Source organism: Podarcis raffonei, chromosome 6 (assembly GCF_027172205.1).
Source record: "Podarcis raffonei isolate rPodRaf1 chromosome 6, rPodRaf1.pri, whole genome shotgun sequence".
In the NCBI taxonomy this organism is placed as follows: domain Eukaryota; kingdom Metazoa; phylum Chordata; class Lepidosauria; order Squamata; family Lacertidae; genus Podarcis; species Podarcis raffonei.
Genome location: NC_070607.1, coordinates 636,283 through 772,920, shown reverse-complemented (window position 1 = coordinate 772,920; position 136,638 = coordinate 636,283). Strand labels below are relative to the sequence as shown.

Genomic DNA, 136,638 nt, shown 5'->3' with positions numbered 1-136,638 from the left:
TGCCATTTTAAAAAGGGGAGGGAGGTATTGTTTTACTGTTTACTTATATTTATGTTTTTATCCTCTACTGTACACCAGCCTCTGTGAACCAGCCTGAAAACTTATGATGAAGGGAGGTATTATTTTTATCATTATTATTATAGTCCAGTCAGTTCTGGTTGCAGTCCTATCTTGGTGTTCCCTTAATGGAATTTAGTAGAGGTTACTTCTGAGTGATTTATGGTTATTGTGACATTAACCAACACCAGAACTTGTGACAACAGGGACCCCTTCTCAACCAAAGTTAGATACTTTTTTTAGGCTCTAAGGTGGACCATAAAGAAGGCTGATCGCCGATGAATTGATGCTTTTGAATTATGGTGCTGGAGGAGACTCTTGAGAGTCCCATGGACTGCAAGAAGATCAAACGTATCCATTCTTAAGGAAATCAGCCCTGAGTGCTCACTGAAAGGACAGATCGTGAAGCTGAGGCTCCAGTACTTTGGCCACCTCATGAGAAGAGAAGACTCCCTGGAGAAGACCCTGATGTTGGGAAAGATGGAGGGCACAAGGAGAAAGGGGACAGAGGACGAGATGGTTGGATAGTGTTTTCGAGGTTACCAGCATGAGTTTTACCAAACTGCGGGAGGCAGTGGAGGACAGAGGTGCCTGGCGTGCTCTGGTCCATGGGGTCACGAAGAGTCGGACACAACTAAACAACTAAACAACAACAACAACTTATACAACTGCAACACTTTGATGTCCACACCTTTGCAAGGGAGGAAGATGGGAAGTATAGGAGCCAACTTCTAGGAAAATATTTGAGGGAGCCTTCCCTACCCTAACGTTGATGGCCATTGCCAATTTGCCATTCAAATGGTGTGCATGCACCGCGTCAGAGTAGGCAGGGTTATAACTTGCTCTGCTTACCTGCCCCCCCCCCAATATTTCAAGTTGGCACCCCTGATGGGAAGTCAGAACAATTTGGCCCTGCCCATGTGACCCAACCTAGCAGTTCAAAAGCACGTCAAAGTGCAAGTAGATAAATAGGAACCACTCCGGCGGGAAGGTAAACAGTGTTTCCGTGCGCTGCTCTGGTTCGCCAGAAGCAGCTTAGTCATGCTGGCCACATGACCCGGAAGCTGTACGCCGGCTCCCTCGGCCAATAAAGCGAGATGAGCACCGCAACCCCAGAGTCGGTCATGACTGGACCTAATGGTCAGGGGTCCCTTTACCTTTATGTGACCTCCTTGATCCTGCCTCCAGGTCCAGGGCATAGCTGTCAACCTTCCCTTTTTTTGCGGGAAATTTCCTTATTCCAGCGCCGTTCCTGCTGCTTCCCACTGCTATCCTGGATTGTTAATAATAATAATTTTTATTTATACCCCGCCCTCCCCAGCCAAGGCCGGGCTCAGGGCAGCTAACAAGCAATAATAAAAACAAGTTGAATGAATACAACATAAAAACAAGATTAAAATATAACATTAAAATATTGAAACATTAAAATATTAAAATGCACCCTCATCATAGGAGGAGAAAGGAAAAAGAAAAAAGAAAGGGGGAGGGAATAAAATTGGCTTCAAGCCAAAGGCCAGGCGGAACAACTCTGCCTTACAGGCCCTGCGGAAAGAAATCAGATCCTGCAGGGCCCTGGTCTCATAAGGCATAGCGTTCCACCAGGCTGGAGCCAGTGTTGAAAAGGCCCTGACTCTGGTTGAAGCTAATCTAACTTCCTTAGGGCCCAGGACCACTAGGGTGTTGCTATTTATGGACCTTGAGGCTCTCCATGGGGCATACCGGGAGAGGCGGTTCCGAAGGTACGAGGGTCCAAGGCCGTGAAGGGCTTTAAAGGTCAAAAGCAGCACCTTAAGTCTGACCCTGTACTCCACCGGGAGCCAGTGCAGCTTGAAAAGCACTGGGTGAATATGCTCCCATGGCAGAGACCCCGTGAGGAGCCTTGCTGCTGCATTCTGCACCCGCTGGAGTTTCTGGGACAGCTTCAAGGGCAGCCCCGTGTAGAGCGAATTACAGTAGTCAAGCCTGGAGGTTACCGTCACATGGATCACTGTGGCCAGGTCGGGGCAGGAAAGGTAAGGGACCATATTGTTAGATATCCCGTAGACTGTCCCCCGGACAGGTGATGCTGCTGATCCCTTAAATCTGAAAGTTGACAGCTATGGTTCAGGAGCCACCAACTGCCACTGCACCTGAGTCTGCACATTTTCCAAAAGGTTGGTAAGGGGCTCCTGGAAAGTATTACTCTAAGACTTGCTTATGTTTAACTGAAACTAAAAGTTTATACCAAAAAGTAACTCTTCAAGCCGAATCAGAACATCAAACTTGCTCTGCTTGTCAATTCTAAATATTCATTTTAGTTCCTTTTTAAACACATTCAACCTGTTGCAAAAGCTACCCTATGCATGTTTACACATACATGCAGGACAGGAAGGTTGCAATCATTAACAAACAGGCTGCTTACTAGGGATTAAACTCCACTGAACTCCATTTACCTTATTTCGAGGTTAATATGTACACAAGATTGCTTTTACCCACTCTTCATTTTTCTTGCTGTCTTGATGACTTCTCCCAAAGCCAGGTCACCTGCCCTCATTCCCTCTATACATCCTCCATGATACAACCTTTTTCGTGTCATATGTTTCACACTCCTAATGTATGCCATGCTTTCTAACCAAAAGCGAAGAGTGTAGAGAAAGCAGGGGATTAGCAGTCACAGAAAATGACCAAGGGAAAGCATGATGCATGGAGCCTGAGATGTAAGCAAGCACAATATGTGAGCGTTTAGGACACATTTTCTTTTCCCAAAGCACAGGTGTTAATATAGTTGGTCAGGGTGCACTTGTAAATTATATATTGGAGCTGCAGCAGGGCTGTTGGCTCCGTGTGGGATGTGGCAGCGCTAAATATGCATTGTAAAAAGAAGAGGTAGGAGTAAAAGAAGACAAGATGGTGCTAAAAGGAACCTGAAATGGCCTGCAGCTGATATTGGTACATTGTTCCCATGTATAATTGCTGCTTGGTGTGTCCTTTCAGACCTCCTCCATGCATATGCTAAGACAGGCATAGGCAAACTCTGGCCCTCCAGATGTTTGGGACTACAATTCCCATCATCCCTGACTACCAGTCCTGTTAGCTAGGGATGATGGGAATTGTAGTCCCAAACATCTGGAGGGCCAGAGTTTGCCTATGCCTGTGTTTTGTTTTTTTAAAATATATTTTTAAAGGATTTTCTTGTTTTACAGAAGTGTAGTGCCTCGTATTTTTTCTTCTTCTTCCATGTAACATTTTTACAAATCCGTTTCATTTGTTGAGGCATTAGGGGGAGAAAGGGGGGTGGAGAGAGGGAAGATGGATGGGGGTGGGGTTGGGTGGCGGTGTTTCTATTATGTTTAATGTATGTAGAGTTTGGTGTCAGCGTTGCTTGTGTTGTTCACTTGTGTTCCTTTGGTGGTGAGAGAGGTTGGGGTTGGCCTAGGGTGTGATTGTTTGCTTGTGATTGGCTGTGGTGATCTTTGTTTTCGTGTGTGAGTGAGGTGGGTGGGTGTTTTGGATCAGGTTAGCCATATTGATTTGTATGCTGTTGGTGGATTATTGTCATTGTCCTGTTGGGTTGTGTATGTGATAAAGGGGAGCCATACCGGGGTGAAGGCGTCTTCTTCTGTTTGTCCCCGTGTCAGTTTCAGTTTATTAGTTAATTTTTCTAGTAGGGCTGTTTCCCATACTATTTGGTACCATTGGTCCATGCTTACTCCTGACAGGTCTCTCCAGTGTCTGGTTATGGTGTTTCTGGCTGCTGAGAGCAGGTGGGTTATGAGTTCTTTGTGGTGTAAATGGGCATTGTTGTCTTGGAAGATGTTTAGTAGGGCCAATTCTGGGGTGATGTCTATTACTTGCTTAGTTATTTTACATATTTCTTGTATGGCTGTTGTCCAGGATAGTTGAATTTTGGGACACTCCCACCACATGTGGAGGTATGTGCCTGTGGAGGTGCACCCTCTCCAGCAATTTGGTGAGGTTCCTGGGTGTATTAGCGCTAGTTTCCTTGGTGTTAGGTACCACCTGTAGGTGAGTTTCAGTGTGAGTTCTTTTCTTTTCGTTGATATGGATTTAAAGGGGGATTTAGACCACATTCTGGTCCATTGAGTGGGGTTAATCTCATAGCCTATGTCATTCTCCCATTGTTTTTTGATTGCGTCTAGGGGATTTGCGGGGTTTTGCAGTAGTATTTAGTATATTGCGGATACCGTCCCTTTACCGTTTCCCTTTGTTGTTAGGAGGAGGTTTTCGAAGGTAGTCAGGGGCCTAGTTGCTGCTGATTTTACTGTTGGGTTGTTTAAGAGGGCATGTAGTTGGTGTTGTGTTAACCAGGTCATTTGGGTGTCTTCTAGTTTGTCTTGTATTTCTTGTGTTGACAAGGGTTTGTTATTTTTATGCCTATGCCTGTGTTAAGAGCACAGAGAAGGGGGAGCAGCATCAGGCAGCTGGCCTTGTTCCAGACATTCAGGGCCCTGTGGTCTCCCCTCCTGAGATTTATACTTAGAGCTGAAAGTCTGAAAATGGGCATCTACCTGTGTACAATGAATGTGCACAGGTATTCCTTGCATTAAGGAACTTTGCATGATCAGGGAACCCAACTGTGTGGAGCACCTGTTCAGTTCACACAGTGGCCGGCTGGAGAAAAATGCTGGAAACATATATCTGCCATAGATAAAATCAGAAGTCATTTTACAGTATAGCATTCAATACCATTACCTCAGCAGTTTCAGCTGGTGCACTTAGTCCCATCCTTATCTAGCTGTTTCTAGGATATAGTTAGCAAGAAAGGGTGGAAGAGATAAGGCTCTCTGCTCACACAGCTTCCTGCAAGGACACATTCTTACATTGTGCACATTCACCTTTCTCATGCTTAGCTGACATTTCTGATTCCCTTTTAGGGAGGACTACAATTCTTCTTCCTTAGTTTGCATGCATGCAAACTCTTTTCACAGCCTCGGCTCTACACAGGAAAGTCTGGGTGGGCCTGTCGGGGGTGGAGTTGGTGACAAAATTTGAAAAGGAAAAGTGAGGTTTTGATGTGCCTGAAATTAAAACTTTTAAGGGACTTAAATTTTAGCATCACAATTCACAAGATTATTTAAAATGAATTGTGTGCTAAAACACTTTCATTTGTATTTGAGAAAGATAATCAAATATTGTTGTATTACTTATTCTTGCAATTTAAAATAAATTTAGCAGTTTCAGGTTTTGTGCTTTTCATTTTTTTTCTTCATCTGTTTTTGAAAACTGAAATTAAAAAATATTTTTAATTAAATATTTTCTTGGGTTACAAAAGTACATGCATTGTCTCCTTTTTCAGGTGGTAGAGTCTTTTCTACAGATCAGTTACATTTGAGACAGTGAGACACTGATGTTGCATATAGTATAAGGCTGGGGGAGAAGAGAGGTGAGGAGAGGGTGGTCAACTTAGTGTACGTGTGAGGTTTTCGTGTCAGTGTCACTTGGGTGGGTTCTCTTTCTATTTGTTTATTATATTTCCTTGGTAGTGAGAGAGGTTGGGGGGGGCAGGATGGTTGTCTTCAGTTGACACGGGGACAAATATGCCTTCATTACATACATAGCCCAACAAGGCAACACTTGCCATTTTTTGAGCGGGGTACAAGCAGTTTAGCCTGGCCCTGGGTGTGGCCAATGCCATGGTCCTGCTCCTCCCTTCTCCACTTGTTCAATGCATATGGGGAGAATCCTAGTGCTGTGGAGTTGGGAGGGTCTAAGAGGGTCATCTAGTCCAGTGTTTCCCAACCTTGGGCCTCCAGCTGTTTTTGGACTACAACTCCCATCATCCCTAGCTAGCAAGACCAGTGGTCAGGGATGATGGGAATTGTAGTTCAAAAACAGCTGGAGGCCCAAGGTTGGGAAATACTGATCTAGTCCAACCCTCAGCAATGCGGGAATCTTTTGCCTAATGTGGAGCTTGAAGCCACGACCCTGAGATTAAGATTCTCTTGCTCTACCTTGAAAGGGTTTATTATAAATATATAAATTCCATTAAAAAATGGGTCGCTTCCAGCTGTTTATGCAAAGGGCAAGGAAAATGATGGAGGATATTGTAACAAACAAAGAAAATTGAATTTATCTGAAATGAAACATCTAGCAGGGGAAGCTAATCCTTGGGCTGTAAAAGTGTTTGCCAATTTGTCCAGCTTGCTTAGAGCCCTTGAATCATATTCAGGACACACTTTAGACATTTTGTTTGATTAGCCTTTGGACTTTCCTGACCAGCTTGTTCGTTCTGTTTATTCTGGGCCTGGTGAAGAAGGAGCAGCAAGGTCTTTCCTCTGTCCAGCACTCAAGCCACTCGGGGGACTAGGAGCTCAATGCCAACTGGCTTTCCAGGCTCACAAGACAAACAAAATAGTGCCAGATCAACAGTTAGAAAAATCTACCAAGAAACACAACCAGCCAGCGCTTTCATGTTGTAGTGCCCCCCACCCAATCTCTGAGCAGGACAAGATCCCAAGGATTCACTTTCCTCAGACTGAGGGACAGTGGACACTGTAGTATCTTCAGGATATAGGCTTTATTTATACAAGATACAACCTGAGCCCGTTGTCTTTGTCCATGGAGTTTTCTTGGCAGGGATACTGGAGTGGTTTGCCAGTTCCTGCTCCAGGTGGATCACATTTAGTCAAAACTCTCCACTATGACCTGTCCATCTTGGGTGGCCCTGCACAGCATAGCTCATAGCTTCTCTGAGTTATTCAAGCCCCTTCACCACAACAAGGCAGTGATCCAAAGCACTGCTAATAACAAGGCCAGTGGAATTGATGATATTCCAGCTGAACAATTTAAAATTTTAAAAGATGATGCTGTTAAGGTGCTACACTCAATATGCCAGCAAGTTTGGAAAACTCAGCAGTGGCCAGAGGATTGGAGAAGATCAGTCTACATCCCAATCCCAAAGAAGGGCAGTGCCAAAGAATGCTCCAACTACCACACAATTGCGCTCATTTCACATGCTAGCAAGGTTATGCTTAAAATTCTACAAGGCAGGTTTAAGCAGTATGTGGACCGAGAACTCCCAGAAGTGCAAGCTGGATTTTGAAGGAGCAGAGGAACCAGAGACCAAATTGTAAACATGCGCTGGATTATGGAGAAAGCTAGAGAGTTCCAGAAAAACATCTACTTCTGCTTCATTGACTACGCAAAAGCATTTGACTCTGTCGAACACAGCAAACTATAGCGAGTTCTTAAAGAAATGGGAGTGCCTGATCACCTCATCTGTCTCCTAAGAAATCTCTATGTAGGACAAGAACTACAGTTAGAACTGGATATGGAACAACTGAATGGTTCAACATTGGGAAAGGAGTACGGCAAGGCTGTATATTGTCTCCCTGCTTATTTAACTTATATGCAGAATTCATCATGTGAAAGGCTGGACTGGATGAATCCCAAACCAGAATTAAGATTGCTGGAAGAAATATCAACAACCTCAGATATGCAGATGAGACAACTTTGATGGCAGAAAGTGAGGAGGAATTAAAGAACCTCTTAATGAGGGTGAAAGAGGAGAGCACAAAATATGGTCTGAAGCTCAACATCAAAAAAACTAAGATCATGGCCACTGGTCTCATCACCTCCTGGCAAATAGAAGGGGAAGTGGAGGCAGTGAGAGATTTTACTTTCCTGGGCTCCATGATCACTGCAGATGGTGACAACAGTCACAAAATTAAAAGACGCCAGCTTCTTGGGGAGAAAAGCAATGACAAACCTAGACAGCATCTTAAAAAGCAGAGACATTACCTTCCCAACAAAGGTCCGTATAGTTAAAGCTATGGTTTTCCCAGTACTGATGTATGGAAGTGAGGGCTGGACCATAAAGAAGGCTGATCACTGAAAAATTGATGCTTTAGAATTATGGTGCTGGAGGGGACTCTTGAGAGTCCCATGGACTGCAAGAATATCAGACCTATGCATTCTGAAGGAAATCAGCCCTGAGTGCTCACTGGAAGGACAGATCCTGAAGCTGAGGCTCCAAGACTTTGGCCACCTCCTGCGAAGAGAAGACTCCCTGGAAAAGACCCTGATGCTGGGAAAGATGGAGGGCACAAGGAGAAGGGGACGATAGAGGACGAGATGGTTGGACAGTGTTCTCGAAGCTACCAACATGAGTTTGACCAAACTGCAGGAGGCAGTAGAAGACAGGAGTGCCTGGCGTGCTCTGGTCCATAGGGTCACGAAGAGTCAAACGACTAAACAACTAAACAACAACAACAGTTACTTGAGCTCCATATGCTCTAGGGCAGGCTTCCTCAAACTTGGCCCTCCAGATGTTTTGGCCTACAACTCCCATGATCCCTAGCTAGTGATCAGGGATGATGGGAATTGTAGTCTCAAAACATCTGGAGGGCCAAGTTTGAGGAAGCCTGCTCTAGTGTATGTGGAAGGTGCTGCCTTTGGAGAAGGTCAAAAGGTGGGATACCATTTTGAATGAATGAATGAATGAATGAGTCATAGAATTGTAGAGTTGAAAGTGACCTCGTGCATCATCTAGTCCTGCAATGCAGGAATCAAGAATGATTTAAGCCTGAATAAAAGGCATCACTTGTCCAAGACGGATATAGAAAACCACTTTCCTTTGATTTCTAAGGCTACTTGAAATTGCAACCCCACCAGTAAGCCCCATTGAATTCAATAGGATTTACTTCTGAGTAGACCTTGTTTGGATTAGCCATCACCTTAATTGCTCATGGAGTGAACAAATAAAGGCAGCATTCTAATCCCCAAAAACATTATCATGAGATCCTCCCATGAAATCACCCTGCAACTGTTTAACTTGGCAGAAAATCACGGGTAGAGCATGCACTGATCATGAGTTAAATCGTCTTTTTGCTTCACTTTTCTGCTGATGAGAGAAAATCAATGGACTTCTACAGTTTAGCCAATGTCATTAGGATACTGAGCAGCTACTTCTGTAATCGGTTTATCTGTATATGCTATGCTTTAACCCTATCACAAATTGACTATGGATGGGACTACTGCAGCAGCTGTAAAGAGGTAACTTTTGGAACTGTGCCTTCTCCTTCTCCCCTGGGGTTCATCTTCCCTGTTCTGTAAACCTGGCAACCTACATTCTCCTACAGGAGAATAATGTCACATGCCACCCCAATGTTTGAGTGGTGCATGATTCCAGGGATCAGTTTCCTCAGCATGACAGTGGTGTCTTCAGGATATATGGTTTATTTACACATCCACACAACTTGAGCCTATGATGGAGGGTCTCACAGCAGTAACACCCTAAGAAGGTATTGCTTCTCCCACAGCCACAGCCTTGGAATCAAGCAGAAATAATTCAATATCAATATCATATTTATATTGCACTCAGTAATCCTGTAAGTAATCCTTACAGCAATCTATAATAGAGGCCACTTGATTGAGCCTCCTGTTCTTAATATTGAGCACACTTACTTGTCAATCTCAGGAAAGTCTGTGTGATCCAGAAAAGGAACATTAACCATATAGCCAGTACAGCTAATAGTAATTTGGTATCTTAACTGATGAGTGCAATATAGGACCCCACTGGAGTAAGGTCTTTGCCCAGTCACGTAAAACTATAATTTTCTGTTTTCTCCAAATATTGAGGATTGAATAGTTCCCCCATTATAAAATAGCATGGTAAGCCAAGGAGTTCATTCTTTATGAAATGCCTTGTAAAACAAGTAGTTCGAGCCATCAAGCCCTGGAGCTTTAATGAGTTTTCATTTTTTTTATTACCTCTACTTTCACCTCTTGAATTGGACTATTAAGGTACTAGTGAGGTCAGCAGAGTGTGAAACTTCTGCTTGAGAGATATCCATGTTCTAGATGCAAACAGATTAAGTGAAAAGGTGTGAATTCATGTTGCTGTCTCACTTAAAGTGGAAATACTAGGAATTCAGAAACAGAAGGTCAAAACTTTTAAGAGGCAGCATAATAGGAATTTGATAGTGTGGGATAACCAGTCTCATATAACCAACATGCGTTAGTCTAATTAATGCAGGAAGGGGTTGATACCATGCAGTAAGTTGTCTTGCCAGACTTAGCTGGGTCAACTTCCCTTCACTTTGGGAGGATGTACCGTAAGTAACCAGAACAAAAAAAAATGTTTCCTTCCATTAGCACCTTAAAGACCAACTAAGTTAGTTCTTGGTATGAGCTTTCGTGTGCATGCACACTTCTTCAGATACCTAAGTCTTTAAGGTGCTACTGGAAGGAAAAAAAATTTTTTGTTTTGACTATGGCAGACCAACACGGCTGCCTATCTGTAACCGTAAGTAACCAGGCCATTGTTCTCTCCCAGTCTACCTGTGAAACCCAAGGTGTGAGGAGATCTGAGCTGGTTGCTCAGTCTGCCACTTTTCAGCCACTCTTGAATTCCTTATACCAATAATTTAGGAATTTTCACCACTTTGGAACTAAGCCAAGTTTTACTGCAGGTGCAACCTTTCTGACTGATGTATATTTCAATGCTTTCCATTGCTGTGTGTTTTGTTATTTTAAATCTCTGCTGTGGTTTTCTCACCAAAGAATACTTGCCCGGATTATACTGACAGTTGTTGAAGAAGAAGAAGAAGAAGAAGAAGAAGAAGAGTTTGGATTTGATTTCCCGTTTTATCACTACCCAAAGGAGTCTCAAAGCAGCTAACACTCTCTTTTCCCTTCCTCCCCCACAACAAACACTCTGTGAGGCTGAGAGACTTCAGAGAAGTGTGACTAGCCCAAGGCAGCAGCTGCAAGTGGGGGAGCAGAGACACAAACCCAGTTCACCAGATTACGAATCCACCGCTCTTAATCACTACACCACACTGGCTCCAGGGTCCAGCTTCAAAACTTTTAACAGTTGACCAAAGATCCAGCGAGTCTTAAGCCTGCCTAGAAAACCCACCCTCCAGGATGTGGTGGTTCATTGTTAAGAAGGGTGCCATCTTCCAGAGCAGGCCTTCCCAACTCTTGTCTCAAATTAAAGCCCTGTGCAGCTACTTGATAGTGGGAATACAGGGCTGAGAGACAAACCTACTTAAGAGTCTCTGGCACGGATAGCTTCCAGCTGTTGATTGGTCTATCTGAAGCCATGCAGAAGCCCTTTCTGATAAAATATCCAAAGACCCGGTTGCACACTCAGTTATAACCCTGCATTATTGCACCATGAAATCCTTCACAAGTATTCTTAGCCCAACCATACTCAGATGCTTACGCCCTGCAGGGATTTACTTTATTTTAGCCACTAGATGGTGCCAGGAACCAGAGATTGGAATAGCAGCAACAATAAAAGCATTTCATCAAAACCTTACAATGAACATCCACAACAAAAATGCACAGTAGAACAAGCTGGCAATGATTTGCAGAGGTTTCTTAAAACTTTCTTACAACTTGATGACTTGATGTCAAAGAAAAAGAGCACTTTTGAAAATAGCTCTAAGAAGCCAAGTGGTTAGATCTTGCATACCTGAACTCCAACCAGTCATACCTGAGAACTAGAAAGGAACCAATGGAACACCAGTTTTTAAAAAGGAAACCATGGGCGTCCTAGAAATTAAAGGTTGGTTAGTTTGACACCTGTCCCCGGAAAACCAGTGGAAAGTCTTGTTAAGGATAAAATAATATAGAAGACTTACTGAAGCAGAGCCAGCATGGCTTCTTCTCACGAACCTATTGGAGCTTTTTGAGAGTGTCAACAAGCATATCGACAGAGGTGACATGGGAGACACAGTGTACTTGGTCTCTCAAGAAACATCCAACAAGGTACCTAACAAAAGCAAGCTTAGCCATCATAGAATGGGGTTCCCTAAGGATTGTTATTGAGACCTGTGCTTTTTAACTTGATCATAAATTATCAAGAGTTAGGGATGAGGTAGTCAAGTTTGCTGATGACTCTAAAATGTTCTGAGTCATTAAAACAAGTAGAGATTGTGAAGAGCTCCAAAAGGACCTCTCAAAACTGAGTGAATGGGTGGGGAAATGGCAAATGCAATTCATTATTTAAAAAGTGTAGAAGGATGCATTTCGGCTCAAAAAAAACCCCAAACCCCAAACTCTTAATTTCACATTAATTATACATTCATAGGGTCTGAGCCAGTGCTGACTTACCAGGAATCCTAGTATAGCTTGTTGGAGGTGTCAACTCAGTGAGCATCTGGCCGCTGTGAAAAGGGCAAATTCCATGCCAGGGATAATTAGGAAAGGATTGGACAATAAAACTGCTGATACTGGAATGCCATTATACAAATCTGTGGTTTGACCACATTTGGAATGCTGTGTACATTTCTGGTTGCTTCACCTCAATAAGGATATTGTAGAGTTGGAAAAGGTTCAGAAAAGGGGCACAAAAATGATCAATAGAAGATCAAGGGGATGGCACAAAGGGAAGGCTGCAGTGTTTGAGATAATTTGGTTTATAGAAAAGAGACTAAGAGGGGACATGATTCATAAAACTATGCATGCCATGGGAAAAGTTGATAGAGAAATCTCCCTCTCCCTCACACATCACTGGAGTCACTCAGAGGAGAAGATGGTGAAATGCAAACAGGGGACACAGAAAGGGCTGAACTCCTCAATGCCTTCTTTGCCTCAGTCTTCTCCGATAAAGAAAAAAAATGCCCGACCTGAAGAATTTGGAGCAAATGATTCAGCAGAGGAAACACAGCCCAGAATAACTAAGGAGATAGTACAAAAATACTTGGCTAGTTTAGATGTATTCAAGTCTCCAGGGCCAGATGAACTGCATCCAAGAGTATTAAAAGAACTGGCAGATGTGATCTCAGAACCACTGGCAGTCATCTTTGAGAATTCCTGGAGAACAGGCGAAGTCCCGGCAGACTGGAGGAGGGCAAATGTTGTCCCTATTTTCAAAAAGGGGAAAAGAGAGGACCCAAATAATTACCGCCCAGTCAGTCTGACATCAATACCAGGGAAGATTCTGGAGCAGATCATTAAGCAAACAGTCTGTGAGCACCTAGAAAGGAATGCTGTGATCACCAATAGTCAGCATGGATTTCTGAAAAATAAGTCATGTCAGACCAACCTGATCTCGTTTTTTGACAGAATTACAAGCCTGGTAGATGAAGGGAACGCAGTGGATGTAGCCTACCTTGATTTCAGCAAGGCATTTGACAAGGTGCCCCATGATATTCTTGTAAAGAAGCTGGTAAAATGCGGTCTTGACTATGCTACCACTCGGTGGATTTGTAACTGGATCACACTTCAAAACGACCTTGACAGATTGGAGAACTGGGCCAAAACAAACAAGATGAATTTTAACAGGGAGAAATGTAAAGTATTGCACTTGGGCAAAAAAAATGAGAGGCACAAATACAAGATGGGTGACACCTGGCTTGAGAGCAGTACATGTGAAAAGGATCTAGGAGTCTTGGTTGACCACAAACTAGACATGAGGCAACAGTGTGACGCGGCAGCTAAAAAAGCCAATGCAATTCTGGGCTGCATCAATAGGAGTATAGCATCTAGATCAAGGGAAGTAATAGTGCCACTGTATTCTGCTCTGGTCAGACCTCACCTGTAGTACTGTGTCCAGTTCTGGGCGCCACAGTTCAAGAAGGACTGACAAACTGGAACGTGTCCAGAGGAGGGCAACCAAAATGGTCAAAGGCCTGGAAACGATGCCTTATGAGGAACGGCTAAGGGAGCTGGGCATGTTTAGCCTGGAGAAGAGGTGGTTAAGGGGTGATATGATAGCCATGTTCAAATATATAAAAGGATGTCACATAGAGGAGGGAGAAAGGTTGTTTTCTGCTGCTCCAGAGAAGCGGACACGGAGCAATGGATCCAAACTGCAGGAAAGAAGATTCCACCTAAACATTAGGAAGAACTTCCTGACAGTAAGAGCTGTTCGACAGTGGAATTTGCTGCCAAGGAGTGTGGTGGAGTCTCCTTCTTTGGAGGTCTTTAAGCAGAGGTTTGACAACCATATGTCAGGAGTGCTCTGATGGTGTTTCCTGCTTGGCAGGGGGTTGGACTCGATGGCCCTTGTGGTCTCTTCCAACTCTATGATTCTATGATCACATAACTCACGGTTGTCATGGCAGCCATGAAGTCCTGAGCCATCCCAGAGCCAGTCGCCTCCTCCTCCTCCTCCTCACCACCGAGGTCAGCTCCATCAACTCAGGCAGGGGGGCTGCTGGGCAGTGAGGTGGGCAGTAAACCAGCAGAATCCTTAATCTGTCCCAATTGCCCAATGCCACGAACACTGGTGAAGCTGCATGCTCTGCTACCGGGGGCAGAGAGCAGGTGGGGCCGTGGCTGGTGCCCCAGGGGGCGTGGCGCGCATCCCGAGGGCATGGCACACCATCCCCAGAGGCGTGGCATGCGTCCTGGGGGTGTGGTGTCCAGCGCAGGGGTGCACGTGGTGCGTGTCCGGGGGGGGCACTCTACGATGGCACCCTGCTGGAATAGTAGTGCTGGGGGCGGTCTGCTCCCTCCACACTCCCTTTCCTCCGCCAGTGGCCAGGAATGCACACTCTAGATTCCCCCCAACTGGACAGGGAGAATCCCTATAAACCACAGTCAACTCCCCCTCTCCAATTCTCAAGTCTGTCCTGATATGGTAGGTGGGGGGGTGTTACTTTGTGTGCCATCCAGTAGAGCTGGGGTCAGCAACCTAAGGCCCATGGGCTGGAAGTGGCCCGTGGAGGTCATTTGACCAGCCCATGAGCCACCCCTGAATTGAGGTACTCGATCGCACGCTGCGCTAAACTGGCACAGCACAGCATGGGGACTCACTTCCACTGCACAGACGCGCACACGCAATCCGGCTCATGGAGGGATTTCCGTGGGACCGATCTGGCCCAGGCAAAATAAACCTTGCTGACCCCTGCAGTAGAGCTTTTCTGGTTAGTACCATGTGTTTTACACTTTGGCCCCAAGGAGGTGACAGAACTGATGGTAGCTCACTGTGACTTGTTTGCAAGGCATTTTGAGGATAAAATTGTTTGCTTCTGCCAGCACCTTGACTCTGCTGCTTTAGCAGATGAATCTCAGGGGCTGCTGTGAGCATTGTCTAGCCCTGTAGTATTGGAAGAGTTTCAATTAGAATGGCCAAAGGACATGGGCAAGGTGCTTGGATCAATCAGGGTGGCCACTTGCACTCTGGACCCTTGTCCCTATTGGCTGATAAGAACTAGCAGGAGGGGGACAGCTGGCCGGGCCAGGGAGGTGGTTAATGGCTCTTTGCAAGAGGGGCTGGTTCCTGCCTGCTTGAAGGAGGCCATGGTAACACCAGTCCTCAGGAAACCCCCCTGCATTCCAAAAATCTAAGTAATTACTTTTTTTATAATAATGTTTATTAAAGTTTTAAAAATACAACAAAAGAGAAAAAAGAAAACAAGAAAAAACAAAAACAATCAAACGACAAAAAAGAAAATACACAAACAAACAATAAACCTTATTAACTTAACTTCATTTGCTTGTTTCTTTGACTTCCTCCCGCCTCCCTTTTTTGTATTCTACTTCAATTAATTATTTCAGCAAATCCATTCCATCTTTCCCCAATTTTTAACCATTAATTTATCTTATCATAGTATAATTTTACTTTCCCTCATTTCCTTCAACAAGGAAACTTTGTAATTATTAAAAGAAGGAAACTTTGGATAGTTGCAAGAATACATTGTAACTATCTCCCCCCAGAGGAAGTTTTTGCAACTGTCAAGTTGGAGTAGGGGAATTTTCCATTTACAAGAGACTGTGAGACTGACCTTGGAATTCCTTAACTGTTATGGCAGATGGTAAAGAGAGAGACTTAGCTCAGGACAAAATACTAAGATCTGGGAAAACTTGGCAGACACGTAGAACATCAATACCTGGTCCTTTGGCACCGGCTCCATCTGCAGCTGCCACAACACAATCTAAGAAAGTAATGTCTTCAGAACAATTGTTTGCTGAAGCGTTAGGTAAGATAAATAAATCGCTGGAACAACTCAATAAGAAAGTTGATGAAAGCAATAAGAAAGTTGATGATGCAGTCATTTCCATAAAGCAAAATACAGAATCCATTGAGAAATTGCTAGAGGAAAATAAAAAGATAAGGCAAACTGCAGAGGAAGCTAAGGAAAAGGCAGTGGCTGCTGAGACTAAGGTCGTTGCCGTAGATGCTAAATTATCAAAATTGGAATTAGAAGGAATTCCAGACCTGCAGAAACAATTGGATGAGCATAAGCTGAAATTGTCTATGATTGAACTTAAGGAAAAACAGACGAACCTGAGGATTAGAGCGGTGCCAGAGCTGGAGAAGGATAGCTTAATAGACTTTCTTACCCAGGAATTTGCTGACTTTTGGGGGTTGGAATTGGATAAAGAGCAATTTAAAATTGTGTCAGCCTTTAGACTTGGAAGAGGAGGAAGGAAAGAGAAGAACAGAATAAAGGATTGTTTGATTACGCTCTGATCTAAGGACGAAAGAGACAAAATCTTGGGCTGGCACTACTCGAAGTCTCTGGTAATACAACAGTCAAGAGTGGAAATCTTTAAGGACATTCCGAAATATCTTTTGGACCTCAGGTCGATCTATAGTGACCTGGTTGGTCCACTTAGAAAGAACAGAATTAACTTCAGGTGGGAATTCCCTCAAGGCCTATCTTTTAGCTACAAAGGAAAGAAGATAAAGATAAAGTCAGTGGAAGACAAAGTTAATTTTTTGGATAAATACGAAGAAGATCTACAGAGGGAGCTGGGCCAAGAACCAGGAGTACTGGATGGAAGATCAGTGTTGGAAAGAGGCTCGCCATTACTAGATATAGCAGGACTATCTTACGGATTGGACAATATAGTGAAACCAACAGAGGAAGAGCAACTGCAGGGTGCAGTTGGAGGGAAACCAAAGTAACCACATCATGGCACTGCAAATATTAAGTTGGAATATTAATGGATGTAACTTCCCTGAGAAGAGACGCAGAATTTTTCACTTATTGAAAAAAGAACAATTGGATTTGCTTTGCTTACAAGAAACACATGTGATTAGGCTACACAGGAAAATCCTCATTAACAAAAGATTGGGACAAGAATTTATTTCATCAGACAAAGTTAAAAAACAAGGAGTAGTAATTTATGCAAAGGAGAACCTATCACCAAAATTTGTTTTTAAAGATGACCAAGGCAGACTTGTAGCAATTGAAACTCAACCACAAGGAGAGAAATTTCTAATTGTAGGCATTTATGCACCAAATGAAGGGAAGTCGGAATTTTTCAAGAAGTTACACGAGACTTTACTGGATTATATGGATCACAACATGATTCTGATGGGGGATATGAATGGGGTGGTTTCTACAAACATGGATAAGGCACAGACAGGTAGTTACTAAGGATGGAAGATTACCAAAAACTTTCTTTGATATGACAGACACTCTAGACTTGATTGATACTTGGAGATTGAAGAACCCTCTGGAAAGAGAGGGAACTTTTTTCTCTGAGGCCAAAATGACATGGACAAAAATTGACCAAATTTGGGCAACTAGAGGGCTCGCTCCAAAGATCAGAAGGGTGGAAATTTGCCCTAAAACTTGCTCTGACCACAATGCCGTAAAGATGGAATTGAAATTGACACCAATTGGTTCCTTTAGATGGAGGATGAATGATACTTTGTTCAGAAATGAAGAAGTGACCAAGAAGGCCCAAAAAACCTTGAGAGACTATTTCGAGATAAACATGAACACAACGGTTGAAAAAAGAGTAATTTGGGATGCAAGTAAAGCAGTCATGAGAGGATTTCTGATACAACAGAATGCAATTAAGAAGAGGCTCCAAAATGAGAAAAAAGATAAAATCCTAGAGAAAATTAAGGAAGGAGAAAAGAAACTGAGAGCGAATCCAAAGTCACAGGAGATTTTGAAAGAAATAAAGTTACATCAAGTACAATATATGAAATTGATGAACCAGGAAATAGAATGGAAAATTAAGCAGATGAGACAAAAGACGTTTGAATCGGCAAATAAATGTGGGAAACTGCTGGCCTGGCAAATAAAAAAAAGGCAAAAACTTAACACCATTACAAACTTGGAAGTGGAAGGAAAGAACATACAGAACCCAGTGGAGATCAGAAAGTGCTTCCAGAGGTACTTTAAACAGTTATATTCACAGGAGACACAGAAAGAAATAGACATTGACCGTTTTCTGAAAATAAATGGATTACAAAAAATCTCTCAAGAAAATAAACTAATGCTGAACTATAAAATAACAGATCAGGAAGTAGAAGTGGCCATTCAAAACATGCAATTAGGTAAATCACCAGGACCGGATGGTCTGACTGCAAGATACTATAGATCTCTGAAAGAATGGATAATACAACCTTTAAAGGATATCTGCAATGAAATACTGGAAGGGAAAAGGGCACCAGAGTCATGGAAGGAAGCTTATACCGAAAACAGAATCTGAAAAGACACAGCTGAAGAACTACTGCCCCATATCTTTGCTTAATGTGGATTACAAAATTTTTGCAGACATTTTGGCTAAAAGATTGAAAAAGGTGTTAGCAGAAGGAATTCATAAAGATCAAGCGGACATTTGTCTGACAATACAAGGAACATAATTAATATTTTGGAGAAACTACAAGTGAACATTAATACTAAAGCTGTTCTTATATTTGTGGACGCAGAGAAAGCCTTCGACAACATTTCCTGGAGTTTTATGAAGAAAAATCTACAAGGGATGGGGGTTGGTCAAGGGTTTGAAAACGGTATAGGTGCAATTTACTCAGAACAAAAGGCTAAGTTAATTGTGAATAATGTAATGACAGAAGAATTTAAGATAGAGAAAGGAACACGACAAGGTTGCCCAATTTCTCCATTGCTCTTTATATCTGTCCTGGAGGTGCTTTTAAACATGATTAGAAGGGACCAATTGGTTCAAGGTATACAAGTTGGAGCTAAACAGTACAAATTGAAAGCATTTGCTGATGATCTGGTATTGACACTACAGGAGCCAGAGCCTAGTACTAAAAGAGTATTGGAGCTAATACAAGAATTTGGTCGGGTAGCAGGTTTTAAGTTGAATAAAATGAAAACTAAGGTCCTAGAGAAAAACCTAACAGAGATTGAGAAAGAGAGGTTCCAGAAGGAGACAGGATTAACATTGGTCAAAAAAGTGAAGTATTTAGGGGTTAATATGACAGCTAAAAATGTGAATTTATTTAAAGATAATTATGAAAAATGTTGGACAGAAGTGAAAAAAGATTTAGAAATTTGGTCAAATTTGAAGTTATCATTGCTGGGCCGAATTGCTGCTATAAAAATGAATGTATTGCCTAGAATGTTGTTTTTGTTCCAAGCACTGCAAATTATAGATAAAATGGATTGTTTCAAGAAGTGGCAGAGAGATATATCAAGATTTGTCTGGCAGGGCAAGAAACCTCGAATAAAATTTAAGATACTAACAGATGCTAAAGAAAGAGGTGGATTTGCCCTGCCAGACTTTAAACTTTTCTGTGAATCAGCTGCTTTTTGCTGGCTGAGAGAATGGCTGCTTCTTGAAAACACTGATGTGTTGGACTTAGAAGGTTTTAACAATGTATTTGGATGGCATGCATATTTGTGGTATGACAAGGTCAAAGCACACAAAGCATTTAAAAATCATATTGTCAGGAAATCTTTGTTTAATGTTTGGATAAGGTATAAGGATTTGCTTGAAAATAAAACCCCAAGGTGGCTGTCTCCAATGGAAGCGAAAGCTCAGAAAAAGCTCAATATGGAGGTTAAATGGCCGAAATATTGGGAAATTTTGGAACAAGAGGGAGATAGGTTGAAACTACAGAGTTTTGAAAAATTAAAAAACAAAGTGCGTGATTGGCTCCATTATTTTCAAATAATGGAGGCATATAATTCGGACAAGAAAGTTGGATTTCAGGTGGAAAAATCAAAACTGGAAACATTGCTGTTAGATTCCAAAAGTAAGAATTTGTCAAAAATGTATAACTTGCTGTTGAAATGGAATACCCAGGATGACACTGTGAAATCAGCTATGATTAAATGGGCACAAGATGTTGGACATAATATTATGATGGCTGACTGGGAACAGTTATGGACCACAGGTATCAAATTCACGGCATGTAATGCCTTGAGAGAGAATATAATGAAAATGATTTACAGGTGGTACATGACACCAGTCAAGCTTGCAAAAATCTATCATTTGCCCGATAATAAATGCTGGAAATGTAAAGAGTCTGAAGGTACATTCTTTCACCTTTGGTGGACATGCCCAAAGATCAAGACCTTCTGGGAAATGATCTATAATGAAATAAAAAAGGTATTTAAAATATACCTTTCTGAAGAAACCAGAGGCCTTCCTCTTGGGCATAGTCGGCCAACTGGTGTCTAAGAAGGATAGAACTTTCTTTATGTATGCCACAACAGCAGCAAGAATACTGATCGCAAAATATTGGAAGACACAAGATCTACCCACCCGGGAAGAATGGCAGATGAAGGTGATGGACCTGATGGAAATGGCCGAAATGACGGGCAGAATCCGTGACCAGGGAGAAGAGTTGGTGGAAGAAGACTGGAAGAAATTTAAAGTTTATTTACAAAAATATAGCAAAATTGAGGAAGTTTAGAAGGAGGCTGGAAAGAAACTATGTGACTTTTGTATAAATACTATAAAGGACTTAAGCCAAATAGATTGTTGAAGGAAATGAGGGAAAGCAAAAATCTAAGTAATTACTGGCCAGCTGCCAATCCCCTCATCTTGGGCGAGGTTTATGTATGGGTATTTGTGGACTGGATCCGAGGCCTCTTGTAGGAAATTGATTTTCTAGATCCATTTCAATCAGGGTTTAGGCCCAACTTGGGCAAAGAAACTGCTTTGGTTCCTCAGTATGATGACCTCTGTTGAGAAAGAGACAGGAGAAACGTGTTTTTGCTAATTCGCCTTGATCTCTCAGCAGCATTTGATACCAATGACCAGAGGTTTTCAAGCTTTTTGAGTCCACAGCTCCCTTGATCAAAGGTCGGCAACCTTAATAGGAGGATGAGCCGGTTGACGCGCCATCTGTTGGAGGATGGGCTGGAGCGTGTGCGCACGCACGCTCTTCCGGGTAGGAGCGCCCATGCATGTGCGTGCACACTATTTCTGGCGCTCCTCCGACCTTGAAGTGCGCCGGAAATAGCATGTGCACATGCGCACGAGTGCTTCTCTGTACCGCATGCTTGCGCACACGCTATTTCCAGCACACATCTGGGTCGGAGGAGCACCCATGTGCATGCGCACAGGCGCCATCAACCCAGAAGTCAGTCTCCGTGCCACGCCTGTAAGAGAGGGCAGCAGGGGGTGGCATGGGTCGCCATGGGCCAGTTAGACAAGCCTTGTGGGCCGCTACCGACCCATGGCCCTTAGGTTGCAGACCCCTGCCCTTGACCCATGGGGCTCAGGAGCTGTTATGTCACCCCTTGCCTGCAGAGCTGGCAGCCTCTCACCCTTTTTCAAAAACCCTCCCTTGGGGAGTATTCCCTCAGCCTCCTCTCCTCGGGAGTCCTCTGGGCAGCAGCTGCCACCACCCCTGGTCTCTGAGCTGCCCCCTGCCCAAAAGAGAGGTGGCTCCTAACACTGCCCCACAGGGGCCTGGGACTTGCTGTCCATTCCCAACAGCAAGGACTGGCAGACTGGCTGGCTGGGCTCCCTCAACCACTTGCTTGCGTACTCCAAGGCTGCCTCAGCTCCTGGCAACCAGCACCCCCTGGCCAGCCCCAGAGGCACCATTCACCTATGGAGCTTACAACCAGGGCTGCTGCCACAAACAGCTGTGCCAGCCTTTGGGGGGCAGAGACGCAAGAGAGCCTCAGGGGAGGGAGGGAAGGAAAGAGGAACAGAAGCCAGGGTTGCCCACTGTACCCCTGATCACCATTCAAGGCACCCCAGGGTGCCACGGCACACTGGTTGAAAACCACTACCATTGACCATGGTATCCTTCTGGAGTGGCAGAATGGGTGGTGCCACTTTGTGATGGTTCTGTCCTACTTAGATGGTCTCTTCCAGACAGGGAGGCTTGAAGAGTGCTCTTTGGCCCTGTGGAGTCTTCAGTGTGGAGTTCCTTGGGATTTGATTCTATTCCCCATGCTATTTAACACATGCATGAAACTGCTGAGTGGGGTTATCTGGAGTTTTGTCACCAATATACTAATGACACACAGCCCCGCTTTGGACCGCTGTCTTGCCTTCAGCTTGTGCAGAATTTGGCGACCAGATTGTTCACCAGGACAAGATGGTTTGAGCATATTACACCGAACATGGCCTGACCGGATTAGCCGCCTGTTAAGTTTCCAGGCCCAATTTGAAGTGCTCAGGACCGCAATACTTCCAGGACGGCCTCTGTCCATCTGAATCAGCCCAGACCCTGCCAGCATCACCCTCAGATGCCCTTCTTGGTGTGCCTCCTCCACCAGGTCTGGAGAGCCCATTGGTGGGATGCTGCTCTCCCCAGGGAGGCCCACCTGGCACCTTCCTTACTGTCTTTGGCACCAGGTGAAAACGCTCCCCTTTTCTGAAGCCTTGGCTCATGAAACAATTTGTGGCCTTTTAAATGGTGTCTTTTGGCCCGGTGGGGTGGGGTGTGTTTTGTTTGTCATGTGTGTGTTGTTGCTTTTATACTGTAAACTGCCCTGTGATCTTCCTATGAACGGCGGTATAGAAATTTAATAAACAATGGTATTTTAACACACACACACACACACACACACACACACCCATCCAACAGCACCCGGTGCAAGGCTACAGGTGTTTCCCTGTGCGGCTTCCCTTCGGCTTCCGCCCGCGCCTCTTGGGGAGCCCCCAGCCGCCGCCCGCCCGCCCGCCCGCGTCCTTCCCGCGGCGGCCCTGCGCGCTTGGGCGCCGCTGCTCTGACCCGCTTCTCCTTCCCTTCACGTGACTCCTTCCCCCACACGTGTCCCCGGCGCGCCCTGCTCGGCGTCGGAGAGGGAGCCGCCGGCGAGTGGCGGGCCGGCGAGCAGGTGGAGCCGCCGGGCGGGCTGCGATGCTCGGGGGGCGGCGGGCGGGGGGCGGCGGCGGCGGCGGGGCCCCCGGGGGGCGGGCGGGCTAGCGGGGGCGGCGGGTCCGGGCCATGGGCTGCCTGCAGAGCGTGGCGTGCAAGGCGCGCGTGCGGCGGGAGCACATCGTGGTGTCGGACGTGTCGGCGTGCATCGAGCCGGGCGCCACGGCCCTGGAGGAGACCTCGCCCATCGTGCTGCGCTACCGGACGCCCTACTTCCGCGCCGCCGCGCGCGTCCTCATGCCGCCCATCCCGCGGCGCCACACCTGGGTGGTGGGCTGGATCCAGGCCTGCAACCACATGGAGTTCTACAACACCTACAGCGACCTGGGCATGTGAGTGGCGCCGGGAAGAGGGGGGGGGCTCACCGGGTCGCCATAGGAATCCTGCGCCCTCCCACAAAGATGGCTGCCCCCCCCCGCTCATGGACCCCAAAGGGAGAGGCCGCCGCGGCGGAAGACACCGGGCAGGACAGCTGGGCCGGCCGAGGCTGCCCCGGGAGCAAGAGCACCCCCTCGGCCCGGGGGCGGGGTGGGACGGCGCCCTTGGGAGCAGCACCTTCCTTAGCTGCTGTCTTGGGCAAAGGCGGCTCCTCCTTGCCTAGAGTCTTCTGGGGCCAAGCAGCCCAAATCGCAGCAAACCCAGGGAGGAAATTGCTGAAATGTCTACAGTTGAAATACAAGCCCCGTGGCAGCTCTCAAGTAAAAGTGAAAATGGGAGAGGTTGGTGAGTTGCGGGTCTTCTGTCCTCTCGTGTAGCTTGGCCCTCAGCTGCTTCTCTGTGGGTGTCTCTTCCCTCCCCTTTCGATGCTCCAACACCTACAGCAACATGGTCCTTTGTGAGCAGTGCTAATTGAGCCCACCTGGGCAGGTGAGTGCACCTGTCCTCATGTCACCAGGCACCCTTCTCCTCCTGCAAGAAAGCACCTTGGACAGTGCACTGCTGTGCCAACCACTGCAAAGCTACACATCCCCCTTTAAGTGTAGCATCAGGAAAGTGAATGTTCTGTCCTGGCAGTGAATTACCTCCTGTTGCTAGAAGACTCAACATCACTTTGGAACTCCTTTTCACGTGGTTGTCTTGGGCCTCATGATGATTTGGAATAACTTGATACTCTTGAGCTCTTATCCTTCCTAATCAGCAGTCATAATGATATTTGATTTTTACATTGTACTGTACTTTGTACTTTGTACATTGTACATTGTACTGTACTTTTATTTCAGAAATCCTTGCAGCAGGATTTCTGTAAGAGAAGTCAATGGATTGTCCCCATATGAGGAGCTGAGGGATAGTAGCAACATATGTATGACAGATTCTACAAAAGAAACCCTTTGCCAGCTTGTTAATTGTCACCCTCTCCTCCCCCCCCCCTCAGATAGTAAAGACTGTGGCAGCCCTGGCAAGGTTCTTTGGGGAAGCAGTTGCATTGTGGGAGTTCCCCAGTGACACTGCCACCAGATAAAAGGCATTGTGCTTGACATTTGTGGGGAACGTGGCCTCCATGCAAAAGGTAGAGTTGATCCTTAAATCGAATGAAGTCTATTTGTGATTTAAAGGTCAAGACCAGCATTTTGAAGACTTCCCTGACATAGATTGCTGCTGATAGGCCCAAGGCTCATTCCCAGTCATAAATTGCTCACCACATTTTGAAAGTTTCTGAACAGTTGTTCAAAGGCAGTTCAGCATAGAACATACAATCATGGGAAAAAGAAAGTACACCCTCTTTGAATTCTGTGGTTTTGCACTTAAGGACATAATCATCTGTTCTTTAGAAGGTCTTAAAATTGTAGAACCACCTTTAGCAGCAATAACTTGAACTAATTGTTTTCTGTAGGACTTAATCTGTCTTTCACATCGTTGTGGAGGAATTTTGGCCCACTCTTCTGACTCAGCCATTGCAACCCCTTGATTATGTTCTTTTTCAGCCATTCTGTTGTAGATTTGCTGGTGTACTTGGGATCATTGTCCTGTTGCATGACCCAATTTCATCCAAGCTTCAGCTGTTGGGCAGATGGCCTCACATTTGACTCTAGAATACTTTAGTATATAGTTCATGGCGAACTCAATGACTGCAAGGTCCTGTGGCTGCAAAACAAGCCCAAATCATCATCCCTCCACCACTGTGCTTGACAGTTGGCATGAGTTGTTTGTGCTGATATGCTGTGTTTGGTTTTCACCAAACATGGTGCTGTGCATTACGGCCAAACATCTCCACTTTGGTCTCATCTGTCCAAAGGACATTGTTCCAGAACAATGTTTGTTTTTCAGTTGCAGTAAGATCCTGCCACAGTAGATATATTAATATTGGAGGTGCTGAAAGACTCTTTGTTATTTAAGTGAACAATGGAATGGGGTAGAAATTGAGGTATGCACATGTGTGAGAGAGAGAACCTGCATCTTAGAAGCTCTTGCGGGTGCTCCCTGTTGGGTTCTCATAGATCTACTACATAGCCTTCTATGTTCCCCTAGTGTGAAGGTCAGATTTTAGAGCAGAAAACATCTGTGCCCCACTGGATGTTTCTGGAGCACAACTCCTATCATCGCTGGCAATTGGCCTAATGAGAGTTGGATGGCGACAGCATTGGGAGGGCCACAGTTTCCTTATCCCTATTTTAGAGAGTGACGTAGTATCTCAAAGAGCAGCACTACACTTTACCAGAAGAGTGATTAGCAGCAGTTCAATTAGAAGGGGACAGGTTAACGATGCTCTTGGTGTAGCACTAAAGTAATTGCTATCCCTGTTCTCTTTCTCTTGGCTTCCCTTTGTTCTCATACTGTGAAACGGGGTAGATAGATAAAAGTGGATCCAAGCCTGAATCCATCCCTCCTACTGGAATCCTTGAGGCTGATGTATTAGCACAGTCAGCTTCCTGCTGCTTCAGTGGCATCGTTGCAAAAGTTGCCAGTGAAGGGACGCTGTCTATTGTGAGAAGCTTGTGTCACAATCAAGACATACTGGCCAAAGCTATTTGCTTAGAAGGCTGTCTGCTGCTCAAGTGTTGTACATCATTTTACTTCAGCTCTTTTGCCATTTAGAGTGGTAGTTTTTAATCTTTCCAGGCCTGGGAAATACATTTAGATCCAGCCTGAAGCATAGGACTCACTTTTAGTGTTTTTTCTATACCTTTTATTGTATTGTTAGTCTTTCATTCCCCTTGCCCTCCTATTTCCCCCCTCTTCCCTCTTGCTCTTAAACATTCTTAGCAATTGTTAATACAGCTCTTAACCCATGTTTTTATTTTGTTTTTGCTTTGCCCCTCTAGGTCAAGCTGGGAACTTCCAGACTTGAGAGAAGGGCGTGTAAAAGCCATCAGTGACTCTGATGGAGTGAGCTACCCCTGGTATGGGAACACCACAGAAACAGTGACCTTGACTGGCCCCACCAATAAGGTCTCCAGGTTCTCCGTCAGTATGAATGACAATTTCTACCCCAGCGTAACGTGGGCTGTTCCTGTGAGTGACAGCAACGTGCCACTACTAACCAGGATCAAACGGGACCAAAGCTTTACGACGTGGCTAGTAGCCATGAATATGACCACCAAGGAAAAGATTATTTTGCAGACTATAAAGTGGAGGATGCGAGTGGACATTGAAGTTGATCCCATGCAACTCTTGGGCAAGCGAGCCCGGCTAGTGGGGAGGACTCAGCAGGAGCAGCCCAAAATTTTGAGCAGAATGGAACCCATCCCACCAAATGCACTAGTGAAACCCAATGCCAATGATGCCCAGGTCCTTATGTGGAGACCCAAAAGAGGACCGCCTTTGGTAGTGATACCACCCAAATAAAAAATACACTTGATGGTATCAATGAGGGCTTTTGCCACCACTGGCATGGATAACTGAGCCAAAGAAGACCTCTGTGTTCACCTGCCTTTTGTGATACAAATGCAAAGAGGGCTTCTTCAAGACAGCGTGAGATCGCAATGGCCAGTGCTAGGCCACAGTAGAGTAGCTGGACGTATGGACTTCGGAAGATTTAGGTTGTTTCACACTTTGAGTGTGTTCTCATGTGGAAAGAGGCTGAAACACAGAGATCCAGAGTTTGATTTCCAGTGCCTGTGGCCAATGCTGCTTCCCAGCCAACTAGATGTAGTCCTGGAGGCTGTTCTTACCAGACATTCAGTGCAATGCCTGCTCTTTGGGTTAAGACAGGAAGGGATGGCATATTCCCACAACATGATACCTATGCATTTTTGATTGATAATCAATATTATCACCTGCTCATTAGAAGGAAGAAAATGTTTACAAAGGGGGGGACAAGAATGCCGTCTGTTAAGCTTCACATTTGTAGAAAGTGCAGCTTTATTCCGAGGAAACTGTCCATGGTGCTGAACTAAAACACATTTTGAACTACCAATAATATCACCCACTCTCCCTCTTTCTGGGGCTAATTGATTCGGCCTCATCGGGTTCAGACCTTTTGCATGTTTCTTGGTGTGTTTCAAGTAGTTGTAAGTGTAGGAGTTCTGCCATAGTTTTCTATGCTGTGGGTGAAATGCAAGGCAAATCAACTGGCTACACCTTAAAAACAAAACAAAATGAAAAACCACACACCATCCCCAGTTCTGCTTTTTATCCAAGCACAGTTAATCTGTATTTGAGAAGATGGTCTGTGCACAGTATGTTTCTCCAGAACAGTGGGAAAGGGTTATATCTGGCACCCAGAAAAGCCCAGGCACAATATTGCTCAGTGTTTGGGGGGCGGGGGGGCAGGTTGGATTCTAACAATCTTGGTATGTTGTTTCTGCCATAGGAAGATTGAGATTGCCATTGAACAAGGAAAATGGGTAATGCTGGAGAAAAGACTGGGAGAAAGAACACCACCTGGAGCAAAAGCGTTATCTTGTTAATGGACAGTCAGAGCTGGGCAGAAACTCACAAGGTTAGATGCCACTGACTGACTGACTGACTGACTGACCGACCGACTTACTTACTTACGTACTTATTTATTTATTTATTTATTTATTTATTTCTTTCCCACTTTCCTCCAAGGAACGGAGGATGGCATACATGGCTCCCTCATTTTGTCTTCACAACAGCTCTGTAAAGTAGCTTAGGCTGAGAGAGTATGACTTGTCCAAGATCATGAAATTACCTTCATGGCTGAGTGGGGATTTGTATCTGGGTTGCCAAGTCCTTGTCCAACACTATTTGAAAATGCATGACATAGAGGGAAGGTTTTCTGAAAATTATTCCTTTCCCATTTTTAATGTAGTTAAGGAAAGTATTATTAGATCATCCCATATTTGAGGAGGAATTTTTGATTTTATGTAGGATAAATGAAGATTGGAAGGTAATGGGAACTTCTCTTGAGCATTTGTCAGAACCACAGATTGGTAGCATCTTTGCTTATGATGGTGATGGTGTCCTAGCAGGAAAGGGAAGAGAACCTATGGAGTTTAGCTCCTGTGAAATCTCCAGAGATGTGTAGTCAGCTTACTTCTCTTTCTGCTCTGTTGCTGACTCTCAGCCAACACCCGTTCTGGAAAACTGGGAGGAGGAACACAGTGCTCCAAGCTTTGGTTTTTGGTTCTCCAACTGTGGAAATGGAGCATTAAAAGGCTTTTGAGCAAAATTAGTGTAGAAAAGTGTGTAGAAGATCAAAACTACTGACATTAACTCCCAGAATAATGTGAACATACTACTTCAGATAGAAAATGTTGATGAGAGATAAACAGAAGTTGAAGATTTATGTTGTGAATTACTGTATAACAAACAATTGGTTGCAGAATCCATAATAGCACAGTACATGGGGCCTTTTTGTGGATTCCCACCATAATTCTGCAAGTAGTCAGCTACTGGCCTTAAGAATTTAAATTCTCAAGTGAACAGAGATTGGCACTCCTAAAGAGTGATACATTTTCCACTGAGTTCTTCATCTAATCCCATCTCTTTTAGAGCTATGATTTCATTAGTCTCCAGGTTCCTCACTCAGCTCTTCAGCTGAAGTGCCCAGGGAGGTCTGATCAGAGCAGAATAGAGGGGTATTTGTCGTGATCTGGGCACTATATTTCTGTTGATGTAGCTTAGAATTGCCTTAGCTTTTTTAGCTGCCACTTCATCCTGCTGAATCATGTTTAGCTACTAAAACCCCTAGATCCTTTCTACATGTACTGCTGCCAAGCTAGGTATCACCTATCCTTTATTTGGGCACCTTAGTTAGCCTACCATAATGCAGAACTTCATATTCATTTTTGTTGAAGTTTGGTTTTGCTAGTTTTGGCCCAGATCCTGCCAAGATCACCTTGATTCCCGCATCTAAGTATTAGCAAGAACTCTCAGTTTAGTGTCATTTGGAAATGTGATGAGCAAACATTGGACAGCACTGGGTTTAGGGAAACCCTGAGGGTTTCTAGGTTGATGACCCATTGAAGAGCACTCTTTGGGAACAGTACCTAGCTTTCCATCAAAATATGAGAGAGCTTGTTAAAAATCGTTAAGATACTTTGTGCACATCTGCACCCCTGATCTAGCAAGCCATTAGCTGCAGCCCAAAAGGAGATGAAATTAGCTTGACATGAACTCTTACTGGCTCTTTGTAACCATTGTGATTTTTTAAAGACAGACCAACTGTTAATAATCTGTTTAGAATTTTTCTAAGCATTGATGCCAAGTGAACTTGCCATCAATCACCCTTTGTGTCGCTATCTTCAGAAGGGGGGAATTTGCCCGCCATCAGTCACCTAGCATGCCACCTGTTCTCCAATAAGTCTCAAAAATTACAGGGACTCTGATACAGTCATACCTCGGGATGAATATGCTTCAGGTTAAGCATTTTCGGGTTGCGCTGCCACATGCGCAGATGCTCAAAATGACATCACGCCCATGCACAGAAGCGGCAAAACACGACCCGCGCAGTCGTGTGTTACGTTCACTTCAGGATGCGAATGGGGCTCCGGAACGGATCCCGTTCACATCCAGAGGTACCACTGCATTATCTCTGCAATGCAGCTCATGTGACCCTGGACCACATTTAGGGCAGCTAGGTTTGCATCTTGAGTAATAATTCCCTTAATTATTTCATCTATATTTTTATTTTTTATTTTTGGCAGAATTTCACTTTTGGGAGAAGACAGAGGTGAAGTGGGAGTTGAGCAGTCCCATCTTCTCCCTGCCTCCCACTAACATTTCCATTCAACTGATCTATGGTTTTCTTGTTCTTCCACTTGCTCCAGACTGGCTCCTTGTTGTTGTTTTTAACCTTTCTCACAAGCCTAAGTTCATCCTGAGCTTTATCTCCCTGACACTTGCCCTACAACTTTGGCTATTCATGTGTCCTCATCCGTGATAGTCTGCCCATGTTTTCATCTCTGATAAAGAACATTGGGGGAATGTAACCAAAGTCTTCCTGCCCAGCCTGTGTGGATTCTCAAGACCTGTGCCTTTGCTTGGCCCTGGCTGGGAGCAACTGCTATTTCCATAACCTCAGCAAACCAGTGACTGTTTGAGGAGCCTAATGCTCTGAAAGACTAGGACAAACTCTTCCTGGAAATGTTCTGCACAAAGGATTATAATGGCCTCCCAAAAAGCTGAATGGAGAGTTTTATTATTTTCTGCTGTTTCTGAAAATTAAAATGGAACAGCTTATTGAAAGGTAGTGCAGTTTTAAATATATATTTTCTTATAAAATATCTCATTTAAAATTAATTATCCTAATTCTGGGAAAAAGAAAATAAACAACATTGCAGAAAAGGAAAGGAACAGTGAATCATAGCATGGAATACCCCCGCCCCAATCACACCCTAAATGTTGGTACTTGAATATCTAACTTAAAGTAAGGGCAGCCATGATCAGGGGACTGGAGCAAGTCTGCCGTGAGGAAGGCTTACAACATTTGGGACTATTTACATGAAAGAAAGACATAAGGAAGGACATGATAGAGGGGTCAAAAATTATGTATGGTGTAGAGAAAGTGATGAGAAGTTGTTCTGTTTTGAACCATGGCCTCAGCAGTACAGAGGTTCCACAAAGGCTTCTGAGGTAGAAGAGGGCAACAGCATATCTTCAGGCGGGAGACATCCTGGCCCAACTAGGTCCTCTTGCAGAAATTCCTCTCCCACTTCAGCTCTGTGGCCTCATCCCCTGAAGGAGGGATCTGACCCCAGGGGGATGGCAAGTCTTTCTTCCTCTCTCACAACACTCCAATCCAAGACCCATCCAATTAAGCAGTAGAATGGGAGACTGGCACTTTTTCACCCAGCACAGAGTAAATTGCCGTGTTCGGTGGGCTTCGCACAGACATTGGACTGAAGACCAGTTGCTGGGCAGCATCAGTGGGAGGGGGCTGTTGCCCTCATGTCTGCTCCCTGGCTTCCCATAGACCTGTGGCTGGGGGAACAACTTGCAGGGCTAGATTGGCCTTTGGTCTGATCCCGCAGATGAGCCTTTTTGGTGTATTGAAGAAACTCATTAGGAGAGAGGTGTGCATGCACCCCAGTTCCCTTTTCTGGCTATCATGTGCCTAATGCTTATTCTTTTACATGGTCCTGGCCCCCTGGTCAGAATGCTGCTTCTCAGCAGTTGTATCTTTTTGAAGATGGACAACAATATTGTTTGTCCCTGGCAGCGTTAAAAGGCCTGCGTGAGAAACCAAAAACTGCCCCCATTGAAGATTTGCAGACAGCCAGTCCCCAGGCCAGAAATGCAAGCTAGCAAACATGCATTGGTGCAGTAGAATAAAGATCTGACTGACAACTAATACTTACTTGGCTTTGGGATATAAAAGATGGAACCCACATCTGTGCAGTATAGTAAGTGGTGGTGTGTACATTAGACATGGCTATTCCAACAATCCCACTTGCCATGATAAGTGTTGTGCTACCTTTGGGCGGGAGGAATGGCCCGCCTCCAGGGTTTGAACCTGCAGGTGTAGGCAGAGATCTACCTGCTAGTTGCTTGGCAGTCCCCACCACCTCCAAAGCTGTGAGGAAGGTTGGAGGTTGTTTGCCAGCTACATGGCAAATATACCCTGGAGAGCCGTGTCGGGGTGGAATTTGGTCTTTCAGATTTTGGTGGCACCTTGAGCAAGGGTTGACACCAACTTGCCCAGAGGGGGGCGGGCGGGTTGGGGCCTTCAAGTTTGGCTTAGCCAGCAAAACTGATAATTGGTATCCGTTCTCCTTGCAACTTGACTTTACTTCAAGCTACTTCACTGTTTGAGATACTGTAACTAAAAAGTGTTTGTGTGTGTGTATTTTAAGTGTGTTGCTCAAGTGAAGATCAATCAGGGGTGGTGATTTAAGAGGTCCCTCTTAGGCACATTGCAGGACCTCACTGCTTCTTGGGTGAGCGAGAGCATGGAACTCAATAGATACAACTTAAGGTGCAGGGAATGTTCAGGGAGAATGAGCCCAAGATGTTCAAAGCAGGGACTAATATTGTAAGCACTTTAGTCTTTGTTTGAGTGTGATGCCCAGCTGTGAAGGAATGCAGGTGTGTAGCCCACTAGCTAATTTCAGGCCCAAGTCAAAACTGGCCCCCACTCCAGGCTCCTTTTTGTCAATAACAAAAATATTTTTTTGAAACATTTGGCACAACTGGTTCAGATACTGGATTAGTGGGTCATCAGAAGGGTCTCTGGCAGTGCCTGGGTCAGCTGTTCTGACATACAATAGGTAGAAGATCTCAGGAAATGGGTATATTTAGAATGGGATGGAGTCCTAGGAAAGCAAGAAAAATGCAGAGAAGGTACCAGGCCAGTTCTCAGATTACATTGGGGGCAAGAGAAGGCCTGACCCCTTACCCTTTCATTGCCCCCCTTAGCTCCTGTTTCTAAAGGCTGCAGAAAGCATGATTGGGCTAAAATTGGGGTGACTCAAGGTGGCTCGTGGGTTTCATTAAGCCCCCCATACTTTTTCTCATATAAAAAAGACTAGCATCTTTAGAGGGAATGGAAAGCCAAAAGACTATGGCCAACAGTCAAAGAGGTGAGGATGACTGATACTACATATTGATTGAAAACGGCCAACCAGATCTTTATGGGGCTGACATCTGCCAATGTAAATATGCAAGCCTTTCTGTTAAACAGCACCCCTTCCAAATTCTCACCTGTGCATAGGACAATGCTATTTCTAAAAACTAATGCTCCCCTCATTTCATAACTGTTGAGCATTCTCTTTTGATTAAATTATTTTGCATTAAGGATGTACAAAATGGGCACATTTTGCATTCTCAATAGTTCCTAGCCCTTAATAGGTTTTGGAAGCACTGCTGCTGTTGTTTTAAGAAAGTGTTTTTGGTGTCTGCAACGAGGCTGGAAGAGAGCAAGGAACTTAGCACTATAAAGTTGTCAATTTTTTCCTTAATGTTGAGGTTGTATTGGTTAGGAATTTATATAGACATAAAAATATAAGCATTAACTTGGATATAATGGCCTCATTTGCATGTATTTTTAAACGATAGCTAAATAAATGACAGTTTAAAGGTGAACACTCAGTGTGCTGGTGCACACTATTGAGTTGTGGCCCCTTCACTCCTCCCCAACTGCTGCAACCTCAGTGACGATTTAGACCAGGCTTCCTCAACCTTGGCCCTTCAATTCCCATCATCCCTGACCACTGGTCCTGCTAGCTAGGATCATGGGAGTTGTAGGCCAAAAACATCTGGAAGGCCGAGATTGAGGAGGCCTGACTTTTAGACCAATGAATTCATGGCTTTTCAGTTATATGATTCAGCCGCTATCCACTATCCACCTTAGAAGGCAAAAACTATGGCTGAGAATGAGCTTCCTTTCTACTCTGCTAAGTTTTGTGCACATTATCCAGCAACAGCCATTGGCACAATAAAACATCCTGCCTGCACTGCTTCAACTTTCTTCCTAGGGGCTGGCAGCCTTGGCAGTCTTTGCTTTCCCCAGTTCTTCGGGCTATCTTAGAACATTTTACTGGATCCCACTTGCAACTTGCTATAAATTGGGTTCAGTGGGTTAAGTTGCAGGGAACTGTGTGGCAAATTGCACCTTGGGTCAGTTAAGTGGACTTTCTGGACCCTACCAACCTGTAATCGTTGCCTCTACCAAATGTATGCAATCTTACCAGTTGGCCATGTCTGTTTTGAAATGGTTCCCCCATCTTCTTGAAGCAGCCTCCCCCAATGTCCTCCAGCTGTTTAAGACCAAACTCCATCATCTCCAGCAACATGCTTATAGTCCAAACTGCAGGCTGAGAGCACCAGGGTGCAGAAGGCTGTTTCGAAAGGATCCAACATCTCTCAGGGATAAAAATAGAGCCTGTTTGTAGAATGGGGACTCACAAACTTTCTCCAGCTCTGAAACTGAACATTAACCTTCTTCAGTGCCCAGCTGCCTTTTGTGCAAATGCATGTCACACCTGTGCCTTTGCACAATGAGCTCCAGCCTCCAGGGTGGATGCATAGGAGCCGCATCCCCAAGACATCTGTTGCAGCAGGCTGGGCGGTCTGCCTTCACCACTAGAGCCAGTAAACCCTTATGGACTTTTCAGAGCCATCTTCTGGGGCCTCAAGAGTAGAGCAGCCTCCCCCTTGGCTGTCACAGATCTCAGAGCTGTGTGGCGGCAACTCTGCTAAAAACGCCTTGCCCTTTTTGCGAGAAAGCTGTTCCCGTGCTGGACCCTGGGCTTATCCCACACTTGTCCTCTGCTTAGCAAGCACAGGTCTGAGTAGTTTTGCCTCTGCCCTGCTGCATCCCCCAGGAATCCTGCTCTTTTAGCACTACATCTGCAGAAAACCCAACGGCTGTTTGTTCCAATTCAGTGCTAACCCACAGGTTTTCCCAGGGGTGGGGGGAGCAGCAGGGTAAATGGAAGTGTGGATGAGCCCAGAGAAAGCGGCCCTCCACAACTCCACTCTGCGTAGCTCCATGCCAAATTCTGTGCTTATCTTAATGTTGTGCATCAGGGAAGCAAGCACACTGTGTGTTCTGGACTTGAACATGAACTGCTTTAAATTGAAGGGTACTTACTCAGCTTATTTATTTGATCTATTTATTTTAAGTTATTTTTTTCAATTAAGAGACACATGCACCCTCCTCAGGTGAGCTCCTGAGTATGAAAGGTCTACAGAAAACGGAGGGTGGGGTCGGTTGTACTGAAACAGAGCTATACATAGGGAGGGATGATTTTCTCACACGTGCTATTTGTTGTCTTAAGCTTCAACCTTGTCGTTGTCCTTTTTGGTGGCTATGAATACAACTTCCATTAAATCAGCTGAGGGGGTTGGAGAAAGAGGGTTGAATCTATTCCTTTCGATGTGATTCTCCTTTCATACCTTTGTCTGCTCTTTTTGGATCACCCTCACGAGTAGCAGACTTTGGGCTCTCAAATTTCAGTGCTGCCCAGCATGTCACTAAAATTTGGCAGCCCCACCTCTTGGGGCTCTGTTCTACAGCGTCGTGGTGGTGCCCCGTGCAGTGTGGTGTCCAGTGCAGCCAAACTGGTCATAATACTCTAAAACTGCCTCTGCCCTTGCACCCTCAGTTTTCTTCCTTCTCCCTTTGTGGTGTGTGTGTGGGTTTTTTACTCCTGCAGTATTAGATGTTGCCAGTTTCCAGAGATATTTATAGGAGCAGGCGCATGTGGAAGTCACTTTGGAAAGAAAAATCAGGTATTCTGCTATTTTGAAAAGACTGGAAGCAGGGAAGGAAGAGGCAAGCGGGCTTTGCAGAGTGCCTTAAAACACTAACTTTAATCTGAGATGGGAAGGGGATTGCTCTTTATCTCTGAATTTTATAGAGGGTCAGGCAATGTTGCATTCCACTTTTCTGGGGTTTTAAACAAATTGTCAAATACATCATGTATTGCAAACAGAAGGCTGTTTCCTTTATTTAGGGGAGATGGGGCAGGTTTAAAGCTCTGGCTTCCAAACGTCAGTAACATTTGGGAGAGGATTCCGTGGATGTTCATCAACCAGGAAAATGACTAAACTAGAGGCTCCGATGATCTGTCTCACATCTGCAGAACCTTTGATTTTCTCATTTCTTGGTTATGGTTCAAAGATGTTAACATGATGCCTAACCCAACACATGTGTGTGTTTTTCCTCCTAGATACCTTGAAAAACATTTTAAGCATTTGTAAGATGGAACTCTTCAGTAGGGCTTCTCTGGCAAATTTCAAATAATGAGGCGGTTGATGGAGAAATTATCCCCTTAAGTTCAGGAGACCAGGGAGTGGGGGGAAGGCAGCACTGCCATTTGGGGCTGGGAGACCAACTCCAGAGGAGGAAGGGCCCCCTCAAAGTTCCAGGCTAATGTCCTGCTAAAAATGACCAACTCAGCATGATAAACTTTAAACAACTGAATAGGCCTGTTGGCAAAAGGGTCTTAAAGAGACATCTGAAAACCAGCTGCAAGGGTGCTTGCCAAATCTTTGCTGGAAGGGCATTTCACGGTATGACACTGGGAACGCTAAATACCTGACTTCTGGCTGAACCCATTTGGGCTTCTGAAACATAAAAGGTAAAGCTAAAGGGAACCCTGACCATTAGGTCCAGTCATGGCCAACTCTGGGGTTGCGGTGCTCATCTCGCTTTATTGGCCGAGGGAGCCAGCATACAGTTTCCGGGTCATGTGGCCAGCATGATTAAGCTGCTTCTGGCGAACCAGAGCAGCGCACAGAAACGCTGTTTACCTTCCGGCCGGAGCGGTACCTATTTATCTACTTGCACTTTGACGTGCTTTCAAACTGCTAGGATGGCAGGAGCAGGGACCAAGCAATGGGAGCTCACCCCGTCTTGGGGATTCAAACCACTGACCTTCTGATCGGCAAGTCCTAGGCTCTGTGGTTTAACCCACAGCACCACCCTTCCTTCTGAAACATAGGCGGCCACTATTAGCTCTTCTCCGAATGATCTCAGTGATTGTGCTGGGGTAGAAAGGCTGAGGCAGTCCTTAGGGTATCCTGGACCCAAGGAGGTAAAGAATTTTGTGGACTGAATCTGGCCCAGCAGCATGTGCAGCACTTTTCATGCCCTCCAAGTGTCCCTATTTTCCAGGGAAGGTCCTGAAATTATGAAAGCCACCCCAGTTTCTGATCTGATCTCAGAATGTCCCTCTTTCCCCCACTGGTGCCACCACCACCAAGCCTAGGGAGGAGCCAGTGCTTGTGGTGCAGCGGTGGCTGCATTGGGAGCATCCCACTGCCTCTCCTGGGCTGCTGCTGCTTGTGGCAGCTGTGGAGGAGGAGAGGCTGCTGCCAAAGACCAGCCCTGTGTGACGTTCTGACTCTGAAGGACAGGTATAAAGGGGGAGCAGAGCGGAGCGCAAGGAGTCCTGCTTTTTTTTAATTAAAAAAAGCTTTGCGTGTCCGCGTCTAATCTTGTCCCCTTTCTAAAATTTATTTATTGGTGTCTTTTTCTTTTTGCAAATCTACCAAAGAATGAAATCAAATCAAATCAGGATTGACGGATTTTTCCGGGATGGTGCTGTGTCCCGTTGGTGTAACGGTGGTGGAAATGCTCAGAGGGTGGGCGAGGAGGGTCAGTTGGTGGGGTGAGAAATGTCCCTATTTTCATCTGAGGAATGTTTGCAGGGGGTGAATTTTAGCAGAAGTGTTCTGTCAACCATCTGTGCCCATCAGAAGTTTGACTGCTGCATTTCGCACCAGCTGGAGTTCTGGACTAGGCCTAAGGCAGGCTCACAAAGTTCACTTTTCAGCAATCCAGTTTGGAGGTCACCAGTGCATGGACTAGAGTGGCTAGACTACCCTTATCCAGATGTAGCTGATGGACCACCTGAAACACTTGAGCCTCCAATGACAAGCAAGGCACCTGCTCCTTCAGAGGGAGTGCAACCCCATTCAGAATAGGAAATGGGTTTGTCAGCTGTACCTGGGAGCCGCCTACCCAGTCACACTCCATTTGTTGGCCCTCTTCCAGTCTGCCACTACATTCTGGCCCTGGGTCCAGGGCTTGCTCAGCCACGCCCTATGCAAATGTTAAGGAGAAACAGGTGTGCGCCATCAGAATACTGACCACCCTGCGCTCTAAAACAGTTACCAATATCAGGCTCATGTTGATGTTAAATAGGATTTGGGGACAAAATAGTGCCCTGTAGGATCCCATAGCAGAAGTGCCGGGGGGGGGGCAAAAAACACTCCCCTTGCCCTACTCGGCATGTACTCAACTGCACAGGGAGGAAGGGCAGCATTGAAATACAGCACCTCCCAATACACAGTCAAGGATACTGTGGTCTCAAGATTGGAAAGAAAAACTGAATATCAAACTGAAAATCTTTTAGGCACTACAAAACTCAGTTGTTTTGCTATAACAGACAACCATAGGAAATTATGGTATTTATTAACAGAGAAATCCAATCTATCACACAACCAAATTCATCTATTAGGAAATGATGGTGCAACTGGTGCAGGGCAAACTTCAGAAATCCTCTCCTCCCATTACCATGACAGGCATCCCTCCTGCTCGGCCCCAACTAATCTGCTGTTGCAGGCAGGGGGGGGGGGAGCGAGCCAGATGGTTGGCTTGGGCTGTCACTCAAGTTAATCCACTCAATGCTAGAGAAAGACAGCTTCAGCCCAGCTAAAAATGTCTGGTATCATCGACAGAAACTGGCCTTGCCTTTCTGCTGAGCAAGTCTTTCATGCCATCTCAACCGGTTAAGGGTGGTGTGCCAAAGAACAAAATCAAAGTGGTTCTGGGTTAACATGCGAGCGGGGAGCTCGGAGACAGGAGGTCCAAAGTGGGGAAAGCTCAGGATCTCACTGGCCCCTTTCTCCACAGCATGCATCATTTTGTGAAAGCCCTTTCATCTCTCCCCCAAACTTCCTTCTAAACTAAACAGCTCCAGATGCTGTAAGGTCTCCCCACAGGTGACTTGCTCCAGCCTCTTCATGATTTGGGTTGCCTTTTTCTGCACCTTTCGCAACTTTATTTTTAGGTGCAGCAACAGCCCATTCTCCTTTTGTCACATGTTCCCAGCTCTCATTCATTGTTCAGAAAAAGAGACCATTCTAAATTTTGCAAGGCATGTTACGATAATGTGTGTAGAATGGCATAGTTTATGTGTGCAAACAGAACTCATGCATACAGATGAGTTCAATGTGTATGCTACAGGAGATCTTTTTAAATACAGAATTCTAGAGCACCTGATGTTACGCCTAGGAAAGAGTAGTTAGCGTGACCAAAATTATAAACAAAAACCACAATACACTTTTCATGCCACCTTTATTAAGTCTGAATATTACATCTTGAAAGCAATAATTACGGAAAAGAGCAAAGTCCCAAGAGTTCTCCCACCTGACCTTATCCAGAAATTCCATCTAAACCCTGAAGAACAAGCCTCCTAGACTTGCAGGCAAAACAAGTGGCTCTTCCTATTCCCCTTCTAGGACAGGAGCAGGAAGCTGCTAATATTTAGCTGTGGCTTGTCAGTCAGCCAGGACCCAAAACACCAGAGGACATACAAGCACCTTCTCTCTCCAACCACACCATTAAGGTGGGTGGGGGTGGTAGAAAACATTGTTGACTGCTTCAATCTGTATCAACACAACCCTACACTGAGCACCATGGCACACGCACCCCTTTTCCTGTGTCCTGGTCACTCCCCATTCATTCCCAGGGCCCAGTCAGAAATGCTCACTATTAGCCCTGCTCATCCAAGTCAGTATCTATACATTGCTCCCTGGCTGGGATGGACACACAACACTCTTGTGTTTAGCACCACTAGGATGAACATGCAGAACTTCTGGTGATCCAAAGGCATCAGATGAATACCAGTTCTGAGGCTGGCTCAGGAATACTTGGGAAGGCAGAGAGTATGTGGCCATATAGTCACATGGGTGCAGGCTTAAAGCCAAGCAGCACTCGGGAGCTGTGTCTGCTTTGCTCTCATCACTTTTAAGATTAGCCCATTGCAAAACTATTGCTCAGCAGTAGGGGGATGAAAACGGGCATTCTGAGCCCAGGTGAGACTTCAGTTGAAACCTTTTTCTCTTAACAGCTCCCCCATCTCTCATCATACCAGAGCCCAATGATCTACATTTCTGAAAGCACAAGCCAAAAATGGTGCTTTCCTTACCCCCCTTCCTAGCTGATAATACAAACCTGAGGTCCAGATGTGATATAAAGCTAGTGGCAGGGCCATTTGGGCACCCAGTTCTGGTTCAATTTCTTCCCCCAATGCCTTGCACACAGCACCATCTTCCCCAAAGACAGAGATGCCACCTTTCCACTCCACAAAACCTAGAAATCACTGTAGGAATGTATTGCCCCGTGTTGGAGTTTGGAGCAGAGCCACCCTAGGAAGGCAAAATCTGACTATGGAAGCAAGAGTCCTTAGCACAGACTCATCAATCTATCCATCAGTCAGAAAAGAAGCCACCAAGCCTGGCAAGCGTGTTTGTACATGGGGCTGTAAATACAGGGCAGGAACCAAGGGCATTCAGTTCCTAAGGCAGCAGCCCTGAGGTCAATGTGGCCGGCTGCTTGCTTCTGAGTGCTGCTGCAGGCGGGGAGGAGTGTAGCCATTCAGGCAGCCGTTGGGCTGGCGCTTGCCAAGGCCTCCGTTCAGAATGTCCTGGATGTGCTGCACAATCAGATTGATGGCCACTGGGCAGAGAAGAGGAGGAGTGATTAGAATATAGTCCGCATAGAGTCCCAGGTTTCCTTCAAAATGCCTCATCGCCCTCCACACATACTCAACATCTCAGCAGCTCTACTCCACACCATGGTCCTCTCTCAACAAATTTATCCTTTTCTTGCAGAGTTGGAAGGGACCCCAAAAGTCATCTAATCCCACCCCCTGCAATGCAGGAATAAGAAAAGGAATTGTTGCATTGTTTCCAAGGCTTCCATCTTACCAATGAGACAGAAACATGGAAGGTGCCTAAAGAAGCCAGGGTGGCTATCTAAAGAACTTTTAACTGAGTTAAGATTAAAAAAGGATGTGTACAAAAAATGGAAAAGGGGGGAAACCACCAAAGAGGAATTCAAACAAATAGCCAGCACGTGTAGACACAAAGTCAGAAAAGCTAAAGCACAGAATGAACTCAGGCTTGCTAGAGAGGTTAAAAGCAACAAAAAAGGCTTTTATGGGTATGTTTGTAGCAAAAGGAAGAACAAAGAAACAGTGGGGTCACTCAGAGGAGAAGATGGTGAAATGCAAACAGGGGACACAGAAAGGGCTGAACTCCTCAATGCCTTCTTTGCCTCAGTCTTCTCCGATAAAGAAAAAAAATGCCCGACCTGAAGAATTTGGAGCAAATGATTCAGCAGAGGAAACACAGCCCAGAATAACTAAGGAGATAGTACAAGAATACTTGGCTAGTTTAGATGTATTCAAGTCTCCAGGGCCAGATGAACTGCATCCAAGAGTATTAAAAGAACTGGCACATGTGATCTCAGAACCACTGGCAGTCATCTTTGAGAATTCCTGGAGAACAGGCGAAGTCCCGGCAGACTGGAGGAGGGCAAATGTTGTCCCTATTTACAAAAAAGGAAAAAGAGAGGACCCAAATAATTACCACCCAGTCAGTCTGACATCAATACCAGGGAAGATTCTGGAGCAGATCATTAAGCAAACAGTCTGTGAGCACCTAGAAAGGAATGCTGTGATCACCAATAGTCAGCATGGATTTCTGAAAAATAAGTCATGTCAGACCAACCTGATCTCGTTTTTTGACAGAATTACAAGCCTGGTAGATGAAGGGAACGCAGTGGATGTAGCCTACCTTGATTTCAGCAAGGCATTTGACAAGGTGCCCCATGATATTCTTGTAAAGAAGCTGGTAAAATGCGGTCTTGACTATGCTACCACTCAGTGGATTTGTAACTGGCTGACTGACCGAACCCAAAGGGTGCTCATCAATGGTTCCTCTTCATCCTGGAGAAGAGTGACTAGTGGGGTGCCACAGGGTTCTGTCTTGGGCCCGGTCTTATTCAACATCTTTATCAACGACTTGGATGATGGACTCAAGGGCATCCTGATCAAATTTGCAGATGACACCAAACTGGGAAGGGTGGCTAACACCCCAGAGGACAGGATCACACTTCAAAACGACCTTGACAGATTGGAGAACTGGGCCAAAACAAACAAGATGAATTTTAACAGGGAGAAATGTAAAGTATTGCACTTGGGCAAAAAAAATGAGAGGCACAAATACAAGATGGGTGACACCTGGCTTGAGAGCAGTACATGTGAAAAGGATCTAGGAGTCTTGGTTGACCACAAACTTGACATGAGGCAACAGTGTGACGCGGCAGCTAAAAAAGCCAATGCAATTCTGGGCTGCATCAATAGGAGTATAGCATCTAGATCAAGGGAAGTAATAGTGCCACTGTATTCTGCTCTGGTCAGACCTCACCTGGAGTACTGTGTCCAGTTCTGGGCGCCACAGTTCAAGAAGGACACTGACAAACTGGAACGTGTCCAGAGGAGGGCAACCAAAATGGTCAAAGGCCTGGAAACGATGCCTTATGAGGAACGGCTAAGGGAGCTGGGCATGTTTAGCCTGGAGAAGAGGAGGTTAAGGGGTGATATGATAGCCATGTTCAAATATATAAAAGGATGTCACATAGAGGAGGGAGAAAGGTTGTTTTCTGCTGCTCCAGAGAAGCGGACACGGAGCAATGGATCCAAACTGCAGGAAAGAAGCTCCACCTAAACATTAGGAAGAACTTCCTGACAGTAAGAGCTGTTCGACAGTGGAATTTGCTGCCAAGGAGTGTGGTGGAGTCTCCTTCTTTGGAGGTCTTTAAGCAGAGGCTTGACAACCATATGTCAGGAGTGCTCTGATGGTGTTTCCTGCTTGGCAGGGGGTTGGGCTCGATGGCCCTTGTGGTCTCTTCCAACTCTATGATTCTATGATTCTATGATAGCCAAATCCTCATAATTACCCTCTCCAGTTTCACATTCTCCAGAAACAGCTGCACAAGTCAAAAGCAAGTATTGTACTTGGAACGTCAACTACTCACCAAGATTATCCACGCCCCTTGGGATAATCACATCAGCATACTTCTTGGTCTGCCAGAAAGATAAAATCACATTACAGGGTGCTGCAGATGAAATCCAGAGCTGTTACCAGTTTGAGAGAACTGCTTTAGAATTTTTTCTCCTCAGCTCAAACAGCTGATGACATAATGAATGCTGAAAATACCTTTCCTTGCTCCCCTTTTCCCCTGGCAGAACTGCTGCCGGCTTCCACATTTCACAGCAAAAAAGAGGAGACTTTGTGGCCCCTTAAGTACATAAGGAGAGCCTGCTGGATCAGGCCAAAGGCCCAACTAGTCCAGCACTCACAGTGGCCTCCCAGAGCCAGAGCATAACTCTCTCCACCTGTCATTCCCAGAAACTGCAATTCAGGGACATATTGCCTGACAGTGGAGACAGACCACACACACAGTGTGGAGTAGCCACTGATAGCCCTTCCCTGAACTGGAGACATAGAGAAAATTAATTTTAAGTTATTATTATTAATGATAATAAAGTTATATAACAAGGAAAAAACATGCACACCCATGAGATATGGATTTGTGTGCACTTTTACACAGTATCTAGTCTACGGAAGTTTATGCCATGATACATTTGTTACATCTTTCAAGTGTGACAAAACTTTAATAATATGGAAGCTGTTGCAGGATCACTTGAGGAAGCTCTGCAGAAAGAGACCCTGGAATTGCAGCAGGGATGCATTCACAGAAAGCCCTCAGCCCTTATGGTAACAGATAAAAGTGTGAGAAATTGTGACGAGTGCAAAGAGCCTGCAAAAAACCAACTTGATATGCCACAATTTATTTTGAGCACCTGTTTGTGGAATGTCCAGCACAAAAATATCCAAAGTTAATCTCTCTCATGGACAGGAATACAAAGCTCTAACTGGGAAGAGAAAGCACCCAACAAATCTTTCCCCCTTGTGAGCCAGCCCTGGCCATATCCTTTACTCACAGGCAAGCAGAATTCTTCAAAGGCTGGCTTCACAAATGTAATATACTGAGATAAGATCTGCTCCAGGTCCCTGCCTCTCTCGCTTATGTCTCGGAGAACTGCAGGGGGGAAAGAAACCATGAGGAGGAGACTGACAGCAGCAGAGCTAGAACACAGCTACACTGACAGGTTGCCCAGCCAAGCAGAATATGGTGCTCTAAGCGGCTTGCTTTTTCTTTTTCTGCAAAGAGCAAGGCTTAAACTACAGAGATAGTTTTTCTTTAAACAAAGGAAATAAAACTTGAATACCAAAGTGTCCCGTCCCGGCCCCCCCCCCCCCGGCCCCAAGAAGTTAGTAAGAACAGGAACTTGTGCTGAGTGGGGAAAATACAACACTGCGCTACTCAAAGCCAGCTTGGAAAGGGGTATGAGACTTCTGCAATGAGGAACAAGATGCATGTAAGACACCACAGGGCCACTCCCACGGTGCTGAACAGTAGCCTCCACAGACGGTGGGCTCAGCAGCCCCAACGGCTCTTAGCTGTGCCTGCCTCCAGGTTGCTCGCATGAGGAAGCTGCTGCCATTCCCAACTGGAGGCGTCCTTCCAACTGGGAGATGCTGCTGGACCATGGGGAGGGGAGGCCCAAAGCCTATACAAGCCAGGCTAGCCCCTCGGGGGCAAAAGTCACATCCCAGGGGGAGACAGCACCCAAATGGGCCTTTGCAGGTGCCCCACAAACTCTGCAGCCAGGGAGTAACCTCCTGGGGTGAGGAACTCCTGGGGTACCCTGTACAGGCGCCCCAAGGCCAATATTCATTCAGGCGAGCTCCATCTTCACAGTAAATGCTCCACTGTTCTCCATCCATTTTCCACCTCCTCCACCCTGAACCACCAGGAGCCTCCAGAGGTTTGCAAGGCCCTGGGGGAAGGAGGCAGCTGAAGAGAGCGGGAGGGAGAGAGAAAACTACTGCTGTGCTGTGCCTGGGGGCTGCTGGCAGAGGAAGCAACAGTGTCTTGCAGTGGAGCTGGTAGAAGTTGAACGGGTAAAGGGGCTGCCCTGCCCCTAGATGTACCCTTTCGAAAGGGTGGGTAATGACAACCCACAAAGTACCCCCTTCCTCCACTCTTGTCAGGGACTGGGTAGAGGAGGCGGGGGAATGGTGGATACCGCCTCCTCCACCTGAACCTAGCAGAGAAGAAGGAGAAGATTGACAACAGGAGTTTGCGAGAGGTCCCAGCTGAAAGGCTGCAGAGGGGAGAAGGTGGGAAATATTGGGAGAGGAATAGGAAGCAGCAGCAGCACCAGGGGAGAGACAGCTGACAAGACTCAGTGTCTTTAGAAAGCATTCCACCCCTCACCCCCCAGAACCCGGTGGGCATTGAAAGTAGGAGAGCAGAAAGCTCAGATCAGCCAACATGGAAACCTGACAACTATAGGAAAACAAGGTTTTCCCTCACCACCACCACCACCACGTTATCCTCAAGTGCAATGCTTTGCTTTTGTACTGTTGTGAACTTCATTTTCAAAATAAACTTTTTTACTCCCCTCTTCATCTGAAAAGGCTACCAACTTACCCCTGCGGGAGAGTCGGGTGTCTGCATCTGTGTCCACAAAGAGCTTCATCTGGAATAGGTCCCGAACCTCTTGGTTGTAGAAGGCCAGGATGCCCTCAAATAACACCACATCAGCAGGGTACACAGTCACTGCCTCTTCTTTGCTGTTAATATGCGCAAAAGAGATTACCGTAATGCATGGTCAGGAAAGCCATGCAGATGACAACTGGGTCTGATCCAAAGCTCTTATGATGCTCCTGTTTTTGTTTTTTGTTTTTTTATTAGGCTATTGTTCACATTTAAATTAGTTTTATTTATTTGTATATGTTTAGGTAACATGGAGCCAAAACATGGCATATAATTATTTATATAAATAAAATGATTGGGAGCAGTTTGTTGCTCCATCCACATAGGATTGCAATTTCCTGAGAATTCTTTTCAGCCCAAGAAATAAGTGAGAAAACCTGTGGACTTTGTGAGATTTCTGAACCATCACGAGGAAGACCTACAGAAAGAGACGGAAAAAGAGCTGAAGGCACTAAGACCAGGAGACCAGGACATAGGGAACCTACCATCAGGCTCGGAAAAAACAGAGAAAGTAATACCACCCACTGATCAAGAACAACTGACGGGAGCAGTTGGAGGGACTACAGAATAACAACACAATGTCTCTTCAAGCACTAAGTTGGAACATCCGGGGTCTGAATTCCCCTGACAAGAGGAAAACAATTTTTCATTTGTTGAAAAAAGAAAATTTGGACTTGATTTGTCTGCAAGAAACCCACGTGATTAGAACACATAGGAAAGTATTGATTAACAAAAGATTGGGCCAAGAATTTATTTCACCAGACAAAGTTAAGAAGAGAGGAGTCGTGATTTATGCGAAAGTTTATCCCCAAAATTTGTCTTTAAAGACGAACAAGGAAGATTTGTGGCAATTGAAATACAGGCCCAAGGAGAGAAATTCTTGATAGTAGGTGTTTATGCACCAAATGAGGGGAAATCAGAATTTTTTAAGAAACTGCATGAGACATTGTTGGACTTTATGGATTATAACATCATAATGCTTGGAGATATGAATGGAGTGGTATCGACAAATATGGACAAGTCAGACAGACAAATAATAACAAAAGATGGAAGACTACCGAAATCTTTTTTTGAAATGACAGACAATATGGATCTGATTGATACTTGGAGAACTAAGAACCCCCTAAGTAAAGAAGGGACTTTCTTTTCTGAAGCCAAAAAGACCTGGACAAGAATTGACCAAATCTGGATAACCAGAGGAATGGCTCCAAAGATTCGAAAGGTGGAAATCTGCCCCAAAACTTGCTCTGACCATAACCCTGTGAAACTGGAAATGAAATTAACAATGACTGGCTCCTTCAGATGGAGGATGAATGACACCTTGTTTAGAGATCCAGAAATTACTAGGAAGGCCCAAAAAATGGTGAAAGACTATTTTGAGATAAATTTGAAGACATCAGTGGAAAAAAGGGTAATCTGGGATGCAAGTAAAGCTGTGATGAGACGATTTTTGATTCAGCAGAATGCAATAAAAAAGAGATCTCAAGAAGAGAAAAAGGGAAAGATCTTGGAAAAAATAAAAGAAGGAGAGAAGAAGCTTAGAGTTAAACCAAAGTCGCAGGAAATCTTGAGAGAGATCAAATTTTACCAAGCACAATATATGAAAATGACAAATCAGGAGATAGAATGGAAAATTAAACAGATGAGACAGAAGACTTTTGAATCTGCTAACAAATGTGGGAAATTGCTAGCATGGCAACTGAAGAAAAGACATAAGTTAAATACGTTGACTAACCTTGAAGTGAATGGAAAGAACATACAAAACCCACAGGAGATTAGAAACTGCTTCCAGAGATATTTCAAACAACTTTATACACAAGGGCCACAGACAGAGACTAAAATTGATCAGTTTCTGGAAACCAATGGATTACAAAAAATCTCTCAAGAAAATAAATTATTGCTGAATTCTAAAATATCAGAACAAGAGGTTGAAGGTGCCATACAGACTATGCAACTGGGAAAATCTCCAGGGCCTGATGGATTAACCTCCAAATACTACAGAACTCTGAAGGACTATTTGATTCAACCACTAAAGGAGGTTTGCAACGAAATCATGGAGGGGGAAAAGGCGCCGGAGTCGTGGAAAGAAGCCTTCATCACACTTATACCTAAAACTGAGTCTGAGAAGACACAACTCAAGAACTATCGTCCCATATCCCTGCTTAATGTGGATTAGAAAATTTTTGCTGATATTTTGGCTAAAAGACTTTAAAAAGTTTTAGCAGAAATGATACATAAAGACCAGGCTGGCTTTCTCCCTGGTAGACAGTTGTCTGATAATATGAGAAATGTAATTAACATTTTGGAAAAGTTACAAGTGAATATTAATACAAAAGCGGTTTTGATATTCGTAGATGCGGAGAAAGCCTTTGACAATATTTCTTGGACTTTTATGAAGAAAAATTTGCAGGGGATGGGGGTTGGACAAAATTTTGAAAATGGTATAGGTGCAATTTATTCTGAACAAAAGGCTAAACTTATAGTTAATAACATAGTGACAGAAGAATTTAAAATTGAGAAAGGGACACGACAAGGCTGCCCAATTTCCCCACTGCTCTTTATTTCGGTCCTGGAGGTCTTGCTAAATATGATAAGAAAGGACCAGCTGATTCATGGTATTCAGGTCGGAGCAAAACAATATAAACTTAAAGCCTTTGCAGATGATCTTGTATTGACATTACAAGAGCCAGTACCTAGTACCAAGAGGGCTTTAGAATTAATCCAGGAGTTTGGTCATGTGGCAGGCTTTAAGTTAAACAAGTTAAAAACTAAGGTTTTGGAGAAAAACTTGACGCCGATGGAGAGAGAGAGGTTTCAGAAAGAGACAGATCTGACATTAGTAAAGAAGGTAAAATACTTGGGGGTGAATATGACTGCTAAGAATGCAAATTTATTTAAAGATAACTATGAGAAATGTTGATCAGAAGTGAAGAAGGATTTAGAGATTTGTTCGAATTTGAAGCTTTCCTTGCTGGGTCGGATTGCTGTCATTAAGATGAATGTATTGCCGAGAATGTTGTTTTTGTTTCAATCATTACAAATAATTGACAAGATGGATTGTTTCAAGAGGTGGCAAAGAGATATTTCTAGATTTGTCTGGCAGGGCAAAAAGCCCAGAATAAAATTTAAGATACTTACTGATGCTAAAGACAGAGGGGGGTTTGCCTTGCCGGACTTTAAACTTTATTATGAATCAGCAGCTTTTTGCTGGTTGAAGGAATGGCTACTTCTTGAGAACACTGATATCCTAGATCTTGAAGGTTATGATAATGTATTTGAGTGGCATGCATATTTGTGGTATGGCAAGGTTAAAGCGCATAAAGCATTCAAAAACCATATTGTCAGGAAAGCTATTTAATGTCTGGACAAGATATAAAGATTTTTTGGAGAATAAAACCCCAAGGTGGTTATCACCTATGGAAGCGAAAGCTATGAAAAATCTTAATATGGAGGCAAAATGGCCAAAGTATTGTGAAATTTTGGAACAGGAAGGTGACAAGCGGAAATTGCAGAGTTATGAGAAGCTCAAAGGGAAGGTGCGAGACTGGTTACATTATTTTCAAATAAGAGAGGTTTACAATCAAGATAAAAAAATTGGCTTTCAGGTGGAAAAATCAAAGTTGGAAACAGAATTGTTAGAACCCAATGCTAAGATATTATCAAGAATGTATAATTTGCTGTTGAAATGGAGTTGAAATGGAGGAAGAAACGGTAAAATCTGCTATGATTAAATGGGCACAAGATATTGGTCATAATATTTTGTTTGCCGACTGGGAGCAGTTGTGGACCACTGGGATTAAATTTACGGCATGTAATGCCTTAAGAGAGAATATTATGAAAATGATATACAGGTGGTACATGACCCCAGTCAAGCTTGCAAAAATATACCATTTGCCCGATAATAAATGTTGGAAATGTAAAGAAATTGAAGGTACATTCTTTCACCTTTGGTGGACGTGCCTGAGGATTAAGGCTTTCTGGGAGATGATTTATAATGAAATAAAAAGGTATTTAAGTATACTTTTGTGAAGAAACCAGAGGCCTTCCTCCTGGGCATAGTCGGCCAATTGGTGCCAAAGAAGGATAGAACTTTTTTTATGTACGCTACAGCAGCAGCAAGAATACTCATTGCAAAGTATTGGAAGACACAAGAATTACCCACCTTGGAAGAATGGCAGATGCAAGTAATCGACTATATGGAAATGGCTGAGATGACTGGCAGAATCCGAGACCAGGGAGAAGAGTTGGTGGAAGAAGACTGGAGGAAATTTAAAATTTATTTACAGAAGTATTGTAAAATGTATGAATGCTGATGACATTGAAATAAAATGAAGGGGTTCTAGTAATAAGAGATAAAAATTTGAAATTTGGGAGGTAAAATATATAAGGACAAAATAGTAGATGAATTTGCTGAACTAACTGTTAAAAAGGGATATAAAAAAGGGAGGCGTGGGGAAGTCAGGAAAATAAGTTAATTGAAGATAAACAACTAGAAAAGAGTGATTTGTGTTTTTTCCTATCTTATTTTTTGTGTGTTGTTCTTTTTTTCTCTCTTGTTAAATGTTTGTATTTTATGTATTGTGAAAGCTTGTATTGTTGTGTTTTATATTGTTTTTCTGTGTTTTTATTGTCTTATTTTTCTATTGTTAAACTTAATAAAAATATTATTTTTTTTAAAAAAAGAAAACCTGTGGACTTTGATTGGTTTAACTTCAAGAAAAGGAAGGGATGAGCACATAAAGGATTGTTTTTTTTATCTTTCCCAAGCCTATCACTCAGAACTCAGTATGCCCGTGAACTACAACTGAGGACTCGAAAGTTCTCAAACAGATCCATGAACTAAAAATGGTAGTTTAGGAACAGACAGACAAAAGATCTGCAGGAAGCAGCCTCATTTTTGACACATGGAGTCACTCCTCCAAAGAGTTCAAGACTTTTGTTGCAAACTTTTTATAGTTCTCAGCTGCTTCTTTTAAGGCACCAAATATGCGATTGATTCTTAGATGGGTGCAGAGTAATCCTCAAGTGAGAGGCATATAACTGATGAAATGAACTTTGGTCCATAAAAGCTTATGCCCTAATAAATGTGCAAGTTTGAAGGCATCCCAATATTCTGTTTTTCAAACATTTTGTGAGGTATATGTCTTGAGCCAAGGGACGCGGGTGGCGCTGTGGGTTAAATCACAGAGCCTAGGACTTGCCGATCAGAAGGTTGGCGGTTCGAATCCCCGCGACGGGGTGAGCTCCCGTTGCTCGGTCCCTGCTCCTGCCAACCTAGCAGTTCGAAAGCACGTCAAAGTGCAAGTAGATTACCGTCCAGTGTTTCCGTGCGCTGCTCTGGTTCAGCAGAAGCGGCTTAGTCCTGCTGGCCACATGACCCGGAAGCTGTACGCTGGCTCCGTCGGCCAATAAAGCAAGATGAGCGCCGCAACCCCAGAGTCAGTCACGACTGGACCTAATGGTCAGGGGTCCCTTTACCTTTACCTATGTCTTGAGCCATACACTACAAAAACAACAGAATTATACGACTAAAGAATCTAAGTACTGAATTTTAGCATCAGAAATGTCACTAAAAATTACTTTAGATGTTTCCAGTGGTTTTTGTTTATTTCTACAGCACTACCCATGGATCCTTGGTTTCATAAGCAAAGATAACAAATCTGGAAGGTGTTTATAATCTAAACTTGAATAGTGGTGAGAGACCTTAACACTGCATGTTCAAATATTTTTTATCAGCACTGGAAAACTACACAAAAGTATTGGAACAAGAGAAACCAATATACAGTCCTACCTTGGAAGTCAAACGGAATCTGTTCCAGAAGTCCATTCGACTTCCAAAACATTCTAAAACCAAAGCGCAGCTTCTGATTGGCTGCAGGAACTTCCTGCAGCCAATCGGAAGCCACGGAAGCCCTGTTGGATGTTTGGCTTCCAAAAGAACATTTGAAAACCGGAACACTCACTTCCAGGTTTTGTTCTTTGGGAGCCAAAACGTTCGAGAACTAAGCAGTTAGACTTCCAAGGTACGACTGTATACAAAAGGTGGTGGGGCAGGGAGGGTGAGGAGAAGACAGGAACTGGAGACCACTGGGAAAGGTATTTAATTGGAAATATCTATAACTTTTTCCCCCCTAAGAGGAAGACAGGTGACACTATTCTCCTTTAAAGGAGGAAGCTGCCAGAGATTATGGGCTCTAGTTCTCTTATCTCAGTTTTTTCTTCTCCTCCTCCTCCCACAAATGCTATCTCCAGGTTTTTGGGGCTACCTTTCTGCTCAAATAAGTTACAATCATAGAATCAGAATCAGAGTTGGAAGGGACCCTGAGGATCATCTAGCCCAACCCCCTGCAATGCAGGGCTATACAGCTGTCCCATACAGGGATCAAGGTTGTAATAACATCTTTCATGTGGTAGCTCCACAGACTGTGGTACCTCAATGTCCAGTGCTTCCAATATCCTTGCAGTTTGTGCCACTTCATTTGTTGAGAAACAGCAGCTTAAATGCAAAGCCCCAGTGAGAAGCAGGTCTTGCTTTACAAATACAGAAAGGTAGCCGTGTTGGTCTGCCATAGTCAAAACAAAAAAATTTTTTCCTTCCAGTAGCACCTTAAAGACCAACTAAGTTCTTGGTATGAGCTTTCGTGTGCATGCACACTTCTTCAGATACACTGGCTGTATCCCAGTGTATCTGAAGAAGTGTGCATGCACACGAAAGCTCATACCAAGAACTAACTTAGTTGGTCTTTAAGGTGCTACTGGAAGGAAATTTTTTTTTGTTTTGCTTTACAAAGGCATTCTGTGAAATGGCAGTGAGATTTGTGCTTCTGGAGTTTCAGGGCAAGGATCCTGATACATTTGAAATTGGGACCCATTTCAAGTTGCACAAGATGTTCTGACTCTCATCTCCTCTAGCCTGAAAGGGTACCTAGTGAAATGTATCAAGACTGCCTGTTGGTCTGCCTGTTGAGATCTTGGTCCTAGAGTTTAATTAGTTATTTTATGTCTTCCTCTACCACTGCATGTCCAGGCATACTTCACTGATCCATTTAATTAAGAAAACTTTCAGGTTGACTTCTTTGGATTTTCTCATCCTCAAATTTAAATGTCTCCTGTTTTCAGGTCACCTGCCTGATAGTGGAGTGCTTTATTAGGGTGAGCTGTTTTCTTACTTTCTTATAATGTTAACTTTCCATGTCACAGTATTTACTAGTATTTACTGCAATTTCTGTGTCCATTAATTTTAATAAGATTTCAGCTTATTTGTAATAAGACTTCTATTTGTAATAAGACTTCATTCCAGGCTGAGAAAAGTTATTAGAAACTGGCAAGGAAAAGTGCCGTTCATTGGGACTCTGCATGGGAGTTTTGGTGACTTTTGACAGTCTGCATTCACCACCAGATAAAGCTCAGTTTTGCTAGCTGTGTAGTGCAGAGCTTCTTGTGCCAGAAACATAGGATTTCAAGTTCACTTTTTTCTTCTAGACCATCTACCTTTCATCACCCAGTTTTTAAAACAAACTCTGAGTTTCTAAATTAATCTGTTATTTGGGTGTAATGGAATTATGCAGCCACAATACTTGATAAGTCACACCCCATAAAGTGAAGCCGCATTGCCATGGCCGGAGAGCACTGACTTCTTCTTGTGAGTAATTGGACTTTAAAGCAACAACCCGTGAGTAGTACGGAAATTGGATTTGCAAAGGAAAATTCTTTTTGAATTAGGCACGATCGGGGAAGGCGCAAACAGGAAGTCCGTCTCCCCGTCTTGTAAATAATCTAAAGCAAGAACCTGCTAACTAAGGTCAAGAGAATCTTTTCTTTTTTTGGGGGTAAAAGACATTAATTTCACGATTTGGCAGTATAAGAAATCTTACTGGAGGATAAGAGCTAATTTTGGGAGCTGAAGTGCCACCCCCCCCCCGGACCCGGGAGTGATCCGTGAGAGAGCCTGTTGAAGAGGTATTGAAGAGTTTGACAGCTGTCAAATTAGCTGTCAAGACTGAAAAAGAGAACTTTGTTTCTGTTGTCTCTGCTGGTTATATTTGTTACAATTTGGTTATAATTTGTTGAAAACAAGGAAGAACTGATACAAACTAACTTGACTTTTGGATTTGAATTGGAAGGAATATTAAGTAACCAAAATCCCTCTAGAGGGGTTTTTGGGACATTACAAGAATGGCTGAAGGAGGGAAAATACAAGCTAAATTGGACAGAGTTTTTGTTCTCTTGGGAAAGCTACAAGGCCAAATTGATGTTTTGGCTACAAATGTTGCAACTCTGGATTTAACAGTAAATAAACTCATTGAATTTGATAAGGACTTGACTCAGGAAGTCCATGCAGCTGGACAAGAAGAGAAACTTCAGAGCTTTGAGAGTGTGGAGAAAGAGATATATGTTGTTCCTGAGGAAAAGGAAGGAGGAGCTGTAATGCTGCAGATGACAAAGGAGAGCCAGAGGCCTGACATGATGGCTACAAAGGAAAATAAGAACTGGATGTCGAAAATCTGGTTTGAATTGGAGATTGAAGAATGGAGAGATCTCCTTATGTGGAGATCTGAAGATCCAAGGATTACAAATCTGATTAAGGTGGAAGTTGGAGCTTTGGGGACATTTGGACTTGAAAGGAGTAAGAAACAAGATTCGGGCTCCACTTTTAAGTATGGAGGTCTGGCTGGAAGAAACATGGATCCCATTGGGCTAGAGCTTCTCCGAGATCTGGTGTTTAATATTAAGGACCATCAAAAAAACTGGCAGAGAGGAATTGAGAGAGAATTAAGAGCCTCGGACGTGAGATCTCCAGGCTGATAGTAGATTAAGACTGATGGACATTTTTTTTTTGTTATTTGTATGAAGATTGGGGAAGTCGTGGAAGGGAATTTGGGTCGACTTTAGAAAAAGGTTTTAAGAATGAGTACTGATGTATAAATATTGATGTTTATAAGGTAAAATTGGCTTTTTTAAAATGAACTAAATAGAAAAAGGTAAAAAATCAGGGATAAGAACTTGCTGAACTAACAATTTGAATTGGAATATAAGAAGGGGAGGTGTGGGGAAGTTAGGGAAATATGTTATAGAAAAATAAGGATTGTGAACTCTATGTGTTTTTAAACTTTTTTGTTTTTGATTTTTTTAATGTATTAAAGTGGAAAATTTCAATAAATATCTTTTAAAAAAAAGAGTTTGGATTTGATATCCTGCTTTATCACTACCCTAAGGAGTCTCAAAGCGGCTAACATTCTCCTTTCCCTTCCTCCCCCACAACAAACACTCTGTGAGGTGAGTGGGGCTGAGAGACTTCAGAGAAGTATGACTAGCCCAAGGTCACCCAGCATGTGGAGGAGTGGAGAGGCGAACCCGGTTCACCAGATTACGAGTCTAACGCTCTTTCAGTCTGACTGGATTCAGGATTCTTTTCTGAGAAAACAGTACAAAAAGGAGATCAGGGAAAGCTCCCTGCTGATATGTCACAACTTGCTACCTCCTCAGGTTATGCAAACTAAAAAGCAAACATAGAAACATGAAAAGAACCCATCCACATTGATAAGTGGCCCTGTACCAAAGGAGCCTAAACTGAGAGGATGTAAGAGATTTCATTCACAAGATGCATGCACAATGTTCACAGTCTGCTTCCATGGATCCCTTCAACTTCTCTGAGGAGTCCAGCTTTAAAAGGCCCATCAACATTTGGAATAGCTCTGGTCTGTTGACAGGAAGAGGGCAGATGCAATGGGGGAGGAGAGGAAATTATGTCTCGTCGTCATCATTGCCATGGAGTTGCCCAAAAATAAACTCTAGACCAAGTACCTCCTACCTTCTCAGACCCACGTCTAGAGCAAACATGCCTTTCTGGAACCATTTCTTAATCTTTTACCATGTAGTTGCATACTGGAGTGCTCATGTCGCGACCAGCCTTGTGACCCATTGTGTGGGGCCCGGCCCACCAGTTGAAGACCACTAGGCTACAATTCACTGGATTTTGAATAGTGAAACTGAATGAAGGCAACAGCTCCTTTCTTGTCATTTCATTGCAGGGAACGCACCCGACACAACATGGGAGTCCACCTCTGTTTTCTTCTACCAAAGCAAACACTAGATTAGTGTTTACCTCTGATAAACAGGAGGGAAGTTGGAAGAACTGTTTTACAATTTTCCTTCGACTAGACCATTAGATATTAAAGGTTGGTTTTGGGGCAAGATGCAGCATTTACATTTTATGCAAATGTTTTCCACCACGGGCTCACTGGAAGGATCTGCTAATGAGAAGCAATGCAGACGGAAAGCGCCACATCCAAAGCACAGAGCAAAAGAGGGGAGAAGCAGACTTACCGAGAATGAGAGACAAAGTCATAAACGGGGATCTGAACTGTTTTCCCTTCCAATATCTCCCTAAGAGTTTTGACGATCAGCTCATTGTCAAAGGCATCTGTAGCAAGAATGAGAGAGGGGAAGTTAAACAGCTGTGTCTCTCAGTGCGAGGTAGGTCTCCCTAGTACGGCACAGGAAGCCTCAGAGGAAAGCATAAACATCCCACAAAACCTTCCTAGTTAGGTGAAGTCTTCTGGATCACGAGAAAGATACAATTTTTGGTTAACCAGAAATTGTGCCTGCCAGGTTTCTACCCAGTCCCACTTGACAGCAGTGGCCAAGGAAGCCTCTGAATGAAAGGATGGCTTGGAATTAGTGGGCTCTGACTGCAGCACCAGCCAAGAAAGCCCCCAAACTCTTATTTCCTGCTCTGGAACAGGAAAGGGAGGGGGGCCTGCCATTTTGGCTCTACCTGGCAAAGGTGATCCAGGAGCCTTGGCCAAACAGCCTCTGGGTATTGGTGGGGGGGAATCACTGGGTAGCTGCCAGATAATTCCTCTCCAATTCTGTAGTTTCAAGCTTGGGAGAAATGGTTGTCACACTCAGTGGAGAGGAACAGTCCTTTCATCAGAGTGAACAAGATTATCTTTGCTCTCATGGTTCCTTTCTATCTGAAATAAGTTTACACAGAACTTTCCACTGCAGTGGGAAATCTGGAGCTTGGGAATGAGTGAAAAGGCCTCTTCAGCTTTGGTACCTGTACAATGGGGGGGGGGAGCCAACAGGAGGCCTGGTTTCTACCTTGTTCTTCCTGCCCCTGCTTCTTTGCTCATTGTAGTTTCACCTTGGCTTTATATTGTTTTCCACTATACTGTATATCATTGCTTTAATTTAATTTTTGATAGCTATGGATCAGCTATACCTCTCTTTTTCTGAGGCCTGTAACCTGCTAATTTAGGTAGCCACTTCATCTACAGAATAATCAAAAATTATTCATTACTTATTGTTATAACTTCAATAATCAGTATCATGAATGATCAGAACATTGTATATTATGTAACTTGGGTAGCTGAAAGAATTGGTTAAGCTTATACTCCAAGCAAATTTAAAGTAGCAGGATGAACATAAGAGGTTTGCAGGGGAAAGGGTTATTGTTTTGTTTTTCTTCTTCTTTTATGTATTTTGTGCTTTTATCTTGCATTTTTTTTGCTGTGAACTGTTCTAAGCTCTATGGATGAAGGGCAGCATATAAATTTAATAAATAATAACAACAGCAGCAGCAATAACAATCTATCCTATTGTCAAGGTGGGGCCTCCTCTCAAAAGCTCTCAAATGATCTCTCTTGAGCAGGGCAGGTTGTTTTGACATTGCAATTTCCCAGTTCTGTCTTTGGGAAGTCTAAGTAGAAGCTAAGGAAAAAGCCTATGCCCCTCTACTCCCTTCCCAGGCTTCATGATGAGTTACCTGGGTGGTCAAAGTTGAACTGGCCTTTGAGAGCTTTGGCTTTTTGCTCTGTACTGAGCACACGATAGAAGCTGTCCTGGCTCAGAATCACCACCTGTTTCTGGCGATGGTCTACTTCGTTCTGACCAAGCAGTTGGACTATTTTGGCACAGACAGAGGACTGCAAAAGATGCAAAGTGAGAGAGAGAGAGAAACATAATCTGAAGTGGACTGAAGGACTGACAGGTGTTGACCCTCCAGTTGCGAAGGACCCAACTTATCCGCAAGCTTCCAAGGGGCAGGGGGCTCCTCTGGAAAGGAGTATGGCAACATTTGCCAAATATATAACTGTGTCCCCTGGAAAGAACAGAAAAGTGAAGGCCCTGCAACACCTAGTCCAGCAGGAACATGTTCATAGGGCAGGGATCAAGCATGTAAAACTTCTTTTATAAATGTTGCAGGCATACTTGTCCTTCATTAACAGGCAGTCCTTTCATTCCTGTTAGTTCACCCCTTTCAAGCTTACATACCCACAATTAATTTGATCTCCTTGCCTCTCCCTTGCCAGGGAGGAGACAGGTTTGTGCCCCATGGCTGGAAGGCATTCCAAGCACCTCCTGACCCCACCCCCATCTTTTCCTTTCCAGTAGAAATATGCTGACAGAAGGGGCAGGCATGTATCTTCAGCCACTTCCCTTTCCACATATAAATCGGTGGATCTCAAAATCAGTAGCCAGAGCATTAGGCAATGACAACACCTGAGCATTGACATCATAGGCAGAAAATATATTCTTATATAGGCTTTGGCCCACTGCTCTGTCCTTCCACTGGACTGTCCTTTGGCCAGCTGCTTCTCTCCCAGCGAGGATTTCATGTCTCCTGCTGGTCTTTCAAATGTCAACAGACCATCCCTCCCCAACCTTGGGCTAAGGGTAGTGCGACTTGCTTCCAGCTCAGTCTGCAACCTTCTTTCCAGCACTCATCAAGTACATCATATCTGGGCACTGGGGGGGGGGCATGACCAAGCAGGGAACGCTCCACTATTTTACGGGACTTGGGCTCAGCCCAGGCCAGGTCAAGGTCACAGCAGGCCGGTTCTGATGTTCCTGACAGGAGGTCTCATTGTAAGTACTCCAGTTTGCTACACTAGTCAAAGGAACAGGATAAATCTACCGGACAGCAGAAGAGCTTACTGAGACTTTCTGCAGGGCTCCTAACTTGTGATCATTCTACTGGAAGCAAAGCTCACTTCATTGGCTCAGCTGGGAGCTACATTTGCCTCCTCCCCTTCCAGAACATCTCTAGCTGTTACCTTTCCGTATAGTCATTATAATAAATTCCATAGGAAACCTACAATATATTGCAGTTTATCCTTAGTCCCCAATAGGAGTGCTCCAAATCAGGGTTCTAGTCAGCCTGGAACAAACATCTCACAGTACATTTCTGGCACTCTTGGTGGACACTTTCTCCCTTTCCCACCCAATCAAAAACTTTCCCCACTGTGCTATATGGTACTAGAAGGCTGCCAGTCCTGAAGCAGAGAGCCTTTTAACCTCATGGGATGTATCCCCCCTAATTCCAATTCCTATTTCCAGGATATCAGCAACTGCTACAGGTTCAAACAGGGAAATTCCCCTCAATCTTCCTCTATTCACCTTTGCTTCTACTGACATGTTAACAGTTGATGTTTCAATTGCCTTCAATTATCACCATCCCCTGGCCTAATAGCAAACTCTGATGACTGAGTACCTGCCAGCCTGGAAGTGAAAGGGAACCACAGAAAAACAAGGTAGTGGTTTCTACATACTCAGGAGACACAGCAGCATTTAAATCTGCAAATTAAAGATGATTTTTAAATATACACCCCAAGATAACCTGACAAATCCGAGAATTTATAGAAAGCTGATGGGAGTCAAGCCTAGACAGACAAGAAATCCTGCCAACCCAACAGAGTTGACACACAATGCTAGGGTCAGTTAACAAAAATAAAAAAACAACAACAAGGAAAATGGAGGGAAGAGGGCAACAGCCCATTCAGGCCTGTAACAGCTTAAAGCAAGTGTCCTAGAAATGGGGATGAGTTAGTAGGGTACAAACAATGAAGCTTAACAGAAACCCTTCCTTCCCTGAACCACACAAGGAAGTTTTAGAATCACAACTGTAGAGTTGGAAGGGACCCCCAAGACTCATCTAGTTTAATCCATGCAATGCAGGAATCACCATTAAAGAACCCCTCACAGATGACCATGAAGGAGAGTGACATCTAAAGGGAGGCACGTGGAAGAGGGAGCAAGCTTGTTTTCTCCTCTCCAGAGGATTCAAGTTACAAGAAAGGAGATCCCAACTAAACATTAAAAGGAACTTCCTGACCATAAGAGCTGTTCAACAGTGGAACTGTCTTCCTGGAAGGGAGGTTTTTAAGCAGAGGTTGGATGGCCATCTGTCAGGGATGCCTTAGTTGAGATTCCTGCGTTGCAGGGGGTTGGGCTAGATGACCCTTGGAGTGCCTGCCAGCTTGACAATTTTATGATAGGCAACACTTGAAAGAGAAACCAAGCTTTCAGAAGGAAAGCTGTATTTACAGCAGCTGTACGTCCTAACTATGATAAATGTAGGTCTTTACAAGATCTAAAATCCCATTGTACATGTAAAACTAATGGTGTAAAGCCTGCTTTCCTTAGAGTTGACAGATTTTTAATTATCTGCACTCCCAAATATTTTATTAACTTGTGGCAGGATTTAAAACCCATCTGATTCTGAATGATTGATTTGTTAGTGGGAGAAATTCCCATTCTCAGCAAGTCTCCCCCTACCATCTGGGTATAATGATGGTGGACTTTGTATTGACATTCATTTTTAAACTGTTTACAGCAAACTTTTACAGCAGGGGGCCGGTCCACTGTCCCTCAGACCTTGTGGCGGGCCGGACTATTTTTTTTTTGGGGGGGGGGGAATGAACAAATTCCTATGCCCCACAAATAACCCAGAGATGCATTTTAAATAAAAGGACACATTCTACTCATGTAAAAACATGCTGATTGCCAGACCATCCATGGGCCAGATTTAAAAGGCGATTGGGCTGGATCTGGCCCCCGGGCCTTAGTTTGCCTACCCATGGTGTAGACTCATTAGAAATAACTTGTTTATATAATATCATGAGCTGCTGCTGCTCACCAGTGGACAACTACCATTTGTTTTAGAGTTGACACACTAGTCCACAATCATACCTACACTAATATCCTAGATATTGCAATATTTTCGGTAAGCCAAAAATCACTTCTCCACAGGGGAAAACCAGCAGAAAATGCTTAAAGAGAGTTCAGATAAGGTGTGTTAAACTCTAGCCTTCCATTTAGCCTAGCTAGAGGGTTTTTCCTGTTTTCTTTTCCGTATGTCAGAAGCTTGTGTATCCAGGAGCAAATTATGCTTCATTCTTAATCTGTTGCACAGGAATCATTTTTAGCATTGACTAAAAGCAAGAATCTCTAACAATAAAACTGTTTTCTGCTCAACTATTGAGAAGTGTACAGCACATCCTAGATCACAGGTTAGGGCAGGCTTCCTCAACTTCGGCCCTCCAGATGTTTTGAGACTACAATTCCCACCATCCCTGACCACTGGTCCTGCTAGCTAGGGATCATGGGAGTTGTAGGCCAAAAACATCTGGAGGGCCGAGGTTGAGGAAGCCTGGGTTAGGGCATCCAAGGAATACTGGCTAAGCTGGGTGGTATCTGGTTTTCAACACTGTGATATACCAATACATCAAAATGTCTGAAATAAGGATGGAGCTATGTAGAGGCAAATGTGGTAATGTCTTGGCAACTGCTACTACTAACGGGTCTAAAAATGATAAAATTTTACTTACCTCTTCCTAAAATCTTCCTTTTTATATGGAGGGGAACTATTTAGGGGGAACAAACAACATAAACACCCCCAGAAAATAAAAACACTTCTCCCCTTTCCTTTTTTTGCCAGTGGGGGTAGGTGGGAGGGAATAAAAAGGAAGCAGTAGCAGCACATAAGGAAGTATAGGGTTGGTGAAACAATGTGAGAAAGCAAAGGGGGGAGGGGAGAATTGGGAGAGTTCATGGGTGAGAAGGAGAAAATGGGAAGGATAACAAGGGTGGGGAGACTATCACACACAAACATGCAGAAGGGGAAAAGTGAGGAAAGAAGCTTAAACAGTAGGGCAAAGTTTTTGTTTTTATTCTGAAGTAAATAACGTTTCACAGGAGAAAGGAAGGGGGAAAGGGGCTTCCACCAAGAAGCCCAGAGCCAGCTCAGACCGGCATCTCCATAAGCCACCTACCAGCCTGGTGCACCACCTACTAGCCTACTTAAAGCAAGAGCATCTGAGGGAAGTTTCTGCTGGCTGCTTTTGCCAGTGCCTTGTGACTCACTGCCCCTGCAGGAGGTAGCAGAGAGCTGAGCTGCACAGGAATCAAAAGCAGCACTGGCTGGCTATATGTGCATAGCACATCCCCCTCCCTATGATTTGTGATATATTGCCAATAACTAAATTATTAAACAGTTATCATGATACAGACTTCAAAAAACAGTTCTGAATGTTATATTGTACCACCCAGCCCTAGAAAAGGGCTTAGAAAGGAGCAAGATTTTGCTCTGCCATATGGTCCTAAGCAGTCACCACCATGACACCCCTCTCTCCATATACTGGCAGAGTATCTAGGAGCACAGCTTCCCATTGAGCCAGAAGCGGTTTAGTCCTGCTGGCCACATGACCTGGAAAGCTGTCTGTGGACAAATGCTGGCTCCCTCGGCTTGGAAAGCACCCCATAGTCACCTTTGACTGGACTTAACCATCCAGGGGTCCTGGATTAAAGATCTCTCTCTTTAATGTTATTTCCTTGCTAGCTGTTATTTTTGGTTCACATATAAGGCCCAAAGAGAACCTTGTTGATTTTTACCATGAGTACATCTGTCTTGTACTTTGGCTGCTTTGCACTGGAAAACAAGGAAAATTGGGGAGGTGGAACTTATTGGTCAAATACTTAAACAGGAAGCAAACAATTACTTTTTTCAATTATTTTTATTGATTTTCAAATTATTAAAAATCATTGCCAAATTAATTCAATTTAATAGGAAACAAACAATTACTGGCCACTTGATTCAGCTGTTAAAAGTGGGAGTTGTGATTTCAAACAAAAAAACCCTCACTATTTAAAAACATCTCTTAATTTGTTTTCCTAATAGAGCTCAGTAAATAGTTTAAGAAAAATGGAGGAACAGCTCTCAAGTTTCTTAGAAGCTGAGGGAATGGTGACATCTGTGTTGCCTTCACCCCCGACATCTGCAAAGAAACCCAGAACGGAAGCACCTGCAGCACTCAAAACTGCAAACTGCCATTTGGAAGGGCAGGTGCAAGATGAAACCTAGAATTCTGACATGCTGTTTTGCTTCAAGACTATCAAGTCTCAGGAACAACACAAAGCCTGGAAAAAAAGTGGGAGCGGGTATCAAGAGTTTTCAAGTGGCTGTTTTAATACAGTATATAAACCCCCAAGCATGCAGGGTCTTAAGGACTTGAGGGGAGAAAACAGAAACAAGACTAGAGTTTCATCAGTCCAGCTGCAGGAGAAGCAGAAAGAGAAGGATCCCACCAGTCCGTGACCATATTCCTGCCACCAAAGGATAAGCCAGCAGAGCAAAGCCACCATGAGGGCTTTCTAGCCACTGAAGGACAGGCTAAGCTCTTATTTCCCTCTAGAACAGGATAGTCGGAATCTGGCTTTTGTCTTGCGGGAATGTGGAGACACCCAGCTAGCTGCACAAGGAACCCGACGGGGTTGTTGCTCATAGCAGCTTGCTCCCCCCTCAGCACCTGCTCCCAGCAACTCACCGGCAGGCCTGCAAACCTACCCCCCTCCCACCACTCCAATCTCTAAGGGTCAGCAGAGCAGCGCCTGGGGAAAAAGGGATGCCATCCTTGTACCAGTATTTTGGGGGAAACTTTTCGCTATTACCGTACACTACTTCAATGAGCTCCACGCGCAGCTGTTGCCTTGACAAAGGGCCACTTCTGGGCCCGGAGCTTCCCGTACACGGAGAACGGGAGCCCGCTCGCCCACTCGTGTCGGCCCTCGAGGCCGCCGCGTGGCCGCCCGATCCCCCTCGCGCGCGCTCCCGAGGCCCCCCGGCCGCCCCTCCCGGGCTCCAGCCGGCCGGCCTCAAGCGCGGGCGCGCGCGCACGGGGGCGGGGGAGGTCGGGGCGCGGCGCGGCGGCTGCGCGCACGTGGCGGACGCTCTAGCCCCCCTCCCTCAGCCACGGAGGCGCCGGTGAGGTCGCAGAGCCGCCCCTCTCCATCTGGATGGCGACAGTGCCTCTGAGCGCGTGCAGAGAGGCGCCTGGGGCGGGAAGCGCGCCGCCGCCGCCCGGCCCCCCGCTCACCTTGCCGCTGGCGGTCCCTCCGCCGACCCCGATGAGGAAAGGCTCCCCGCCGCCGCCGCCTGCTCCGTCGCCGGGCGGCCTCCCGCGGCCCTGCACGCCCTGCTCGCTGTCGCCGGCCATGGCCGCTCCCGCTCGCCTGCGGCCGGCGCCTCCTCGGCTTCCCCGCCGCCTGGCCCTCGCAGGACCGCCCCTCCCGCCTGACGCACGTGGGAAGCGCCCGTCACGTGTACAGGTCCCCGGGGCGGCCTGGCTGCCCTTTCGTGTCCCTCGGCCGCATCGGGTGCAGCCCGCGCGCCAAGAGAGTCATGCGTCGGCGAAAGCGGCGGCAGCTCCCGCCCCGGGAGACGCGCGTCTATGGGCGCCTCAGAAACGGCCTTTCTCCTCGTGCCTCACCGCTGCCCGCCGGCCGTGGCGAGGGGAGGCGGGAGATGGGAGGGCGGGCCAATCAAGTCCCGGCACCGCGGGGGGAAGCTGAGAGAGAGGCCGCGACCGTCCAGGCCGCTGATTGGGGGAAGGCCCCCTCCGTCCCTCCCCGGCGTCCTGGCAGGGGAAGCTTGCGATTGGCCGAGCGAGAGCCGCGTTCTCTGCGCTGTGGAGACTGAGGACAGGCTCGACTAACCGCCAGGAGGGACGCAGAGGCCAGCGAGGCCGGGAGCAGAGCGGCGCGTATCTCGAGAGCGCCTCGCGGATTTCCGGTTGGGCCCAACTTCCGGCCGCCCAAGATGAGCACCATGTTCGCCGACACCGTCCTCATCGTCTTCATCTCGGTGTGCACGGCGCTGCTGGCCGAGGGTGAGGGGAGCCCCGGGCCGGGCGAGGGCGGGCGGGGTGGGCTCGCGGGTGGCTTCTCCAGGCGAGAAGCGTCTGCTCGAGCCTCCCTGGGAGAGACTAGCTGGCAGCCGTGGGGCGGCAGAGGCAGCTTCTCTCCCCATTCTGTAGGGATAGACAAAGGGATCCACCTAAATTTCCTCGTCGTTCTGAAAGGCACAGGAATCTCGCCGCCCCACCTCGGCAACAGCCTCGCAACATGCTTTGAATTCCTCAAGTTGGAATTTCCAAATACTATAAAAAAATCCTGCCAGGGAGGGAGCTGAGTTGCACATGAGCAGGGGGGCAGCTGCATCAAGTAAATCAAGAAAAATACTTAACCAACTTAGGTTCTGCCCCTCCCCAACATGAAGCCTGTCTCCCCACCCCCAATGAATCCTCGCTATAACCATGGAGTTGCAGCACTTCACCTTCAGGAGTGGACTGCGGGAGGTAGTGGAGGACAGAGGTGCCTGGCGTGCTCTGGTCCATGGGGTCACGAAGAGTCGGACACGACTAGACTAAACAACAACAAGTATATACTAATTGTGACTTCATTCTAGATCCTTATGTAGCCAAACCAATGAATGCCAGTTTGCGCGGGGGGCGGGGAGAGTTGTGGACTGTCCTTGAATTCTTTGTCTGTACAGTGGTACCCTGGTTCTCAAACACCTTGGTATGCAAATAACTTGGAACCCAAACACTGCAAACCTGGAAATAAGTGTTCTGGTTTGCGATCTTCTTACGGAAGCCGGACATGCTCCATTTTGGGTGTTACCCTGAGGTCTGTTTTTGCTATTTATATTGCGTTTTTGTGGCTCTTTTTTGTGACTGTGTGGAACCCAGTTCAGCTACACATTGATGGATTGTGTGACTGCAGTACATTATTGCTTTCATTTTATGGATTATTAGTCTCGTTAGATAGTAAAATTTATGTTAAATTGCTGTTTTAGTGGTTGTTTTTAAAAAGTTTGGAATGGATTAATCTATTTTGCATTATTTTCCATGGGAACGCGTGCCTTGGTTTTGGAATGGACCTCTGGAACGGGTTAAGTTTGAGAACCAAGGTACCACTGTACTGCAGCTACTGTTGCACTAGCACCTGCAATGGTTACAATGGTGTCTTCTTGCCATTCTGTAACTTGGGTGCAGGGAATGAAGAGACATGTGTACATGGCACTTTCAGGAGCAGTGGTGATGTTGATGCTTGCAGCCCAACTTAAAATTCCAGTCTGTTATTTTCAGATGCTCCTACTCATGCACCAAAGCCTGTTTTAAAGCACCATCAATATCTCAAAGTTCATGTGCTCACAAGACCTACCATGATGGGCAATGGGCTTCATCTCTCTTGGAAAGTGACATCAGTTGCTAGGGGCTCCCACCTCTGACTTTGTGAATGATGGTTGAGTCATGCATGCTGTCACTGGGCTGGTGGAATCAGTTTGGGAATAGCTTGTAACTCATGGTACTGCAGTTGTAGGAAGGAGACCGTAAGCTACTAGGGCTCAAGTTACTGGGTTTGGAAGTCCTCTGGCAGCCATGCTGAATGCTTTGTAGATACATCGGTTATTCTGTTTCCTGATTATTGTGCTATTTGTTTCAGGCATAACATGGGTGCTAGTTTATAGAACAGACAAGTACAAGCGGCTGAAAGCAGAAGTGGAGAAGCAGAGTAAAAAATGTAAGTTCAAATGCATGATGGAGTTTGTCTTGTCCATCAACACTCCAATTCTGGACAATATTTCTTTAAATTGAGCTTAACTGCTTTATCTTGAAATAAATGGATCCCTCATCATGGATTTGTCTGTAAACCACCCAGAGAATGCAGTTATATGGCTGATAAATAAATAGTCATGGGCTGTGTATTAATGTGAAACACTTCATGAGCTTTTGTGGCCTAGTGTCTGCTCCATCAGATCCATGATGTATTATTTTAAATAGGAATAGAGATAAAACTTTTAAAAGGGAGTAAATGTGAGCAGGAAGCTCAGCAAAGTTGGTGTTTTTAAAAAAAGAAAAATCAGTATTTTGTGCTTCATAAAGCTTATGTTACAATATGAACTCCATTCTGGAGGCTTTCACTTCTGGACACTTACAGCACCATCCTAAACATGTTAGCTCAGAAGTAAGACCCATTAATTTCAACAAAGCTAAACCAGTATAGAATTGAAGCCTTATAATAATATAATTTAGGCAAAAATAAGCATTTCACCATTATTAATTGCTTTTCAGCTCTTGCTTGCCATACCCATTGGTCTGATTTTTGTTATAGAGATTTCTATGAGGCCTGAGGGTCAATGGGAAGAGGAACCATTTTCTTTATGAAAAAACTCACTGTGTTGTTTTATCTCTGCAGTGGAAAAGAAAAAGGAAACTATTACAGAATCAGCTGGTCGACAGCAGAAAAAGAAAATAGGTAACATTGGGGGCTACATGGTTTGTCATGTTTCAGTGTTCAGAGTGGGTAGGCCTGGGGGACAGATCTGGCCCAATTGCCTTCTAAATCCGGCCCACAGATGGTCCGGGAATCAGCGTGTTTTTACATGAGTAGAATGTGTCCTTTTATTTAAAGTGCATCTCTGGATTATTTGTGGGGCCTGCCTGGTGTTTTTATATGAGTAGAATGTGTGCCTTTATTTAAAATGCATCTCTGGGGCATAGGAATTAGTTCATATTTTTTTCCAAAATATAGTCCGGCCCCTTCTGAAAAAGTTTGCTGACCCCTAGTCCACACAGTTTCATGAGGGAGTGAGGGAAGTGGTTTTCACACACACTCTGTTGAAAAAAATCCAGTTCCTTCTGTAAATCATGCAGTATGAGATCAGCTCTTAAACTGTGCTTCCTGAAAACTTGTTATTATTTCTATTTATTTATTTAATCCATCAAGAACATGTAATTCATTACATTACTCATTAGATATTAAAATGCATGTTAAATTGCTGTTTTAGGGGTTGTTTTTCATCATCTGGAACGGATTAATCTGTTTTCCATTACTTTCTATGGGAAAGCATGCCTTGGTTTAAGAACGCTTGGTTTAAGAATGGACTTCCGGAGCGGATTAAGTTTGTAAACCAAGGTACCACTGTACTGTATACAGTTTTGCATTATTTGGATGGTTTGTATTGAGAAACGCTCTTGAGCTTCCATGGGGAGGAACAGGATTGCTACTATCTGGACTGAATGTCAGAGCACCTGAAGTGGGTTGGTGACCTTTACATGCCTCAGACTTTTAGTATGCCTTTTTGTTGCTGTTTTCCTGCTGTAAGTCCCTTACAACCTTATTGGGAGCAAGTTCTTGACTTTGTGACCTGCAATCATTTGTTTCTCTTTTTCAGAGAGGCAGGAGGAGAAGCTGAAGAACAACAACAGGGATCTGTCAATGGTGAGGAAACAGAGCAAAGTGAACCTTTATTGTAAATCCCTTTGGGAAAGTGATTCCTAAATGAAGAAAGTAATAATAAGGAGTAGGAACTGGGGCAGCTTTTCAGAAAAGCAGCGTGTTTAACCTGCAGACATTACAACTAGGAAGTGAGACCAAATTCCACTATCTCTGTGGGATGCAACGCTTAAGAAATAGATGATCGGTAGAAGTGAACTGAAGTGATGCCTAGTTTTCATATAATCTCATCAACTGCTACCATAAAGAAAAAGGAAAAAAATCAACAGCTACCATCAACTAATGCAACATTTCACTTTTCCATTACTAATGCCTGTGAAGTATTGTCTGTCAGCCAACTCCACCTGCTTGATGTTCTTTTAGGCAGTAGAACACCCGTGCTCCTGTCTCTCTCACCTGTTGCACAGAGGCTCCTGCCAGGCTTGGATTCTGTGCCCAGCTGGCACCACCCTTGGCCACTTGCTGTGCAATTTACCTCTTCTGCTACATTATCTGCTATTGCAGATGCTATTGAAAAAACATTACTTATTACTTATAGTTCCTGGTGTTCAGTTTGTTTTTATGCTTTTATTCAATATATTAACAAAATATTAAATTGACCAAAAGATTATATAATGTTAGTACAAAATGTCAATTAAAACCCAGTTTTAATTGCATACATTATGTATACATTATTTATGTAATTGCATACATTAATTAAACAACACTGTTCTGTTATATAAGGTAAAGGGACGCCTGACCATTAGGTCCAGTCATGACCGACTCTGGGGTTGCGGCGCTCATCTCGCTTTAATGGCGAGGGAGCTGGCGTACACCTTCCGGGTCATGTGGCCAGCGTGACTAAGCCGCTTCTGGCGAACCAGAGCAGCGCACGGAAACGGCGTTTACCTTCCCGCCGGAGCGGTACCAATTTATCTACTTTCACTTTGACGTGCTTTCGAACTGCTAGGTTAGCAGGAGCAGGGACCGAGCAATGGGAGTTCACCCCGTTGCGGGGATTCGAACCGCCGACCTTCTGATCGGCAAGTCCTAGGCTCTGTGGTTTAACCCACAGCGCCACCTGTGTCCCATGTTATGTTATATAAAAAGGTAAAGGTACCCCTGCCCGTACGGGCCAGTCGTTTCCGACTCTAGGGTTGCGTGCTCATCTCGCTCTAGAGGCCGTGAGCCGGTGCCGTCCGAAGACACTTCCGGATCACGTGGCCAGCGTGACGAAGCTGCAGCTGGCGAGCCAGCACCAGTGCAGCACACGGAAACGCCATTTACCTTCCCGCTATAAAGAGGTCCCTATTTATCTACTTGCACTTAAGAGTGCTTTCGAACTGCTAGGTGAGCAGGAGCTGGGACCAAACGACGGGAGCTCACCCCGCCACGGGGATTCGAACCGCCGACCATACGATCGGCAAGTCCTAGGCACTGAGGTTTTACCCACAGCGCCACCCGCGTCCCTGCGCCACCCGCGTCCCATAACACCCGTTATGTTAACATCTAATACAACTAATATCTAGCTGTGATTTCTGCATTGCAGGGAGTTGGACTGGATAAATCTTGGCATCCTTAACCTATCATTCAGTGTACCCATACCAGTACTGATGTATCTATACCAGTACTGGGGGAATAATTGAAGGTTTTAATGTTTCCTATACATTTCTTTATACCTTCCCTAATTTGTATGACATAAGCAAGTTTCAGAACTTTAAATAAGGATCAACGCTCATGTGATTGGAATGCTTGGGTTTTGTGCAGACAACAATGGAAGGTATTTTTGAGATCTGGCAGAGAATCCTAGGATGACCTTTATAGACTTGCTGGACCACCCCACCCCCGGAACACCTCTAAATAGTTGCATGTGGTGACCATGGATTGGTTGGGGAAGTAAGGTGTTCTGTAGGTTGTAGTGAAGTTTGACACTTAAATTGTACTTGGGCAACTAGTGAAGGATAGCTTATTTGAAACTCCTTAAGTGGCTTGTAATGTTTTGGTTCCCATTTGCTAACTGTAGGGTTAAGGCAGGCAGCGGTACAATACCTATGCAACTACATGATGCATTTAATTGTATGTCATGAGTCCTGACATCCGTGCCCCAGGTATGGTGTTGGAATATGGAGGAGGATACGCCAAATGATGAGCAGTCTACAGTAAAGCACATCTCCCACCACCCCTGCCCCCAGTCCTTCCCCTGTGGAATGGGAGACTGATGCTAGTTGGTAAACAGTGGGCTCTCGGCAGGAAGAAGGGGCAGGTTACAGGATGCAGTGGTTCAAAGACTGGGATTGGGAAACCAGTGCATGTCAGTCCCAGCAGCCTATTAAGACAGGACACACCTCTTATGAAGGAAGAAAAACTTCTCATTGAGACCTAGTAAGCAATCATGTTCTGAGCATGTGCCAACAAAATGGCCCAGTCTCATGAATGCCAATGCCACAGATGCAAAAGGTCAGCTCAACATTTCCTATTAATTAGGAACCAAGTGTGAGCTTCAGGATAAAAGATGCTAACTCATAATAAAAAAAGAGCAGGGAAGATGCATAAAATGAGGCCGTTACTTGTTTTTTTTTAGAGTCAGCATCACTGATAGGTTAGGAGGCAAGCTATTGGCGACCTTCACTGCTGACCTGAGCCCTTAAAATAGAAATAGGGATGGCTGTTTTGAATGGAGCCAACTATAGCTAGACAATTTAACGAGTGCTAATGCTGTGTTAGTTTTGCCAGCCAGTTAAGTTTTTAAAATCTACTTTGCTTCACTTAGACTGAGAGCAAGTTGGCATCTGGAAGTCAAGTGCTAGTACAGAGGTCAGCAACCTAAGGCCCATGGGCCGGAAGCAGCCCATGAGGGTCGCTTAACCAGCCCAAAAGCTGCCCGCTCGGTGAGTCCCCACGCACTGCGCTAAACCGGCGCAGCACAGCGCAGGGACTCTCTTCCGTGGTTCTGGAAATCACTTCTACACATGCCCAGACACCAGAAATCGTGTCTGCGCATGTCCACGGCACCGGAAATCGCTTCTGTGCAGGTGCAATTTTCTGCGTCTGGGCATGTACAGAAGCAATTTCTGGCACTGCGGACATGCGCAGATGCGATTTCTGGCGTTGCGCTGCGCCGGTCCAGCCCATGGAGGATCTCCGCAGGAGTGATCCAGCCCATGCCCGGTAAGCCTTGCCGACCCCTGTGCTACTACATTTCCTGGTCTAACCTTCTATAGCCTTTGGGCTGAGGACTCCATAAACATCCAATGGCCTCACCAAGGTTGACTATTTAGTGGCTCCAGATAATGCATATGCACATCCCAGTTGATTCATCAGTTTTTGTGGGAGGAGACACTCAGTGGCGATAGTCACTTCTCCAATTTTTCCTCTCCATTGAATCTGCATTTGCCAGACACTAATATGGGTCCTCAATTGTTCTTTTGACTGCAGGTTCGCATGAAGTCCATGTTTGCAATTGGTTTTTGTTTCACTGCTCTGATGGGAATGTTCAATTCCATGTAAGTGGTTACCACTCTTCTTTTCTTTAAGAACTGTTAACAATACTCTATGTTCTCTTCTTCCTTCAGGGTACAGTGAGCCCACAACTTATGTCAGGGCTACAGTAAGCGCCCAGTGCCAAAACTGTATATAGCCAAAACACATTGGGTGATATGGCAGGTGGGATTGCCAGAGTTTATTTCCCACCCAACCCCTTTGTAATTGTTTATTTTTTTGCCATGCGCATAAAGCTGAATATGCTCAAGTTAAATGCGCATAAGTTGCAAGTATACTGTATATGTTTTCCATAGCTCACTGTGCCTTCCTGGGAACTGCGTGGAATTAGCATAAAAGGAAACAGTGTTGGTGCAGACATAGTTGCAGCTGTGCAATAGCCATTCTTGCAAGCGGTTGATGTCAACTGTGTGTGTGTGTGTGTGTGTGTGTGTGTGTGTGTGTGTGTAGGAATTTATATATAAAGGGGGGTGGAAAGAAGAGGATAGGAAGCTTAATTTCCTCTGCATAGGAGAGTGGGTGTGACCCGAGTCTATCTAGCCATACAGCTCTGGTCCTTAACCCCTTCATTCACTAACTAGCAGGCATGCATAGTTATATTTGACTGCCATCTCCCACAAACTGAGTTGTGTATGTGTGACATAGGACCTGTGGAAGATCACAGAGCTATTTTCATGATTGCAGGGGAAAGTTGCAGTTTTCCAAATAATGGAAGTAGCCATTGTGACTTCCCATTAATTCCCATGTCATACACTCATAAGCTGTCTGTCTGCACTGGCTCTTGAATTTCAGCTCAGACTCCAGCAAGATTTTTGGTCAAACATATGCATCTCTCTATTTGCAGTGAACTTCAATCTTCTATTTTTATCCCAAATATTCAGTGTTACGGTTCTAGCAGAAATTAGCTGAGAGCTCCTCACACTAGCAATATGGATTCTCATTGGTAATTTTGGTATCTTTTCATAGTAGAAAAGGTGCTTTTCAATTCTCATTTATCTCCCCAGCATTTCTGTGAGATGAGCTAGGCTGAGATCAAGTAATCTTGTCAGGCTACTCAGTGAGCTTTATTAAAAAAGACCTTGACTTTGAGATGCTGGACTAGATTTTGGTCTGTTCCAGCAGGGTATTTCTTACATTATATTAAAAGTGAGTTTTTGTAAGAACTCTCAAAGTGACTTAGTCATATTCATTTTGATAATTAGATTAAATTCCTACATTCATCTTTCTTCCCTAACAATGTAAAAGGCATGGGGCCCATACCCTGTAGCACTTCCTGATATTTTTTCTTTTAGCTGTGTCCAGAAAAGAAGACAGGAACCACGTAGAATATCACAACAATGTCAAAGGGAGATAAACATCCGTTCCTATCTGTTCTGCCAAAAATTCCTTTGCTCTCCAGTTGGCACTTACTGGAAGTGCAGCTCCTTGTATTGTTAACTCTGCAGGAAGAAACACTCATTTAAGAGTTTACAGTACCAGAAGCACCTGCTGAAAATGAGAGAGAGCTTCATATAGCAATGCACTATAGGACATGCAGTTGGAAACTAGTTAGCCCGATTCCTAGAGTCCACCATCTACATTTGTCCCCACAGTAACCTTGGTTAAGGAGCATTATGCACTTCTCTCCCTGCCAGGAGCTTAAAATACACAAGTTTCTTTTCTCCTCTGTATAAGTAGAGCCTGAAAGAAACTTCATTCCCCTTTGGAAACTCATAAAATGTTTTCAAAACCCAGTTTGGTTAATTGATTTCTGAGAAGTTTGTCCCTTATTTTACGTGCTGTTGCTCTCCTTTTGTTAAAGGATCTGAACACTGAGTGATGATATTGGACCTGAGCGATCTGAGCTCAGCTCCAAAACACAGTTGTACAGTCTTCAATCTGTAAAAAAGTTGTACAGCCTTCAATCTCTATACCTCAGAGGGTTGGGGCAGTGGATGAAGTACTCTGAAGTACTGAAGTAAACAAAAGGGTTTTTCTTTATATCTGTACACCCAAAGAAATTGTGGTTGCTCTAATCAGGAGAGGACTAATCTGCTTTGAACCAAATACTATATGTAGTTAAATTTGGCGTTTTCACCTGGGAGCTACAAATTTCTTGTAGTCCTTGTAGTATTCCAGTGGCTTAAGGTTCCTGGTGGCACACTCTTCACAATCGGATTGTTTCTGGGTAAGTTTTACTACAGTCAAAGCTCGGTTCCCGAACGGCTCTGTTTTGGAACATTTCAGCTCCCAAACGCTGAATACCCAGAAGTAAATGCTCAGGTTTTCCAACGTTTTTCAGAAACCGAATGGCTTCTGGGGAGTTTTTTTCTTTTTTCTCCATTGACTTTGCCAGCTGTCCTTTGATCCTCGGTTGTCAGAACATTTCGGAAGTTGAGCAGTCTTCCAGAAAAGATTATGTTAGACAACCGAGGTTTGACTGTACCAGCATGTGTTTACACACTTACAGTGGTACCTCGGGTTACATACGCTTCAGGTTACAGACTCCGCTAACCCTGAAATTGAGAAGAGAAATCGTGCTCCAGCAGCGTGGCAGCAGCAGGAGGCCCCATTAGCTAAAGTGGTGCTCCAGGTTAAGAAGAGTTTCAGGTTAAGAACAGACCTCCGGAATGAATTAAGTACTTAACCCGAGGTACCACTGTATTCCATACTTTGGCACAAACAGCTCTAAGATCAAACTGTCAGTTCAGTTCAGCAGCTCTTACAATACCATAAATCTGGTACCTCTGAGTGATTTAAGTTAAGATGGATTCCTTAGCGTATTTCCTGGATATAGCCAGAATATGTCAGTCGGAAACAGTGTCCAGGCGGAAGTCACTGAAATGTTTGGGAAAATCCAGACATATGGCAACCCATGTTGGAAGTCTAGATTTTGGTGAATTTCCAAAAGGTCAATGACTTTGCCCTCCCCCCCAAAGAAACAACTTTTGTGTCTCGGTTTTCACTTTTTTGAAATATGGCAACCCTCTTCATGCTATGCATTGAATGTTACACTGTTTGGCTTAAATGCTCCACCTGCTGCCTTGTTTGGAGAATGTGAGTCTGGACCACAGACAACTTGTACTGATAACCAAGTACATCTGTATGCTTTTCCCAGATTTGATGGCCGAGTGGTTGCCAAGCTCCCCTTTGTGCCACTTTCCTACATCCAGGGTTTGTCCCATCGTAATCTTCTGGGTGAGGATTATACAGATTGTTCCTTCATCTTCCTCTACATTCTCTGCACTATGTCTATTCGGCAGGTAAGTGCTACTCCGTGGAGGGTTGCCTTATTCAGAAACTTTGTTGGGAACACCGTGTTTCACATTTTATTACTTTTATCATAATTGATAGAGAGGGCTGGCACAACTACAATGCTGTGATATAAAGATGCAGCCGTAGCCTTCTCTTCCTCCTTTCCGCTAACCTTCCACCATTTTGATACTCATTCATATGAGCTTGATATTTTCTCTTGGGCTTATTAAATAACCACTCATTCAGGGGGCACATGTATCAAATAAGAATTGTCTCCAGATTATTGTAAATGAGTGAGCGCTGCTCTCCCTTATTTTTGGAGGCCACAAATGACTAGCGTATTATTTTTTTACTGTGTTTGTAAGCATATCTGAAGTCTCGTATTATAATAATGGTATTTCATGTCCATGTCCTCAGTATCCTTGCCTTTGTACTTCCTATTTTAAAAACAGCCAAATTCAACTCAGAAATTGGCAGGACATGCTTAGCAGTTACAGACTCATATAAGAGCAAGTGATCTTTTACGTAAACTGGTCATAAGTTCTTAGTGCTGAAAACAAACCAGCAGCCATTGCAGCTGTTTAAACAGAAGAGTAACATGGTCCCAATAACTAGCTCTGGTTAACAGGTGCCACATTCTGCATGGGCTAAAGTTTCACATGCACCACAGAGGCCGTCCCATTAGACATTGCAATACAGTAACCCCACAAAATATGCTGGGGCTACATTCTGGGGAAAGCGGCAAAAGCCAAAATCGCATGTAGTCAAAACACAGTAAGTGCAAGGGTGGGTGGGACGGCTAGTCTTTTTTCCCTGGACTCCCACCCCCTTTTTTGTTTTTTGTAGAAGCGGATAAAGCTGAATGCACGCAAATTAAATGTGTGTACATTAATGTATAAACATTATAATATATTGTTTGGAATCTGTTGATGAGTGGAAGTATATTAGAGAGACATTGCAGTATTGCAGAACTGTTGATTGGAAGAGGGTAGCAGAGATTGGACTCTTTAACACTTCGGGGAGGAATGTTTGAGGCCATTGCACTGGTGATCTCCTGGAGATGTGAGTAGCTTAGGTCTCAATTGATTTGCCCTTGGATGTTTTGATGTTGAGGAAATGTTTTGAGCCTTGGCTGGGACACTGCTCACTCCTGACTCGAGCTTGAGGTTGCCTGAAATATCTCCCTGCAGTAAGCAACTTCCTCTGTGCTGTTTCCATGTCCCCTTGGCACGTCAATCCTGCCTTGGAGTTCTTCCTGCTGAGGGTGTGAAGTGCTGCATGGATTGTTTTTCAAGGACCCTTAAGTGGCTGGGAAAGTTGACCAACATCTGGACTGGGTGTGAAGATGTACATCCTGTCCCTTGTTTGTTCTTCCTCTGCTCACTCCATGTGACAATTTGGCTGATTAAAATGACTCAAGGCAGATTGTTCCCATTTCCTCTTCCATAACTGAGTTGCCTCTGTTAGCATGGATTAATTTATAGAACCTTAAAGACTAACCAGTTTTATTACAACATAAATATTCATGGACTAGAGCCCATTCATCAAATGCATACAGGGTGAGATGCTCTATTGTCGGGGGGGGGGGGGTGTCATACAGATACATATGCAGACATACCATGTAAATGGGGGTTGGGAGAATTTAAAGTTGGAGTTGAATGGAGCGCAAAAGTATAGTCAGAGATAATTCAATTAGAGCTTAACCATAGGCAAAACTATCATTCACAACAGGAGTGGTGGGCAATGCTGATATGATTGTGTCAAGTGGTAGCATGATTAGATCTTAAGTTTATGCTAAAGCAGCACAGTGATGTGTCCCAGAAGCAGTTATTGGTAACAGAGTAGTTTTAGCATTGCTGAGAAAATTCAAACACGTAGTGGGACAAGAAATGGAGTGTTTTGCTTTGTATGTGTGTGAGTCACTCTGTGCTCCCTCCACTTTGATCTGTGTTTGGGGTTCCATGTCACTCTGTATAAAACAGAGCACTCGATCCCTGTTCACCATAATGTAGAATCTAAAAACTGCTGTGAATTTTGGTCAAAATGAATGAAATTTGCTATCCCCAAAGTGGATTAAACATGCCCAATTGCAGACGGGACTTTTGTGGCAGAAGTAAAAAGGATTCACTCTCCTCCATAATTTATTTTAATTTTATCTCAACTGGTCTATGACTGTACAGCTCCCATTGGAGGTTTGGGAACGTGCCATCACAACCCTGGATTTGCATAACGTCAGGGTGAAATTGGGGAGCAAAGACAAGGCTGGTTGCGCAACAGCTGTGGCATGGGAGCCAGGAAGGAGAAGCAGAGAGAGGATAGAAGTAGTTGTTTTAAACAACAGCAGAAGTTTGAGCGAAGTGGGTATAGGGAATCACTGAGAGGAAAATGGTGGTTTTAAACCTCAGCAGAGGTTTGAGTAGAGTAGGGGTGAAGTAGTTGGTGATTTTTATGTTGATCTTTTCTGTGAACCACCCTGAGACCTCCAGGTATAGAGCGGTATATAAATTCAATCAATCAATAAGAAGGGGAAAGTGGTGATTTCAAATAATGGCAGAGGTTAGAGAGCAGGGGTGGTGGGGGAAGTGGCAGTTTGAAGGAAGGACTGAGTACAGTTTGGAAAGGTTCTGTTGTGTTAAGTGTTTTGGTGTTAGCTTCTGTGTTGTAATCTCTGCTGTTTCTCCTTGTTACAGCTGGGTGGGGGGCGTTATTTGAGGGGGGAAAGTCCACTAGTGTAGGTCCATCCCTGCTTTACTCAAACTTCTGCTGTTGATTAAAATAGCCCTGTTTTTCCTTTCAGCATCTCTCCTTTCTTGCTGCACTGTTCTCTCTTCTGTTTCTCAGCTGCCTTGTGCACAAGGATGCAGAGCCCTCAAATATCCCATAGCACCTTCATACAATGTGTGTCACTCCTGGTTCCCTGTGTTGTCTTCAACATGAAGGTCCAGGTTCAGTGTAGTAATTTTGAACATACATTTAATCTACAAGCAAACACTGCTGTGTGGGCAATGTCTAACTGAGCAAACTTAAAGACTGGGGGGTGCACAAAGAGGGCTGCAGAATATGAGAGAGGACAACGGTCTGGGAGGCATGGCAATGGGGACAAAGATGAAAGCCAAGGGACGAAAGAAAGGGTCTGCAGAATCAGATGGGGGTGGCAGCTTCATAACTAGATGAAAGGTGTAAAGGGTGCTTTGTAGTTGCAATTGGTGGGAGGAGACAGGTGCAGGAGGTTCCCCATGGAGGTGTCCTGTGTGCAAGGGGAGCTGCCCTAAAGGAGAGGAGGCAGCTGCGTAGACTTTGAAGCAAAGCAGGGCTGCAGAATAGAAAAGTGGCTTCGAAATAGGGTTGGAGAAAGGGGAATGAGGTTTTCAACCAGTACAAGGTTCTAGGGGTTTAATGTGTATTGGAGGGTCAGAGCCTCCCAGTTTCATATTTTGAAAGTGGGGGTTTGTCTCTTGCTCTTTCTTACCTTTAAGCAATTAAAAAGTGGATGAGTGGTGTGTATTCTAGCTTGTGCATTTTTTAAAACTTGCAACTTTACACCAGCCTTTCCAGTGCTAGACCTTGCACACCTCTTGATAGGCCTGGCAATGTAAGGCTGTCTAGAATGCTCCTTGCAGAGTTTGGAAGAACTCTGGTTTTGTTTGTTTCTTTGCTTGCAGTAAAATACAGTTTTCTAAAATCTTTGAAGTTTTTTTAGTTAGTGAAAACCAATGCTGTGCTCTTCAGTGCTCTGTGGGCAAAGCATAGAGCTATTCCATATAGAAGAGTACAAATACAACAAGGCTTTGTGGGGACCCTGTTCCGACTAGGCTGAGAAGACCCCTAAATCACCCCAGTTGGGCCCTAAACAATGCACACCCTTGCACGAAAGCAAACCAATGTGAGTTTGTGTTTTTCTCCTGTTTGCCAGAATATTCAGAAGCTGTTGGGTTTGGCTCCATCTCGAGCTGCCACCAAGCAAGCTGGAGGATTCCTTGGCCCCCCACCTCAGTCTGGGAAGTTCTCCTGAAATAAGAGTTGCATCTCACTAGTCGAAACATCCTGACTTTACAAGAAACTCTGGATTGCACAGAAGGCTTCCTGAACATGTTGCCTATGTAACTATCATACCTTTGTTTTGCAAAGAGATCAGCACTGAAGCACATCTTTGGGCTAGATCTTGTACTTACTACTCTGAGGCAGTGGAGAAATATATTAGTGGAATTAAATGGAGTGCTGTTTGATGAGAAAAGTGTGACTTAGAAGTAAGCAGCAGTAGTATTCTTTCTTGTGTAATAACCTTTACCTTTACCAAAGTGAAAATAAAACAAAAATTGTTTTGTCTCTGTGCTTCCAGTTCATATAGTTCACCTCAGACACTATTCTGAGGGAGGCTTTTATTCCACAAACTCCCGACAGCTGCAGAACGGCAGCACTGGTTTGTTTCAGCCACTGGCTTCCCCTGGATGTTTTTCGATTGCAGTTGGTTAAGATTAGCATTGTATATAAGCGATGTCAAGAGACAGCTGAGGGGGGCTTGGCTTGCTGCTGAGTCAAATGGCGGCTTGAGTTCAAGTCTCCGGCAGTCTCCTCCATTTGTAGTGCTGCTCCAAAATTTTTACATCTACCTCAAGGTGGGTCAGTTCCCAGGCACACATTTTCTTCATGTCTCCTGTCTTGCTGATGCAGTTTTCCTGTATGACAGCTTTCATTGCCTCCCATACGGTCGCAGTTCTGATTCCTTCTGTGTTGGTTCCAAATACGACTTCCATTCTTCCCCAGTCCAGTTGACCACCAGGTGGTGCTGCAACATCATGGGAGGGAACTGCCGAGCCAGGTGCCCGCTTGCATGATTCAGCAGAAGACAAAGGGACAAAATCAATATGACTGTATGAGTGGGGATGAGGCTAGAAACAAAAGCTGGGTGAAGCAAGTGCCATGCACCAGTGAAGTATTGGCTTGTGTTTTCATTTTAGAAGTTATGGAGCCCTTGCTATCCATGTGACCATCAGAAATCACATTTTAATCACCACCTAACACGGGTGGTGCTTGGGACGCGGGTGGCGCTGTGGGTTAAACCCCAGAGCCTAGGCCTTTGCTGATCAGAAGGTCGGCGGTTCGAATCCCCGCGATGGGGTGAGCTCCCGTTGCTCTGTCCCTGCTCCTGCCAAACTAGCACAGTTCGAAAGCACGTCAAAGTGCAAGTAGATAAATAGGTACCGTTCCAGTGGGAAGGTAAACGGCGTTTTCGTGCGCTGCTCTGGTTCACCAGAAGCGGCTTAGTCATGCTGGCCACATGACCCGGAAGCTGTACGCTGGCTCCCTCGGCCAATAAAGCAAAAGGAGCGCCACAACCCCAGAGTCGGCCATGACTGGACCTAATGGTCAGGGTTCCCTTTACCCTTAACATGACAACACCTTGAAAAGACATCAGAGTTTGAAGGGTTGTTTTTAGAAAGGGGGTTTGCCCCTCACTGGGTCAGTAAACAGAAGCTAGAGTTACAGTAGTTAATCTCCCTTTTGGCAAAAAAAGATCTGCCAGCAGCATCATGTAAAACATCTTGAACTGCCCCAAATTCAATTAATTTGAAATAAGGGGTGCTTTAGGGTCCTGGAGAGCAGAGGAGAGGAGAACAGTGCATCGTAGCCTTGCAAACACAGAACTTTATTAGGATACTTTAAAACACAGTATTAAATGATTTGGAAATGGTAACAAATCTTATTGCTGCGAAACTGTGCAGCGTAAAATTGGAAAAATCTCAGAGCAGTATGGACTGCCATAACAAAGTATAAGTTAACTTCCTATAGAAGAGCTACTAATAACCAGCCAAATAAGTTGATATAACAATGAGCTTTATCGCACTTATCAAGATAAGATACAACTGTACAATAGGTTTTCATTATTGTAATAACTTGTGTGCAAACATTTCTTTTTATTCATTTTTGGTATGCATTAATATAATTGCTAAAAAAAAACCATTTAGAAGAGCACCGGGTTTAGGTTGCAGTTACCTGGGAGTGAGTCTCATGGATCTCAGCTTATTTCTTATTTCTGAGTAGACGGGTAGAGAACTGCGCTGCCTAGATTCTCCCTATTGGGACAGCAGAAAGTGCGCACGACGCAGTTTGGGGGACACGAATTTGGGGGCAACAAAAAGAGCTGCTGTGTCTCGGATGGTTTCCCCTCAACACGCAAGTCTTCAAACCTGCCTGGATCCTCTCTCTGCCCCAAAGGAAACCCCGATTCAGGTGAGGAGGCGGGGCGGGGGGCGGGGTCCTGGCGGCCCCTCCCGCGCCGCGCTCGCCAAGGGCCGCCCCCCCGCCCCGCCCCGCCTGCTCCCTCGGCCGCTCCCGGGGCTGCGCGGACGTTGCCAGGAGGCGGAGTGAGTGAGGGTCGCGGGAGAGGGGAGGGGGTCCCACGGGGGGGGGGTCCCACCGCGCCCCCAGGGCAGCCGGCCGGGAAGCCCCTTCGCCTGCGGCGGCGCCCGGAGAAGCGCTTGGAGGCCCCGCTGGGCTTTCCGCGACGGGCCTCCCCGTTCCCTGGCCGGGGCCTGCGAAGGGCGTCCCGCCGAGGGGGGCGCCAAGGGGCCGCTCTCATTACTGTGGTTCAGTAGGTTGCTCGCTTTCTCCTGCCCGAGGACTTGCGACGCCCCCCCCGACCCCGAAGGGAGGTGTTTCTAAGCCCCCCCCCCTCCCGCCAGCTTCGAAGAGGCCTCGGTGGTTAAAGGCGGGAGGCCTGTGGAGAGAGAGGGGCGTTTCCGCCTGGCGGGGCCGCTGCAGAGGAGGCAATGGGAGCTGGGCGGCGCTGCCTCGCTTGGGCCGAAAGCGGGAAATGAAATGGTGTTGGGAGTCAGGGAGGACCTTGCAGCAAAGCCGTGTTTGGCGCTGTAGCCCCCCCCCCGCCCCCCAAAGCGCCATAAAGCAAGCCTGGTGGTGTTTTAAGGACCAGCCAATTGGTCATGGCGTGAGCTTTCATAGATTCTAAGAATATTCTCTGCGCCTGTGGAGTTTTATCAGAAAAGCACTTCCAACTTCAAGAAACAAAGTAAAATACTCTTGAGCATATGGATTTTCATGCTTTAAACTCCCTTAACTCATTGCTTTTGCTCTCTTCCCACCAATAATTACTAAAATATGTAGAAAACGATAAGGACTTAATATGTGCCCCCTCCTCCCAAATCAGCTTAGGGCCACAATAAAACTTTGCTCCAGGGGAGTGTCTTCCATGAGACAGTATTGAATAGCCTCTGGCCAAATGTGGTTCTGAGAAGAAGAACCTGTCAGGGGCTGTGCCCCTGCCCCTGATATTGTGGTATATAGACATGATGAAGGAATAGGGGGTATGCACACTAAAATAATGTTGGGACTGCTCCAAATCCTGACACTCACCTTGATGTGAGTCTCTGTGAGATGCTGTTGAATCACATTTGACCCAGTCATATCCACAGCCATGCATTTAATGTGCATTTGGAACCTTTGTTGTGTTGGGAATTTTAGCTCTGTGAACAAACTGTAAAAAAGAGTAAGAGATAGGGGTATACACCCCACAGGAAGCTTTTGGGCCACCCTCAATCCTTCACCCATGCAGTTAGATGCATCATTTGTGGAGCCTCAAAACAGCTTGCAAAAGATTCTCAACACCGTACTCTAATCTCCGTCCCCTCCCCCACCCCCATGGGCTGTTCTGGGGGGTTCCCCTGACCCCTTCCAGAGCCAGTTTGGAGGGCCACCCTGCACACAGCACCCATATGGATGCAGGAGTCTTCAGGAAGCTTTTGCTGCTCTTGCTTAGGCCCTCTCCCACAGTGCTCCTCTACTCCTCTGGAGTGGCTCTGAGCAACTGGATTTCACTCGGCACAAGGTGAAAGGAGCCTTCCCTCTGTTGGCTGATTTGTGTGGCCTATCTCTTGGGGACAATCTGTAGCCAATTGCGTAAAATAATAGGAGGGTTTAAAAGTGGATTGTACATGGCTCTGTGTTTTATAGACATGCTTGAAATTATTTGAAGGGTAAAACTTGATAAGATAGTGTGTTTTGTTTTTGTGAACTGTCCTGGTAGCTCTATGGAGGGCAGTATATAAATCTTTCAGATAAATGACACAGCAGTAGGCGGATTCCCAGGTACCTTGCCTGCTGCTTTACGGGAGCAGAGGTTGATAGGCCTCTCTTCTGTCCAATGCAGCCTTGTTCCTGCTTGCCAGCTGTCAGATGCTTCACAGTCCCCGCTTCTCACTCATTCTCCCTGGTTTTCCTGGTCTGCTCCGTGGTGCAGCAATGAGCACCATCACTGGCACATTTCAGCTGCAGCAGCCCCTCAACTACCGAGAGGGTGCCCGCATTGAGCCTGTGGATGGAGATCACAGCGAGGAGACGTATGAACCAGCAACTGGTAATTATCTCCAGGGTGATGTTCTGGGGGGATGTGGGCTTCAGGGAGTGCAGCCCAGTTGCTGCAAAAGGTGGCTTTGGAATCCCCACCTCAGACTCTGTAGTACACCAATTTGCTATTGACTTGGCATTTTAGATAGCATTCACATTCAGTGATGTGAGGTGAGAATATTATCGAGAATGAGAATATTCTCGAGAATATTCTCTACTGGAAAATTCCACTCCACAAACTGTAAATTCTAGTGTAAGAACCAGTTTTACAACACTCATTTAAAAAACCTAGTAAATAATAAGTCAAGCTGTGATATTGGCAGTGTAAGTAATGAAGAATGATTTTTTTGATCCAGTTACATTACTGGGCCTTGTGTCATTCACCATTGGCAGTTTTGAAATGTGAGCTACAGAAAACAATTTTTTTTAGTTTTAAAAGTGCTTTTCATTTAATATGATGAACATTTGAATTCATATGTATTTCAATTGTATGTAATAGCCTTTTTTCTATTTTGGTGTGATCTTATTCTTAGCAATTCTATACCCTTGGCCATACAGTGTGATTATTTTTACAGAAAGTAGCTTTAATACACTTAAAATACCTAGGCCTATACAATTATGTGTAACAGCATGTGAGGTGGCCTTGATTTAAACAGTTGTTGTTTCTGTATTTTTATTTAGTGCCAGTAACTGGTTTTTTGCAGTGCCATTCAATGGTACAAGGTGCCATATTCTACTATTTTAAATGAAAATTCTCCAATATTTTCATTAATTGAGAATATTCTCAAGAATTTTCTCCAAAAGATTATTCTCGAGAATTTAACATCACTATTTACATTATTCAAATAAGTTTCTGGCTTAGATTTATTCCAACCAGAAGAAACAGGAATCTATGACCTTTGAAGCTGTTGGCTGGCTGCACTCGTGCCAAGGTGCATTCTGAATTGTTTATTTTTTAATGCTTGAACTTTGAATTTGCTGATTGGTAAAAAAAAATGTGGCTGAGGGCTGATATGCAAGATTTGCAAATAATGGAGACAGTAGAGTACAGGTTTTTGTCCAGACACATGTATTTTTTAAACTATTGTATTTGCTGTAACAATAATAAATGATAAAGATGTTTATAAAGATGTTGGTCAGTGTCTTTGTTAATGACTTGGATGAAAGAATTGAGAGGATGCTCATCAAATTTGTATAAAACACCAAACTGGGAGGGGGAGCTAATGCCACAGAAGACAGAATCAGGATTCAAGATGACCTTAACAGACTGGAAAACTGGGCCCAAGCTAACAGAATGAATTTCAGTTGGGACAAATTTAAGGTTCTACACTTAGGCAGGAATAACCAGCTGCACAACTAACTATAAGACACCTGGTCAACTATAAGACGTTCATGTGAAAAGGATCTAGGGGTCTTAGTAGACCACATGCTAAACATGAGTGATGCAGCAGCAAAAAAAGGGAATGCTATTCTAGGCTGCATCAACACATGTGTAGTGACCCAAACAAGGGAAGCAATAGAATTGCTCTATTCTGCATTGTGGCAGAGCCATAGCTATGGTAAGGCTAGCCAGGGGTTTTTTGCCCCGGGTGAAGTCTTCAGAGGGGCGCCATTGAGGCTCCTAAAACCTTGTTTTTGACCCAGGTGAAATCAAGTCTAGTTTCATCCCTGCTTGTGGTGTCCAGTTCTCAGCATCACAGTTTAAGAAGGATGTTAACAAGCTGGAACATATGCAAGGGAGGGTGACCAAGGTAATCAAGCCCAGCTTCCAGACCCTTATGAGGACCCTTATGAGGATCAGTTGAGGGAGCCTGGAAAAGAGGAGACTGAGAAGAAATAGGATTGCCATTTTCAAATATCTTAAGAGCTGCCATATGGAAGATGAAGCAAGCTTGTTTTCTCCTGCTTTGAAGGGTAGGACTTGAACCAATGGATTCATGTTACCAGAAGGGAGATTCCAAATAAACATCTGGAAAAACTTTTTGACAGTAACCTGTTTGGCAGTGGAACGGTCTCCCACAAGAGGTGGTAGACTCTCCTTCCTTGGAGGTTTTTAAGCAGAGGCTGAGTGGCTATCTGTCAGGAATGCTTTAAGCAGCGATTCCTGCATTGTAGGGGGTTGGACTACATGAATCTCAGAATCCTTTCCAACTCTATGATTCTATGATAAGTTAGAGAGTCTTATTGTCTGTCATTTACCAAAAATCATTGATACTTTACTGTATCATTTTCCCTCAAGCATGGATTCCCCCCTCTCTAATAATGAATAAATAAACACCATTTATTCAGTTCCCTGTGTATGACTATGTATGTCTCTTTATATGTCTGTCTACACAATATAATGTCAGGTCCTGTTTTCAATACAAACCTTTTGGAGCAATTTCTTCAGAGATGTGCAGTGTCAAATATTTGGCAAATCACTTTCTTGCTACAGTTAGCAAATCAACAACAAGCAAATATTGAACTTGGCTTGTTATATTACTCAATAAAACTATTTGGGGAGAAAAGGCAATTTAAAAAAATCTGTGGTAATGCATTTTCCATCATAAACCAAAGTGTCCTGATGCCATTGCAGTGCCATCAAATGGGATAGAGGTTGCTGAGTTTCCAACGTGTCTGAGAAGTCAGACCATTTCCCACCCAATTTAATTGGCATAGAATATTGCTTATATAAGCTTATTTTATTTTTAATTATTATCTTGTTCATTGACACCAAAGAACCAAATTTATAATACTTTAGTCTTGAACATCAGTTTGTGTTCTTATGGCTAATTACCCTGCTAAAGGTGAGCAGGGACAGAGCTGTAAGTGAGTTTCTGCCTGCCCTTTTCTTCCAGTTTTCCCCCTCGCCACTTTCATGAAATTAGGCCAAGGGCCATGAATTGCCTACCTCTGGTGCAGGCATGGGTGTGATGGGACGCTTCAAGCTTTTCCTCTTGGTAGGCCATGTTGCAGAATAAATAGCTTTTCCTGTTCAGCACAGAGCCTGCAGTCCTATGCAGAAGATAATAGATGAACCACACTCTGTCTCTTAAGAAGCATAGGAAAAAGAAAGAATAGAAACCCTGCCCGATAAATAGTTGCTGATGTACAATATTCAGAAGAATTCCTTGTCAAGCCTGAATCCAGAGAGGCTCAATTGGACATATCACAATGGCCTTTACTTCTCAAGAACTTTGACAAGCTGAAAGTGAGGACAGCATGCTACACTCTCCTTCCTTCTGGTTGCAATCTCTTAAGGAGAGTGATTGGCGAGTGTGTAAGGATGGGCTTCATCAATTAGAACAAGCCTCCCAGCCCTTCTTCTATGAAGTGGTGGTCTGGGTCTGCTGCATCCTCCATGTTGAGAAGACTGCACAGTGGCACGCTGGACCCCAAAGTGCCTGGGGGTCTCATTGTGTGCATTGAGCAAGCCACATGCATATGAATATGAACCAGAAAGAAGATTGGGTACTTTCTGGGTGAGCTGTGCAGCCAGGACCTGCATCTGGATGCTATGTGTGCACCTGGGCTCGCTGCCGAGAGTGGCAGGTCAGAAGCAGGAGCTTTGGCAAGTGTGATCTGGGGTCATGGGAGAGAAGGACAGTGCTGGATGCCTAGTGGCAATATGACAACAGCAAGTATGAGACTTCTCTCAGGAGGGTGATCTTCCCCTTGGAGAAGCTGCTGACATCCTACAAGCGACGGGGGCCACCAGGTGGCGCATTGGAAGATGGCCGACAATAACATCTCTCCGACCCACACGAGGTAATTAAGAGGCTGCTATGGGAAGTACCCCCTTCATGGATCACTGCCTTGCCGTGGCGAAGGGGCTTGAAAGAAATGGAGTGGCCCTCATAGTCAACAAAAGAGTGGCGAAAGCTGTACAGGGATGCAATCTCAAAAATGATAGAATGATCTCAATACGAATCCAAGGCAGACCTTTTAACATCACAGTAATCCAAGTTTATGCACCAACTACTGGTGCTGAAGAAACTGAAATTGACCAATTTTATGAAGACTTACAAGACCTTATAGAAGTGACACCAAAGAAGGATGTTCTTCTCGTTATAGGGGACTGGAATGCTAAAGTAGGGAATCAAGAGATAAAAGGAACAACTGGCAAGTTTGGCCTTGGGAGATCAAAACGAAGCAGGGCAAAGGCTAATAGAGTTCTGTCAAGAGAACAAGCTGGTTATCACAAACACTCTTTTCCAACAACACAGGAGACGACTCTACACATGGACATCACCAGATGGGCAGCATCAAAATCAGATTGATTATATTCTCTGCAGCCAAAGACGGAGAAGCTCTATACAGTCAGCAAAAACAAGACCTGGAGCTGACTGTGGCTCAGATCATCAGCTTCTTATAGCAAAATTCAAGCAAAATACAATCTAAACCAAATCCCTTATGAATACACAGTGGAAGTGAGGAACAGGTTTAAGGATCTAGATTTGCTGGACAGAATGCCTGAAGAACTATGGATGGAGGCTCGCAACATTATACAGGAGACAGCAACAAAAACCATCCCAATGAAAAAGAAATGCAAGACAGCAAAGTGGCTGTCCAATGAGGCCTTACAAATAGCGGGAGAGAGAAGGCAAGCAAAATGCGAGGGAGATAGTGAAAGATACAGGAAATTGAATGCAGATTTCCAAAAAATAGCAAGGAGAGACAAGAAGGCCTTCTTAAACGAGCAATGCAAAGAAATAGAGGAAAACAACAGAATGGGAAGAACCAGAGATCTGTTCAAGAAAATTGGAGATATGAAAGGAACATTTCATACAAAGATTACCGTAATAAAGGACAAAAGTGGTAAGGACCTAACAGAAGCAGAAGACATCAAGAAGAGGTGGCAAGAATACACAGAAGAATTATACCAGAAAGATATGGATGGCTCGTACACCCCAGGTAGTGTGGTTGCTGACCTTGAGCCAGACATCCTGGAGAGTGAAGTCAAACGGGCCTTAGAAAGCACTGCAAATAGCAAGGCCAGTGGAAGTGGTATTCCAGCTGAACTATTTAAAATTGTAAAAGATGATGCTGTTAAGGTGCTACACTCAATATGCCAGCAAGTTTGGAAAACTCAGCAGTGGCCAGAGGATTGGAGAAGATCAGTCTACATCCCAATCCCAAAGAAGGGCAGTGCCAAAGAATGCTCCAACTACCGCACAATTGCACTCATTTCACACGCTAGCAAGGTTATGCTTAAAATTCTACAAGACAGGCTTAAGCAGTATGTGGACCGAGAACTCCCAGAAGTGCAAGCTGGATTTCGAAAGGGCAGTGGAACCAGAGACCAAATTGCAAACATGCGCTGGATTATGGAGAAAGCTAGAGAGTTCCAGAAAGACATCTACTTCTGCTTCATTGACTATGTAAAAGCCTTTGACTCTGTCGACCACAGCAAACTATAGCAAGTTCTTAAAGAAATGGGAGTGCCTGATCACCTCATCTGTCTCCTAAGAAATCTCTATGTGGGACAAGAAGCTACAGTTAGAACTGGATATGGAACAACTGAATGGTTCAACATTGGGAAAGGAGTACGGCAAGGCTGTATATTGTCTCCCTGCTTATTTAACTTATATGCAGAATTCATCATGTGAAAGGCTGGACTGGATGAATCCCTAGCCGGAATTAAGATTACCGGAAGAAATATCAACAACCTCAGATATGCGGATGACACAACCTTGATGGCAGAAAGTGAGGAGGAATTAAAGAACCTTTTAATGAGGGTGAAAGAGGAGAGCGCAAAATATGGTCTGAAGCTCAACATCAAAAAAAAGAAGATCATGGCCACTGGTCCCATCACCTCCTGGCAAATAGAAGGGGAAGAAATGCAGGCAGTGAGAGATTTTACTTTCTTGGGCTCCATGATTACTGCAGATGGTGGCAGCAGCCACGAAATTAAAAGACGCCTGCTTCTTGGGAGGAAGGCGATGGCAAACCTAGACAGCGTCTTAAAAAGCAGAGACATCACCTTGCCAACCAAGGTCCGTATAGTAAAAGCTATGGTTTTCCCAGTAGTGATGTATGGAAGTGAAAGCTGGACCATAAAGAAGGCTGATCACCGAAGAATTGATGCTTTTGAATTATGGTGCTGGAGGAGACTCTTGAGAGTCCCATGGACTGCAAGAAGATCCAACCTCTCCATTCTGAAGGAAATCAGCCCTGAGTGCTCACTGGAAGGACAGATCCTGAAGCTGAGACTCCAATACTTTGGCCACCTCATGAGAAGAGAAGACTCCCTGGAACAGACCCTGATGTACAGAAAGATGGAGGGCACAAGGAGAAGGGGACGACAGAGAACGAGATGGTTGGATAGTGTTCTCGAAGCTACCAGCATGAGTTTGACTAAACTGTGGGAGGCAGTGGAAGACAATAGTGCCTGGCGTGCTCTGGTCCATGGGGTCACGAAGAGTCGGACACGACTAAACAACTAAACAACAACAACAAAATGGAAAGTATGCAGCCTTCCCGGCCCCCCCCAAGGAGATGGGGGGGGACTGCCTTGCCAGCGGTGTCCATAATTCACCCCCAGATTCGAAAGAAGGGGGTGCGGACACTTGGCACAAGCCCTCGGGTGAAGTCAGCTCTTCCTGACGCTGTCTCCAATCAGCGCACTGGTTCGCTTTAGCTCGAAATATATAATTGTAAATATATAATTGGAAAGAAGCTAAAGCACATACATCAAGCAAAGATCGGGAGTAAAGACTGCTGATTAATGGATCTCTGTGAGCGGAGCGACGGGCGGGACAAATAAATCAAGTGATGAATCACCATTAAGAGACTGGTATGTTTGGAGTGAAACGGAAAGGGGGTGGAGGAAAAAACTTTTTTTTTTTTGCCTTATGTGAGTATTAATAACCCTCCACCCCAGAGAGAAGAATCGTTGCAATTTATTAATCACAAGCAGGAATTCAAGAACTGTGTGGAGTGAATTATTGATCAAAGAGAGGATTGGTAAACATCGGAGAATGGAGGAAAGTTTTATGACGCAGTTTTAAATGGCGTCTCGCCAAGACAGGCTTGCCTAAGAAGGACGGGGGGGGGAGGACCAGGGTCATCGGAGTGTGAATGGTGATTGGAATGTGATCTAGACCTGGCAGAGCCCTCTGAGATATGCTTGGCAAGCCTGGGAAAATCAACGGACAGGCTGAGGGAAAGTTTTTTACGGAGGTGTGGAAATGGCGTCTGTCCTTATGTGATATGATTTTTGGAGAGTATAAAACCCACACAGAGGATGTTTGTTTTCAACCCGCTTGTGAAGTTTATCAGAGATCGCAAAGAAAGGAATATATGATAACAACAAGCAGATGAGGAAAGTAATAAAGAGACTATCTGGAAAGAACTGGATAGAACTGTCTAATTAAAGCAGCAATATAAGTGATGCTTGGACCCCTGTTCGGAGCTTGAAATATGGGTACCCCCAACAAAAATTTAAAAATCTGGCTGTATAATTTGGAACTAATGTGATTTGGAAATAATGTGATTTGATTGGCCTGCTAATAAAAATTATATTTAAAAAAAAGACATCCTACAAGCGACTGGTTATGAAGGGCAATGCAGTGAACGCCGTTTGTTATGGTGAAAAGAGCATGTGACCTGGCCTGCTGTGGTATGAAGACAGCCTCAAAGTCCATAAGAAAGTTGTTATCAGCACAAAAGGAGAGGCCATTTGCACAGCCAGTACCTTGATGACAACTGCAGTACTTGCAGTCATGGAGTTATGCCAAAAATCAAGCATGTGATAATGGAAAAGACACCTACGCTCACAAGTAGGGGCTTGTCCCGAAAGCTGCCCAGAAGACGATGATGATTAAGGCGAGTCTTACTGGACACTCACAGCAAGCCCCATGAGAAAAATCCCCAGGCCTGGAAGTATAACTATGTGGGTTGCTGGAAAGGAAAGTGTAAAAGAAGTCGTCCCAGTGGAGCCAGACAAAGAAGGTCATGGAGAGTGTTGGGGAACACGGAGCAGTAGCCTCATCTCCCTCAGACTCTTCAGAGCTACAAGCAGAAATCAAGGAAGAAGAAGAAAGAGACGATAGACTGAGAGCTTGCTGAGAGTGGCGGGAAGCTAGTTGAAATGGACAGTGGCACAAATGTGAAGAAGAAGAAGAAGAAGAAGAAGAAGAAGAAGAAGAAGAAGAAGAAGAAGAAGAAGAAGAAGAAACAGCTCAGAGTAACCTGTGAGAACCACCCTGACCAGGCAGCCTGAACCAGCCTGAGGAAGAGGAGTCTGAAAGCCCAATCCCTTGCAAGTGCAGAAAAGGCAGCTTTCCAAGAACTCTGAAAAATACTTTCTTTACCAAGTTTCTGGATCTTACAGTTACATAAGATTTAAGCATGTAAGTAATAGCTATTGACATCTCAAAAGATTTTCAGTCAACTCATCGTAGAACTGTAAAAGCATGGGGGGAAATGTAGGAGAAACCAGTTTTGCCTCCACTTTTAACCTTCCTAACGACTGGTGGAAACAGGATACATTATGCAAAGCAAACAATTTACAAATTAAACTTCCTTAATCAGTATGATTGTGCAGAATTCTGCTTTTCTTGTTGCTGAATGTGGACTATCTTGGGTGCTTGTTTTTAAGTGTGCATTGGTCGAAGTATATTTTTATGTTGTGAACCTTCCTGAGATCTGTTGATGAAGGGCAGTATACAAATGTAATAAATAATAATCCTCTTTCTGGATTGTGGCTTTTAAAAATTAAGGAATGTGGCCATTCAGATAAATCTGTAATAGTAACATAAAATCAAAATGCAAGACCTGCTTCTGTAAAAGCTTTTTGTAACAGAGGTATGCTAACAAGTTGTGCTTTAGAAACCTGAATTATTATTGTTGTTATTATTTTCCCTTCAGGGCGAGTTATTGGCAAATTTCTCTTCTCTGGAGAGAAGGAAGTAGATCTGGCTGTGCAAAATGCACAGGCTGCCTTTAAAATATGGAGTCAGAAGTCAGGCATGGAACGGAGCACTGTCCTGCTGGAGGCTGCCAGGATAATCCGGGTATGTGTTAAAAATCACATGAGCCAGCCCAGCCTCCTCTCGGGCAGCGTTGGCTGCTTTCCAAGGGGATACCTTTTCAGCCATTGCCCACCAGTTTTGACTTGGCTTAATAACTCTAGTTTGTGGTTGCTGCTGGCCTCTCTCTTCTCCTGAGTTCTGTGCAATACTTGAAGAATGAGAGGAGATTTTGTGCAAGGTGTCAATAGAAGAAGAGGTTGCTAGAGAGGGAAGTGCATTTGCCCCTGGAAGCCAGATTTGTGGACTCTGGTTTGCAGTGCTGTGTCAATCACTAACCTATTAACAGCTCTAGGTAAGTAAAAGTCACCTTTGCTCAGATTGAAAGCCTTGGGGTGTCCTTGCCTTCCCAACCTTATCATACTGCTCAGAGCTGCTTTATATGACATGTGCTTGGAGGCCCTTGGATCATAGCTGCCGTTATGCCTCTGCCATATAGCCATTGCTTAATTCACCAAAAAGAGTTAAGGTGGTTTTTATTCTTGTTGGCTGACTGCATTATTCTGAATTATTTGTACTTTACTGGTATTTTGCTATGTTTTGATGTTTGTTTTTATTTTGCATGTTGCTTAAAGGCTCATTGCAGGAGGTTGCTGGTAGTAAATAAGAGCAGTTCAAGAGAAAAGCCCTCTTGGTCCTGCCACGTCCTGCCGACACACAGGTTACAGCTACTTGGAGTTGCATGTTTCCTCTATGGTGCTGCTCACCTTGTGGAATGTCCCCCCCCCCCACACACACCCTGAGCATCCAGCAGGGGCCAAAAGTACTGCTATTTTACCGGCTACTAAAAATGTATCTGTTCATAGAGGCCTTCCTGTTGTACCATATTTTTCGCCCTATAGGACGCACCGGCTCATAGGACGCACCTAGTTTTTTTTTGGGGGGGGGGGAATAAAGAAAAAAAATATTATTTCCCCCCAGCCCGAGCTTCCCCCGACCCCAGCCCCCAGAACAGGCTGCTATCCGCAAGCCTTCCCCCACCAGCCCCGACAAACTCTGGGAGTTTTCCCCACCTCCCGCAGAAGCCACGCGCTCTTTAAAGGGGCTGCGCAGCTTCTATTGGCTCTTCTAGCTTGGGGATGGCTGCACACAAAGGAAGGCTGTTCCCAAGCCAGAGCAGCGAGACAAAGGGCTCCGTTTCGCTCTTTTAGCTTGGGGACGGCTGCGCGCAAAGCCTCTGCAAGGCAGTGGGGTGCCTTCCCCCCGCTGTCCTGCAGAGGCTAACAAGGCTGTTCCCAAGCCAGAATTCCCCCACCTCCCGCAAAACCGGCAGAAGCTGTGTGCTCTTTAAAAGGGCTGCACGGCTTCTCCTGGCTTTTCTGGGAGGTGGAGGGATTCACTTGCAAAAGCCTGCAGAAGCCGCGCAACCCCTTTAAAGAGTGTGCGGCTTCTCCTGGCTTTTCTGGGAGGTGGGGGAATTTCTCCACCTCCCTGAAAAGCCCGCAGGCTTTTTTAGTAGCTGCCATCCGCAAGCCCTGGGAGCCCGAGGGAAGTCCCGCCGGGCTCCCAAGGCTTGCGGATAGCTTCCTGAAGCCTGCATTTGCCCCTTAGGACGCACACACATTTCCCCTTCATTTTTGGAGGGGAAAAAGTGCGTCCTATAGGGCGAAAAATACGGTACCTTTTTTTTGTTCCTTAGACACAGCAGATATAAATGTTTATAAATGTAGTGTTTTAGTGAATTGTCTTCAGTTATTATAGTACACATTGCCTAGACATGTTCTGCTTCAAAAGTGGTATATACATTATTTTAATAAATGAATGGCTAGAAATAGCTGATTATAGAGCACAAAGAAATATGCACAAATGTATATCACTTCGCAGTTCTAGCTTTTTTGGCACAGACTTTCTTTTGGTGGAATATAAAGGAAGCTTGGGCAGCCACTTAATTCCAGTTCCACTTGCTGCTAGCATAGTTTGATTCATACTGTGTCTCTGTTCGGATTCTAGGAGCGAAGGGAAGAAATAGCTACCTTGGAAACAATCAATAATGGCAAATCCATAACTGAAGCCCGAATAGATATTGATACATCTTGGCAGTGTCTGCAGTATTATGCTGGCTTAGCTGGCTCCCTAGCAGGTGAGAGTCTGCAACTCCATTTGTTAGTTCTGTTCCATTAGCTCTGTATTTTTTCATTCTTCCCATGTCGTCTAATACACTCCTTGGAACAGTACAGAAGTCAAATGTGGGTAACAGCTTCAAGTCATGGGAGGAGCCTGAATGTTCAGACAGGAAACATTTGTTGTTTAGATAATATGGTTTGCTGCTTTTTCCAGAATTCTTGTATTCCGCTTTATGCAGTGATGTCTGGAGTCCAGCTCTTCTACTGGGCATGAAAAATGGTTCCGTGTGTGCAGTGTTGTGTACTTGCTGAAACTAATATGACATCAGGTGGCTCAGCTACAAAGGAGAGAATCAGGATTACCAGTTCCTCCTTTGCATCAGAAAGTTGGCCCTTTTTAAATGTGGTGCAACAAAAAAGGTGCCAAGTTTAAAGAGCAGTGACTTCTTGATGCAAAGGAAAAATTGGGAGTGCACTTAAAGCATTCTCAATTCTTCTTCCTTGTATCCACAGCTTGAGCTTTCTTGCACCTGTCATCACATATGATGGGCAAATTTTGCCCCAAACAACCTGCTGAGCCAACCTCTGAGACCTAGCAGGCCAAATAAGCAGGCTGGAGGTTCCCCATCACTAGTCTAATATTTAAAATGCATTACTTCTTCTTTTTAAAGCTGCAGAAAGAAACTTCACAGGCAGCCACAACCAACCAGGGCCCCTACAGAATGTTTCCATGCTGAATTTGTTAGGTTCCAGTGGGCACGTGGGGAGTTTCACTCTGTGGAATGGGGAGATGACTTGCGTGGTGGTTGTATCAGCATATCCCAATATTTAGCTGCTGATAGATCACAGTGTTAAAAACCAGGTATCACCCAGCCCGCCCAGGTAGCCAATTCAGAGCCGAAAGCGTATCACAGAAAGCACCATGAGGGAAGAAATGCAAAAACTATTAGGTTACAAAGCAAAACAGAACCCTTTCACCTCAAAAATACAGTTAAGGAAAACTACCAGTATAAAGACACCTTTGGAAATTTGAGTATAGTGCTGGAAGATCATGCAGTGGCTAAAAATCAATATCTGCAGTCACTGGTGACCTTGAACCACACAGGTGGAAACTGGAGCAATTAAATGAAATCTTTTTCCCTCAGGAAGAAGGTTACACTCAGAATCCAAAGCAAAAAGCCATTCAAATGGACTCAAGGAATGGGGACTTATTTGCAATCCTTTTTATAGTATAAAATATACCATATGTTTTATACTCTTTTTATTCATCGAATCATAGAATCATAGAGTTGGAAGAGACCACAAGGGCCATCGAGTCCAACCCCCTGCCAAGCAGGAAACACCATCAGAGCACTCCTGACATATGGTTGTCAAGCCTCTGCTTAAAGACCTCCAAAGAAGGAGACTCCACCACACTCCTTGGCAGCAAATTCCACTGTCGAACAGCTCTTACTGTCAGGAAGTTCTTCCTAATGTTTAGGTGGAATCTTCTTTCTTGTAGTTTGGATCCATTGCTCCGTGTCCGCTTCTCTGGAGCAGCAGAAAACAACCTTTCTCCCTCCTCTATGTGACATCCTTTTATATATTTGAACATGGCTATCATATCACCCCTTAACCTCCTCTTCTCCAGGCTAAACATGCCCAGCTCCCTTAGCCGTTCCTCATAAGGCATCGTTTCCAGGCCTTTGACCATTTTGGTTGCCCTCCGCTGGACACGTTCCAGTTTGTCAGTGTCCTTCTTGAACTGTGGTGCCCAGAACTGGACACAGTACTCCAGGTGAGGTCTGACCAGAGCAGAATGTTGTTGTTTAGTCGTTTAGTCGTGTCCGACTCTTCGTGACCCCATGGACCAGAGCACGCCAGGCACTTCTGTCCTCCACTGCCTCCCGCAGTTTGATCAAACTCATGCTGGTAGCTTCAAGAACACCATCCAACCATCTCATCTTCTGTTGTCCCCTTCTCCTTGTGCCCTTCATCTTTCCCAACATCAGGGTCTTTTCCAGGGAGTCTTCTCTTCTCATGAGGTGGCCAAAGTATTGGAGCCTCAGCTTCACGATCTGTCCTTCCAGTGAGCACTCAGGGCTGATTTCCTTAAGAATGGATACGTTTGATCTTCTTGCAGTCCATGGGACTCTCAAGAGTCTCCTCCAGCACCATAATTCAAAAGCATCAATTCTTCGGTGATCAGCCTTCTTTATGGTCCAGCTCTCACTTCCATACATCACTACTGGGAAAACCATAGCTTTTACTATACGGACCTTTGTTGGCAAGGTGATGTCTCTGCTTTTTAAGATGTTGTCTAGGTTTGCCATCGCCTTTCTCCCAAGCAGCAGGCGTCTTTTAATTTCGTGACTGCTGTCACCATCTGCAGTGATCATGGAGCCCAAGAAAGTAAAATCTCTTACTGCCTGCATTTCTTCCCCTTCTATTTGCCAGGAGGTGATGGGACCAGTGGCCATGATCTTCGTTTTTTTGATGTTGAGCTTCAGACCATATTTTGCGCTCTCCTCTTTCACCCTCAATAAAGGTTCTTTAATTCCTCCTCACTTTCTGCCATCAAGGTTGTGTCATCTGCATATCTGAGGTTATTGATATTTCTTCCGGCTATCTTAATTCCGGCTTCGGATTCATCCAGCCTAGCCTTTGGCATGATGAATTCTGCATATAAGTTAAATAAGCAGGGACACAATATACAGCCTTGTCGTACTCCTTTCCCAATTTTGAACCAATCAGTTGTTCCATATCCAGTTCTAACTGTAGCTTCTTGTCCCACATAGAGATTTCTTAGGAGACAGATGAGGTGATCAGGCACTCCCATTTCTTTAAGAACTTGCAATAGTTTGCTGTGGTTGACACAGTCAAAGGCTTTTGCATAGTCAATAAAGCAGAAGTAGATGTCTTTCTGGAACTCTCTAGCTTTCTCCATAATCCAGCGCATGTTTGCAATTTGGTCTCTGGTTCCTCTGCCTCTTCGAAATCCGGCTTGCAGTTCTGGGAGTTCTCGGTCCACATACTGCTTGAGCCTTCCTTGTAGAATTTTAAGCATAACCTTGCTAGCGTGTGAAATGAGTGCAATTGTGCGGTAGTTGGAGCATTCTTTGGCACTGCCCTTCTTTGGGATTGGGATGTAGACTGATCTTCTCCAATCCTCCGGCCACTGCTGAGTTTTCCAGACTTGCTGGCATATTGAGTGTAGCACCTTAACAGCATCATCTTTTACAATTTTAAATAGTTCAGCTGGAATACCATCACTTCCACTGGTCTTGTTATTTGCAGTGCTTTCTAAAGCCCGTTTGACTTCACTCTCCAGGATGTCTGGCTCAAGGTCAGCAACCACACTACCTGGGGTGTACGAGCCATCCATATCTTTCTGGTATAATTCCTCTGTGTATTCTTGCCACCTCTTCTTGATGTCTTCTGCTTCTGTTAGGTCCTTACCACTTTTGTCCTTTATTATGGTGATCTTTGTACAAAATGTTCCTTTCATATTTCCGATTTTCTTGAACAGATCTCTGGTTCTTCCTATTCTGTTGTTTTCCTCTATTTCTTTGCATTGCTCGTTTAAGAAGGCCTTCTTGTCTCTCCTTGCTATTCTTTGGAAATCTGCATTCAATTTCCTGTATCTTTCACTATCTCCCTCGCATTTTGCTTGCCTTCTCTCCCCCGCTATTTGTAAGCCCTCGTTGGACAGCCACTTTGCTTTCTCGCATTTCTTTTTCATTGGGATGGTTTTAGTTGCTGCCTCCTGTATAATGTTGCGAGCCTCCACCCATAGTTCTTCAGGCAAATCTAAATCCTGAAACCTGTTCCTCACTTCCGCTGTGTGTTCATAAGGGATTTGGTTTAGATTGTATCTTACCGGCCCAGAGGTTTTTCCTACTTTCTTCAGTTTGAGCTTGAATTTTGCTATAAGAAGCTGATGATCTGAGCCACAGTCAGCTCCAGGTCTTGTTTTTGCTGACTGTATAGAGCTTCTCCATCTTTGGCTGCAGAGAATATAATCAATCTGATTTCGATGTTGCCCATCTGGTGATGTCCATGTGTAGAGTCGCCTCTTGTGTTGTTGGAAAAGCGTGTACAGTGGCACTATTACTTCCCTTGATCTAGATGCTATACTCCTATTGATGCAGCCCAGAATTGCATTGGCTTTTTTTAGCTGCCGCGTCACACTGTTGGCTCATGTCTAGTTTGTGGTCAACCAAGACTCCTAGATCCTTTTCACATGTAGTGCTCTCAAGCCAGGTGTCACCCATCTTGTATTTGTGCCTCTCATTTTTTTTGCCCAAGTGCAATACTTTACATTTCTCCCTGTTAAAATTCATCTTGTTTGTTTTGGCCCAGTTCTCTAATCTGTCAAGGTCATTTTGAAGTGTGATCCTGTCCTCTGGGGTGTTAGCCACCCCTCCCAGTTTGGTGTCATCTGCAAATTTGATCAGGATGCCCTAGAGTCCATCATCCAAGTCGTTGATAAAGATGTTGAATAAGACCGGGCCCAAGACAGAACCCTGTGGCACCCCACTAGTCACTCTTCTCCAGGATTAAGAGGAACCATTGATGAGCACCCTTTGGGTTCGGTCAGTCAGCCAGTTACAAATCCACTGAGTGGTAGCATAGTCAAGACCGCATTTTACCAGCTTCTTTGCAAGAATATCATGGGGCACCTTGTCAAATGCCTTGCTGAAATCAAGGTAGGCTACATCCACTGCGTTCCCTTCATCTACCAGGCTTGTAATTCTGTCAAAAAATGAGATCAGGTTAGTCTGACATGACTTATTTTTCAGAAATCCATGCTGACTATTGGTGATCACAGCATTCCTTTCTAGGTGCTCACAGACTGTTTGCTTAATGATCTGCTCCAGAATCTTCCCTGGTATTGATGTCAGACTGACTGGGCGGTAATTATTTGGGTCCTCTCTTTTCCCCTTTTTGAAAATAGGGACAACATTTGCCCTCCTCCAGTCTGCCGGGACTTCGCCTGTTCTCCAGGAATTCTCAAAGATGACTGCCAGTGGTTCTGAGATCACATGTGCCAGTTCTTTTAATACTCTTGGATGCAGTTCATCTGGCCCTGGAGACTTGAATACATCTAGACTAGCCAAGTATTCTTGTACTATCTCCTTAGTTATTCTGGGCTGTGTTTCCTCTGCTGAATCATTTGCTCAAATTCTTCGGGTCAGGCATTGTTTTCTTTATTGGAGAAAACTGAGGCAAAGAAGGCATTGAGGAGTTCAGCCCTTTCTGTGTCCCCTGTTTGCATTTCACCATCTTCTCCTCTGAGTGACCCCACTGTTTCTTTGTTCTTCCTTTTGCTACGAACATACCCATAAAAGCCTTTTTTGTTGCTTTTAACCTCTCTAGCAAGCTTGAGTTCATTCTGTGCTTTAGCTTTTCTGACTTTGTGTCTACACGTGCTGGCTATTTGTTTGAATTCCTCTTTGGTGGTTTCCCCCCTTTTCTATTTTTTTGTACACATCCTTTTTTAATCTTAACTCAGTTAAAAGTTCTTTAGATAGCCACCCTGGCTTCTTTAGGCACCTTCCATGTTTCCGTCTCATTGGTATTGCCTGAAGTTGTGCTTTTACTATCTCCCTCTTAACAAACTCCCAGCCATCATGAACTCCCTTTCCTTTTAGTATTACTGTCCATGGGATCTCACCCAGCACTTCCCTAAGTTTTATGAAGTCGGCTTTCTTAAAGTCAAGAAATTGAGTCCTAGTATGCTTGGCTGCTCCTTTCCGCTCTATAGTAAACTTCAGAAGAGCATGATCACTCGCGCCTAATGATCCTTCCACTTCTACCCCACTAACCAGGTCATCAACATTGGTTAGGACCAGATCTAAAATGGCTGTTCCTCTTATTGCTTCTCCCACTTTCTGGACAATGAAGTTGTCTGCAAGGCCAGTGAGGAATCTGTTTGACCTTATGCTCTTGGCTGAGTTAGACATCCAACAAATATCCGGGTAATTGAAGTCCCCCATTACTACTATCTCCCTTCCTTTTGCATGCTTGGCCATCTGTTCCAGGAAGGCATCATCTATGTCCTCCGTTTGGCTTGGGGATCTATAGTAAACTCCCACAATGAGGTCACTGTTATTCTTCTCTCCCTTAATTTTGACCCAAATGCTCTCACTTTGGCTTTGAGGTTCTAAATCTTGGATCTCTTCACAGGTATACACATCCCTGACATATAACGCCACTCCTCCTCCTTTCTTGTCTGGTCTGTTTCTCTGAAATAGATTGTATCCCTCCATTATTACATTCCAGTCGTGGGACTTATCCCACCAGGTTTCAGTGATTCCTATTATGTCATATTTAGTTTGCTGTACCAAGAGCTCAAGCTCATCTTGTTTATTTCCCATGCTTTGCACATTAGTGTACAGACATTGAAGTCCATTAATCATTCCCCCGTGCCTCTTATTTAAGGATTTTTTCCTCCCACCACTAGGTCTGCGTGCTGTTTGCTCCATTCGGTCTATGACATTTGGATGATCATCTTCATCAACTGATAGACTCCCACCTTCAGGAGCACTGTCTCCCTCCCCCACATTAGTCAGTTTAAAGCCCTCCTGATGAGGTTTCTGAGATTTTTGGCAAAAACATTCCTCCCAACCGTTGTGAGGTGCAGCCCATCGCTTGTCAGAAGTCCATCTTCGAGAAACTGCAGTCCGTGATCTAAGAATCCAAACCGTTCCTGTTTACACCATTTGCGAAGCCAGCTGTTCACTTCCACTATTTTCCCCTCTCTCCCTTGGCCACGTCGTTCAACTGGGAGGACAGATGAGATGACAATTTGTGCATTTAATTGCTTCAATTTCCTGCCCAGAGCCTCGTAGTCTCTTTTAATCTTCTGGAGGCTATTGCTTGCAGTGTCATTGGTTCCCACATGAACCAAGAGGAAGGGGTATTTGTCAGTGGGTTTTATGATTCCTTGCAGTCGTTCAGTTACATCTTGGATCTTAGCCCCGGGGAGACAGCACACTTCCCGAGACATCTTGTCAGGCCCACAGATCACTGCTTCTGTTCCCCTCAGTAGGGAATCCCCTATCACCACTACACGCCTCCTCTTAGGTCTGGTCGGGGTTCTTCCGTGAGCTGTCCGTTCCAAGGTCGCCTGCACATTCCCTGAGGACTGCCTTTGCTGCTCGTCTTCATATACCTGATCGACTGTAATGAGGGAGAGATCCTCAAATGGAGTCTGCTCTTCGTCTTCCATGCTAGGGGAAAGGACCTCAAAGCGATTGCGTATTTCTAAACAATCAGAGCGAACCCTGGGCCTCCTACTTCTTTGAGTCACGTTTCTCCATATATCTGGCTCCTGTGTTGGTGAACTAGCCTCCTTCTCAGGGGAGTCCCCTGTCTCCTCCTTGGTGGAGACGGTGTGCTCTGTTGCTTCCAAGAAGAGCTCCAGCTCTCTAATTCTTTGGAGCGTAGCTACACGTTCCTCCAGTTGCTGGACTTTGTCTTTTAAGAGGGCAATCAACATGCAATTGCTGCAGGTAAAGCTACCTGCAACCTTTGGCAAGATGGCAAACATTGCGCAGGAACCGCAGGCGACTGCAGCTGTTCCCTCACCCTCCATCTTGAGAACGTGTCGTTGGGGGTGACTACAGCGGTCCTTCATCATAAAAAGCGTGAAGACAGGACAAATAAATCCCCCCCAAAAAACCTAGGTCTCCCCCAACAAACGTTTGAGACTAGCTCCCCTAAATCTAAAAGATGGATCAAACTGCAAGCTCTGATAAGCTCCTCCCACAGCTAATCACCTACCTCAACAGAAGCCCTGCCCCCTCTGACCTTTGCACAGAGAGAGCAGCTAATCAGCCACAAGAAACTCACACAAGAAAACCCTTTTTCTTCAGCTGCTGCCCTGCAAGCTCTGAATAGAAGATACTGTCAGGTATTATGTCATTCGAAAATATTTAAAGCACACATCTTTTTACAGCCGCTGGACTTCTCAGCTGATTTCACAAAATAGAATTTATAACTATGGCAACCCCCGCTTTGGCTCTCGGTCTGGGAAAAAGGCGGGATATAAATAAGTATAATACTAAAGGTGAGGATAAAGCTGCTCTTGAACTCGGATCTTGCTTGGAGCAGCTGCGGAGGAGGGATTCTGTCCTGGGGGCGCCGCTGGCCTGATCCTGCAGGGCTTCCCCCTCCTGCTTCAGAGCCGGAGACCAGCCGGGCTCCCTCTCTGCCCGGAGCAGTCAAGAGGCTCCTACCCCGTGGCTCTGCAAGGGTTAACAGCAGCGACAGAGCTTCTATTCCTAGAGCGGAAGGGAACCCTGGGAGAGAGGAGGCTTTAAAATGTTTTGGTTTGGTTTGTTGTGGTTTTTACTTTGCAAGCCACTCTGACCAGCTGTGCTGCTCCTGCTCATCTTGCTTTGTCCTTCCTGTCCAGGCCAGCACATCCAGCTTCCCGGCGGATCCTTTGCTTATACGAGAAGAGAACCTCTTGGAGTCTGTGTTGGAATAGGAGCCTGGAACTACCCTTTCCAGATTGCCTGCTGGAAGTCTGCCCCGGCTTTGGCCTGTGGTAAAAGAGATGCTCTATATGAGGAGTGAGGATGTGGGTGTCATTCCAACAGCTAGTACCAGGGGGTGGCTTTGTAGGGCGCCCATGCATGGAATAGGGAACTATACTCTGCAATATTATAAAGTCAAGTATATAAATGGTAGATGAAGAAGAGAGGTAAAGGGGACCCCTGACCATTAGGTCCAGTTGTGACCGACTCTGGGGTTGCAGCGCTCATCTCGCTTTATTGGCCGAGGGAGCCAGCGTACAGCTTCCGGGTCATGTGGCCAGCATGACTAAGCCGCTTCTGGCGAACCAGAGCAGCGCACGGAAACACCGTTTACCTTCCCGCCGGAGTATTTATCTACTTGCACTTTGATGTGCTTTCGAACTGCTAGGTTGGCAGAAGCAGGGACTGAGCAACAGGAGTTCACCCCGTCGCAGGGATTCGAACTGCCGACCTTCTGATCGGCAAGTCCTAGGCTGTGTGGTTTAACCCACAGCACTGTTACGAAAAAGGAGCAATGCAGAAGCGAGCTCCAGGTGGCTGGAATGGTAAACAGGATGTGGATGTTATGGGACTATGCCGTGGGAACCAGGCACAGTCTATTCAGTGCACTGAGCTGTTCTTTCCCCCTTGGCCCATGTGAATTGCCTAGGTAACGCCATGGTCTTCAAGCCTTCTCCCTTCACCCCTGTCTCCGCCGTGATGCTGGCAGAGATCTACCATGAGGCTGGAGTTCCTAAGGGGCTTTTCAATGTGGTGCAAGGTGGAGTTGCCACAGGCCAGTTCCTGTGCCAGCACCCGAATGTGGCCAAGGTCTCTTTCACCGGGAGCGTTCCTACAGGAATCAAGGTACAGGACACCAATGCCGGCTGGCAATATTGAACTGCAAAGTTTAGGCCTTTAGCTTCCCAGGTGGTAAGTCTACAGGAGCTCAAGCATGCGATGCAAAGGCCAGTTTGGAGTACCTGGCATGACTCTGGAGTGGGGAAGGCCAGCTGGAGAGGCCCCAGAGAGCAGGATAGGAGAAGTTTCTGTTTATGCCTTTGCCATTCGCTTCAGTCAAATCCCTTTGGGCTTTTGAATTGCTAGAGGACAGTGTGTTTTGAGCAAGCCGCAGATGTAAAGCATGTCAACACTATACTTACAGTCGGAGCTTTCCATGTTGTATCCTTTGGGGAAAGCGCTAGCCTTTCACTGCCTGCCTTTCAATCCATGTTGCTGGAGAATTGTCTGGCAAGGACACATGAAAAGCAAGATGAAATTTCAGCCCTGAGTGGTTAAATCTATCATGTGTTACAAAATGCTTTTATGCATGGGAGACAGTTGTGTTAGCGTAACATCACTGTAGGCTCAGAATTGCTTGACATTTAATCCTGACTTATCACCAGAAAGTATCTTCCGTAAGCAAAAGATATAGATGCTTATTCAGCAGACTCCCAAATGAGGATGTCCCTTTTCACTTGTCTAGAGATTTTGCAGAGTTGTGATAGACTTGCTTGTGTTGCTCATACACCTTGTTCCATCTTTGCTTCAATAGATCATGGAGATGGCAGCCAAAGGGATCAAGCCAGTTACTCTGGAGTTGGGGGGCAAATCCCCCCTTATTATCTTCTCTGACTGTGTCCTGGAGAATGCTGTAAAAGGAGCTCTCATGGCCAACTTCCTCACACAAGGCGAGGTGTGGACCTCCTGAGGAGCTTGTTTATGTCTTGTCAGGGAAGTCCAAAGTTCAGTGGTAACATTCTTCTACAGCTGAAAAAGAAATCTGTCATTTCTAAATTACTGCAGCATGGAAGGCCTTGGTTTTTAAGATAAATGAGAATCTGATCTTGACATGAAAACAGATGCCTGTAAAGTCCCAACTATTTAGGGCAAGAGGCCAAGGCCTATCCCTTTCTCACTGGTGGGCCTGCTAGGTTCACGTTTGCCCCTTTGATGCAACTTCTTGTATTTAGTCCACTCTTGAACTTGAAGCCATAAGGCTCCATCAAGAGTACTCATGTTGTAGCTGTAAGTCAGACTTTCTTCAAGATACCACTAACAAGAATATAACGTTTGATTATATTTTTTTAGTGACATGGAGTTCCATTTGGATTTTGGGCCATAGACACCCAAATGTCTCAGGCCATTTCTGCTTTGCTTTATGCCGTAGTTCACTCTTGTCTGCTCTTTATATTTTCCCCACATGGTGGCACTGAGGGTTCTAAGAAAATCTTTCTGCTCTACTTCCCAACAAACTTTTTTCTTATCTCATTCAAGGGAGGGCAGCTCCAGTTTTTCTGGTGGGCTAGATTCTCAATATTCAGAGGACACTTCAGTGCTATTCTTATATTCTAACATTTGTTTGCTATGCAAAAAGTGGCACTACAGCTCACACTCTTGTAATGTGTGGAAGAGTCTGATTTTCTCCATTCCCAGGAGATTTAAAATCAGTGCCAAAGATCCAGTGAGCAGGTGGCTCATTGTGGCTACCAGAGCCAGCAAGCAAGGTGTGGTTGGTTGGTTGGTTGGTTGGTTGGTTGGTTGGTACTTTCTTAGATCTCTCTCTGTGCCTCAGGTTTGTTGTAATGGCACTCGGGTATTTGTGCAAAGCGAGATACTGAATTCCTTCACCAAGGAAGTCATGAAACAGACACAGAATATCAAAATTGGCGACCCTCTGCTGGAAGACACACGGATGGGAGCACTTATCAACCACTCCCACCTGGAGAAGGTGTTGAGCTTTGTTAAACAAGCAAAGGATCAGGTGAGAGTCATGAAGTATATTAGATAGCTTCTCTTCACCCCGAGAACATCATACAGACACCATATTCTGTGCTCACAACAAAGGCTGTGCCTGGCAAGGCATACATGGAATTTGTGTTCCCCTCTTTTGCTAGGTTCTGAGGGACTACATCTGAACAGTTCATGATAACTTACAGGAAAGTTGACTTCGTGGGATGTGCTGTCAGTGTTGTGCCTCCCCATAAGTAGCAACAGCAGATTCAGCCATTCATGTCAAGCAAATAAATAGGGCTCTTTTGCAGGGGTGGCCATGCTGTCAGTTCTCTGCTTATGGATTTAGCAGGTCGCTTCAGATCTGTTGGAGTACATTCTCCCTGCAAGATTAAAGGTTATGAAATCCAGAGTCAACATAAGCCCAAGGAATTCGAGACCATTTGACTATTCACATTTAAGGACTTTGTCCCTCAATTGTACTTTGCCTTCTGACAAGGGTTATGACTTTTGTTTGCATGGTGCTCAGATTATCTCTTTTCAAGACTGAATAATGCTGTCAGTTGCAAAAGAACCCTATGGAGACTAGGATGGACTGGTCAAAGGACTATAGATAGAGGGCACTGTCCAGCAAAGTGGTTCTGTTACTGCAGCAACTTCTGTCCCCTCTCCTCTCCCTAAATCTGTTCTGGGAGTTGCCCAACCCTCTGGAGCATATCTGGGGAGGCTGTGTAAGGAGGGGGGCGAGAGGGAAAGAGATGGAGAGGGGAAATTCCATTGCACAAACGGAAACCCATGGCTAACGCAACAACTTCACTGGATGCTTCCCATAGTTTCCTTTTAAGGAGTCTAATGGTTTGCTCTGGACATTTTGCATTTGCAGGGCGCAGTGGTGCTGTGTGGAGGAGAAGCCTATGTGCCAGATGACCCTAAGTTGAGTGGTGGCTTTTACATGTCTCCCTGTGTGCTAGGTATGAACCCCATTATTGGTTGATTCTCCAACATGGTCAGTACCATGTTGGTGCTGAAGGGGATGGAAGATGAGCACAGTGCACAGATTTGTGTGGCATTTTTAGCTGAAGAAATTGGCTTCCTTATAATCTTTCCTGAGGTTGAGAAAGGATGGTGGCCCCTTTCATTGTTCTGCAGGCGTCTAATGCTATGATCTGAACTACATGATCAGATGATTCGTTTGGGATGGTACTCAAGGTCCACATGTTTGAATGTTCTGTACTATAAATAACCTCCTGTGCAGAGAAGAAATTTCTCCTTACATAGTAGTTTTATTTATGCAGGAAGCTTTCATATTTTGAGTATTGAGGGTGCAGTGAATAATTCAGTTGTCAGGCACTGAGCTCCTGTCCACACTTTACTTGGAAGCAAGTCCTGTTGTACAAAGTGGAATTTATTTTCAAATAAATTTGCATAAATTTATAGCCTGATAGTTTGTCCAGATCTAAAGCAACAAGCAGGTAGTTCTGAAATCCCAATTTGTTTCATAACTGCAGAATAACTGGGTGGGAGAATCTGTTTCTTCCTCACTTGTGCATTCAGAACAGTTGCATACCTATTTAATATTATTTGATCACTTCTGTGTTGCTCTCAGGAAACTGTAATGACAACATGACATGTGTACAAGAGGAGATTTTTGGACCTGTCATGTCCATCCTGCCCTTTGACACCGAAGAGGAAGTCCTAGAAAGAGCCAACAACACTCGTTTTGGCCTGGCAGGAGGTGTCTTTACCAGGTACCATCAAGGAAGGCCATAGGTTTCAGGAAGGGAGATGGAAAATGAAACAGGTCAGACTAGACGGTAAATGGGGCTGCCTGCTCTGTAATGTGGCATCTGTGGAAGATGCAAGTTGGGAAGCAGCACATCAGCCCAGAGCATGATGGCAAATGCTTGCTGCCTCTGCTCAATTGGAATTGTGTGCTATCCTCATCAGCTGGCATTCCTCCAAAGTGACAGCTGTGCCTAGTGGCATTTGGCCTACTCTAGCCTGTCCCATAGGAAGGCCAGGGAACACTGCAGGGTTTCTGGGCCTTGGGAGACACACTGGTGCTTCACCCCATCCTTCTGCTTCCTAGGGACATCCAGCGGGCTCATCGAGTCGTGGCTGGTCTCCAGGCGGGGATGTGCTTCATCAACAACTACAACGTCAGCCCTGTGGAGCTGCCCTTCGGAGGATACAAGATGTCAGGTGAGCTGCTCAGCTGGTGGCAACAGTGCTGGGCTTTGGTTCTCAGCATATTACGTACCAGTTGGCAAAAGGGAATGGAAATATTAGCCAAGCTTGGGTTGTGGACCAAGAGAGCTGCAGCCTTCCAGAGGGATGTGGTGCTTGCCAAGAATCCTGATGTCATTTAGTTCCTCTGGCTTAAGGTCGTTCTGGGTGTTGGCCATACAGCCTGCCTGAAACAGTTGGAGATACATACATCTGTTGTTTGCAGTGCTCACCCTGTGAGAAAGGACATGCACATGCTAACTCCAGCTTTTAGGTTCACCTGTACATACACTTAAGTAAGGAAGTCCCTTCCCTTGGGTCCTTTGCATTCTCACAGGTAAGTTGCCAGCAAGCTTACTTCTGAAACCTTCACAAGGAAAAACATATTTTTAAGAGCAAATAGTGGCATCAGATGCTATGTTCTCCATTCCATGGTGCAATTCCTGCCATGCAGTTTTCCAGAGTTCTTCTCACAGGGAGCCATAGAGTTGCAGTCTTAACATGGACCTCTCTCTTGCAGGGTTTGGCCGAGAGAATGGCGAAGCAGCAATAGAATATTACTCTCAGCTGAAGACTGTCTGCGTGGAGATGGGCAACGTGGAAACATTGTTCTAATGGCCTGGTCTTGTCCATTTATTCCAGCTAACACTCAACTGAAGTGCTGTGTGCCATGGGGGGGGGCTGGAGTGTGTGTCGCTCTTGCTGCCCCTCTCTTTCTTTGAATTCCCTTATTCTACTCTGCTTCCTTGAAATAATTCACGGTGAAGATAGGAGAAAATGTTCCTATCCACCAGTTCTCACATTCTGCCTCTTGCCTAATTTTCTGACTTTAGGAGCAGTGCATGCCAAAAACCACCTGCTCCCATTTAGAGGGGCTGTGACAACGTATCTGCTTGCGAGCTCTCTATTTTAGCTGTCAGGTAACTAGACATCTACTACCGCAATGAAGGTAGATCATATATATCTGCTACCTTTTCTAATCTGGCACTTTTGTACACAGTTTTCTGAGCAAATAAAAGAGCTGCTATTTCAGTATTAATTGCATACAGCAAGAGGTAATAGCTCTCTTTGCCGTCAAGGGACACCTGTGCTGTGGAGGTGGAGGGGTGGGGATATATACATGGACAGAGTTTAGCCGTCCCCGTGCACCCATCACAGACATGCGATCCATAGGGTCCGTAATAGCTATTTGATTTAAATGCAAAATTCAATGGGGGGGGGCTGGCAGGGGTGACAAGCTGCATTGTTCACCCACATGTGACAGTTTCACATGGTGAATGCAATCTGTCTCTGGTGGAACTGCCTTAAACCCAGAGGCCATCAGCTGTGCCCAGGTGGGAAGGAGCCATGGCTGCTTTAAAGAGGGATGGAGCTCTCTGGCAAACCATGCCACTTATGTAGGAAGCAGTGTCACTGCAGCATTTTGTAAAAAGCGGGTTATCAGCTAGCTTCAGAATCAATTCCTCAAAGTTGGGAGCCTCTACCTCCACCTGGAACAAAATCTGTCACATGTTCCTTCCTCACAGATTCTGGGAAAGCAGCAGCAGCAGCAGCAGCGGTTCCCTCTCTGGCTTCCCCACTGAGCCATGGATGCTTAAGCTGAGATTCCTGCCTTGCAGGGGGTTGGACTAGACGACCCCTGGGGTCCCTTCCAACTCTACAATTCTATGATTCTAAGTGGATCGCAGGTGACCTTTCCCTTAGTCTGTAAGAGGGGAAAGGGGCATTTTGAGGAGTATTTGCCAGACTTCCTTCCCTACAGCCTGAGCAAGACGTGCTCTGCTTCTTAGGGCCAGTATTGCCCTTGGAACAGTAAGTCTGGGGTCTTTGTGCTTGTCCTGTAAAACAGAATCTAGACTTGTAGTGTTGGGGGACCCCAAGGACCATCTGGTCCAGCCACTTGCAATGCAGAAATAGCACAAGGCATGTGGCCAACACACCCTAAAGACAGACATGGCCAAACTTGGCCCTCCAGATGTTTTGGGACTACAATTCCTATCATCCCTGACCACTGGTCCTGTTAGCTAGGGATGATGGGAGTTGTAGTCCCAGACATTAGGAGGGCCAAGTTTGGCCATACCTGCCCTAAAGATGCAAGCGGAAAGCCAGGTGTGGCAAGCCAAACGTGGTATGTTGTGAATCTGTTTCCTGGGAATGATGAATAAATAACACCAGAGGGAGAATGCCTCTGAAAGACCTTTGCCTCCTCTCCAGGGGCCACATGGCAAAGCAGACAACTCTAAAGAGAAAGGTTTTGATCCTGAATTCTAGCTAGCACCTCCAAGCAGGTGAAGAAGGGAAACGGGGGGGGGGGGCTCTGTTAGAGGGCTACGCCCATATCCCTCCTGCCTGTTCTGAGGAGAAAAATGTCTCACCTCTTCACAGAAACAGTCCTGGAGCTTTCTTAGTTTCCTCCACAGACATCTTGCCCCTTAAGGGAGAAGGGAGGTGGCACAGATAAGTTGAAAGTTTGGGAGACTCACTTTGTAACTCCCGCACAGAGAGGGAACATGCCAGATGTTCAGAAAACCACAGTCCAGCATTCAAAAGGCAGAAATTAAACTAAAGGGAAGTAACCCACAGGAACTTCATCTTCCATCAGCTATTAACACCCTCCGTGCTTTTGCCTGTAAGAGCTAAAAAACCCAGAAGCAAACAACCCTTGGCTGAGGTTGAGCCACCTCCGCTTCCTCAAGACAGTTCAGCCTCCTCCCCAGCAGGCTTGGTAGTTGCTTCCCTACAGAGGACCACTGTAGAGAGGCTAAAGCAGAGCTTTCCAAACTGTTGGCTGCAGTGTGTCGTGTGAATGCTGCCTCCCGGGGCTAGAAAGGGATAACCTCCAGTTCATAAAACTGAATTACTGTGTTGTGAAATGATGCATGTCTAAAAAGCATGAAAAATTTGGAAAACTCTGAGCTAAAGTGTTAGCTGCACATTCTGTCCACTTAGCACATTCCTTAGCCAGCCCCAAGGCGACAGAAGAAAAGCCCCTGGAAGAGGGGCAGAAAGGAGACCCCGTAGAGCTGCCGCTTAAGGGAGATCTGTGAGATCCTTTTATGTCTTTTGGGTGGTGCCAACTCTTTCCCTTATGGGGCGTTCTATGAAGAGGAGCTCTCCGTCTATGATAGAGGTCCTTTACCTCTTTGTAAATGTACTGTGAGGGCAGAGTGTAAAATAGGAAGCCTGCCAAACCAGTTGCCTTATCAAGGCACAATGGCTTTAGCTGATCAGCAGAAGCCCAAAGAATGAGCTCAATGTGGCTCTCTAATTGGGTGGCTTAGGCATTTCCCACACTTTTCTCACACTCGACCACATGACCCCAGGTAGAAGAACAATAGCCAGAGTTGTGCATGAGAGCTGAGCTGATGCTGGAAGCTGGAGGAGACAGCACGTCTTGCTTGGTGTTGGATCCAAAGCTGAGTTTGGGCTCTCCTGGAAACCAAATGAGGAAGCAAGAACCTTTCGGTCTCATGGACATATGTGTAAATAAAACCATATATCCTAAAGACACCACCATCTTGGGATGACCTTCATTCCAGGACACCAAGGAAATGCAGGCACCCCAGGAACTTCTTGCCGCACAAAGATTGGGGTGGCGTGCAATAATATGTTTCCATCCAAGCTGGTGAACCCTGTATATTTCTAAATAAGTAGATTTTGCTAGTTTGCATCTTCCCTACAAATCCTCTTTTCCTTTTGTGGTCATTTCTTCTTTTAGATTGTCATGCTCAGATTGTTGTTGTTTTCTAAGCTGCCCTGTGAGCTTTTCTGGCTGAAAAGCAGGGTATAAATATTTTGAATGAATATCCATATGTGGGGAGGGGAAAGGTGGAAACATGATGGCTGGGGGAGGGAAGGCCCCTCTCTCATGGGAGCATCATCCCTGAAGAAGAGGAACACAAGTCATCCTACTTGCAGACTGGAGGACACTCTTTCCCCCTGTTCCCTGTCTTCAGGGAGCACAGTCAGCTTTCACTTGTAAGCAGAGGAGGCGGGACTGCCGACATCTCCCTCGCGACCGAGTTGTAGACGACTGTAGAAGTGAACATGGGAAAGGTCGTTCCTTTCCATGGGAGCCTACAGACATTTGTCTCTGCAACACTTGCCCCTGGTCTCTGGCTGTGCACCAAAAAACCTTGAAGCTGAGCTGGAGCTGTTCGAAGAGCAGGCATCAGCCAGCCCAGTAGAAGAGTCATCTGGAGTTTCTCTGACTTCATGGGCTTAACTTCTTGTGGAGGATACTGTGGGGAAAGAAAGAAAAAATACTAGGGAGAATCTCCATTGCTAATTTGGTCTGCTCAGCTGGCTTCTGATGTTCCCTCAGTTCTCACAGCAGCTTTCCCATCATCTAAAGTCTTATGGCATGTTTATGATGATGATTGGCATTTCTCAGGCCCCTTAATGTCAGAATAAAAATAACTGCCCTTAATGTGCCCTGTTTTCATAAATAGGAAATCCAAAATATTAATGGAATGTGCTTTGTCTGAGGTGAACTTCTGAAAACAGCCAGCTTCTGACTTTCCATAGCAGGCAGATATCAATGTTTAGACGCAATTCATTCTTGGTCCACGGAGAAGGCAGGGCGGGGAGCGTAAAGCTAAAAGCAAAATCAGTCACTGGCAAAAAGTGGTCATCAAAACCCTAAAGTGTGAAAGAAACTTCTTGGAGTGAGATCAGGATAAAAGCATCTCTGGTAGGTTGCTGTTCAACCTCCTTTCTGAAACTCCAAAGGATTTTCTTCCATTACGTTACTTGCAGCGCAGCAAGCAAAGAGGCTGGCCCTGCCGCCATATTCTCAGGAGAGCAAGTGGGCTGCGTTGCTGCTCAACCTTTGACCACAAATTCTTGAAATCAGCTGGTCACTGCCAACTTAGCAGTTCCTCCTCCCTTCACTAGCCATGGTACCTTTTCTCCTTGCGGTTGCAGGAAGGAGCCAAGATCACTTGAGTGATCTTGTGAGTGAAAACAGGTTTTTGCTTGGTTGAGCCCAATAGAGTGGGGACTTCCACATTAATATTTAAAGACTAATGTCTTTAAATGTGGAATTCCCACTCTTTGCCCTGGAGAAAGTGAGTGAAAATTGAGGTGACGGGGATGCATGAAAAGCTCTGTAGCTTGAAGTTGGAGAACAATGGGTAGCAGTGTTTAAAACCCTCATCTGGAGTACCCCTTGTGTTTGATCACAAAGGGAAGCTTTGTGGTCTTTCCAGGCAGCAGCTTGCATCATAGAGTACTAAGTTAAATCTGGATCCGGGAAGAGCCACGGTTCAGCCATTCTCTTGTTTCCTCAATTCTGAGAGATGTGGGTAGCAACTAGGATCATTTTCAAATTGACCTACATTCATGAAAATAAAATATGTGTTGTCTGGGATGTGCATTCATCCCCCCCCCCTTCTGAATTTGTTCCCACAATAACAACTTTTATATGTGATGCCAAAAGCATGCAAGTACAGCAGAGTCACCTATGAAACACACCATTGCTAGGTTTCTTCAAGGATGCCACCATATCTCAGCCTCTGTGTGCAAAAAGGTGAAAATACTGTAACTTCACAGGACTGTTGTTACTGGGATAGCATATGTCTGCTTAAACACTTGAAGGGTGCTCTAAAGAGGCTGAATGTTAATCTGCAGTGAAAGTGTTAAATGTCAATAGACTATAGGTTTGCTGTGAAGATGAGACAGATAGTGAAACTACAACTCCCACCTCAGTGGGAAAAGGAGAAAAGCAATGACTGGCAGAATCCGAGACCAGGGAGAAGAGTCGATGGAAGAAGATTGGAAGAAATTTAAAGATTACTTACAGAAATATTGTAAAATTAAGGAATGTTAGAAGGAGGATGGAATGAGGTTATGTGGCTTTAGCAGAAATATTATAAAGGATTAGGTAAAAATAGATTGTTAATGGAGGAAAAGAGGAAAGGTAAAGTTACACTATATTGAGATAAATTATAGGATAAAAATTGGGAAAGATGGAAAGGATTTGCTGAGATACAGTAGTTAACTGAACTAGAATACAAAAAGGGGAGGTGTGAGGAGGTCAAGGAAACAAGTAAATGAAAGATAAGTTATGGGAAGGTTCGTTGTGTTTTTTACTTGTTTTTACTTTTCTGTTCTGTTCTCTTTTTTTAAAAAAAATTTCTCTTTTTTTCTCTCCCCCCCCCCCTCTTATTCTTATTTTCTTCTTTTTTTACTGTGATGTGTATTGTCGGGTTTTTGTTTAACCTGGAATTATCTTTTTTTTTCTTTTTGTAACATCTAAAACTTAATAAACATTACTTTAAAAAAAAAGGAAAAGGAGAAAAGCAAAGAAAGATCTGCTCACACACTCAGGGTCAGAGTGCAAATTAAAAATCATTTGACAAAGATCTGGCACCCCCCACTTGCATATGTTGAACCCGCTGCCATGCTTGGGGATGGAGATCCTAATCTTTAAGGTGAGCAACTTATAAACACATTAAAATCGAAGAAAAGACCTGCAGGATCCGGCCCATGGCCCTTCTAGTCCAACATCCTGTACTCTCAGGGGCCAACCAGGTGCCCCAAAGGAAGCCCACCAGCAGGGCCCCTGGGCAACAGCAGCAACTCGCCCTGCTTGTGATTCCCAGCAATGCAATCAGAAGAATTTGCTGCCTCAAACATGGAAAGGCAGGACAGAGCCAGGAATCTGTCTAAAACCATCCCAGACTGATGGTCATCACTATGCAAAACAGGGCAGTTATTCTAGATCAGGGATGCTCAGCTCCCAGGACACTGCGATCTACCCACAGAGTTAAAAACTGGCAGTGATCTACCACCTTTTGAGGGGTTCAGGTCAAAGTTGTTGAGCTTTTTTTAGGAAGGAAAGCCCTGGTTTTTGGGGGGTCAGAGTTGTTTAGCTTTTCTTAGGAGGGGAAGCCCTGTTTGGGGCTCAGGTTAAAGTTCTTGGGCATAAGGAAGGCATAGGGACTGCCTCCATAGATTTCTATCTCATCTTTCAGTGCACAGTGTGTTTTATAACCTTATATTGTGGGAGAGAGAGTGGCTTGAACAAAGCCATCCAGTGGCTGAATAGGAATTTGGAGTGGCTCTCTCAATCTTTCTCAGTCCTAGCCAGCCCCGTGTCTTAAACAAAGCCGTAGCAGTTGGCTGCTATGGAGTCTGATTGTACATTCAGGCTCCCTGACCAAAAGTTTTCTCCAAGGTGTGTCCCCCCCCCACCTTTCTATCTATCTAGCCATCTCTTGTCAACAGTCTGTCAACAGAGATAATTATGTGGTGATTAATTATAGCCACACCATAAATATTGGATATCACATTATCTATGGAGAAACAGAGATTCTGACTGAACATCAGGCAGAACTTTCTAACAGAGTTGTTTGACATGGAGCGGTCTCCCATTGAGAGGTTGTGGGCTCGCCTTCATTGGAGGTTTCTAAGCAGATGTTGGATGGACATCTGTCAGGGATGCTTTAGCTGAGATTCCTGCATTGCAGGGGGTTGGACTGGATGGCCCTCACGGTCCCTTCCAATTCTATGATTCTGTCTCCTTCCTCTGCTATGCCAAAAATAGAGTATGGGTGGTTATTCCATTTGTGCAATGCTCTCCCCAGGGAGGTTCAGCTGGCACTTTTAGGTGCCAGGCAAAAGCATTCCTCTTCAAGCAGGTCTTTGGCTGATTGACATTTGATGAACTTTTAAATGTGTTGTGGGAGGGGGATTATTATTATTTCGTTGTTGTTCTTATGTATTTTGTGGTTTTATATTGATATCTACAGCTGAAGGGTTGTATGATAAGAAGAAGGAGAAGGAGAAGGAGAGGAGTGATATGGGCAAAAGCAGCATAAATTGGATATTGTATAAATAACCTCCCCCTTTTTCTTGGTCTCAGGCTGTTACAACTATGCATCTGTTGCAAAGACAGCCAACTTCCTGTTTGATTCATTCCACTCATTATCTGTCCATTTCCACCCACGCCCAGCGTAACAGATTGTTTTTTGCTTTGATGACTAAATGTTTATAGCAACCAGAATTTCCACAAACCTCTGAAATGGCACAGCAAGAGTTTCCTATTCATGTTCTCGGTGTCAGATTATTTGCTTGGGAAAAGCTTGCTATGACAAGAGACTGTTTGGGTTCTTTGGCAAGAAGCTGCAATTTTCTTCTGAGAACAGCATAGCAGATGTCCACCATATTTCCAGCCTCACTCACCAGGGGCCTCGGTCTTTTTAAAAACCACCCATGTTATCTAAGGCTTCTCAATCTATTGAAGAATACTCAGCCACCTGCTTTGTAACAGATTAATTTGTCATATCAATGTATTTGTATTTTACCCAATACTACCCAAACACCAATCTAGGTGTTGGAATGAAGTGGAAAAACCCCATTTAAAATAAGTGGGAGCTCACACTTACTGTCAGAAGGAAGTATCACCTTTATTATTTTATTTTTCATTTCCTATTGCAGCAGCAAACATGAACAAAAATACCCTTAAGAACAGATAAGTGCACTTTTAACTTTCTGCTTTGGGAGTTTGAAGTGACCAAGTTGCTAGTTAGATGGATTTACCATTTAAACAACCAATTATGCAGCAGTAACTTTAAAATTTCCTGCAGTGAACCACAATAAAGGCAGCATATTTCATCCACCCTTTTTTGAAAGCATATTATTCCTACCCTATCATGATCTGACATTTGTCACATTTATCTCTTTGCAGTCTGGCAAATGAATTTTAATGCCAACGCCTTTGTAATCCTCTTTGTTGCACATTCACCTAACGATTAGCAGGAGCTATAGTTGTAGCAGCAGTAGAACTGGCAAAAGGAAAGGGTGGCCCTTGACCCTTACTTCTAAAAATAAGTGAAAGGTTCCATTTAGGTTTTCCTTTCTTCCCTTCAGTAGGATTGCTTAAGTTCAAGTCTACATAAAGGCTCTGGCAGAGACAGTAATTTCCACAATCCAAGTAAATGGCTGCTGCAGTAGGAGATGGGGAGCCCAGATGCTCAAAGAACAAGAGTGGTGTCACCTTATTCTGTAAATATTAGAGCCTCATGTACAAAGAGAAGGGTTAGTTGTTTCTCAAGGGTCATTTTGTGACTCTCTGCAGCAGAAGTGTCCCCTCAAAAAGAAAGTGTGAACTAGTAAATTATAAGTAAAATACATATAAATGTACTTAAATGTAAATAACATAGTAAATTGTGTATTGTGTCATGGTTTAGGAATATTTGAGAAGCCACTTGAATGTGTGGTTTGTGTAAGACACTGTTGACTATCTTCACTGTAGGACGTTTGTTGTCAAACAATGAGCCTTGGCCATCTTTCCCGGAGTCCTCTTCCTCCTCCTCCTCCTGCTTGCTGCCTCCCAGATTCCCAGTCCTGTCACACTTTATGCCAAGGGTCCTCTCATGGGCTCAGGGCGAGGAAGAGCACAAGCACTGTTGAGTTGTGGGTGAACATATCAGACGACACAGCGATTCTTCAAACAGCTCTTGTTTATTCACAGGCCAGAACAGAACTGAACTGAAGGGTTCAGCCAGCCTGCTTATATAGAGCTCCACTAGAACGCAACAGTAACCATTTTCTGTAACTATCCAATCACTGAACGTCACTTTCAATCCCTTATTTGCATAACTATCTACAGTATCCCCCTGCTGGCCCAGGGTGAGAACTTCAGTACATAACAAGCACATCTGGGGGAAGCAGGAAGTTTGCCTTTGTTTGCTTGCTGCAGCATCCCTGACAACGGATTTGGGTGAGGAGGTTCCCAGGTGGCTGTCCTTGTCTGTTGTTGATGTGCAGGTATCTGGGGATTTATACTGTGATTCCTTCCCTGTGTGCCTTGCCCTTCCCCTTTCAGGGAGCATCTGAGGCTTCTGTATGACGACTGCTTGCTACTGCTTTTTATCTGCTTAAAATCCCACCCCCCAAAAAACCCAAAATCCACCCCTTAATTCTACACATAGGGTTTGAGAAATGCAAGAAAATAGCAAAGTAGCTTGATGGTGTGTGTGCCCGGAAGTGTAAGTTTGCCCCCTCCTGTGGGGCACCAACAACTTCCCTTCTTTTTTTGAGAGTCCCCCAGTTCTATGAGGAGAGATGTAAAAATAACTGTGAAAGTGAGGCGTGTCTTCTGTGTTTCCCTCTCCTTCTATCCCCAACATCCCTCTCCCCTCTTCTTCTCTACCTCTCCCCACAGGCAAAGGGGGACAGCAGAGCCAAAGCAGGGTCTGCTGATGCAGTCCCTCAGAATTCCACCAGGGGTCTGAAGCCTCTTGCTGATTGGCTGCCAAGACAGCAGCCAGAGGTGGGTGGAGCATCACTTTGGGCTATGATGGATGTCACCAACTAATCAGTTTCAGCGCCTGAATGGAATTTTCCATGGGTGCAATTGTGGGATGTGTTACATCAGTACAGTCAATTACAACATGCTTTACTTCCTAGAGTGGACAGAGACAGGGGGTACATAACTTCCTGTTCCTGCTCTAAGTGACTCAGCCTATGAGTGTGACTCATGCTCTGCCCTGTTTGTTCCTGTTCGATTCAACTCATAGTTAAGTCTAATCCATTTTGTTAGCACTTAGGCCCATCCTCACAAAGGATGTAAGCCACGTTATATGTTTGTAACCTGAAGCTTAAAGCCTGCCTTCTAGGATGTGTACTGTGAACAACTTGTAAGTAAACTTATTGTTATACTTTTAAATGCAGACTTGTGAGTCTTTATTATATTTTAGGAGGGAGAAAAGGGGAGATTGGATTAGACATTTTGTAGAGATTCAAATGAATCTACCAGCCAGCTTCTGTGAATATAGAGGGGATTTGCTCTGCTACGTCACTCACTAGCATGAGTGAAGGAAGGATAATACTTAACAAATATTTCCTTACCTATTATCCTAAACATCCCCACAGCAATGGCTAGTATCCATTCCATCTGGGATTCCAAAGAAGATTCCAAAGGGTCTGCTCAAGAGCCTCCAGGGCAGCAAATACAAGCACATCACGCCTCCCCCGCTTCCAAAGATGAGCTGCAGCAAACCTCTTCAAATCAATATTTTATTACTGAGACACAATCATCATCATGGACAGCAGAGTCTAAAAGCAGGGCTAGGCTTTGGGCAGGAATTCATTTCCAAGAATCTCGGTGTTAAAATTAGGAAAAAAGATTCTGGTCTCCACCTCAAAGTATGTTTCCATTTATACAGAGCAGGAAATCTCCCAGTTATCTAGCATGATGCTTCTTTTGAAAGCCTTCATAATAAGCTAGCTTGCTACATGTTTGGGGTGGGGGGGAGGCACATTGCGGCTATTATGATTTGTGAAACTGCTGGAATCCACAGCCAATTCCATCCTTCCAGCCCTAAAAAGAAGGCAAAGAGAATACTGTGATCAAAATGGATCTAAGCCATCAGGGCTACAAAAGCAATCCTGGGTCTATCAAGAAGAAGCTTTAATAACAGGAATTTACCTGAACTTCATTTGAAGGTGTGGCTTTCAGCCCCTCCACGACCAAACCCTGAAAGGAAACCAGACAAATCAATACTAGTGGCATTTTCCACACCTGGTTATCTAGCCATGAAAAGAGCCACCCAAGATGAGGCTCTGAATGGGCCCTGGCCAGGACTTTTTACAGATAATGACAATTCCCTCTCTTGTAGCCTCCCAGACATATACAGAAAAGGGGTTTTCCCCTCAAGGGACAAGATTAGTTCATCATCCATAGTTATCCAGGGATCTGAAAAGTCATATTAATTTAATGAAAGGACAGTACATCTCTAGTTTGGTGGACCATGATCACCAAGCAGCTTGCGTCATCAATCCCTGCCACATGGAAAGGCAGTTCTTTCAACATACTCCTCCAAAGGGTACATTTGGCTATTCTGCGACAATTAGCCTCTCAAACAGAGACTGAAGATCATCTCCCAGACCCACTTGTGAATGGGTGCAGAAATCCTAGTTTGGGGATTTGGGGCTATGTCCACACGCTTTGCCATTGGTACCAGCTATGTCAGATTGCAGGAAATGTTGAAGCCATTAAAAAAACAGATTCTTCCTGGTGTTTCTCAGAAAAACATATCAAATAAAAAAGCATATCAAATAATCTTATTTTACTGTTTTAACAATGTAAAATGTATCATTAACAACTTAGAATATAAAAGGCAAGAAGAATTCACATGCAATTTACCTGTATGCTCATTTCATAGACTTGGTGCGGAAATATATATTGCATCTGAGTGTTCAGTATAAAAATTTGTTCTCTAATACTGTAGATTGTCTTACATTATTTTTTAAATAAAAGCATTTAATGTTGGGACCCACCCTAGTTTTGTAAATAGTTTAAACATATAGCTGCATACTTTGTACCAGACCAAATACTCTCATTTTATCTGAATGGAAATCGTAAAAATATCAATAAGCATTTACAATATGTTGTTTTTTTCCAGTGTTTCCCCATGTCTTCAGAATCATCTGACTGCACAGAAGGTGCGAAGAGATGGAAAATGGAGCCTCGGACGTGTTGCAAAGGCGATTGGGTGGGAATTGGATTAGGAAGCTCCAAGGCAATCTTCAAATGTGACAGTAAAGTCTGTCACCATATGGCTGCCACACATTAATGTACAACAGCAAACAGCAGAGGCACTTAATGTGCAGCCCAGCCAGCATCTGGTTTATAACTACTTCACAGAGAGAGTTCTGCCTCCTGTGAGCCAGAGAGACTCCAATATACACGGGGATACTCTGGCATGTGATCCTATTTCCATAAGATGAAATCTTTGGAGCAACAAGTGCTTGTCTGGAGGAATCTTACCTTTTGGTCCAAACAAGGCAGCATAGCAAGGGTGGTTGCAATAAGGCTTCCCATCATGCTGCAGAGAGAATACAAACATCTCAGAGGAAGCAGGGTAGACGTGACAGTTGATGGAAGGATTGTAGTATGTATGGAAGACGGGACAGACCCAGAGCCACCAACCAATTCCTGCTGGAGGCTAAGAAGGCAGAGCCTCACTTGCCTGTCTGCTCTTGGGGCAAAAGCCAGGCCTGCTGCTCAGAGCAGCTGCCTACAGCTCTGTTTGCCCTGCCAGAGGAGTGGAGTCCACAAATAATGGCAAAGCAGGGGTGGCCAATTTTGACAAACCGTTGTGACAGTCCCCTCACAAACAGACAAACCCAATCCCCACAAGAGTCTCTCCTTTCCAAAACCCCAAACCAACCCCTCCAAAAACTCCTACTCTACATTCCCCCACCTACCCAGCAATATGTCCTCTGACTCCCTTTAAAACACACACAGATAGAGACAGAGAGAGAGAAACCTTCAGTTCCCCCACCCAGGAAGAAACCCAAACTCACTCATTCCACAGCTCACAATAAACTCTCACAAAGATACCATGGTAACACAACACACCCACACCCACTCAGGAAGTACACACAAGCCATTCAAACAGGCACCCCGCCCCTCGCCAGGCAGCCCCAGCTCCCTTTCCCCATGCGCTCCCCTCTTCCTGTTCTCAAAAGAGGCTGCTGGGCTGGGTGTGCTGCAAAGCAACGTTCCAGCTGCACCACCCTCTTCCTTTGCTGCTCAGCTTCTGCACAGAGAGAAGGGAACAGGATGGCTGGTAATGGGACTAGTAATGGGACTCTCTCTCTCTCTCCCCAGAGTTAAACTAAAGAAAATAAATTGTAACTCTGTAATAATCAGGAGGGGCCGCGCACAGTGTTGGGCAATCCAAGTGGCAAATCATTGCAGTCAATGCTTTGCTCCTTCCATGAACACGAGAAACGGCACTGCAAACCAGGGATTTGTTTGTTAGCTGGTGGTTACCGTGGTGTGAAAACCAGCCACCCTGGCAGCACAAACACGACCTGCAGCCAACTAATCTGAACAATAAGGCTGTCTGTCATCCGGCGTTCCTTCTGAATTATTTCCCTCTTCTACTTGAGCGAGGGGGAGCATACATTCACTCCTGAAAGGTGGGAGACCAGTTAATAAGCTGCCAAAAGAAATGTTTTTGTGATCCTCTTTTCCTCCTGCTCATATGTATGTGCAAGGGAAACAATGGGAACCCCAATAATTTAACTGGGGGGAAACAACAACCCACCAATAAATTGGGTAAACCATAGGTCCTGTGTAGAACTTTAAAAAGGGGACATCTTCATGCACAGGTAGCTTTTAGAAATAAATATAATTGATGATATCATATATTGTTCTACCCAATGAGACATGTGAAAAACAGTAAGAAACAGGTGACCAGAAATCATTGACTAAAGTCCATTTCACATAGATATTCTGCAAGTATCTTGCAATATCCTTGGGAGATAAAGATGGCATATAAACGTAATAAATAATAAGATGAAGAAGCCAGTGGCTTTAGTTAGCAGGCTATCTGCACAATCTGTCAGAGCAAGCACATATCACAATTCTGCTTCTGTTGCTCAACCCACTTTAGAGGCACATGCATATGTTTGCAGCAAATTATTCAGAAGCATCACGTCAGAAAAAGCCACATGGACATATGCAGTTACTCTGCAAACAGGCTCCACCTGGAAGTTTGTCATGCAGGCAAGAAGCAGCCACCTCAAACCTCGACTTACCTCCGCATGGCCACCTGCAGTCAGGGTCTTGCTGCATTTTTCGCACTTCAAGCACGGCCGATGCCAGTCTTTTCCCAGGGAAGTGACTTTCTCAGCTACCGTGGCAGGGACACAAACAAGAAATAGTGGTAACAACAACAACAACAACAACAACAACAACTTATTTATACCCCACCCATCTGGCTGAGTTTCCCCAGCCACTCTAGGCAGTTTCCAATCAAGTATTAAAAACAATACAGCATTAAATATTAAAAACTTCCCTAAACAGGGCTGCCTTCAGATGTCTTCTAAAAGTCTGGTAGTTGTTGTTCTCTTTGACATCTGGTGGGAGGGCATTCAACAGGGCAGGCACTACTACCGAGAATGGCCTCTGTCTGGTTCCCTGTAACCTCACTTCTCGCAATGAGGGAACCACCAGAAGGCCCTCGGCAATGGATCTCAGTGTCCAGGCTGAACGATGGGGGTGGAGACGCTCCTTCAGGTATACAGGACCAAGGCAGTCTAGGGCTTTAAAGGTCAGCACCAACACTTTGAATTGTGCTCGGAAACGTACTGGGAGCCAATGCAGATCTCTCAGGACTGGTGTTATGTGGTCCCAGCGGCCACTCCCAGTCACCAGTCTGGCTGCCACATTCTGGATTAATTGCAGTTTCTGGGTCACTTTCAAAGGTAGCCCCACATAGAGTGCATTGCAGTAGTCTAAGCGGGAGATAACTAGAGCATGCACCACTGTGGCAAGACAGTCCGCAGGCAGGTAGGGTCTCAGCCTGTGTACCAGGTGGAGCTGGTAGATAGCTGCCCTGGACACAGAATTGACCTGCGCCTCCATGGACAGCTGTGAGTCCAAAATGACTCCCAGGCTGCACACCTGGTTCTTCAGGTGCACAGTTACCACATTCAGGACTAGGGAGTCCCCCACACCTGCTCGCCCCATCACCCAAAAACAGTACTTCTGTTTTGTCAGGATTCAACCTCAATCTGTTATCCGCCATCCATCCTCCAACTGCCTCCAGACACACAGGACCTTCACCGCCTTCACTGGTTCCAATTTGAAAGAGCAATAGAGCTGGTGAACACCCAGCCCAAACCCCCTGATGATCTCTCCCAGCGGCTTCATATAGATGTTAAAAAGCATGGGGGAGAGGACAGAGCCCTGAGGCACCCCACAAGTGAGAGCCCAGTATACAAGCACTCAGTGGCTCCTTACACCAGGGTTACAGTCACCAAAACGGAATGACTAGTTGCCATTTGGGGGGCAGGCGTCTCGAAAGCCATATTTTTCCATACAACATTTCAGTTCCTGAAATTCATTCTAATTGTGCAGATAAAATAGTACAATTCTACAGGATGTGTTGCTGGTGTGTGAAAACAGTCAAGATCCAAGGATCTCCAGACATGCATCTCCAGTTGGGGGAGACATCAGGCACCATCCTGGCATCTTCACCTGGTTGCAAGTGGCCGAAAGCCAGGTGCAAAATGTGCTTGGCGCCTGGCAAATTTTGAATGCTGCAAGCCCCAAACCAAGAACTTGGGAATTTGCTGTGACACGTTTGTCCAAATAGATCACCTACTTGTTCAGCTTCTGAGGGACTGCAGGCCGACAGTCTCTCATGCCGCAAGTATCATTTGAACTCACTTGCCACATCAGCTCAGTCAAACACATAGATTTCAATCTATCTGCTTCCCCTCCTAGTCCTATTTACAAAGGGTGTCATTTTAATAAGGCTCTTTCAACTACTGCAGCTCACAAATATTTTCCAAGGGACAAGACTTAGATTTTTCACAGCAACATTGTTTAGCTTTATGTTCACACTTAAAGATGCGCTACATCCATTGTTCCAAGCACTACCCAATTTCAAACATGCCTTGAGGTGCTCCTGCAAGTTCATTTCCTTTTGAAGCAGTGTAATTGCTTTGCTGCTTCGGAGAAGGAGGCTAGTTCACCAACACAGGAGCCAGATATATGGAGAAACGTGACTCAAAGAAGTAGGAGGCCCAGGGTTCGCTCTGATTGTTTAGAAATACACAATCGCTTTGAGGTCCTCTCCCCTAGCATGGAAGACAAAGAGCAGACTCCATTTGAGGATCTCTCCCTCATTACAGTCGATCAGGTATATGAAGACGAGCAGCAAAGTCAGTCCTCAGGGAATGTGCAGGCGACCGTGGAACGGACAGCTCACGGAAGAACCCCGACCAAACCTAAGAGGAGGCGTGTAGTGGTGATAGGGGATTCCCTACTGAGGGGAACAGAAGCAGTGATCTGTGGGCCTGACAAGATGTCTCGGGAAGTGTGCTGTCTCCCCGGGGATAAGATCCAAGATGTAACTGAAGGACTGCAAGGAATCATAAAACCCACTGACAAATACCCCTTCCTCTTGGTTCATGTGGGAACCAATGACACTGCAAGCAATAGCCTGCAGAAGATCAAAAGAGACTACGAGGCTCTGGGCAGGAAATTGAAGCAATCAAATGCACAAATTGTCATCTCATCTATCTTCCCAGTTGAACGACGTGGCCCAGGGAGAGAGGGGAAAATAGTGGAAGTGAACAGCTGGCTTCGCAAATGGTGTAAACAGGAACGGTTTGGATTCTTAGATCACGGACTGCAGTTTCTTGAAGATGGACTACTGGCAAGCGATGGGCTGCACCTCACAACGGTTGGGAGGAACGTTTTTGCCAAAAATCTCAGAAACCTCATCAGGAGGGCTTTAAACTGACTAATGTGGGGGAGGGAGACAGTGCTCCTGAAGGTAGGAGTCTATCAATTGATGAAGATGATCATCCAAATGTCATAGACCAAATGGAGCAAACAGCACGCAGACCTAGTGGTGGGAGGAAAAAATCCTTAAATAAGAGGCACGGGGGAATGATTAATGGACTTCAATGTCTGTACACTAATGCGCAAAGCATGGGAAATAAACAAGATGAGCTTGAGCTCTTGGTACAGCAAACTAAATATGACATAATAGGCATCACTGAAACCTGGTGGGATATGTCCCATCATTGGAATGTAATAATGGAAGGATACAATGTATTTCAGAGAAACAGACCAGACAAGAAAGGAGGAGGAGTGGCGTTATATGTCAGGGATGTGTATACCTGTGAAGAGATCCAAGATTTAGAACCTCAAAGCCAAAGTGAGAGCATTTGGGTCAAAATTAAGGGAGAGAAGAATAACAGTGACCTCATTGTGGGCGTTTACTATAGATCCCCAAGCCAAACGGAGGACATAGATGATGCCTTCCTGGAACAGATGGCCAAGCATGCAAAAGGAAGGGAGATAGTAGTAATGGGGGACTTCAATTACCCGGATATTTGTTGGATGTCTAACTCAGCCAAGAGCATAAGGTCAAACAGATTCCTCACTGGCCTTGCAGACAACTTCATTGTCCAGAAAGTGGGAGAAGCAATAAGAGGAACAGCCATTTTAGATCTGGTCCTAACCAATGTTGATGACCTGGTTAGTGGGGTAGAAGTGGAAGGATCATTAGGCGCGAGTGATCATGCTCTTCTGAAGTTTACTATAGAGCGGAAAGGAGCAGCCAAGCATACTAGGACTCAATTTCTTGACTTTAAGAAAGCCGACTTCATAAAACTTAGGGAAGTGCTGGGTGAGATCCCATGGACAGTAATACTAAAAGGAAAGGGAGTTCATGATGGCTGGGAGTTTCTTAAGAGGGAGATAGTAAAAGCACAACTTCAGGCAATACCAATGAGACGGAAACATGGAAGCCTAAAGAAGCCAGGGTGGCTATCTAAAGAACTTTTAACTGAGTTAAGATTAAAAAAGGATGTGTACAAAAAATGGAAAAGGGGGGAAACCACCAAAGAGGAATTCAAACAAATAGCCAGCACGTGTAGACACAAAGTCAGAAAAGCTAAAGCACAGAATGAACTCAGGCTTGCTAGAGAGGTTAAAAGCAACAAAAAAGGCTTTTATGGGTATGTTTGTAGCAAAAGGAAGAACAAAGAAACAGTGGGGTCACTCAGAGGAGAAGATGGTGAAATGCAAACAGGGGACACAGAAAGGGCTGAACTCCTCAATGCCTTCTTTGCCTCAGTCTTCTCCAATAAAGAAAACAATGCCCGACCTGAAGAATTTGGAGCAAAGGATTCAGCAGAGGAAACACAGCCCAGAATAACTAAGGAGATAGTACAAGAATACTTGGCTAGTTTAGATGTATTCAAGTCTCCAGGGCCAGATCAACTGCATCCAAGAGTATTAAAAGAACTGGCACATGTGATCTCAGAACCACTGGCAGTCATCTTTGAGAATTCCTGGAGAACAGGCGAAGTCCCGGCAGACTGGAGGAGGGCAAATGTTGTCCCTATTTTCAAAAAGGGGAAAAGAGAGGACCCACATAATTACTGCCCAGTCAGTCTGACATCAATACCAGGGAAGATTCTGGAGCAGATCATTAAGCAAACAGTCTGTGAGCACCTAGAAAGGAATGCTGTGATCACCAATAGTCAGCATGGATTTTTGAAAAATAAGTCATGTCAGACTAACCTGATCTCATTTTTTGACAGAATTACAAGCCTGGTAGATGAAGGGAACGCAGTGGGTGTAGCCTACCTTGATTTCAGCAAGGCATTTGACAAGGTGCCCCATGATATTCTTGTAAAGAAGCTGGTAAAATGCGGTCTTGACTATGCTACCACTCAGTGGATTTGTAACTGGCTGACTGACCGAACCCAAAGGGTGCTCATCAATGGTTCCTCTTCATCCTGGAGAAGAGTGACTAGTGGGGTGCCACAGGGTTCTGTCTTGGGCCCGGTTTTATTCAACATCTTTATCAACGACTTGGATGATGGACTCAAGGGCATCCTGATCAAATTTGCAGATGACACCAAACTGGGAGGGGTGGCTAACACCCCAGAGGACAGGATCACACTTCAAAACGACCTTGACAGATTAGAGAACTGGGCCAAAACAAACAAGATGAATTTTAACAGGGAGAAATGTAAAGTATTGCACTTGGGCAAAAAAAATGAGAGGCACAAATACAAGATGGGTGACACCTGGCTTGAGAGCAGTACATGTGAAAAGGATCTGGGAGTCTTGGTTGACCACAAACTTGACATGAGCCAACAGTGTGATGCGGCAGCTAAAAAAAGCCAATACAATTCTGGGCTGCATCAATAGGAGTATAGCATCTAGATCAAGGGAAGTAATAGTGCCACTGTATTCTGCTCTGGTCAGACCTCACCTGGAGTACTGTGTCCAGTTCTGGGCACCACAGTTCAGGAAGGACACTGACAAACTGGAACGTGTCCAGAGGAGGGCAACCAAAATGGTCAAAGGCCTGGAAACAATGCCTTATGAGGAACGGCTAAGGGAGCTGGGCATGTTTAGCCTGGAGAAGAGGAGGTTAAGGGGTGATATGATAGCCATGTTCAAATATATAAAAGGATGACACATAGAGGAGGGAGAAAGGTTGTTTTCTGCTGCTCCAGAGAAGCGGACACGGAGCAATGGTTCCAAACTACAAGAAAGAAGATTCCACCTAAACATTAGGAAGAACTTCCTGACAGTAAGAGCTGTTTGACAGTGGAATTTGCTGCCAAGGAGTGTGGTGGAGTCTCCTTCTTTGGAGGTCTTTAAGCAGAGGCTTGACAACCATATGTCAGGAGTGCTCTGATGGTGTTTCCTGCTTGGCAGGGGGTTGGACTCGATGGCCCTTGTGGTCTCTTCCAACTCTATGATTCTATGATTCTATGAATACTGTGGTCCTGCTCTTTGTCATTTTGATTCTTTGTCATCTAAGAGCAAAAGTCTCCAGATCACAAACCACAAATTAAAGGAAAAACTCAACAAAATCAGGCAAATATCCACTGAATGCAGAAAGAGAAGACTTTGCTGGACACACTTCAAAAAATAAAGTTTTTTTTAAAGGCTAAACCACTGCTGTTTACAATTTATAAGGGCTGGGAGATTTAAAGGGCTTTGCAAGTACATTTTGAAGCAAGAGCTACATTGTTGGATTTCTGTTGATCAGGCCCTGCATTAACACCTTAAGCAAATAGGTAAGAAAATGCTAAAAGCAGCACAGGATGAAAGGTGATATGAGCCAACTCAAGTCGGTGGCATCAAGCCAGCTCCGTCTACAGAAAACTTCTAGCTACTTCCCCATGAACTGGAGCTATCAATGTCAAAGGCAATCATTTCCTGTTAACCATTTCCTGTTCAACAGCACCTACTACATGAAAAGAAAAGTGACATGAACAAAGTGTTATGGTTTTTCTAAATACAGCAGTGGCAGGATGCATATCTGACTTGAAGCCTCACTCATCTAAGGAGGAAGCTGCCTGTGGAAGTGTGCCTTGGCCTCTGCACATGCTCAGAGCTCCCCTTCCCATACTGTAAGACTCCAGGGCTGAGCTCTGCTGCAGATCAGACATAACTGCACATATAGTTGGATTTGTACATTTTGTCCTCAAATGTACACAGGAGCTCTGAAATTGATTACCGCGTCTTAGAGGTGAACACAGTGTCTGCTTGGCAGTCCAGACTCCCTCAGATGATGCTTGAACACTAATTCTCTGGGTCCCATACAAACTTGTAACACAAATACTGTACACCTTTTCCCGATTTGAAAAAAGGAGGCTTAATTGGTGTTCTTTAGCTTTTAAGATTCATTTGTTTAATCTTTTTATGGTTCTGGCTGCCTGTTTTGTATTTCCAGCTGTGTAAACCAATATGCTGTGACTGTATGTTCATTCTACATGACTGTTGTATCACTTAGACATTGTTCCTTTTTAAATACGTGTGTGTGTGTGCGAAAAGCAAGAATATTTTACATAATCATTCACAATCATAAACATACATATACATAAATATTGATCTGTACATGAACATATGAATCCAAGTTATTGGCAGCCCTATATCCATTATACAGGGGTACCTTGGGTTAAGTACTTAATTCATTCCGGGGGTCCATTATTAACCTGAAACTGTTCTTAACCTGAAGCACCACTTTAGCTAATGGGGCCTCCTGCTGCTGCCGCGCCCCCGGAGCACAATTTCTGTTCTCATCCTGAAGCAAAGTTCTTAACCTGTAGCACTATTTCTGGGTTAGCGGAGTCTGTAACCTGAAGCGTATGTAACTGAAGCGTATGTAACCTGAGGTACCACTGTACCCAATTCTATTTTGGGGGCTGTCAGAACTTACTTAGCCATTTCCTCTCTAACTGTTTTGTAATGACACATCATCACAGTTAGTTCTATGACCTCTAATTCCCCCCAAACTTTCCTGATTAGTTCAGTTTTTGGTCCTCTGTTCTGTTGTTTCTACGATCAGTATCCTTGCAATGGATTGGTATTTGCAAAATCTGTATTTTATGTTTTTAATGCTCTTGTCGGTGTGTAAAATTCAGCAAACGTAAAGATTTGTATGTGAAACATTTCCTTAAATATTTCTATTACCATTTGCCAATATTACTGCTTTCTTACAAGGCTCCCCCCCAATAAAAATCACCTTTTGGTTCCTGTCAAATCCAGCTCTTTCCCTCTCCTGATTTACAGATTTTTTCCCTCCAGTACCACTGAACTGCCATTTTTATGTAATTTTATTTATAAGATATGGCAATTGAAAAATTAGAGCCCCTCTGAAACAAAAACTGGATTTTTTGTTCAACTAGTTTTCAAAATTATTCCCTTGGAATTTCTCTATTTGTATTGTAATTCAATTTCATCATATAATTATGGATTATTTACCTATTTTTTAAAAATAATAATTTAAGTATCTTGGAGAACATTTGAGATATCTTTCAGTTTGTTTGACTCAGTCTTATCCTTCCAAATTTCCTAATTGTCAGCCTGTTCGGAAAAGTCCCAATTTGCAAATACTGAGTGGGTCTACCTTCAGTTTTGCTTATACTTGTTCAATGGTCTGGAAATCTTTCCAATCTTGAAATATTTTCTATTTATTTTCTTTCCATATCTGGAAATTTCCCAGTTGTCCTTTTAGACTGAACTGTTCATATCTTCTAGTAGAGAAGTCAATGGGGAGGGTTTGAGGAATAAGAACAGTTCATATTGATGCCACATTTTTATACATGCTTATTACATGTGACTCCCCTCTGTAAAATGTTTGCCTATCTTCTTTACTTGTCCATAGTGATACTTAATATCGGGGTGCCAACTCACCCTCAGGACGTGCGACGCCACACAGGAAGGGGCTCGGACGCAGAGGCACAGACTCTGCCTCTATGTCCAGGCTCCCCAAAAGGCCGCCTCACTGGCTGGATGCAGAGGGCGAAGCTGAACTGCTTCTCTGGCAGCCTGCTGGCCTTTCTCCTTGACTTTGTGGGTGCCCAGCCTCCACCACTGTATTACTGTGGGTGCCCAAGAAACCATGGCCCCCTGGTCTTAACTGAACATTCCTCCTATGGTCTATTACATTTCCTCATCTGGTACCATTGCATCATCCATGCCGGACCAGACCTGCTGCATCAACATGGCAACTTATGTCTGGAAGTCCCCATCCTCCCATCTTGTTTTCTCCAGGTTCCTTCCTACTCGTTTTCCTCTATCCTATTGCCCCCCCCCCCAACTTAGCGCTATTTTATTGGGCCTGCATTGCAAACAGGGCTGTCCGGAGCAGATTCCTTGACAATACAGTCTTGGTTCTTCCCAGTTTTCTGGGTCTGCCAGACAACAGGCTTGGCCAAGCCTTCGAACTTGGCTCTTCTGTGCCTTCGCCACACCGCGGAGCAGCCCACGTCGTCGTCGCAAAGAGCCCGAGCCTGCGGATCTCCGTGTCGCCATCACTGTTGCCGCCGAGGGGCTCGGCGTCGAGGAATCCCCGGGAGCACGGGCTCCGAGGCTGCTCGGCTCCCGCAAATCTGGACAGAGCTGTCCAGGTCCTGCAATCTGGCCTCCGTGAAGCCCGTCCCGTCCAGACGCGCATTTGCCCGACCCTCCCGCCTCCGCTGCGCCCGCCGCCGGCAGCTCGGCCCAAGCGACCCTCCCTTGGCCCAGCCTCGCCCGCGCGGCAAGCGGCGCCCCCCCGAAGCAGGGCTGCCCGCGCGAGAGACGCGCCCCCGATCCAGGGCAAGAGAGCCTCCCGCCGCCCCGTCTAGGCGCCCCGACGGGCACTCTTACCGAAGTACACCTCCTTCTGGCACTTGGGGCACTTGGGCATGGCGGCGGCGTCGAGCACTCGGTCTCCCCGACGGAGGCAGCGGTGGCAGCTACGAGCGGAGAGCCCTTGCACTGGCTGCTCGCTGCTGGCGGAGAGGATCCTGCCTGGCCTGGGCGCCTCCGGCCCCGCCCGCCTGGGCCGCGCCCTCGAAGCTCCGCCAGCGACGCCTCGCCCTTTCCTCGCCGCGAGGAAGCCTCCCGCCCGAAGCCGACGGCCCTTGGCTTAAACGCAAGCGAAGCTCCTCCAAGTTCGCAGCAGCCTGAATTAAACAGGCACCAGCCTTTTGAACTCGGCGGGCTCAGAAATGACCTGGGTACCAACCAGTGTAGTCGTTTAACGGAAATACCCGAAATACCCAGGTAGTTAGAATTCAGTTGTTTCCAAAGGCGGCCCCTTAGCGATTACCAGAGATGGAGATATGGGGCTAAGCTCTCTCTCTGACCAGTAATGAATACACAAAGACAGGAGCTGTTTTATCCCACGTCAGCTTATCAGTCCATCTAGCTCAGTGTTCACACTGACCGGCAGCAGCTCTCCAGGATTGGAGGCAGGGTTCTCTCCCACCAGCCTGACCTGAAGATGCCATGGGAACTGAACCTGGAACCTTCTGCATGCTGAGCAACTGCTGTACCACTGAATAGGACAATTCCCCAGTGACAAGCTGATATAAGGCATTCTATGTCCAGAGTCCCTATGCACCCCTAGTGACATACCTGGGTCTGGGTATACACACTCACCCCGATGGTGAACTTGCTCCTTTAAGGGGGTACAGCTCCATCCAACACTGGCTGGACTACCAACCTGAATGCATGAACTCATCTTGCCTGAATTGAGTTTCACTTTATTGGCTCTCATTCAGTGCATTAATGTGCTCAAGCACTGATTCAGCACTTCCCTATCTCATCTGAATCAGAGCATTATTGCTCTCCCTTGAACCCTTCTGTCTGAATCAGTAATATGTCATTGGCCGGCACAGGAACAAGTTGAGGCTAAGGAAGGAGAGTGGGACTCTTGCCTCCATTGCCGTATGTATGTTAATAGAACAGCTACAGTGCTGGTTGTTTTTACATGCTGAAGTAACCCAGCATAAAACAGATTTTGGGTGGAATTCCTGTAACTTCAGCTCAGCATTTTTGTCTTACCTTGTCTCCACAAAAATAAAAGTTAGAGCTTCGTCCTTTGAGTGTTGGAGTTCCTTCCCATAATAGCTGCTTGGCTCCCATGAAGCATCCTGCGGGGGCAGCTGATTGCCCTCAATCTGATGGACACAAGCTCTGCTCAACCTTACCACTAGTATTAAATACATCTTTATATACAGTCACCACCAGCTGAACTATTTTCTCCCCTCCCAGCAGCCTGATGAGGGCTAAAGTAGACATGCTGTCATGAGATGAATGACAGGATCTTGTGTTCTGTTTGTGTATCATAGATGTGGCCCATCAAATTTTGTTGAGGTGTGCACGCATGGATGGATCGATTCATGTCAATGAGAGAAGGGAGAAAATAGCAAGACAAACAAATAAGGAAAAGGAAGAGGTAAAGAGACAAAAAGTTAGCAAACAACCAAGAGTTGTTGGGAAGTCAAAACAGGAGATTTTTCCTGCAGAGAAAAATACTTGTGCCAAGTTGGCCAGAGGCAGAACAAATCTGAAAGGCTGGTGGCAGAATGACTGTTCCTCTTTGCTTGCACACCACAAAGTAGTAGCCCCTCATCCCCACAGAGGATGGCCAGAGGAGCTCAGTGGAAGACACAGCCATGAAATAGAAACAGACTGAGGCAGAAGAAAAAAGCTGGAATGGATCTATGCCTTGTGGACGAGGGAGTTCCTCAGCATCCTTTTTATTCTGTCTGCACCTCTCTGCTTCCCTAGATCCTTTTTTTAAAAATTAGTGTGTGCCGTCCCCCGCCCCCGTCCCCCGCTGCACACACCTATGGTGTGTGTGCTTTCCTGAAGGCAGTGTCTGCATGTGGGGCATTTATCCCATGGAGACGGGTTCATTAGAGCGGTCAGGGCTCAGCTGTATCAAGTGAAATGGCAAGCATTTTTATGGAAACAAAAAGTTTGTCCTAAAACCTCAAAGCTATATTCTTCCTTTCCTGTACCATGCATCCTTCCACATGTTATTGCAGAGAGAGCCTTGGATACTTTTATTTCAGTCTCCTGCTCTCTGGCCAGTCAACTCTCTGCTCCGCATAGCCAAGCTCAATCCAAAACAATGGCTGAGATCAGGAGGCTCCACCCATCTGTCTTCACGTAGGGCAATAAAGTACGACCACATATTACACGGTATTAAACTTCTTTGGATCCAGGCAAGGCTTCCTGTGCACAGTTCTGGTTAACTCCCCTAAAAAGGGGCATTGTAGGAGTTGGAAAGTGTTCAGAAAAGGGCAATGAAAATCATCAAGGGAGCAGCTCCCCTATGAAGTTCGTTCGCAGCATTTGGGACTTTCTAGTATAGATAAAAGGTGCCCAAGAAGTCACATGATAGAAGTTTATACAAGTATGCATGGCATGGAGAAAGTGGATAGAGATTTTTTTCTCTCCCTCTCATAACAGTAGAACTCATGGACATCCAATGAAGCTGAATGTTCAGAGATTCAGGGCAGATAAAAGAAAGGGCTTCTTCACACAGTGCAGGGTTAAAACTGGAATTCGCTCCCAAAGGAGGCAGGGATGCTAAATTAATTTCTTAACCCTGGCTAAGTTTCTATTTTCCCCACACATACTAAGTTTTGTTTTTCTTTTAGAAAAGCACTTGAACAGCGACAGAGGCGCCAGCTCAAAAGGGCGATGGCGGGGGCGACGTCTCGCGTGATGTCAGGACATTGGGCAGAGCTGAATGCAGCGGTGACAGGTGGCAGCGTGGTTTCAATGCTGGCAGCTGTTTCTCCTCCTCTTGCTGCTGCTGCTGCTGCTGCTGCTGCCGCCAAACTGTCAGGGGCTGCTCTGACCCTCCTTCTCCACCCACTGATTTCTTTGGACATGAGGAGGGGCAAAAAGGGCTCTGTCCCCAGTAGTTGGTGCCCCTGAACAGAGCAATTATACAATGCACATGAAAGTTTATACCCAGAACAAACTTAGTTGGTCTCTAAGATGCTACTGGACATTTTTTAATTTTTTGTTTCTACCCAGGTAAAATTCAGAGTTTGAGTTTAACTTCGTGAGCAACTGTGTTACTTTCTGCTGGCCATCAAAGCAAAATTCCCTTAGCAGACTGGCTTGTCAGACAGTTAAGTGCAGCACAGAATCAGGATTCCTTGTACACGAAGCACCATTCCAGAAGTACATCTGCTGGTTCTTGGGAACGCCTTATCTTTTGTTAGCCCCCCCATAGTGGATACAGTCAAAAGCACTGGGGGAGTCCTCGACTGACTAGTCCTGTCTTAATTTTGACATGCACTCCCTACTTCTTTTATAAAGGGAAAGAAAACTATTCAGGAAAGGAAGATTCAAAAGCCAGGTGGAAGGGAATCGGCCTGGATTTTACAAACCGATGAACTAATCAGTGATCTGTTTTAATTTCTCTGTAGGTTTTATGGTATTATTCTTGTAAACAGCTTTGTTTTTTGCGGTATACACATATATTTATAAAATACATAACTAAATGTTGCGCAGGTGACATGTAGGCTGTATCTGCCAGTATTTGAAAGCTGAAACTCAAATTTCTTGCTTGAGTATTAGAGGCTGTGCAGCAACCAACCTTTTGTTTGGAGTCTGTTTCTGGTCTTTTATGCAATCACAGCGTGAGCATGAGGTTGTTGTGATCCTAAGCTCTCCCAGAAGCAAAGCAGAAAGAAAAACAATGTCACTGGAAACAAAAGCTACATGGCAACAGGTACCGGTAACTCCCGCAGCAAACAGGTAACTCCCACCTCCACCACAATCAACATTCACCAAGTTATTCCCCATAATGCTGTCATATGAACTGTGTAGGTTTGCAAATGACACCAACTTATTTAGGATGGTGAAAACTCATATGAACTATGAATAGCTCTTCTAACTGAGTGAATGGACAACAAAACAACAAAGAAACAAACTTTTTTTTAATTGAGGGGGTTCTTTTGTGTATTTTTCAATGATTACATTCCATTTTTTGTGAATGTGCAGATATTTTTTACAACTGTTTATGTTTTAAATGCTATTGGGTGACAGAGAGAAGATGGAACTGCTCAACACCTGTGTTGCCTCTGCCTTCACTCCAAAGGAAAGCAATGCCCAACCTGGTGATAAGAGAATAAAAGGTGTAAGGAGGGAGTCCAAGAAAGGAAAAGAGGTGCTACTTTAAAGGAATTCAGATCTCCAAGGCCTGATGAGCTGCAAGCAAGGGTTCTAAAGAAGCTTGCAGATGGAATCTCAGAACCTCTGTCTATAACCTTTGAGAATTTTAGGACAATTTGGTCCCTGTAGACTGGAGGCAGACAATGTCCCTATTTTCAAAAGCAGGGTGGAGGCGGGGAGACCTAGGTAACTACCAACCAGTCAGCTTGACTTTGGTGTCTGGAAAGGTCTTAGAACAGATAGTTCAACAGTCGGTCTGTGAGCACTTAGAAAAGGATGCTGTGATTACTAAGACCCAGCATGGGTTTCTCAAAAATAAGTCATGCCAGACGAATATCATTTATTTTTTTTGATGGAGTTATAAGCTTTGTAGGTAAGGGGAATGCTGTGTATCTTGATTTCACTAAGGCTTTTGGTAAAGTCCCTCATGATAAAGGGACTGCTGAAATTTGGGTTGGACAAGGTAACTGTTAGGTGAATTTGTAGCTGGTTGACTGATCAAACCCACTAATGCTCACTAACAGTTCCTCTTCATCCTTGGAAAAAGTGACACATGGAGAGCCGCAAGGTTCTATCCTGGGCCCATTTTTGTTTATAAATGACATGGATGAAAGAACTGAGAGGATGCTCATTCAATCTGCAGATAGCACCCATCTGGGACGGGTAGCTAGTGCTGCAGAAGACAGAAACAGAATCAGGATTCAAGATGATCTTAACAGATTGGAGAACTGGTCAAAAACTAACAGGAATTTCAATAGGGACAAATGGCAGGTTCTGCACTTAGGAAGCATATAAGACGGGAGACAACTGGCTGGCCAGTAGTTCATGTGAAAAGGATCTACAGATTTTAGTGGACCACAGGCTTAACATGAGTCAACAATATGGTGCAGCACCAAAAAAGGCAATGTTATTCTTTTGGACAAAGAGGTTCAACATTCATTCATTCATTCATTTATTGATTTTATATACTGCCCTATAGCCGGAGGTCTCAGGGCAGTTCACAATAAAAATCACAATATATAACATCAAAAATAAAAATAATTCAATAACACCCCCCCCCCCAAAATAGAGCCACCTTTTAAAGGGTATAGGATGTTGATCTATGAAGCAAAGGCCTGGTTAAAAAGGAATGCTTTTGCCTGGCGCATAAAGGTGTATAATGAAGGCGCCAGGCAAACT

General features: G+C 44.9%; 5 protein-coding genes, 2 long non-coding RNA genes and 1 pseudogene across 13 annotated transcripts; 5 read left to right on the top strand and 3 right to left on the bottom strand.

Annotated features, from left to right (window-relative positions):
- Positions 1–23,077: 23,077 nt before the first annotated feature.
- On the top strand, positions 23,078–26,819 carry FAM78B (family with sequence similarity 78 member B). Of its 2 annotated transcripts, none has more exons than XM_053391033.1 (2): positions 23,078–23,346; positions 26,275–26,819. In XM_053391033.1, the coding sequence occupies exons 1-2, from the start codon at positions 23,084–23,086 to the stop codon at positions 26,795–26,797; spliced, it is 786 nt and encodes a 261-aa protein (XP_053247008.1). In that variant the 5' UTR covers positions 23,078–23,083; the 3' UTR covers positions 26,798–26,819. The 2 variants fall into 2 exon arrangements, with proteins under 2 accessions (XP_053247008.1, XP_053247010.1); XM_053391035.1 differs by lacking the exon at positions 23,078–23,346 and adding an exon at positions 24,263–24,521.
- A 12,328-nt stretch (positions 26,820–39,147) lies between these two features.
- On the bottom strand, positions 39,148–63,883 carry UCK2 (uridine-cytidine kinase 2). The gene is made up of 7 exons (XM_053391031.1): positions 63,662–63,883; positions 57,274–57,433; positions 55,830–55,926; positions 45,438–45,580; positions 43,882–43,979; positions 42,912–42,960; positions 39,148–40,547 (listed from the first exon to the last, which is right to left on the bottom strand). Exons 1-7 carry the CDS (start codon positions 63,779–63,781, stop codon positions 40,408–40,410), a joined length of 807 nt encoding a protein of 268 aa, XP_053247006.1. The 5' UTR covers positions 63,782–63,883; the 3' UTR covers positions 39,148–40,407.
- Positions 45,706–50,817, bottom strand: LOC128415164 (uncharacterized). Its single transcript, XR_008330877.1, has 2 exons — positions 50,192–50,817; positions 45,706–45,880 (listed from the first exon to the last, which is right to left on the bottom strand). It is a non-coding gene; the product is annotated as an uncharacterized LOC128415164 (long non-coding RNA).
- A 413-nt stretch (positions 63,884–64,296) lies between the features above and the next one.
- Positions 64,297–78,902, top strand: TMCO1 (transmembrane and coiled-coil domains 1). Its single transcript, XM_053391032.1, has 7 exons — positions 64,297–64,453; positions 66,072–66,149; positions 66,825–66,884; positions 67,804–67,850; positions 71,280–71,347; positions 74,440–74,584; positions 78,490–78,902. Exons 1-7 carry the CDS (start codon positions 64,384–64,386, stop codon positions 78,586–78,588), a joined length of 567 nt encoding a protein of 188 aa, XP_053247007.1. The 5' UTR covers positions 64,297–64,383; the 3' UTR covers positions 78,589–78,902.
- On the top strand, positions 66,826–108,518 carry ALDH9A1 (aldehyde dehydrogenase 9 family member A1). Of its 6 annotated transcripts, XM_053391027.1 has the most exons (14): positions 66,826–66,884; positions 67,493–67,544; positions 67,804–67,850; positions 82,741–82,947; positions 91,788–91,933; positions 93,899–94,028; positions 102,413–102,547; positions 103,186–103,382; positions 104,071–104,211; positions 105,091–105,279; positions 106,132–106,219; positions 106,855–106,996; positions 107,338–107,450; positions 107,995–108,518. In XM_053391027.1, exons 4-14 carry the CDS (start codon positions 82,767–82,769, stop codon positions 108,087–108,089), a joined length of 1,557 nt encoding a protein of 518 aa, XP_053247002.1. In that variant the 5' UTR covers positions 66,826–66,884; positions 67,493–67,544; positions 67,804–67,850; positions 82,741–82,766; the 3' UTR covers positions 108,090–108,518. The 6 variants fall into 6 exon arrangements, with proteins under 6 accessions (XP_053247002.1, XP_053247001.1, XP_053247004.1 ...); XM_053391026.1 differs by lacking the exons at positions 66,826–66,884; positions 67,493–67,544; positions 67,804–67,850 and adding an exon at positions 74,477–74,584; XM_053391029.1 differs by lacking the exons at positions 66,826–66,884; positions 67,493–67,544; positions 67,804–67,850 and adding an exon at positions 80,691–80,807.
- LOC128415161 (H/ACA ribonucleoprotein complex subunit DKC1-like) lies at positions 82,954–86,692 on the top strand (annotated as a pseudogene).
- On the top strand, positions 89,262–91,187 carry LOC128415165 (uncharacterized). The gene is made up of 2 exons (XR_008330878.1): positions 89,262–91,026; positions 91,075–91,187. It is a non-coding gene; the product is annotated as an uncharacterized LOC128415165 (long non-coding RNA).
- A 9,967-nt stretch (positions 108,519–118,485) lies between the features above and the next one.
- CRIP1 (cysteine rich protein 1) lies at positions 118,486–131,248 on the bottom strand. Its single transcript, XM_053391023.1, has 5 exons — positions 131,140–131,248; positions 122,034–122,128; positions 120,253–120,310; positions 118,912–118,959; positions 118,486–118,803 (listed from the first exon to the last, which is right to left on the bottom strand). Exons 1-4 carry the CDS (start codon positions 131,177–131,179, stop codon positions 118,919–118,921), a joined length of 234 nt encoding a protein of 77 aa, XP_053246998.1. The 5' UTR covers positions 131,180–131,248; the 3' UTR covers positions 118,486–118,803; positions 118,912–118,918.
- Between the last annotated feature and the right edge of the window lie 5,390 nt (positions 131,249–136,638).

Excerpts from the sequence above, each read along its gene's own strand:
- CRIP1 (XM_053391023.1), bottom strand. The coding sequence starts at position 131,179 with ATGCCCAAGTGCCCCAAGTGCCAGAAGGAGGTGTACTTCG. Across the intron at positions 122,129-131,139 it reads CCAGAAGGAGGTGTACTTCG|CTGAGAAAGTCACTTCCCTG; the intron begins GTAAGAGTGCCC and ends CTGCCACGGTAG. Across the intron at positions 120,311-122,033 it reads CTGCAGGTGGCCATGCGGAG|CATGATGGGAAGCCTTATTG; the intron begins GTAAGTCGAGGT and ends TTCTCTCTGCAG.
- ALDH9A1 (XM_053391027.1), top strand. The coding sequence starts at position 82,767 with ATGCTTCACAGTCCCCGCTTCTCACTCATTCTCCCTGGTTTTCCTGGT. Across the intron at positions 104,212-105,090 it reads ACTTCCTCACACAAGGCGAG|GTTTGTTGTAATGGCACTCG; the intron begins GTGTGGACCTCC and ends TCTGTGCCTCAG. Across the intron at positions 107,451-107,994 it reads CGGAGGATACAAGATGTCAG|GGTTTGGCCGAGAGAATGGC; the intron begins GTGAGCTGCTCA and ends TCTCTCTTGCAG.
- UCK2 (XM_053391031.1), bottom strand. The coding sequence starts at position 63,781 with ATGGCCGGCGACAGCGAGCAGGGCGTGCAGGGCCGCGGGAGGCCGCCC. Across the intron at positions 45,581-55,829 it reads GACTTTGTCTCTCATTCTCG|CAAAGAAGAGGCAGTGACTG; the intron begins GTAAGTCTGCTT and ends GCATATTAACAG. Across the intron at positions 43,980-45,437 it reads CACCCGACTCTCCCGCAGGG|TTCTCCGAGACATAAGCGAG; the intron begins GTAAGTTGGTAG and ends TCCCCCCTGCAG.
- FAM78B (XM_053391033.1), top strand. The coding sequence starts at position 23,084 with ATGGGCTGCCTGCAGAGCGTGGCGTGCAAGGCGCGCGTGCGGCGGGAG. Across the intron at positions 23,347-26,274 it reads ACCTACAGCGACCTGGGCAT|GTCAAGCTGGGAACTTCCAG; the intron begins GTGAGTGGCGCC and ends TTGCCCCTCTAG.
- TMCO1 (XM_053391032.1), top strand. The coding sequence starts at position 64,384 with ATGAGCACCATGTTCGCCGACACCGTCCTCATCGTCTTCATCTCGGTG. Across the intron at positions 66,885-67,803 it reads ACAGCAGAAAAAGAAAATAG|AGAGGCAGGAGGAGAAGCTG; the intron begins GTAACATTGGGG and ends TCTCTTTTTCAG. Across the intron at positions 74,585-78,489 it reads GCACTATGTCTATTCGGCAG|AATATTCAGAAGCTGTTGGG; the intron begins GTAAGTGCTACT and ends CCTGTTTGCCAG.